At 36.3% G+C, this 110,181-nt stretch overlaps 12 protein-coding genes across 14 annotated transcripts; 8 read left to right on the plus strand and 4 right to left on the minus strand.

The window, feature by feature from the left end:
• The first annotated feature begins 23,123 nt into the window (after positions 1–23,123).
• Positions 23,124–27,493, plus strand: LOC130747096 (receptor protein kinase TMK1-like). Its single transcript, XM_057599930.1, has 2 exons — positions 23,124–25,912; positions 26,729–27,493. The coding sequence occupies exons 1-2, from the start codon at positions 23,491–23,493 to the stop codon at positions 27,235–27,237; spliced, it is 2,931 nt and encodes a 976-aa protein (XP_057455913.1). The 5' UTR covers positions 23,124–23,490; the 3' UTR covers positions 27,238–27,493.
• Positions 27,494–31,908: 4,415 nt separating this feature from the next.
• On the minus strand, positions 31,909–32,461 carry LOC130745802 (protein CLAVATA 3). Its single transcript, XM_057598187.1, has 3 exons — positions 32,380–32,461; positions 32,200–32,258; positions 31,909–32,082 (listed from the first exon to the last, which is right to left on the minus strand). Exons 1-3 carry the CDS (start codon positions 32,459–32,461, stop codon positions 31,909–31,911), a joined length of 315 nt encoding a protein of 104 aa, XP_057454170.1.
• A 3,088-nt stretch (positions 32,462–35,549) lies between these two features.
• On the minus strand, positions 35,550–38,109 carry LOC130747098 (uncharacterized). The gene is made up of 4 exons (XM_057599932.1): positions 37,920–38,109; positions 36,955–37,211; positions 36,374–36,825; positions 35,550–36,031 (listed from the first exon to the last, which is right to left on the minus strand). Exons 1-4 carry the CDS (start codon positions 38,015–38,017, stop codon positions 35,756–35,758), a joined length of 1,083 nt encoding a protein of 360 aa, XP_057455915.1. The 5' UTR covers positions 38,018–38,109; the 3' UTR covers positions 35,550–35,755.
• Positions 38,110–39,813: 1,704 nt separating this feature from the next.
• LOC130747099 (uncharacterized) lies at positions 39,814–43,138 on the minus strand. The gene is made up of 4 exons (XM_057599933.1): positions 42,989–43,138; positions 42,186–42,442; positions 41,169–41,614; positions 39,814–40,319 (listed from the first exon to the last, which is right to left on the minus strand). Exons 1-4 carry the CDS (start codon positions 43,096–43,098, stop codon positions 40,059–40,061), a joined length of 1,074 nt encoding a protein of 357 aa, XP_057455916.1. The 5' UTR covers positions 43,099–43,138; the 3' UTR covers positions 39,814–40,058.
• An 8,307-nt stretch (positions 43,139–51,445) lies between these two features.
• On the plus strand, positions 51,446–58,299 carry LOC130747100 (serine/threonine-protein kinase Nek5-like). Its single transcript, XM_057599934.1, has 14 exons — positions 51,446–52,247; positions 52,335–52,401; positions 52,522–52,587; positions 52,855–52,901; positions 53,021–53,066; positions 53,150–53,230; positions 53,321–53,363; positions 53,452–53,501; positions 54,190–54,271; positions 54,349–54,398; positions 54,941–55,014; positions 55,449–55,500; positions 55,593–56,264; positions 56,364–58,299. Exons 1-14 carry the CDS (start codon positions 52,150–52,152, stop codon positions 58,101–58,103), a joined length of 3,168 nt encoding a protein of 1,055 aa, XP_057455917.1. The 5' UTR covers positions 51,446–52,149; the 3' UTR covers positions 58,104–58,299.
• A 1,002-nt stretch (positions 58,300–59,301) lies between these two features.
• On the plus strand, positions 59,302–59,937 carry LOC130744968 (NDR1/HIN1-like protein 10). Its single transcript, XM_057597124.1, has one exon. It carries the CDS (start codon positions 59,302–59,304, stop codon positions 59,935–59,937), a length of 636 nt encoding a protein of 211 aa, XP_057453107.1.
• A 1,543-nt stretch (positions 59,938–61,480) lies between these two features.
• Positions 61,481–62,155, plus strand: LOC130744969 (uncharacterized). Its single transcript, XM_057597125.1, has one exon. The coding sequence runs from the start codon at positions 61,481–61,483 to the stop codon at positions 62,153–62,155; it is 675 nt and encodes a 224-aa protein (XP_057453108.1).
• Positions 62,156–67,926: 5,771 nt separating this feature from the next.
• Positions 67,927–68,358, minus strand: LOC130744970 (uncharacterized). The gene has a single exon (XM_057597127.1). The coding sequence runs from the start codon at positions 68,356–68,358 to the stop codon at positions 67,927–67,929; it is 432 nt and encodes a 143-aa protein (XP_057453110.1).
• A 7,700-nt stretch (positions 68,359–76,058) lies between these two features.
• Positions 76,059–76,490, plus strand: LOC130744971 (uncharacterized). Its single transcript, XM_057597128.1, has one exon. It carries the CDS (start codon positions 76,059–76,061, stop codon positions 76,488–76,490), a length of 432 nt encoding a protein of 143 aa, XP_057453111.1.
• Positions 76,491–82,970: 6,480 nt separating this feature from the next.
• LOC130747101 (NDR1/HIN1-like protein 1) lies at positions 82,971–83,928 on the plus strand. The gene has a single exon (XM_057599935.1). It carries the CDS (start codon positions 83,082–83,084, stop codon positions 83,745–83,747), a length of 666 nt encoding a protein of 221 aa, XP_057455918.1. The 5' UTR covers positions 82,971–83,081; the 3' UTR covers positions 83,748–83,928.
• Positions 83,929–97,989: 14,061 nt separating this feature from the next.
• LOC130747103 (5'-3' exoribonuclease 3-like) lies at positions 97,990–103,240 on the plus strand. Of its 3 annotated transcripts, none has more exons than XM_057599936.1 (23): positions 97,990–98,241; positions 98,318–98,423; positions 98,499–98,575; positions 98,662–98,853; positions 99,000–99,119; positions 99,211–99,273; positions 99,447–99,494; positions 99,571–99,741; positions 99,830–99,907; positions 100,040–100,189; positions 100,276–100,416; positions 100,568–100,663; positions 100,786–100,881; positions 100,985–101,055; positions 101,140–101,268; positions 101,354–101,430; positions 101,537–101,577; positions 101,685–101,759; positions 101,863–101,990; positions 102,164–102,268; positions 102,358–102,439; positions 102,565–102,644; positions 102,721–103,240. In XM_057599936.1, exons 1-23 carry the CDS (start codon positions 98,086–98,088, stop codon positions 103,079–103,081), a joined length of 2,643 nt encoding a protein of 880 aa, XP_057455919.1. In that variant the 5' UTR covers positions 97,990–98,085; the 3' UTR covers positions 103,082–103,240. The 3 variants fall into 3 exon arrangements, with proteins under 3 accessions (XP_057455919.1, XP_057455920.1, XP_057455921.1); XM_057599937.1 differs by having other exon boundaries at positions 97,991–98,241; positions 100,279–100,416; XM_057599938.1 differs by lacking the exon at positions 97,990–98,241 and having other exon boundaries at positions 98,351–98,423; positions 98,499–98,573.
• Positions 103,241–105,013: 1,773 nt separating this feature from the next.
• Positions 105,014–109,981, plus strand: LOC130747104 (transcription factor E2FB-like). The gene is made up of 14 exons (XM_057599939.1): positions 105,014–105,303; positions 106,317–106,506; positions 106,698–106,757; positions 107,273–107,358; positions 107,435–107,523; positions 107,615–107,669; positions 107,998–108,050; positions 108,146–108,196; positions 108,296–108,344; positions 108,465–108,530; positions 108,614–108,690; positions 108,888–109,104; positions 109,414–109,480; positions 109,620–109,981. Exons 1-14 carry the CDS (start codon positions 105,130–105,132, stop codon positions 109,748–109,750), a joined length of 1,365 nt encoding a protein of 454 aa, XP_057455922.1. The 5' UTR covers positions 105,014–105,129; the 3' UTR covers positions 109,751–109,981.
• The last annotated feature ends 200 nt before the right edge of the window (positions 109,982–110,181 follow it).

Raw genomic sequence — 110,181 nt, forward strand, 5'->3', positions numbered from 1 at the left:
GAGTAAACAGAACTGGTGCAAGTCGCTCTGCCTCAGCCTCAGCTTCAAGACGTTCGGCCTCAAGTCTGGCTTGTTCAGCCTGAGCTGCTGCTTGACGGGCAGCTTCTTCTTCTTGTTCTTTCTGTCTCTTGGCTTCTTCAATGGCTTCAAGAAGCTTGGTTCTCTGTTCGAGTTCATGAAGAGCCACCCTCCTAGCAAACCTTTGCTTTGCAGCCTCAATGCTCTGACATCCCTCTGCATGCAGGAGCTGCAGCATAACGGGAAACTGAGCCACTAGCCAAGTGCTCAACTCGTTCCACTCATCAGCCACATTTTCAGCATTCTCACTGAGGTCAGTCTGACCGTGCACATTGCGGAGCCTCAAGGAGGCTTCATGATTGAAAATATTGATGCACTCAGAGAGAGATGTAGGTTGAAGGTGAGTATAGGGAATGATGGAGAGTTGGGTGCAGGAGAGGCTGGGGTGATTGCTGCTATGAGCTTCAGAGGCACCTTGTGGAGAACCAATGTTAATTATGGGAGCATTGGGTTCAGAGGTTCCACGGTGAGGGTCTGAAGTTTCAACCAGAGGGTGAGGTGATCTAACGAGGATTGGTTAGATACTGATTGTTCAGGTTCAGGGTCTGGTTGAATTGGCTCTTGTTGGTCAGGGACAGGGTGAGCCTGTTGGACTAAGGGGTCTGCCTCTTGGATAGGATTGGCCAAGATAGGTTCATCTGGGTCAACTAGACGTTTCAGGTCTAGGGCCAGGATATTGCCTAGGGCTTGGACAGGTAAGGTAATATTCTTCCAAGGCAGATACCTTCTCTTTCCTAACCTCCATGAATTTTCTAAGTGATTCAGAGGTATTGGAGGGAGGAGAGTCAAAGACATTGATGGGGAAGGATACAGGTGTGAAGGCTGATGAAGAGTCTGTATCCGTGGTTCTGACAGCAGGACGTGCTGATGCTCTGGGAGCAGAGTGATCAGACGTTCTGGGTTGTGGATCTGTTGGTTTGGGTTCTGGTTGATTGGGATGATGGGTTCAGAAGGTAATGGGTCGTATGGAATGGTAAGGAGAGAGGTTGGATCTTCTGACCTAGAGGGTTGGTTCTGAAGCAAATTCCAGAGTGGTGCTTCAGTAGGAGAAGGTTGAAAGAATGAAGATCTTGGGGAATGTGGTGGAGAGGTGGTTTGTGCGGCTGGCTGGGATTCATGAATAGGAGTGAGGGGATTTGAAGAGTGTTGGAGTAAGGCAGAAATTGGGAGTGCATCAAATAAATTCAAATCATCATCAGAGGTAAGTGCAGGCTTACTTGAATGTGCTGATGATCGAGTCACTCTGGCAGGAGGTTCAGTCCTTCTGACCTCTGCAGCAGCTGGTTCCACCCGAGTAGGCTTCACCACAATTCTGACTTTCTTCTGCTTCTTCTTTGGAGGACCATCCTCACTATCATCACCATCATCATCATCAGGCTTGCTCTTCGCCTTCTTGACCAGAGGGACATCAGATTCCTCTGAGGATTCGTCCAGAATCATCTTCCTCTTGGTTTTCTTCTTGGGAGGAGAAGGAAACTCTGGAGCTGGTGGAAGTCTGCTGACGAAATCATCAAGGTCAATCTCGAATCCTTGAGCCCTGAGGTCTTCAACATAGCATCTGATGGCTTCAGGATGGTCTGCTTGAGTCCACAGAGGGTAGTCATTCAGAGGCATTCTTCTTCCTCTGATCTCAGAAGATGTGTCCTCATGAGCAGGAGCAATCTTCTTCTGGACCAAACCCATCTTCTTCAGAGAGTTGGCAGTGAAGACATCGCTAACAATTGTGCTCAAGTCCTCTGTGCAACCAGCATTGATCAAATCTTGCACCAAGTTGCTTTCAATGAGAAAGTCTGAGATCAGCCTCCCAAAAGGGATATATTTGATGGCTGACTTGATGGAGGAGGTGGTGCGAGACTTCCGGATGCATTCCTTCAAATAGGAGAACAGGAAGTAGGGAAGGCAGATCTTCTCCTTGTCTTGAATGAAGAACAGCATCGCCTTCTGATTGAAGTTGATGTAGTCTGGAGAACTGCCCTTTGGTCGTTGATTTATGCAGTTGAGCAGGATCTTGTGCCAGACCCTGAGTTTGGGTTGAAGGTCCATCACTTTGTAGCTCGTCTTGCCCGGTTTGAAGGTGGTGTACAGGGCCTTGTTGACGATGTCCTTGGTTCTGGGTTTCAGCTTCGATTCCGTCAGTGAGAACCGATACCCATGAGCAGTTTCTGCACCTAGCAGATTCACGAATGACTTCTCCGTGATGATGATCTTCCTACCCAGTATGTAAGAAACCACCTGAGTGTCATCACAATCAGCGTGCTTCCAGAATTCCTTTACTAGCTTCTCATACACCGGTCCTCGAAGTCGATTGAAGTAGTTTCCCCAACCTTGAGCTTGGACTTCAGGACGGAGATCAAACCCATTTGCAGCCAAGTTGTCGAGGTTGAATCTCCATTCTGCCAGGACTTGGAGTTCCTCAGGAGGAAATACACAGTGAACGGCACAGCCCCGTTCTGCAATAGGAACAATCTCCTCTTGAGCTTGAGCTTGTTCTTGTGCTGGGTTCTCAGAGCCCCGTTGACCCGTTGCCAAACCGACTACCATGTGAGGGAACTGAGGTGCATCTGCAGTAGATCTTCTGGTTTGTCTCACCATTTTGAAGAGGTTGAAGGTTTGAGGTAGAAGATGAAGTTTGAAGGATGAAGAGAGATCGAGAGAGAAATCACGAAGGAGGCGGTTTTGAAAAGCAGGGAGTGCGAGATTGAAAACCGGAAGTGAGAGAGAACGTGTGTGTATAGTGGGTTTTATCAAATAACCGTTGTTGATTCAAAAAGCACTTTAAGATCAACGGTTGAAAATTAAAGATAGACAGTAACAGTAAAATACACAATCACACACAGAAGATAAGCATATCTACACGCAATCACAACAGACTGTCACGCGGGCACAAGGAACTATGCATCAGAAATTCTGACGCACGTGTTGTTGTCTCAGCTTCAGAGTCAGTACCAGTGGGCACACACACTCTGATTGAGTTACCTTCTGGACTAGACATCTTCTGATCAAGAAGTATCATAGTCAGAGGTTCTGATCTATCTTCACTCTGGACAAAAGTCCATGTTTAGATTTTTCAGAATAAAATTAAATCTATCTTCAGCTAAGGGCTTTGTAAAGATATCTGCCCATTGATGGTCAGTATCAACAAACTTCAGAAGAAGTACGCCCTTCTGCACATAATCTCTAATGAAGTGATACTTTACCTCAATGTGCTTTGCCCTTGAATGCAAGATAGGATTCTTGCTCAACGAAATTGCAGCAGTGTTATCACAATAGATTGGGATATTGCTCTCAAGGATCTGATAATCCTCCAGCTGATGTTTCATCCAGAGCATCTGAGTGCTGCATATTGCTGCTGAGATATATTCTGCCTCTGCAGTTGATAGAGCAATGGTTGATTGCCTCTTGCTTGCCCATGAGACTAGATTGCTTCCCAGAAATTGACAATTTCCAGAAGTACTTTTTCTCTCTGTTCTATCTCCAGCATAATCAGCATCACAATAACCTGAAAGCTTATACTCTGATGTTTTCTTATACATCAAGCCAAGGTTAGTGGTGCCTTTCAGATACCTTAGGATCCTCTTAACAGCAGTTAAGTGGGTTTCCCTTGGATCTGATTGGAAACGAGCACATAAATGAACACTAAATAATATGTCTGGCCTAGATGCAGTTAAGTACAGAAGTGAACCTATCATGCCACGATAGAGCTTCTGACATACTTTACCACTTATATCTTCTTTTTCCAGAATGCATGTTGGATGCATTGGAGTCTTGGCCACTGTAGATTCCAGCATATTGAACTTCTTCAGAAGTTCTTTAGTGTACTTGCTCTGATGGATATATGTTCCTTCTGGTGTTTGATCAACTTGTATTCCCAGAAAGTACTTTAATTCTCCCATCATACTCATCTCAAATTCAGCCTGCATCATCTCAGAAAATTCTTTGCATAGAGATTGATTAGCAGAACCAAATATAATATCATCAACATAAATTTGCACAATTAAGATATCATCTTTATAAGTCTTGCAAAAGAGAGTTGTATCTACTTTACCCCTTACAAACTTATTCTCCAGAAGGAATGAGCTAAGTCTCTCATACCATGCTCTGGGAGCTTGCTTCAGACCGTAGAGTGATTTCTTCAATTTGAACACATGGTCTGGTTTCTTTTCATCTTCAAAACCTGGGGGTTGATGAACATAGACTTCCTCTGAGATATAACCATTTAGGAAGGCACTCTTTACGTCCATCTGATGTAGAACTATGTTGTGATTTACTGAGAAAGAAATCAATAGTCTGATTGCCTCCAGTCTTGCTACTGGAGCAAATGTTTCAGTGTAGTCTATTCCTTCCTGCTGGCTGTAGCCTTGAGCAACTAGCCTTGCCTTGTTTCTGACTACATCTCCTTTCTCATTTAGCTTGTTTCTGAATACCCATTTCGTTCCAATAACATGGACATTCTCAGGCTTCTTCACTAAGCTCCAAACATCGTTCTTGGAGAATTGATTCAATTCTTCTTCCATGGCCAGAATCCAATCCTTGTCCTGAAGAGCTTCATCTATGGACTTGGGTTCAATTAAGGACACCAATCCTTTCAGACTCAGCAAGGTCTCTTCAGAGGGTCTGAAGGCGGATCTGGTTCTGACTGGTTCATCTTTGTTGCCCAGAATCAATTCCTTAGGATGAGCTGCAGTGATTCTGCTCTTCTTCAGAGTTTGTGAGTTAGAGGGACCAGCTTCTTCCTCTGGTTCATCTTCCTCTAGCTCAACTTCCTCTGGAGCTTTGCCTTTGTCAGAAACATTAATGCTTAAATCTGCAAACTTTTCAACTAGCTTTGACTGGTCAGAGTCAAGCTTATCATCAAATCTAACATGAATAGATTCTTCAATAGTCTTAGCATCAGTATTATAAAATCTAAAACCTTTAGATCTATCAGAATAACCAAGTAATAGACACTTAGAAGATTTAGCATCAAACTTATGCAATCTATCCTTAGTATTGAGAACATAACAAACACAGCCAAAAGGATGAAAATAAGAAATGTTGGGTTTTATGTTCTTCCACAATTCATAAGGAGTCTTATTCAGAATTGGTCTCACAGAGATTCTGTTCTGAATGTAACATGCTGTATTTACTGCCTCTGCCCAAAAGTGCTTAGCCATGCCAGTTTCTTGGAGCATGGTTCTAGCCATCTCCTGAAGAGTTCTGTTCTTCCTCTCAACAACACCATTTTGTTGAGGAGTTCTGGGACAAGAGAAATCATGTGTAATTCCATAGGAATCAAACAGACTCTCAAACTTGTCATTCTCAAACTCTCCACCATGGTCACTTCTGACACGCACAATTCTACAAGCCTTCTCGTTTTGCACTTGAGCAATGAAGGTAGAGAACACAGCATGAGACTCATCCTTGCGGGTTAGAAACTTTACCCATGTCCAGCGGCTATAGTCATCAACGATAACCATCCCATATCTCTTGCCACCTATAGACTCAGTTTTCACTGGTCCAAACAGGTCGATATGCAGAAGTTCTAACGGCCTTGAGGTTGAGACAACATTCTTTGCCTTGAAAGGGACTTTTGTGAATTTGCCTTTCTGACATGCTTCACAAAGAGCGTCTGAAGCAAACTTCAGATTGGGTAAGCCCCTGACAAGGTTTAGCTTGCTCAGCTGAGAAATCTTTCTCATACTGGCATGCCCTAACCGTCTATGCCATACCCACTGCTCTTCATTAACAGACAGAAGGCACTTCACATTCTGAGCCTCCAACTCAGATAATCTGATCTTATAAATGTTGTTCTTCCTCTTGCTGTTAAACAGAACAGAGCCATCGATCTGACTTACAGCCCGGCAGGACTTTTGATTGAATATAACATCATAACCCTTGTCAGCTAATTGACTTATAGACAATAAGTTATGTGTTAAGCCGTCTACCAATAAAACATTATCAATGCATGGACTACTATCTACACAAATAGTACCAGTACCAATAATTTTACCCTTTTCATTTCCTCCAAAGCCAACTTCGCCTCCAGGCTTAAGTTTCAGCTCTCGGAACATACGCTTTTCTCCCGTCATGTGACGCGAGCATCCACTGTCCAGATACCATGATTGGTGTTTCAGTGGAGCTATCAAGGATATCTGCAACATAGATAATCTTGTCCTTAGGTACCCACTTTCTGGGTCCTCTTTTGTTAGTTACCCCAAAGGTTCTGATCACCTTGGGTGTCTCAACATGATATTTTAAAGGAATATTTGCATGATATTTAGTCATAGAGAAAGATCCCTTTTTAAGAGGGTTTTTAGCAACTTCAGCAGGTACAGGATCAGGCAATATGGTACCAGAGGGAACAAAGCATTCATACAAGGATTTAGCTTTAGACACAGAAGGCTCATTTCTAATTGGTTTAGAATAGCCAATGCCATGCATTCCATTTCTGCTTACACCATAGATCATTGAAGCCATTAAGCTTCTATCTACGCTTTTAGCCAGGAATCTTTGAAAAGATTTTTCATACTTAGATTCATGCTTACTATCAGAGGCATCGCAGGCAATAACTTCTTCTAACTTTGCAATTTGATTCTTAAGCACAGAGTTAGAATTAACTAAAGCATGGTTATCATTTTTCAAATCAGATATGATTTTCTCATGTTCAGAAGGAGTTTTAGAAACAGCAGATAAGTTCTTTTTCAGCTTCTTATGCTTAGACAACAAGGAGTTATACTTATCCATGATATCAGACAAAGCATGTTTCAGTTCAGAGGTAGAGAAGGAAGCAAATACCTCATTTTCATCGTCAGAGTCTGGATCTCCTTCTGATTCTGAGTCAGAGTCAACAGCTTCCTTTGACTCTGTTCCTTTGTCTTTGACAATAGCCATGAGTCCTTGGACTTCACCATCAGAGTCAACATCCTCTGACTCTGATTCATCGAATGTCACCATCAGACTCTTCTTGGTCTTGAAGTGCTTCTTTGGCTTCTTGTCCTTCTTCAATTTTGGACAGTCACTTTTGTAGTGCCCTGATTCTTTGCACTCAAAGCAAGTGACTTCCTTGATTGATGACTTCTTCTGACCTGAGGATTCAGACTTTCCTCTTGCCTTTCCAGAGCCTTTGAACTTGCTCTGCCTGTGCTTCCAGATGCGGTTGAGTCTCTTGGAGATCAGAGTCAGCTCATCTTCATCAGAATCTTCTGATGCTTCTTCAGATTCTTCTTCTTCAGCTTGAAGAGCCTTTGACTTCTCAACCTTAGCCTTTTCAGATTTGGATTTCAAGGCTATGGACTTTTTCCTCAGATCTTGCATCTCTGAGCGCTTCAGCTCATGGCATTTCAAAATGCTGATGAGTTCTTCTAAACTCATATTCTCAACATCTCTCGTGAGCTCTATTGAAGTCACCAAAGGCATCCAACTTTCAGGAAGACACCTGATGACCCTTATGACGTGATCTTTTGTTGTGTAGCTCTTGTTGAGAGGACGTATGCCAGCTACAAGCAGTTGAAATCTGGAGAACATTTCTTCAATGGACTCATTTGGCTCCATGATGAAGGATTCATACTTTTGGATCAAAGACAATGCCTTTGATTCTTTGACTTTCTTGTTTCCTTCATGAGACATCTTCAGAGAATCAAAAATGCCTTTAGCAAACTCACGATCTGTAATCTTCTGGTACTCCTCATAGGAGATAGCACTTAGAAGAATTGCTCTTGCTTTATGATGTTGTGAGTACAGCTTCTTTTGATCTGCAGACATCTCTGACCTTGGGATCTTTTTGCCATCTGCATCAACTGGACGCTCATAGCCATCCACAATAATATCCCAGAGATCTGCATCGAAACCCAGAAAGAAACTTTCCAGTCTATCTTTCCAATATTCGAACCTTTGACCATCGAACATAGGAGGCTTTGCGTTGTAACCATCTCTTTGAGTTTCACTGGTGGTGGCAGCCATTGTTTTTCACACCGGCCCGGATCACTGAACACTGTTAGGTGTGGTAATCAGAACTTGCGCTCTGATACCAATTGAAGGTATGAAAAACGGTAGAAAGGGGGGGTTTGAATAACGTTTTTAGTACAAAACTACCACCTTAAAGATTTTAACAAATCTTTTCGAGAACTAAGTGCAAAAGATAGAGATAGAAAAGCACACAAGGATTTTATCCTGGTTCACTTGATAAATCACTCAAGCTACTCCAGTCCACCCGTTAAGGTGATTTCTTCCTTCTTAGAATGAAGGCAATCCACTAATCAGGTAAGAGTTACAACTGCACTTGAAACCTACAAGTGACTAACAATTACACTGACTTAGCTCACACTAAGATTCACTCTCTTAGTCTTCTCTAGGATCCGATCAACCTTGATCTCCTAAAGGAAAATCAAACAACTGTTTGAGGTTGGTGTTTACAAGGGTTTGCTTCTGAATAAGCTGAGTGTAAACTAAAATAAATTACAAGATGAAAGAAAGCTTAGAATATATCTTGCGCGTGTGTATTGCTTCTTGTATATTTTTTCTTCTTCTTTTCTGGCCGCTTCTTTCAATCTTCAGCCTCTATATATACTCCAAGGATTAGGGTTGAGCGTTGCATGGAAATGCTACCGTTGGAGGGCAGTTCTGGAAAATCCAGCTTCTGCTGTGGCTGAGAACGTTAGGTAGGTCGTCAGGAAGGTACACTTGCTTTTGTACTTGGATAGCGACTTGACCTTTTAACCTAGGAGACTTCTGATCAGAGGAATGCTTCGTATTGGAACTTGTGAAGCCGGTTGATCAGAGTCAGAGGGATAGCACAGATCCTCTGACCATTGTATCTTCTGATTCTGAACTCAGAGGGAAGAACATGGCCTTCAGAGTTTCTTGCTTCTGGACTTCAGAGTTTCCACTATTCAGCTTCTGGATCTTCAGAGTCTTCTACACCATCGGAACATCTGAACCTTCAGTGTTTCTTGGTTGTCAGAACTTCTGGATCATCAGAGCTTCTAGCGACTGAGTCCTCATCAGAGTTTGTATAGCTTCAGATCTTCTGAAGCTTTTCCACTGTTCATACTGAACATGGTGAATGCGAAAGCGTTGCTTGGGTTACCCTTTATACACAGTGCTTCTGATTTGTGTGAAATTGAGTCAGGGTCAGAGCCTGTAAATAGCACACTCAGAAAAACACGTTAGAGTACCACAATTGTTCATATCAAAAGGTTAACTTGTAATCATCAAAACATAGAGTTGTACTACTAGATCAAAACTTGATCTTACAATAAAGCCCTACTGTTACAGGTTATATGGTTATCCTCAGATGCACGATAAAAAGCATGTTCAGATGAGGAAGCAATGGAAGCCCAAGGGTGAAGTCAGATGTCAGGTAGCCTACACGTCTTTCAGAGCATCATCAAAGGAAGATTGGTATTTTGATAGTGGCTGTTCAAAGCACATGACAGGAAACAAGAGCTTCTTGCAAGACATCAGAAGTCACTCCACCAACTATGTTACTTTTGGAGATGGAGCTAAAGGAAAGATCAAGGGAGTAGGAAATCTTGTTAGCACAGAATCTCCTAACTTGAACAATGTGTTACTTGTAAATGGTTTAACAGCCAACTTAATCAGCATAAGTCAACTGTGTGATCAAGGATATGATGTGAAGTTCAATAAGATAGAATGTGTTGTGACCACTGATGATGAGAGAGTTGTGATGAGAGGAGTCAGATCAAAAGACAACTGTTATATGTGGACATCAGAAGATAAAGCTCATGTTTCCATATGTTTGTTAACTAAAGAAGATGAGGTGAATGTATGGTGTCAAAGACTAGGACATCTCAACTACAGGAGCATGCAAAAGATTCTTGCAGATGAAGCAATAAGAGGATTGCCCAATTTGAGCTTGGGAGAAGGAAAGCTATGTGGAGAATGTCAGATTGGTAAGCAAACCAAGGTGCCACACAAGATGCTCCAGCATCAGACCACGACAAAGGTTCTGGAATTGCTTCACATGGATCTCATGGGTCCCATGCAGGTTGAAAGCTTGGGAGGAAAAAGGTATGTGTTTGTCTGTGTAGATGATTTTTCAAGGTATACATGGGTTGAATTTATGAGAGAAAAATCAGAGACTTTTGAAATATTCAAGAATCTATGTATGAGACTTCAGAATGAGAAGGACTGTGTGATTGTGAGAATCAGAAGTGATCATGGAAGGGAGTTTGAGAATTCAAAATTCTTGGAGTTCTGTGGAACAGAAGGTATTAGCCATGAATTTTCTGCCCCCATCACTCCACAGCAGAATGGAATAGTTGAAAGGAAAAATAGAACTCTCCAGGAATCAGCTAGAGTAATGTTACATGCTAAGAAGATTCCACACCAGTTCTGGGCTGAAGCTATGAGTACTGCCTGTTACATACATAATAGAGTCACCATCAGGGCAGGGACATCCTCCACACAGTATGAGCTATGGAAAGGTAGAAAACCGTCTGTAAAATACTTTCACATATTTGGAAGTAAATGTTATATCCTTGCAGATCGTGATCCTAAGAGGAAGCTTGATCCTAGAAGTGATGAAGGAATTTTCATGGGATATTCTATGAACAGCAAAGCTTATAGAGTTTTTAACTCTCACACAAGGACCATGATGGAATCTGTGAATGTGACTGTAGATGATGAACCAAGCAAGAAGGAAGAAGAAGTTCTGAATGAAGATGATGATGGTACTGATGTTCCAGCCGATGCTCCAGCAACCGCCCTCGACAATGAGTCAGAAACAAGTGCTGATGAAAAGGAAGACAAAGATATCACATCAAACAAAGCTCCATCAATCAGGGTTCAGAAGAATCATCCTCAAGAAAACATTATTGGTAATCTTCAAGAAGGGGTGACTACCAGATCCAGAAGTATAATTGCTCACAGTTGTTTCATCTCTAAGATAGAACCCAAGAATGTCAATGAAGCTCTCACTGATGAATACTGGATAAATGCTATGCAAGAGGAGCTAGAGCAGTTCAGAAGAAATGAAGTGTGGGAGTTAGTTCCTAGACCTGAAGAAGTAAACATCATTGGTACTAAGTGGATCTTCAAGAACAAATCAGATGAAACTGGAACTGTCACAAGGAATAAAGCAAGGCTAGTTGCTCAAGGATATACTCAGATAGAAGGAGTTGATTTTGATGAAACCTTTGCTCCTGTAGCTAGACTGGAATCTATAAGACTCTTGTTAGATGTAGCTTGTCTCTTGAAGTTCAGACTATATCAGATGGATGTGAAGAGTGCTTTTCTGAATGGCTATTTGAATGAAGAAGTCTATGTTGAACAACCTAAAGGATTTACAGATCCGCATCATCCAGATCATGTGTACAAGTTGAGGAAGGCGTTGTATGGTTTGAAGCAAGCACCTAGGGCTTGGTATGAAAGGTTAACTGAATTTCTTGTAAGCAATGGTTACAGCAAGGGTGGAATTGATAAAACTCTATTTGTGAAGAATGACAAAGGTAAGCTCATGATAGCACAGATTTATGTGGATGACATTGTCTTTGGAGGAATGTCAAACTCCATGGTGGAGCTTTTCGTCCGACAAATGAAATCTGAATTTGAGATGAGCCTAGTTGGTGAATTGAATTATTTTCTAGGACTACAAGTCAAACAAATGGAGGATTCTATGTTCATATCACAGAGTAAGTACGCTAAAGGGTTAGTCAAGAAGTTTGGCCTTGAAAAGGCTGGTCACAAGAGAACTCCTTCTGCTACACACATCAAACTTTCCAAGGATGAGCAGGGGGAAGATGTTGATCAAAGTCTCTATAGAAGCATGATTGGAAGCTTGCTGTATCTCACTGCTAGCAGACCAGACATCACATTTGCTGTCGAAGTTTGTGTTAGATATCAAGCAGCTCCTAAAGCAAGTCATCTGCTTCAAGTCAAGAGAATTATCAAGTATATCAATGGCACAAGTGACTATGGTATTCTCTATACTCATGATACAAATTCCTCCTTAGTTGGATTCTGTGATGCAGATTGGGCAGGTAGTGCAGATGATCGAAAGAGCACATCTGGTGAATGTTTCTTCTTAGGGAATAATTTGATTTCATGGTTTAGCAAGAAGCAGAATTGTGTCTCATTGTCTACAGCTGAAGCAGAATATATTGCAGCAGGAAGTAGTTGTACACAACTCATGTGGATGAAGCAAATGCTGAAAGAGTATGATGTTGAACAGGATGTCATGACATTGTACTGCGACAATCTCAGTGCAATTAATATTTCTAAGAATCCCATACAGCATAGCAGGACCAAGCATATTGACATTAGACATCATTTTATTAGAGACTTGGTGGAGGATAAGATTGTTAATTTGGATCATGTTACAACTGACAAGCAATTGGCTGATATTTTCACAAAACCCCTTGATGCAATCACTTTTGAAAAATTAAGAGGAAGTCTAGGGATTTGTCTTTCTGATGCATAGAAATTAGCGTGCCCCAGTATGTTAACGACTAGTTTATTCTTGGTCATCATTAACTGTCGTTGTGACATCAGCAGAGAGAAAGTTACTCCTTGGTTCACTTATCCTATAACTACCTCCAACGGGCAAATTGTGTTCTCTCAACCGCTTGTGCATCTATCTTTTTCAAGATTTATCATCTCTCATTTGCACTTCTGTTTCGTTGTTCTGTACTTTGTTTGTATTTGCTCTCAATTCATCATGTCTCAAAGTTCAGGAAAGAAGGAATCTGTCAAGACCAAGATTGAAAGAACTGCTAAAGGAGTCAAGTGTATGGGTTTGAAGAGTGATTCTTCTCAACCATCTTCTGTGTCCAAGAAAGCTCCCAAGAAGATGAGATCACGAAACCCAACGTGTAAGGTCTACAAATCACAGGTCAAGAATAGCAAAGCCCCGAATGTTCCTATCCTTGAGGATATTCCTGACGAAGAGGAAATCAATGATGAAGATTCTCCTGTGAAATCGCCCCCTGATGTTGTGCCTGATGTTGAGACATCTGGGTCTAAGGAAAGTTCTGCTCAAGAAAATTCTGGAAAGGATTCCACTTCTCATGAAGATTCAGGTGGTGCTACCCAACCTGATATCTCTGTATCATCCTCTTCTAAGGATGCTGATTCAAAGAATGATAACTCTGCGGGTATCAATTCTGAAGAGCCAATCCAGGATCCAGCCAATGTTCAGAACATCTCTAATGATGCTTCTGATGATGTTCCTCTGACTGAGACTTTTGCTGATAGTGTTGCTGTGAGGATGAAGAAGAAAAGAAGGATTTCTTCTCCTGAAATCACTCCTACTCCATCAAAGAAATCCAGACAAGCCAGTGTGAAGAGTAAGGGAAAGCAAAAGGAAGAAAAGACTCCCACTGAGAAGAAGAAGAAGAGGAAGATTCTAGTTGAAGTTGAAGACTCTGAGTCAGATGTTGAAGTTGGTATCCAGGACATTCGATCTTCTGAGAAAAAGAAGTTTTCTGGTAAGCGTATTCCTCAGAATGTTCCTGCTGTTCCTATTGATAGAGTGTCTTTCCACTTAGAAGAGAATGTTCAGAAGTGGAAGTTTATTGCAAGAGGAGAATGGCCAAGGAAAGGGAAGTTGGTTCTGATGTTCTTGAATGCAGAGATGTAATGGCACTAATTGAGAAAGCAGGTCTGATGAAGACTATTCAGAATGTTGGAAGGTGCTATGAGAAGTTTGTGAGAGAGTTCTTGGTAAATCTCTCTATTGATGTGGGACTTCCTGATAGTGCAGAATTCAGGAAAGTCTTTGTGAGGGCTGAATGTGTGATGTTCTCACCTGCTGTTGTCAATCAAGCACTTGGCAGAAGTGCTATTGAATTTATTGATGAAGCAGTGTCCATGGATGATGTTGCCAAGGAGCTTACTGCAGGTCATGTGAAGAAGTGGCCCAGCAAGAAGTTGTTGTCTACTGGAAATCTCAGTGTGAAGTATGCTATCCTTAACAGGATTGGTGCTGTGAATTGGGTTCCTACTCAGCATACCTCTAGTGTTTCTGCAACGCTTGCCAAGTTGATCTACAAGATTGGCAAGTCTATTGCTTTTGATTTTGGAACTTTTGTGTTTGAGCAGACATTGAAGCATGCTGATACTTGTGCAGTGAAGCTGCCTGTTTCGTTTCCTTCACTTCTTACTGAGATCATTCTGAAGCAACATCATCAGATTCTCAGGGCTGATGATGTGGCTATGTATCGTGGTGTTCCAATCACTTTGGATCAACGTTTGTTTATGGAGCCACATGTTCTAGACATTGCTTTACCAGCCAGCAGAACATCTGCTCCATCTGTGACTGAATCTGGTACTAAGGCCATACTTGCTGAATTACTGGAAGTCTCCAAGGTTTTGGAGGAGACAATCAGGGTGAGCACTGCTAGGAAGCTTAAAGTGGATGCGTTGCAACACAAGCTTCAAGAAGAAGAACGTCAAGGTGGTGAGCACAGTGCTGCTGCTACAGCTGCTCAGAAAGCGAGTAATGAAGAGGAGGAAGGATCTGAAGAAAGAGCAGAAGGGTCTGGGGAGGAGTCAAGTTCTGAAGACTAGTTTGCTCTGATCTTGTGCTATTTTCTTTTGTTTTTGGATGCACCCTTTGCAAATTTGTGCTAAAAAGGGGGAGTAGTTGAGATTGAAGATTCTATCTGCTATGAGGTCTGTAATATTTTTTTGGAACTGTTGTGAAGACGTATATTTCTACTATGAAGTTTCTTCTGCTATGTGTGTTCTGATCGTGTTAGCTCTGATAGTGTTAGCTTTGGCTTATTTAATTTGAAGACATGTTCAAGATCATGGCTATGTTTGTTTCAAGAGGCATTTTCTGATTAGCAGTATTTCTGATAGCCTATGTGGTGCTAACTTCTGATAGCAGTAGTTCTGAAACGTTGCATCTGATTAGCAGTATTTCTGACAGCTTATGTGTTGCCAACTTCTGAAGGCAGTATTTCTGAAACATTGATGTTTTAAGCTGATCTATTTTGGTGTCATCATATGCTAAGGCCTGATTGTACTTCTGGTTGTGTGTTTGTGCTACTAAGTGTTTTTGTTCCAACTATGTCTTCTGAAGAATGGTAGTTGGTTGTGTAGTTGCATCAGTTGAGGGGGAGATCTGACTAAGGGGGAGAATTGTTTCTCTAGTTTTTATCCTCTCTAATTGTGAGTTGTTTTAGACAAAATTTGACAAAGGGGGAGATTGTTAGAACATGTTGCCATGCATTTTGTCAAAACAACCGATTGTCGAAGCAGATGCCGTGACATCTGACCTCGTGAAGCTAGGGCATCAGTCGTTAGCTTGTGTATCTGTTGTGGGCCCTCTGAAGATTTACTGAAGATATGTTTTTTGAGTTACTTGAGGAGCAAGTAGCTATTCCAAAAGGGTTTATTTGTTGGGTTGTTATTTATTGAAACAATCTTTGTTAAAAGATTAGTTTCTATCTTTTCTTGTGCAATAAGAAACTGAATCTATCAAGATTGCGTTTTGAATTGCTGTTACTGCAATATGTTTCTTCAGCCCGTGCCAACCCTAAAGCCCATGCTATCGCTGCTGGAGTCTATAAAAGGATGAAGACCTAAAACATGAAGAGGGTCGAAGCTGATAGAGAGAGATCGAGTGTTTTAGGATTTGTGTTTGTGCTTTGTCCTTTGTCAGTTGTGAATCCTCTTTGCTCACTGATTCTATAAAGCAAAGAAGGGTTCTATGTCGTTTGATTGCATTCAAACTCTGATTGTTCATTGTGTTCACCAATCACTGTGGCAGTGATTGAGAGAAAGTGAGAGGGGCTCTCATACTTAGGTTGAGATTCTAAGTAGAAATACACTGGGTAGATTAGGAAGTGAACTATGAACTGAGTTGTTCATGAGTGTCTGTAATTCCTGAATCTTGAGATAGTGGATTTCCTTTCTTTGGGTGCAAACCCTCCAAACGTAGGTGAAAGTTTTCACTGAACTGGGTTAACAATTACTGTGTGTTATTGTTTCTGTTGTTAAGTTTTGTTTTACTGTTAAGCGGTTGTCGAACCTCTTGTCCCAGCATCGTGCAGGACAATCATCTCAGAGGGAACCTGAATTACACTTCTTGAAGAAAAAGTTGCCATGTTTTTGTTCATAATTGGTCACACCGTTCGCCATAGAGTTGTTGCTAACCGCTTCCAACATTCCACATAAAAAGTTTCTCGTTACTTCAAGGAAGTATTAAGGTCAGTATGTCGGATGGGAAAAGAGTTGATTAAACTAGAGTCCACATAATTTCCTGATAGAATTAAGAATAACAAGAAATGTTATCCTTGGTTCAAGGTAATTCACTTCATCATAAATGTCATATGTATATAAATGTCTTACGATATTTGTTTTGATCTACTTTACATTTCTTTTATTTGGCTTTTATTATTGAATTGTGTAGGTGCAATCGATGGTACACATGTAAGCGCATGAGTTCCTGCTGAAAAACAAGTGTCATGCAGGGGTAGAAAGACAACAGTCACACAAAATGTTATGTGTGCATGCGATTTCAATATGATGTTCACATATGTGTATTCAGGATGGGAAGGAAGTGCACATGATGCAAAGGTTTTTTTGGATGCACTCACCAATCCAAATGCAGAATTTCCTTGGCCACCTACAGGTAAATATTATCATTTATAATGAGAGTTTTCTCTGTAATTAAAATAAAGAATCAAAATTAATACATAGTTCGTTGATACAGGTTTTTTTATCTTGTTGATTCTGGCTACCCATGTACCGGAGGTTTCCTCCCCCCTCATAGGGGTGAAAGATATCATGCACAAGAATATAGGGGCCAAGGTAGACAACCTAGGAGTCGTGAAGAATTATTTAACTACAGGCACTCATCTCTAAGGATGACGATTGAGCGTTGCTTTGGAGTCTTAAAAAATAGATTCCCAATTTTAAAATTGATGACTTCATATAAACCTGTTAGGCAGCGGCTCATAGTGACAGCATGTTATGTTATTCATAATTATATACGTAAGTGGAATCTGCATGATGAATTATTCACAATATGGGAAGGGATGGATCCTATAGAAATTGATGCAATGAATGAAGGTTCTAGCACCATGAATGAAGGTTCTGGCATAGAGGGAACAAACTCCAATAATGACAACTTATCAAGGTTATCCGATGAAGGAGCAACGCAAATGGCAACATATAGAGATCAGATTGCAAATATGATGTGGACACATCGAAATGACTAGTTTATCAAATTTAATTTATGTTCTTACTTTATTTATTAAGTTATAATTATATTGATTTTAGGATTAAAGATTATTATACATTGATGATATTTTATATATCTTAGTATACTCATTTTTAAGGTTTATGGTTTCTTACTAATTTTTTACATTCATTGTTAACAATTATTTTCACGAATATTTTTTCATTAATAAATAAAAGTATAAGAAAAATTCTTTGGTAATTTTGGGGGGTGTGGGGAGTGAAAATTAATTTGACTTCTAAAGATGTATTCAAACAGGTTTTCTATTTTTTAGTTTCTAAAACATGTTTTTGGAACAAATTTATCAAACAGGTTTTTTTGTTTTTTTATTTCTAAAATAGTTTTCAAAATCAAATTACAAAACAAGTTTTTTTTCCTATTGTTCTCAAAAATAGTTTTTAAAAATTATTTTACAAAACAATTTTGGAAACAAGAAAATTGAAAACACAATCAAACAGGCCCTTGATCCCTCGTGTTGAAAAATTATGTATATGTAATTTATCATACCTATGGTTCATACATCACTTTTTTGTGAACGTTTTTCTTACACTTGGAAAATATTTTTTTGGAAACATTAATCATACGAAAGACATAATTTTTAAATAAAAGAAATGTCAAGTGTGCTAGGCACTAAGACTAGGATAATTACAGTATTCTCAAGAGTGCACATTAACAACTTTTTGACGTGTGTTGATGATTAAAGATCCACGAAGCACCATGAACACTTGTAAACTTTATGAGGCTCTGTGGTCCATTTTTTATTCTTTTTGGTGATATGAAGACATGAACGGTTCTCTGAATTCTGAACATAATGAATCCACAAGGATGATCACCGTCACAGGGTACTCGAGACTGAACCAGACTCCACTTCTATATCCTAATCTCAAAAATCATACTCCTTCATAAACATGAGATAATTAATATTGATAGTAAATGTTACTAAAATATTTTTATTTAATTAATTTTAGTAGTACCGTGTATATTAAAAATAAATATTTAGATAAATTATAAGATTATAATTAAAAAATAAATTATTCATAAAAAGGGTTAAAGTTGAATAAAAATAAGGATTAATTAGAAGAGGAAAGAAGACAATGATAAAAATTTATTTAAAAGTAAGATAATGATAATGATCTAAAATAAAAAATAAGGATTAGAATAAAAAAATTTTGGTAGATGGATAGTGTATTTGTAATTGAGATGAAATGTTGTGATTGAATGATAGGATAAATATTTTTACATTATTAGTGTATATAAATTAATCTCATTAGAAATGACATAGTTGAGATGAGTGGGTGATAGTCTCAAATTTTGTTGTCTTAATAAATGTATATGCTCATAGTCGGTTGTCGGTTTGACTAATTTATCGCCCCACAATCAATGCATTCAGCGGAAAAGGGGTTGATCGATGAGCTTTTTTGCCTACTTAATTATAAAAATTTGGAATCAAACTTTCAACCATTTACTTAAAAGACGAAGTGTTAAGTCGTTTGTCGGTTTGACCCATGGTTATCAAAACAGGACCGGACCGGCCGGTTCGACCGTTACAACCGGGAACCGGACCAGTGAGCGGTCCAAAACAACTAGATAACCGGAGGGAAGAAAAACCGGGTGCAAACCGGGAAAATCGGGAAAGAACCGTTCGAACCGGTAAAAACCGGCGGTTCAAGTGGTTCAGGCGGTTCTTTCAAAAAACGCTTTTGTTAATTTTTTTTGCCTAATGGGAACAGTGGGAACGAAGAAAAAAAAACAAAGGACAGGTTGAAAAAGAGAGACAGAGAAAGAGGGAAGAAGAAAGGTGAGCTTGAATGGCCATTGAGAGAACTAGAGGCAAGCCATAATGACACTCAGATGCAGGTGAAACGAGGAATTGAGAGTTGTAGAAGTTGCAGATGGAACTATGATGAATTGCTTAGCTTGAAAAGTGGCACAGCTTTGAGTACCACAGCCGTTTGATCTTTGAGGTGAGGAGAGACAAGTAAGAATTTGGATATTAGATATTTTGGATATGAAGTACTAAAAGAAAACCCTAATTTAGGTTTGGGCTTTGACAAATTAAGCCCATACCACTCAATAATTGTTTAGTTTTTTTTAAGTAATAATTGTTTATTTGACTTATTGCATCTTTTAATGTAGTTACATATAATTAAACATCACGTTTTTTTTGAAATGATAATTAAACATCACGTTACTGCCAAAATAATGGCTCCTTGGGCTCTATATTTTTTCCACCTCTTATTATTTTATTAACGTTTTTATGATCTGATGCAATTTTTCATAAAAAGTCATACTTTTTTTTTAAGTATGAAAAGCCATACTCTTAATATTAAATCATGGTACATAGATATTAAGTATTTGATAGTCCTTTTTTTTTCCTGTACTTGGAAAAATATTGACTTTTTCTATTCAATATTACCTTATATATTGTATATTTATTTTAAAATATTATTATATAATTGATAGCGGTAGTACCGGTCAGACCACGATTCGATTACGGTTGAACCAATGAACTTTGAACCAGTGCCCTCACCGGTTTGATCACCGGTCCGATTCTGATAACCTTGGTTTGACCAGTCTGATCAAGAACCAATGAGGGGTCGATTTAATCAAGTATAAAAAGTAAAAACTAGCTTTATTCGAGAACTGGATTGAACCAATCAAACTTCCTCAAAATTAATTTTGAGCCGGTCTAAAAATCAGGTTGAATCGGCCAACATTTAATTTGTGATTTTTTTTCCTTTTTATTTTTAAAAATATATTTAGCCATTTATTTTTTATTTTTATCATATAAATTATATAAGATGTAGTAATTTATAATTTAATGGATCTAAATTTCTTAATACCTTGTGTAAATAAATTACAGATTATAATAAATATTAATAATAATATTACCGTGTGATCATTTTGGAGGGGGTGTTTTTGGTGTCTTTCAGCTGTATTTGAGTTGGGCTGGTGTCCCCTTCTTCATAAAAGATTTGTTCTCATATGTAGATTTCTTATTCAATATTATATTTAGCTTAAAAAAATTATATTATTGAATTACTACCAGTTAAACCCCAATTCAACTACAGTAGAATATTAAAACCTTGAATCAGTACATTGATCGATTTAGTGTTTGGTTTACTAAAATAGGTTGAATCATTATGCTAATCTACTTGGTTTGCATATGTGCAATGTGAAGGTGATTACGTACATGTGACTCAAATTTTTATAAGGCTTAATTGCAACTTTGGTCCCCGACGTTTACCAATGCCACGATTTTGGTCCCCCACCTAATTTAATTACATGGATGGTCCCCGACGTTGTAGGTCGTGTGCAACGTTAGTCCTACCGTTTATTTCTTAATGGAGGAGGCTTACGTGGACGTCTAGTTGGAGAGAAAAAGGAGGGATGAGGAGAGAGGGAAGCACGTGAGTATCACGTGAACTCACGTGAACCTTATATGAACCCATTATACCCAAATCTGAAACCCTAGGGATCTAAATCGTGTTACCTTATTCGTTCTAGGGAGGTCAGGGGTTTGAGTATAATGGGTTCAGATAAGGGTCACGTGATACTCACGTGTTTCCCTCTCTCCTCATACCTCCTTTCTCTCTCTAATTGGACGTCCACGTAAGCCTCCTCCATTAAGAAATAAACGGTAGGACTAACGTTGCACACGACCTACAACGTAGGGGACCATCCATGTAATTAAATTAGGTGATGTACCAAAATCGTGACATAGATAAACGTTGGGGACCAAAGTTGCAATTAAGCCTTTTTATAATAGAGAGATAGTCTTTTTTTATTTGATCGTAGACATTCTATAGTGAGATAATCATATTTGACTCCGGTGTGGTAAAAGTTAAAAATCTTTTCAGAGACGCGTCTTCTAAAGATCAAATTTTTTGACCTCAGGAATTTAAACAAATAGCTAGATTTGACAATAAATGGTACTCAAGTAAGTTAAAATTACAAGGATAATAATTTTAATTTCATATAAACTTCAAAATTACAAAAAAAGTAGTAAAGCATTTTAAATTTTAATTTTAAAAATAGAAATTGGAATTTAAGATTTTAAATTGCATTTAATGTACTTTCCTCTTGTAAAAAAATGCATTTAATGTTTGACTTAGAATAATTTCATTCTTATTTTTTCTTTCGAAAAATGTGACAACTAAAATGGAATGGAAAAAGTATATTAATTTCTTTATATTATAAAATACTACAGTACCATTTTATTTTGCAACGAGTCAATGACATTTATTGATTCCGTTAAATGCAACATTTTTATCGCAAAATGTATTGGGAATACTCAGTACCAAAAAGAGTAACTTTCAATTTTGAGTTGAATGACCACTTTCACACCAAGAGATTACTATTTTAAAAACATTTGTGCTTATCTGATCATACAAACACTTAAATATATGTTTTTTTTTCAAAGATAAATATATGTTTACTTATATTAATATTTTTTTATAATTACTTTTCAATTAAACAAATTAAATTATTTTTTCAAGTAAACATATGAAAATTAGCATACATTTGCTATTGTAAAAAAATATATGAAAATTAGCATTGACTTTTATTAGAAATTGGTAGGCCTATACTCAACCACAAAAGCTAGCTCAAGAGTTGAGGTTTGAACTACTCTTATAAAGGCTATCTATGCTCTATCTCTAGCCAATGTGAGACTTCTAACACACCCCCTCACGTCCAGGACTGAACAACCTTGGAACGTGGGATCAACAACAACGGGTGCCCCAAATATGAGAAGTCTCCACAACAAACAACAAATGGATCTAGGATAGGTTCTGATACCATATTAGAAATTGGAAGGCCTATACTCAACCACAAAAGCTAGCTCAAGAGTTGAGGTTTGCACTACCCTTATAAAGGCTATCTATGCTCTATCTCTAGCCAATGTGAGACTTCTAACAACTTTTAATTAAGTTATTCATTTAAGCTTTTAATTTTCTTTGACAAACTTTAAACTCAAAGATAAAACAAAAAGGGTAGACATGAGAACAACTTCACTCACTTGAGAAGTGAAAGACCAAAAGGTATACAATTTTTTTCTCGATCTTTTAACAAAAGCCATCACCCGTTTAAAAATCGTGTGTACGTTAAGAAGTTACAATTTTCTATATACAACATCTTAGAAGCTTTTGGAAGCGTGGAAAATACTTGTCTCCTCATGCCAACAAAATATAGTAAAAACGGGTTATTTTTTTATTGTTGACTCAAATTTATTACAATTTCTGACATAGAAGCCATTATTCAAGTGATATATCATAATTGGACAACAGGTTGAATAACTGAATATGACACTGTGAGCAAGTTTTGTTCATTTTCAAAATAATACTAAAAAAATAGAAAAAATCCTAATAAAAGAGATAATTTATAAGAATTACACCATGGCCATAAAAACGGATTTGAATATAAATAGAAACCGAATTATAGTTGGTAATAAATAATTATGTGTCCAAACATTAAATAAATTTTGTTGAGAAATTGAAGTGGTTAACATCTCATAGTAATAATTGTTATTGGCAATAATAATGCGAAAAAAAAGGTGAAAACGAAAGGGGATGAAGGGGAGTTGGGTTTGGAGCCCCACCCCTTAGGCTTTGCACCCCACTAAAACAGATACGGAATTTAAATTTCCGTATCAATACGGAAAATAAAATTCCGTATCTGTTTTAGTATATAATGAGTGGTTGAAAATGTGACACGCATGCTTAAATACAGTACGGAATTTTAAGTTCCGTATTCAATGTGGAGAATACGGAACTTTAAATTCCGTATTTGATAAAGTGGGGTGCCAAGCCCCATAGGTGGGGTGCCAAACCCAACTCCCGGGATGAAGATGATGTTTTCAACAAAGACAGTCATGGTGGTGTGAACTGATGACTGTCTTATGAGAGTGTAACTACTTCCTTCAACATTTCACTTCCTTCCTTCTTTGATCAAAAAGAGTTCAACACTCTTCTCTCTCTCTTTACATTCTCTCTTCTCTTTCTAACTCCTTCACCATTTTCTCAATCAAAATTCACCTATTTCTATGTAAGAGCAAGAAACACAAACACATTCACAAAAGTTTTGGTCTTTTCCATCTGGGTATTTTTGTTTTAGTCACATTTTGGTCACAAGGCTTGGATTTTGATATTTTTCAATAATGGGGTTGTGAGTTTTGTGGAAAAGTTTCTACCTTGATTATCATTGTTTTCTCTAGGGTTGAGGTAGAAATGGTGGGTGTTTTGGTGGAAATTTGCATCTTTCTCTTGTTTTCCATCATGATTGCAATGTGTGGTGGTGATACTAACCCAAATGATCTCAAAATTCTGAATGATTTCAGAAAAGGGTTGAAGAATCCAGAGCTTCTCAAATGGCCAGAGAATGGAGATGACCCTTGTGGCCCTCCTTCATGGCCTTATGTGTTCTGTTCTGGAGGCAGAGTCACTCAGATTCAGGCTAAGAATTTGGGTCTTCAAGGATCATTGCCTCCAAATTTTAATCAGCTATCAGAGCTCCAAAATTTGGGGCTTCAAAGGAACAACCTTAGTGGGATGCTACCTAGTTTCAGTGGATTATCAAATTTGCAATTTGCTTTCTTGGATTACAATGAGTTTGATGCAATCCCACTTGATTTCTTCAATGGACTCACCAGCATCACGGTCTTGTCTTTGGAAGAAAACCCATTGAATGCTACTACTGGGTGGTCATTTCCTAAGGACTTAGAGAATTCAGGGCAATTAACCAACCTTTCTCTGGTGAATTGTAATCTGGTTGGAGAACTACCTGATTTTCTGGGCACATTGCCTTATCTCACAAATTTAAGGCTTTCATTCAACAAATTGTCTGGTGGCATTCCAGCTAGTTTTAATCAATCTTCAATCCAGGTTTTGTGGTTGAATGGTCAAGAAGGTGGTGGCATGACAGGTCCTATTGATGTTATTGCTTCCATGACCTCCCTGAGACAAGCTTGGCTACATGGAAACCAGTTCACTGGGACAATTCCAGAAAACATTGGAAGTTTAACTTCCTTGCAGGAGCTGAACCTGAATAGCAATCAGCTTGTTGGCTTGATTCCTAATACCTTGGCAAATCTGGACCTTAAGATACTAGATTTAAGTAATAACAGGTTCATGGGTCCAATCCCAAAGTTTAAGGCTGCCAAAGTATCTGATGATTCCAATGTCTTTTGTCAATCTGAGCCTGGGCTTGAATGTGCCCCTCAAGTTACTGCTTTACTGGATTTTCTCCATGATCTGAATTACCCTTCAGTTCTGAGTTCTAAATGGTCTGGTAATGAACCATGTGGAGAGCCATGGTTTGGATTGAGCTGCAACCCCAAATCAGAGGTAATTATAATCAATTTGCCAAGACAAAAGCTCAATGGAACACTGAGTCCTTCACTTGCTAAGTTAGATTCACTCCATGATATCAGGCTTGCTGGAAACAATATAGTTGGCAAAGTTCCTAGCAATTTTACTGAACTTAAGTCTTTAAAGTTGTTGGATTTAGCTGATAACAATGTTGAACCTCCATTGCCAAAGTTTCGTGATGATGTGAAGGTTATCATTGATGGTAACCCCCTTTTTGCTAAGCTGAGTCCCAAGCCTACTATTAGCCCACCACCTTTAAGTGCATCACCTACAAGTGCACCACCTACAAGTGCACTACCACCTTCACTGGCACTGCCACCACCGGCACCATCACCTTCCCATATGCCAACTTCTTCTGGTCTGATCCCAAGCCCAAATCACTCTATCTCTGTCCCATTAAAGCCCCGATCAAATATCTTGCAAAGATCCAAGACAGTAGTGATAGTTGCTGGAGTTGCAATCTTTGGATTTGTAGCTCTTTTGGTAATTCCTATCATCATGTGTTGCTTGAAGAAGCATAAGTCATCAATGGATGCTCCCAGCTCTGTTGTTGTTCTCACTAAAGATTCATCTGATCCAGAAAAGATGGTTAACTATGCTGTTTCAGATAGCACCATTGGAAGTTTATCAACAAAGACAGGGATAAGTTCTCTGACTAACATAAGCGGGGAAACTGAAAACTCTCATGTAGTTGAGGCTGGTAACCTTGTCATCTCTGTTCATGTTCTACGCAAGGTCACCAAGAATTTTGCTTCAGAAAACGAACTCGGCCGAGGCGGGTTCGGAACAGTTTACAAGGGTGAACTAGAAGATGGGGCCAAAATAGCAGTGAAGAGAATGGAGTGTGGAGCTATTAGCAGTAAAGCAGTGGACGAGTTTCAAGCTGAAATAGCTGTTCTTTCCAAGGTCCGCCACCGGCATTTGGTATCCCTGCTCGGCTATTCCATTGAAGGCAATGAAAGGCTTTTGGTTTATGAATATATGCCGCTGGGTGCTCTAAGCAGACATCTTTTTCAGTGGAAAAGCTTGAAGTTGGAGCCTTTATCTTGGTCACAGAGGCTTGCAATAGCACTTGATGTTGCTAGAGGGATGGAATACCTTCATGGTCTCGCCCGCGAGACCTTCATCCATCGAGACCTCAAGTCTTCGAATATTCTATTAGGGGATGATTTTCGCGCAAAAGTTTCTGATTTTGGTCTGGTGAAACTTGCCCCAGATGGTGAGAAGTCCGTGGCAACAAGGCTTGCTGGAACATTTGGATACCTTGCCCCTGAATATGCAGGTTTGCCTTTTCCTTTAGATTGACCATAGACCTTGAAACAATTGTCAAAGATGATCTTGATAGCATAATAAGTGGCATTAAGAATCAAATCATGATTGTCTCTGCATGTTATCGATTTAGTTTCTTCGTAGTTGTCAGTTTATTTCAGTTAGGAAGTTCTTAAAATAAAGATATCTGAGAATAAAAAATTAAGTCTGTGATGAAAGATCACTTTTCATTCTCTGTTTATTTTGTGGAAAAGTAAGTTATTTGGATTTTGGCCTTTTCTGTAGTAACATGTTCTTTGGCCTTTTCTACATTGTCAGACATTCTCTATTTGTTCAATTGCTAAAGAACACTCCCTTATCAAGCCCCAAGGCAACAAATTGCCTAACATATACTTTTGTACTATATATTCTGCTAAGGGGTGTTCGATCAGAGTGCACAAACACACTGCATTTAAAGTTAACAAGAAAATGATATCTAATTGTGTGTTTAGTGAATTAAATATTAGTGAACCTGTAAGCAATATGATCGTCGTACCCCCTGCTAATTAGTTCAGACTATTGCATCGTACTGATAAAACTCTGCCTATGCTTGCATAGCTGGTCCTAAACCCGGGTAAAAGAAGAAGGTTGTGTTAGACTTTCGGCAGCCAACGTGAAACTGACCAATATCTTTAATATGGATCGTTGATCTGATTGTTGTTGTTGTTGTTTTATTTCTTCCTACTTATAAGATACAGATATGATTACATCTCTACACTTCTTAAAGTCTTCTGGTTTTAAGTTTGATGCATCTTGCTTCCCTTACTAACTAGAAGTTTCTGAGTTTCAGTGATGGGCAAAATCACCACTAAAGTTGATGTGTTCAGCTATGGTGTGGTGTTAATGGAACTTCTGACTGGACTAATGGCTCTTGACGAGAGCCGACCGGAGGAAAGTCAGTACTTGGCACAATGGTTTTGGCAAATCAAATCTAGCAAAGAAACGCTTATGCCTGCGATTGATCCAGCCCTTGAAGCGAGCGAAGAGACTTTCGAGAGTATTTCCATTGTAGCAGAGCTTGCTGGACATTGTACTGCGAGGGAAGCGAGCCATAGGCCGGATATGAGCCACGCCGTCAATGTGCTGGTAGCATTGGTAGAGAAATGGAGGCCAGTTGATGATGAATTTGATTATGGCTTTGGCATTGACTACAATCAACCACTTCCCCAGATGTTGAAACTTTGGAAGGAAGGAGAAAGCAAAGAATTGAGCCATGCAAGTCTTGAAGACAGTAAGGGGAGCATACCGGCTAAGCCTAATGGTTTTGCAGACTCCTTCACTGCTGCTGATGCTAGATGATTTGGAGGTAACTACATTGCAATTTATGGGTCTTGTTACATTGTGGTTAAATAAAAAGTTCACTTTTATACTGGTCATGTCTGTTTTGGCAGCAAAAGGGTACTATTTATTTGTTTCCAATTCGTTGTTTTGGGACTTTAGAGTACTTCAAGGTACTGAGAGAGGTATGAAGATGTAGATAAAGAAATATAAGTTTTATTGTTTTTTTAGTGGCTATATAGAAAAATAAAAATCTCATCAATGATGTTACATGCTATCTAGGTTATGCAAAGGTTGATTATTTTACCGCGTTGAACTCAATGTGGTGAAATCTTGTTTTTTCTATCCATATTGAACTTAACGTGGTAAATTCTTTTATTTTTGTTTTTGTATCTTGCAATACGTGGAATTATGTTTATGTTTGCACTAAACACAAAAACAAACATTCACATTGAGTAATAGCATAACTTTCAAAATTACAAAAATCTATAACCATGATTTTTCTGGCCGGAGCTGCCTGAATTATTTTCTATGATCATGAATGAACGTGGATTGACATTAGCAAATTTGGCTGGTAAGAAGTAAAGTGGCACCAGTATTTCACATGCACAATCAGTCTTTTTTAGTTTTGTTGGTCTCATTTTTAGTGCGAGTCTGTGGTGTGTTAAAAACTCTTTTAACCTTTGTTGGACCACCATCTTTAATTATTTGAAGAGTGAAGTTGTTGGATTAGCGGTAACCCATCAAGGTCAAGGCACGTATATGGATGAGAAAGCCATCTCTTGCGATGGGCTTGATAGCGTTGAAATTCACAATCACCACCAAACTTTCATGATCCTATTTAAGGTACATTGGCCTCAATTTAGAACCTTAAACATGTGGGGGGTGGGGACCTGCATTGAACATGAAAGGTATATGAGTTAGTTTAGAGTTAAGCACCTAAAGTTTAGGTGTCCTCGTTTGGTTTAATCAGTCATCAACTATATCCTCGTAAGGTCTTTCTCAATTGGATACATGGATTTGAGATTGGATGCACTCACCAAGAGGAATAATGGTGGGGGTTCAACGTATGAGCCATGGGGTAGTGAGCACTATATATGGTTAATGATATATACAACGCTCACTTCAGCACTCTTCTCAATACTTACTCATCGGTTGGAATTCATGTGGGTCATTTTAAATTAGAAGTAAGATCCATATTTTTAATGGATCACAGATGAATTTTGACCAATAAATAAAAATGTTGGAAATCGAATGTTAAAGTGAGTGTTGTTACCATTTTTCTATATGATAAATGAGGTCCTTTGAAAGGGGCATTCCATGTGCTAGAAAAGATCCCCTATGAAGTACGGTGTCATTGTTTGCTGCTTGAAACGTGTTGAACTGGACCCTGTGGAGATTCCATCATGTGCTCTTGAGCTCTTCTGTAACATATATGACGCGGTTGGCAAGTGAGCTACAAAACTGAGTGAAAAGGACAAATCTAGAAACACATGAGTTGTGCTGATAGGAGTGAAGAGCATTTTGCCCCCTTCAAAACAATGCACATTTCTCTTTTAATGAGCATTTCTTCTCCTTATCGAGTTCCATTTAAAACACATACTCAATCAGTCAATCCCATTAGTTTGCCTATGCCGTGAGACCCTAAACGAGTCACTATATGTTAGGAATTAAAGCATGAATGATCTGTGTTAAATATTTAATTAAGTGTGAATGAAAATGAATAGTCGAGTGCCGTATATAAAGATACTTCATGAATTTTAAGGGTTCTTTGTCGTGGCTGCGAGTTTTTATTTTTTTCAAATACAAATTTTAAAAATAAAATACTTTTGGCAAAAATGAAGCTGAAGTTAAAATGGATTAACCTATATTTTAAGGAGGTTATCTAAATCACGCAAGATAAGTATTGAGTAAAATCACTTGGTCCTCTTACAATATTCACAATTCGTCGGATAACCAGCAAACTTGGACATGTCTTCTTAAACAACACAACCATAAATTTATTTAAATATTTTACATTTTTTTCCTACTCTTGCTAATTGACCATTTACTCCCCCTTGAGTTCCAATTAAGTCCACTTTAATTGGCTGAAAATTCTCATCGTGCGTGGTGTGCTATAATGGCTTCGTGCCATATAGCAATGTTGAATTAATATTGGAGTATTTTTAATAAAAATAGTATAATGATGAGAAAACACATTTAAACTATTTGCGAAACACTCGTGGCATACTAGAGAGAGCAGCAGAGGCTCACGCGTAAGGAAATCTCCCTGAGGAGAATTGCCTCCCAACTGCAAATACATGTCGCAGAGAGATTTGAACCCTCAAACATATGAGAATATAGGAATTAGATCCATATGATATAAGTATGACTAGTTGTGCACTTGTGCCAAACAAATTATTTAGAGCATCTCCAATGCAAGGTTCTTAGTTCTTATTTTTGAGTTAAGAACTAAGAACTGAGTTCTTAACCATTGGAGGGGATGACGTGGAGTTCTTAGTTCTTAAAAATAAGAACTAGGTTCTTATATAAGATGTTTTACTTTTGAGTTCTTAGCATAAAAAGTTAAATTTTTCTCTCTCATTCATTTAATTTAAGTATTAAATTAGTATTTAAATTTAAATCAAAATTATATGAAAATAATGGTATTGTAGGACCGGATGAATAGTGATAAGAACTAAGAACTAAGAACTAAGAACTCATGGTTGGAGCAAAATCTGCAAAGAGTTGCTTAAGCACATGTGGCAGTACGGACCCACATGAATAGTGCTAAGAACTAAAAATTAAGAACTAACATTGGAGATGCTCTTATTTGTAGATGTATTTGGCATTGGTGTAATGGATAATCTTCTTCTTCAAACAATATTTGATTATTGACATAAGGCATGATTCACTTGTGTCACCCCTGCCAGGATTAGCGTCATTGCTGTCACATCTCACACTATTCATCGTCACAATGAAACACATACTTGAGAACTGAGTTCCGACCCTCCCAAAAGAAAAAGTCTTGAAAAATTAGAACTGAAGCTCCAGGTTGGTTATTAGAAAATGCAAACAAGGATCTCTGCTGCAGGTACATATCTATGATTGTGATTTTATGCAGTACAGCAGTACTATATTCTGGCGAGAGAGGATCCAAAACAGCGCATTATGTCACTGCTTTCCATTTCTATCCAATCCATGAATGTCATTTTGGAAAAGTGACTCTGGGTTTCCTTTCATACCCCCACAAAAAAAGCATACATTAACGTCATCAAAGATATTATTCCAGCTATTTCTTTCTTTTCATTTTACAACCATCCACAATGCAAATTTACCTTGTGACATCCTTTTAAATCTCTTTTTTCCGGTCGATCACCACATATCACATAATAAATATAGGCTAAAAAGCACTTTTGGTCCCTGATGTTTCAAGTTTGTGCAAATTTTGCCCTTATTCTATTTTTGTCGATGTTTCTACCCCTCATGTTTTCAAACAGTGCATTGTCTACCTCTCCGTCAGTCAGACGTTAAAAAACTAATGAAATGAGCTGATTTGACTTTTTTTAAATATTTTTTGGACCTATCACGTGAAAATTACAAGTGAAATTGGAAAAAAGGGGCATGAGAGATTCAAACTCAAGACCTGTAAGTAGAAAAACATGCATTTAACCAGTTCAGTTACATACATAATTGATATATACATCAAACAAATTTAATTCATATCATTTCCTTGATCATCATCAACTTCATATACTCATCTTCATCTCTCCAATCCACTCAGGAACCTCTCCTGAGAAAGCATGACTGACGGAGGGGTAGACGGTGCACTGTTTGAAAACATGAAAGGTAGAAACGTCGATAAAAATAGAGTAGGGGCAGAATTTGCATAAACTTGAAACATCAGGGACCAAAAATGCTTTTTAGCCATAAATATATTATACCGATCTTTATTCATTTTAATATCAAAGATGAATAGCAAACAAAACTTAAAGAGAAAATGGGAGGTGCACTAACAGTGTAAACTTGTTTTACACATGCACCCAATTGATTTTCGCCACATTAGCAATTTATTAATTTACTAATTAAAATTAAAAAGAATTGTAACCACTTAGTCCTATGTGGCATAATGTGATTGGACGTCAAACTTCTTTACACTGACGGTGCATATACATTAATCTCAAACTTAAATTTGATACACTTTACTTTATTTCATTTTATTTTCACTTTTTTTTCTATATCTTTCTGCATTTTATATCATATCACATATTATATCAGTAATTTATCTCTATTTTCTTTAGATTTTATCGATGTCAGAATGTATTTAGAGGTGAATATATTTTTTTCCAACAAAATTTACTCTTAAAATGTTCAAGAACAAAAAAGGTGATATGGAGTTTGAAATTGAATACACACAAAAATTAATAGATTAACGGGTACATACTACTTAATCAAAAAAATGAAAAAGAAACAAGATGTGCCAAATATTCTACGAAGTTAATTAAAACTAATGGATTTACAGAACATAAAAAGTACATGAAGTGTACCAACAAGGTGATCTACTGATAGATAAACAAGCTTAGACTCCTATAAGAGAGTGAGAACACAAAAAGAAGATACATATTGTACTGGCTAATGAAGATCGAATTACATTAGTAGCAACAGCTAGCTAGCCAGGAGGTACAATATAACAAGTTCCTTTTTTAGCAAAAACTAAGGGGTTTCAGGCTTGGGGCTTCCACCATGATGATGCAGAGGGTCTGGACCTGAAGGAACCTTCCTCAACTGCCAACTCAGAGATTTTTCAGCAATATACTTGCTATTTGGTGATCCTTGCAGTACCCTAGCCTTCAAAGTTGTCTTCTTGTCCTTCAAAACAGAGAGCACCTGCACAAGCAAATATAAGGGATTAGTGGATTACACAAAAATCCACATTAAGCAAAAGGGTGAAATTAGATTGTGCTGTATGCTACAACAAGATCAAACATGCATAGTGTGACAGACCTTTCTGTTCAGAATCTTCTTGGTACTAGCTGCTGAGCAACCATAGGCAGCATTGCAATCTGCCAGTGAACAAATTAATATTTGGTCATGAACCGCATGCTTAAAATATGTACTCTAGAAACTATATATATCAAGAACAAAGAAAGGAAACAAATTTACTCTAAAAATAATTTTACAAACCAGAAGGGTCCCTCATGATCAGACTCAAACACATGAAAAGCAACAGCAAAATGACAATGGTAACAATCGATTTTGATGCCATTGATGCAGGAAATTTCAGCCTATATCAAGAGATCAAGTGTTGCAATGGTGAGAAAACTTTGATAAAACCCCCCCCATATTTATAGAGCTAGCTTTGTGCTCCAAGGAAGGATTTATGATGATGGGTTGTGCAGCCATTTTTCGAAAGGAATGATTAAAGACAGAAGAAAACAGGCGTTAATTATGGAAAAACATCTATGATGTTCACTGCCTACTATCAGTGACAGCGCCGTCTTGTGTGGTTGCGGGCCTTGCAGCTGCCAAATGCTACTGATAGATAGATGGTGTCAGTGATGAGAGTAAAACAAAGAGAAGTGAATATGCAAGCCTCCCTCCGGCTCTAGTCCTAATGATATGTTATGGATTTCCTTTCTAAACTCTCATATAATACTCATTCTGGCTTTTTTTCACTCTGTTAGTGATCTAATCTTTTATCTTTGAGCGGCCAGGAGGCTACTAGGCTCAATATATCATCCGAAGCAACTTAAATTTTTCAAAATTAAGTTGATGTCATATGATCACCACAATGACAAAAAGTGAGCTTCATCTCGTTCAACTATTAGCTAAGGAGACTTAAGCCGACACATTTAAAAGATAATTGAAAGGTCTTGAGTAAGCATCATTTTGAAAGTCTTAATTAAAAACTTCATTGAGGCTCAATGCCCCGAGTATGATTTCAATCACGTTATTCATTCACATAACCATGACTCATTTTGTTAATTCGTTGTTCTTCTTTTATGATTTTGAATTTTTCTTATTTGTGTTTTCATACTGAATTGTGGTTACCATATAAAATTAGCAATGATAACTGTTTTCACTTATTTGAAAGATATGACTGTGAATGTCTATAATCACCAGATAATTTGTTTGAGAGAAATAAAAATTTCATATGTGGCTACTGCTAGCCAAATTTAACTAGTGCCACACGCTCCATCGCGCAAAAATGAATTGAGATATGTGGTAGAATCGTCCATTTGCATAAGGGATTTGCCTCTTATTTGTGACGAAACTATGGTGAATAAGATACTTTAAGTTTTTGAGAAACAATAATGTCGGGCGAGACAGGTGAGAGGAGCCCATGAGGCGAGGAGGATAAGTGGATAACACAAAGAGATATAGACGACATATCTTAACCCAAAATCTTAAGACATTATGTCTGTGGATCACATATCTTATAAAGTCTCATCACCCATACTTAATCAATGTGAAACTCAAACTCACACTTGAATTCTTAACAATCTCCATTTCTTAGAAAGTCTCATCACCCACATTATCATGGCCGCCCTCCGTGGAAGCACATCCACCCATGTACCGTCGTTGGCACCATGGTCCAACCATGTGCAACAGGACACTACACCCTAACCGCACTGTCAGAAAGACTTTCGATACAAGAAGTTGTTATCATGGTCCCGCGAACCATCAACTCTAATACCGCTTGTTGGGGGAGATATAAGAGCCCATAAACCAAAAGTAAGAACTTGTTTGGTTGCAGTTTTGTTTTCAGTTTTTAAAAACAATTTTTAGAAAAAAATTTAAAAACAGTTTTCAAAAGATGAAAACAGGTTGAATGACATGTTTTCAAATATTTAGAAAACTGATATATGAAAACTTAAAACATAAACTGAAAACATTTTTTAGTTTTTTAGTTTTAAAAACTGAAAATGAGAAGTGTTTCAAAAACTGTTTTAACTGTTTTTGAAAACAAGTCATACCAAACACGTTTTCAATTTTTAAAAACTGTTTTGAAAACATGAAACAAACAGACCCTAAGATACAAAGATAGTGAATCAATGAGTCATCGGTCAAATCAGCGAGTCACTTCTATTCTGACAATTAAAAATTATCATCCAACAAATTTTCTCTTTCAACAAATAAAATTTTCTCTTACCGAAATATTATTTTTGAACTGATAAAATACATTAAAAAAAACAATTGATTTGATTGAGTCATAAGAAGAGGTGCACAAAAAAAAAATAAAAGAAGAAGAAGGGGTGCAAGCTGGCAGTAGGCAGTTAGGCGCACAGGGGAGAAAAACTGGATAGCCATGGAATAATTTCACTTTGACTTGTAAATTTATTTTGTGACAAGATGAAGACGAAATAGTGAAAGACTGATTGATGTTGTGTTGTTTTTGGTATCTTTGCTTAATAAGATTTTCCTCGGGAAGAATTTCGTACATTTTGAGACATCAACTATGTGGAAATTTTGTTATCTATCATCATCATCATAATGAATTTGCAAGTCTAGTTTATCTCCTTGGGCTTCTCGAAGCCATTTTCTCTTTGACATGAAAATGGGTCGGTTTCTTCATAGTTCATACCCAACAGAGAACATTGCATTTATACTCTGTTTGGTCAAGGAAGAGAGATAGCTAAGAGAAAAAGAAAGTAAAAATCGAGAAAATAAGGAAATAAATGAATACAAAATTATGAAAAAATTAATTATATTGAAGTTTTTTTATGTGTAAACAATTATCTTACACAAGAGACAATATTAAGCCCAAATTATTTTTATTTTGATAGAGCTAGTTTTTAATTTGCTTGTTTTTTTCTATTAACAAGACCTGAACTAAAGATTTTTTTGTTGTTGTTGTTGCATAATGGAAAAAAAAACACTTCTAGATTATCGGGCAAGACAACATAAGAGAGATGAACAGAGACTCACTTCTAGTGTATGAGTGATAGAGGTTCTCCCCCAGTAACTGAGATTTTACCGGTGGATTAAAAAATTTGTTTAGAAAATTAAACATTTATAATTTAAACCAACCACATGAAAAATTATTAAAGTTTTTGCTATACACAAAATTGTTGAGGAAAAAATAAGAAATAGTAAACCTTCACTTGTTTATTTGAATAGAAAATGAGATCAAATAGAGGAAATTATTATACCAAAGGACACTTTTACCTCTAAATATATAAATATTTGGACATAATATAAACTAAACTATAGATCCCTGTGAGTACTCTTGACTTATTTTCATATCTACTTATTCTCATCTCATACAAACTCCATTAGCCATTATCACATTAAAACATAAGACATGTGATGGGATAAAAAAGCACATACAATATCTAGTTTTTCGCAAAAAATTGATAACTCGAATTAATCATTTTGTTGGAATAAAATTAAATTACAGAAGAGTAGATGTACAACACTTACAAAATCAAAATTATGAAGAAATTTTACAGGTACAGTGAAATTTGTGAAGTAATACACTCTAAAGGAAAACACTCAATCAACTTACACATACACAACAACAGTAACTACAAAAAGATGAGCTGAACAAGATATCAAATTAAGATTTTTTAACATTAGGTTCGAGTCCTAATTCCTTTCTCGTTTTCCCCACAAACAAATCTCCTGACTTGATCATGCCAGGAAGCCTTCCAATGATTGTCATGAATGGGAACTGAGCAACCCCATGTTTCCTTCCAAGTGAAACAATAGATATTGTTGGTTGTGCTTTGTAGGTTCCAAGTTTATGCTCTTTGCCTCCTCCTTCTATCAATAGCCTCAGGTTCTTAGCAACCAACTTAGCATGACCTTGTGCATACACCCCTTGTTTGATTTCCTATAGCATAGATTTCAAATCAAACCATGAAAATTAAATTTTGACACCATAAGAAGTTGAATTCGATACTATAAAATTAGTAATGTTTAGATACACATCATAATTTAACGTTTGGAAGAGTTTATTTGAACTTATTCTATAATTTGAATGCTTATGCAAGTGTCTGGGTAAGCTTATAAAATAGCTTTTGACCTGCTTGAGATTATATTCATAAGTTTGTCAGATTAGTTTATGGATAAACACTTATACCCACATATGAGTTATTTTGAATTTGTTTCAATAAGCTTATTTTACCTAAGAAAAATAAAAGGCAAAGTGATGTGGTTTTAGTTTAGCACTTACTTTAACATCAATAATATCTCCAATTGCAAAAATGTTGCTCCTTCCCTTCACTCTCAAGTGTTCATCAACCTGGATCCTTCCATTACCATCCAAACTATCATGAAGAATAGTTTCACTAAGCCATGATGAACTAAGTGGTTTCCCTATGCACAGAAAATGTGCATCTGCTTCAATAGTCTCTCCAATTGAAGTTAGGTATGTCCTGTTTCCCTCTGTAGAGGAGTTCAAGTCAACTGACTGCTCTAGTTTCACATCAACTTTCCTTGATTTGAGCCACCTCAATGTCTTCCTTGAAGCCTTTGGCCCAATGTATTCCAGCAACCTTGACCCTTTATGCACTATAGTCACCTTCTTATCAGGAAAATCAACCGCAATCTCTGCCGCAAGCTCAACACCAGTTGGACCTCCCCCAACAATCAACACTGAACTTGCAGATTTTATCTTTGTATTTTCTGCAATTGAAAAGAATTGTTAGAATTGTAATATAAAATCATTCATGCGTCTTCACCTAACAACTTAAGCTTTTGGGATAGTTAATTCATGACAAAGTATCAGAACCTTTGTGACCGAGTATTGCTTACCTCCTTTGTATTGGTCAATTCTTTCACTCCTGGTTTTGGGGAAAAAGTCTGAGTGGCCAGTTGCAACGACAAGATAATCATAGGCAATCTGCTGACCATCTTTAGTGAAGACTTCAGTTTCAGATATGTTGATGGCACTGGATATGACAAGGTCACCTTTTGTGAAGTACTCTCTGTGGTTGACTACAATCCTTTCTGCAAAGGATGGCTCAACCATTGCCCTCAAGGTTGCCCATGGAATCTCAAAATACTCCTTCCTGTGTTCAACATCTCTCAGTCAGTGCAACCATTTACATACATAACAAGTTCTAAGTATGCAGTTGCCCATGCATAAGTAACAGAACATGAACTATTTCCCACACAAATTACCACTCTGCAATAAACATGACAAATCCTACTACACTCTTAAACTTAATTCTAAGAAAGCAGACTATAATGCAATTTCAGAATTAGGGTTAGAATTAATTCTCCCCTTTCAGAATCAATGTTTGGATGTTTAGATGTTTCATTTCACCATTAATTCTAGCTCTAAAATCAATTCTGATATAAAGCTACAAATTTTAGCTTCCGAGATGGAGAAGTTTTCTACTATTGATTCTAAAGCCATAATCAACTGTGGAGACGTTTTTGAAACTAGTTTCTGGATTACATAATTGATTCTACGGAAAAACAAGCTGATGAATACATATTACCAATCGTGAGTTTTCACATATGGATTTCTCAATATTAACCTATAGAAATCACTTTTCTCATAAATTTATTAAAATACTTCTGAATTCACTTTCAACTCACTTTTGCCTTAATCAGTTTTATTTACCAAAATCAATTCAATCCATAATCAATCATCACAACACTGACTCAAAATTTGGAATGATCCATAACTACAAGTACACAAGATTCAATTAAACTAGGAAAAAAGCAGGAATTGAATATGTTATTGCTACATAATCAAACAGAGAACTCACGGATCAATAAGGGTGACACTGGCTTGATGCTGTAAAGTTTTTGCCAGGACAGCACCGGCAACACCACCACCTACGATGACAACTTTCTTTTCCACCATTTTTGTTAGACACCTTCGAATTTGATCGATCACAGTTGAAGACTTGAAGTAATTGACTTGGTAAGATTGTTCTGTTTTCTAATTGAGATAAGACAACGACTTAAATACACGTTGTTGTCGTCATTGCATGAATCATCATAGTGGAACATGCGAAATTGAAATTGGACATAATAAAATAATAAGACTAAAGCCAGATATGGTAGCTGTAGTCAACTTGCCACCTAACTAGTTCACAACCTGAATGAGGTGGTGCAATTATAAATTTTTCCTAAGGAATATACTTTTAAAAAAATAAAATAAAAAATACCTCAACTTAGTACTCTAGAATCTTGATGAGTGATCATGAATCCTTAAAATGAAAAAGTCTAGGTTCCACAGCTTGCATAGGTTGTAAGTTGTAACTTGTGAGATAAGAATATATTGTTCAAATAGAACAGGAAAAAATGAAATCATATTATGGAATTTTTCTATTATTAGAATGATCCTATGTGAATTGCAGGCTTAGCTTATTGTGATTGCATGCTGGCGTCAAGTTTCTTGGACCTTCCTAAGGATTTCTTTCTTTCCAGATTCCACTCTCTCTTTTAGCAAAAGAAAAAGAGCATTTGTTGCTTGTAGCAATTGCTAATCCAATTCTAAATTATGAATTATACATTTGATCTAGAGTGGAAAATGGATTTTTCTCTTTCATCTAGATGGGTTGGGCCCGTTATTCTTATTCATGTCCTTTCATTTTTCGTTATTACTTAGCTGCTAATCTACCATATATCTTGCATCTTAATCCAAAGTTAGAACAAAATAAAGTTGGAGAGAATGTGTGTATAGCAAGTAAAAGTGTACAAAAAGCAATTAAAAAAAAAACTAATAAATACAGGACCGGGTTGGCCGGGCCCAAGAGAAATAGCCTTGTTTATTCTCATCCATACTTTGGGTTAAGGTATGTAGTCTATGAATTAGATACTTGAAGTTGCAAGCTATTATTCTTGAATGTGTTGGATGATCTTTATTCTTTGTCTAGTTGTCTAAATCCAGATTCTTCTAGAACTAGACAGGCTAGGATTCTTATTTCTTAAATCCACCCTTGTAGTTGTTTTAGCAAATTTTTAATCCTTAAGCTGATATCCAGCTAGGACCTTATTTTGGTCATAGGATCAGCCTGTGAAGCACCATGATATGTGTTACAGCCACTGAGATGTGGCCAACTAATTCTCATACATTTACAGTCTGTTTCTATATAATCTGTATCAACAAACAAAACCTTTCCCTACTTTGAGACCCTTTAAGAATTTCATAATGCTATGGTGATCTATGAAGAAGGCTTCTGAGAGTCTGTCGATTTAGACTTGAGTCCTTTTTTTTATTTTCTCACCTACAATTTTTCTTGTCATACCTGTTACCAACATGTCAAAGAAAATGTAGTTCCCACTTAAGATGCACACGTAAATGAACAGGACAAGTTTCTAGAAATTAAGAAACTAGGTAATGACACAGAAGAGACTATTATACAACACATGGGTCAAAGAACGCCATAATATCCTATGATAATACTCATCTAAATCCAAATGCAAAAGAGACCGCTAAAGGGGAAAACCTGATGCTACAAAGCTCCCTCTATGCGTGAGGTATAAGGAGAGGTCAGATCCACTTTGTGGATCTAATGTAGGCCGTCTCACCTAGCATTTTTGCAAGAGGCCAATTTTGCGGATCAAATCTGTATCGCAAAGTCACATGACAACAACCTTATTGTTGCATCGAGGCTTGCAACAGTAGTATACATATCAAACACTTTGTAGACAGACCAACTAATTTTCCAATCAATTTTATTAAACCATGTATGTCAATGCTACAATAATTCAACTGTAACACTTGTATCCTGCTTTTGGTCACACCATTCTTTCTCCATAAACACCACTTATCAGCACACAGATGGTGTACAAGTAAATTCTTCATAGGAAAGAACCTACTAAAACATACCAATAATGTACACAAACCAAAAAACAAATTGAGGTTTTTTATGCATAATACCGAGTCAAGCTTAATATTAATTAGGGTTGAGTCCCAATCCTTTTCTTGTTTTACCAACAAACAAATCTCCAGATTTGATCAAGCCAGGAATTCTTCCACTGATTGTCAAGAGTGGGAACTGTGCCACCGCATCATTCCTCCCAAGTGAAACTATTGCCAATCCTGAATGTGGCTTGTAAGTTCCCATCCTGCATTCTTTTGCTCCACCTATAATCAGTTTTAAGTTCTTCACAACCACTTCAGCCTGCATCTTTGCCAAATACCCTTGCTTCATTTCCTGTTATACACATTTCCATTATAAAACTCCTGTCAGATGGCTTGTAAAGAGATTCAAATGCTACAGAATAATAGAAAGCAAGTTTATACATGACAAGATCAAAGAGAGCTGCACGAAAACCGCCCACGAAACACAAGCACTAAAATCGGCAGGAGATTATGCATTCATGCCACTTTTGAAATTCGATAACACACAGTAACTTGGAGTCTCTAAATTGAAGGATTCAGGACACTTATCACCAACAAAATCACTAAACCGACAAAAAAAAAACAATAATGGAAGATGTTAAAGTCTCACATTGACTAGAAATATGGCTAAATAAATTCTTACAGGGTAAAGCAATCATCACCCCTGAGCTAGCTAAAGCAATCATCACCCCTGAGCTAGCTTTCGGGTAGAGTTAAGCTTAACCCGAATTCTAATGTAAGATATGGAGGCAGTAAACCCATAAACCCTCCAGTCAAATTACCCAAGAAAAAAAAGGCAATTGGTTACAATAATGCAATGAGGCATATATCTCAAATTGAATTGGAGGAGAACTAGTTTCATGAACTTGCTAATATTTCTTGAAAAAGTTGAGTTAATTGTTCCAGATTAGTAGCAATTAGTACAAGAAATATTCTCAGTCATTTTACATCAATATTTTCATTACTAGTAAGCAGAAACTCAATTCTGGCCTACACTCAGGCAATTAAGCAAGATCTCTCAGCTTCAAGAGAAACAGAGAAAACATCAAGGGAAAAACACAAGCCTGAGCAACTTGCGGAGTGTGTTATGAAGGGGGTGACTACATGTAAAATTATACAATAGTGAAGAAACTGAATATATTACTAATAAGCAAGCACTTACTGGAATATCTGTAATATCACCAATTGCAAAAATGTTGTTCCGGCCCTTGACTTTCAAATTCTCATCTACCTTAATCCTTCCCTGAGCATCCAAGTCATTCTTCAACACAGTTTCCTTAAGCCATGCAGAAGCAAGCGGTTTCCCTATGCATAAGAAGTGACAGTCTGCCTTAATGGTGTCTCCAGCTGAAGTTCGATAATGTCCATCTGTGACGGTGTTAACGTCAACTGATTGCTCTAGTCTCACCTCAACATTCTTTGATTTCAACCATTTTAGAGTCTTATCAGCAGCTTTAGCCCCTATGAATTCCAGCAGCCTTGGTCCTTTATGTACTAGTGTAAGCTTCTTATCTGGAAAATCAACAGCTATCTCCCCAGCAAGTTCCACGCCAGTGGGACCTCCTCCAACAATCAGAATAGAATGAGCAGATTTTATCTTCTGATATTCTGCCAGAGAAAATGAACTCTATAACTAACAGTGACACGCCCTTACAAAGTTGAATGATTGAGCATATTCTAAAAAATCATTCACAAAACATTATGCTCAAATGAGCACTGACAGCATGATATGATTAAATAAAAATCAAATAATGCAAAATAATCCCAGCTAGCTCTAACTCTCTAAGCAAGCCAATGATACAGATAACAAATACTCAAAATTCAATCAGTTATTTTGCATTCTAATATTTCCAAGGCCATATAAGAGCTCTATAGTACTTTTGTTTTATGTCTTTAAATAAATAAATACATAAGGCAAAATATAATGGTTCATTTCATGTCATGTCATGTAGGAAAGGCCTTGCAGCCAATTGGAATGAATTTAGGCCACCTGAGCCAAATCGGAGTAACATATTTCTCCTCAAACATTAGCTTAGTAATTATAATAAGAGAGACACTGAAAAGAAAACTTCATAGTAGATGTAGGCTCAACATACTGTCTAAATGTTCTGTATCAGTTCAAACTCATAATAGTGTTACCCAGCTACCCTACTATGTACAGATATATGTTCAAATGTACCTTCTTTATACTGATTCAGCCTTTCACTCTTACTTACGGGGACAGGATCTGCATGGCCAGTGGCAATAACAAGATAATCATAGCCAATCTGACTGCCATCTGCAGTCAATACTTCGGTTTCTGTCACATTGACAGCACTGGACGTGATAATGTTGCCATTGGTGAAGTATTCTCTATGGTTGATCACCGACCTCTCCGCAATGGGTGGCTCAACCATTGCCCTCAAGCTTGCCCATGTAATCTCAAAATAATCCTTCCTGGATTCAATCACACTCAATCAGGAGAAAAACAGAAAGAAAACAACAAGTTGACAAACCAACCATGTGCATGCAAAAGGGGCCTGTTTGGCTTGCAAAAAACCTTATTCTCATTTCCTACTTGTACTCTACATTATAAAAATGCCACCTTATTTTTCACCAACTAAACATGTTACATGCCCTAAACACTAGAATCATGAATGCAGTGTCTACAACACCACTTCAATCATCAACAAAATATCAAAAGACAAACAAACACACTTCTCGACCAAAAAATTGAAACTTGAAAAATGGGTAAGTTCCAAAAAGTGAAAAAAATTCCAAAAACACAAAAGGGTAGAAAAATGTCTACTTCCTATGAAACTTTCTCCTAAAACCAACTCACAACCATGGGAAGAACCAGAGTAGAATCCAAAAACCACAAATTCAACCAAGAAACCTTATAGATTAAATAAAAAAAGGGAGTGTTGTGTTCATCAGAATTCAAATTCAAATTAAAAATTGGCAATGAAGCATAATTGAAGAAAAAGAAGGAGCAGTTCATACGGATCAATGAGGGTGACATGGGCATGGGATTGAAGCGATTTAGCGACCATAGAACCAGCGACGCCGCCTCCAATGATCACCACTCTGGGTCCACCTTGCTGCTTCTCCATTTTCGATTCTTTGCTTTCTGCTGCTGCTGCAAATGCTTTCGTTTACATTTATATATAGGGAATTAGATTTCCCACCCCCTGTTTTAGATTTCCCACCCCATTTAAAAGTGGGGAAAAACCAATATTGCCCCTCCGTGTTTTAGTCCGAAACTTCAACCTTCGGATCAGTACGAAACTTCATTCTTCGGATTAGTATGAAACTTCAACTTCCGGACACCTCTGACAGATTCTACCACCTTTTTCAGCACCATTACTCCATAGCTTCACCTACCTCACCACCATTATGGCCTGCATAAACTCCTCAACCACCCAACCACCCCCCATTTATGGCTGAACACACTGTTTGGATTGGTCCTCGTGTTATTACCAACTTTGATTTAACATACATAACAGAAGATTGATAATATGATTCATGTTTGTAATGTTGTAACCATGTCTGTAACCATGTCTGTAACCATATTATTAGCAAGAATATTTTCCTTCAGTATTGTAACGAGGTCTGTTTGTCCCATATTATTGTCACTGCATTTTCACGTTTCTGTCTTTGTGACAGTATCTGGTTTGAAAGATCCGAATCTTGAAGTTTCATATTAATCCGGTTTTTCAACTCTCGGACGTCTAAAAAAGGGGGTGGTAAATTTAATTATGAAGCAGTCCGAAACTTATAGTCCTGGATTGATCTGAAACTTAAAGTCCTGGATTGATCCGAAACTTAAAGTCCTGGATAGATTCGAAACTTAAAGTCCTGGATAACTCTTACCAAGCAGCAGAATGCAGTAAGTTAAGACCAAACCAAAAGGCATATTCATCAATTACAATCTCAACCACCACCACAATTACAAACCAAACATTTCAACCCAACAATTCATTAGGTAAGTCCTCCAAGACGGCCACGACACCGATCATGTTATTTTAACTGTAACTAAAGAATCTGAACTTTTAACTCTCGGACTAGTCCAGAACATCAACCTCTGGACTGGTATGGAGGTTTAAGTCCCGGAGGGTAGTCCCGGCATTTTTTTAAAAAGGCTAGGGTGGCAATTCTAAAACAAGGGGTGGGAAATCTAATTCCCTTATATATAGCAGCGGTTTTGTTTATTCATACAAAAGAGATAATAAAATTTCTATATATAATTTGTAATAATTGTGATTAGTTGGAAATGGTTGGCAAAAGGATAAATTTGGTAAAAAATTGTTTTTTGTATTTAAGTCTTTTTAGCTTTTGGGTTGGGTCATATATTTTTGTACATAATTATTAAATTATTCATAAAGAAAAAAAAAACAAGTTTGCAGAAATACATCAAAGAAAAAATAGTTCAATTTGGGAAATCAAGCTTGAATAACTTTTTTCGGTAAGGATGAAAATTTCAGCGAGAAAAGTTTGAGGACAGCGTAAGGATCATCGTCTCTGTCCCATGAGGTTCTCGTCCTGTGTATATAAGTGAAAAGACAATATTTTTAGCGTTAGACCCCACATTTTGGATGAAATTCTGAAATGATAGAAATGATCTTATTTACGACATAGACTTATTTCCTTTTATTTTCAATTAGTGGTAGTTGTTCTGGGGGCTGGACTGACCGGCTGACACCCCGACCGACCAGCCTCCTCGATACGACCGATCAACACTGGTCGATTGGTGGAAACTCCGACCACCTCGAACGCGAGATATGCCAGTTGGGAGATGATGCTAATCACTTCGACCGCCACACCGCTGTCTCTAAGCCCCTGCTACAAGGGGCTAGGGGCCTAGCCCCATACTTAGCCACTATTTACTAGAAGCCCCTAGCCCTTGTATCTTTGAGCACAGCAGAGGCCAAGGGGGGGGGGGGGGATCTAAGTGTGAAGGGACTCATAGGGGCCTAGCCTCTCATGACTCCCCTAGGACCTACCCCAACCCCTGGGAGAGGTATAAAAGACTCTCTCATTCAAAGAGTAAGTGCGTTTTCTATTCACTCTTACACTTAGGATATTTGGCTAAGGTTTCTAACTGACTTTAGCATCGGAATCCTTGCAGGCCCCCCTCTTGAGATCTCCCCCAACGATTGGATCCTACTTATACCTTTGACGATCTGCACAAACTTTCGCTCCGCCAACGACAGCACTACCAGCCGCTCCCCCTCCTCGTCTTCTCAGCACCTACCCCTTCCTGGGTAGTCTTTGTCGGCTTACCCCGATCAATAGTGTACCATGGTAGTCTCAAAATTTATAAATTTATCCCTTATATCAAATTCAGACAAATGGTCCATGGTGGTCCTTTATTTTAGAAAGTCCACCTTAGACAATACCATATTTTTTCATTCTTCTTTTACTTATAATTTTCTTCTGATAGTAGAAGTAATGTTTTTTTCCATGAGATTGTGAAAAGCTCCTTGAGTTAACAATTTGCTGAACTTTAATGAGATTATATAAATTGTACTACTACTCTATAAATAATTAAAGGTATATTTAAAATTTTTAAAACTGTAAAAGATTTCCTAAGTTTTGTTGACATTATCTGGCCTTCGCGCTCTTTTTCGGCTTATGGGTTGGGAATGGACTGTGTCCAAGTTGTAAGAAAGGCAGCAATAACGAGAGATGTCTCTCTCTCCTACTGATACTTGTTAGGCTCTTGGGTCCAAGATTACCTATCAGAATAATGGGCTTTTTGTTTGGCGGGCTGTGGAGGGTGAGTTTATCTATAAAACAGACATACATGGATCATGGATGACCAAAAAATAACAGACATACTACAAGGGTAGTTCTAGTAAAGGTGAAGTTAGATGTTATGTTTTGACCAAAAAATATAAAGAAGATGTTATGTTTTGACAAAAAAAAAGTGATTAAAGAAAAAAAAAAGGAAAAAAAAAGTGTAGGCAAAGAATCAACAAGAGAATGCTAGTTGTAGACTTTAATTAGCAAATAACACTATTTGGAGTTAAGATAGCTTAACAAACATACTTATTACTATATGCTAACTTAACTGAATGTCAATTTTGTATGGGATCGGACACAGATTAAGCAACGACAACTATTCACCACATTAACATTTCTCACTAAACCTAAATTAATAAATGATGTACATTGAAAATGAATCCTCACCTTTAATTTGTCGCTTTAATTTGTCCCTACTATCAACTGGCGACCAACCATGAACAGCTACATAATTCCAAAATTTCTCACTTTTCTTTTCCTACTTTCGATCAATCACTTAATCAAGGGAAAATCTCTTCCTGAGACACACAATTTTGATATTTTGATCTTTTAAATATCATGATAAAAAACCAACAACTACATCATGTGTGTTTCTTCCAGAATATATATGAGGAGAGAGATTCCTCGATCATGTGTAATGGTGGTGCACAGTGGTGAGTGTAATTGATTGCACAAGCATAGTGAGTCCACAGTGAGAATGATATTTGTAAAAGATACTCCAATGCTTAAGTCACCAATGAATAAAAATAAAAAAAATTCTCTAAGTCTAGAAGAGTAAAGTGAAAATCATTATGACAATAATTAACTTAAAAGTGTAGACCAAATTAAACTGTATTATAGAGTTTGTTGTTACCAATAATTAGGTGTTTAACCTTTGTTTAGTTATTGAGTAACTAGCTTTCAAGATGCTACATTTGCTTCAATAATATAATCTGAAGTCATTAACTCTAACAACTTAATTAGTATTTGTTCAGCTAGTTGGTAAGACAAGTGAAAGTTTTGCCTTTGGTCCTTCTAGTCGATTAGCTTGACATTTACTTGGTTGTTAGCCTTTTGGACCAACCAATACAATGGTGACAGTGACCGTTTGGGCTAACTAGAACACGCGCCCCTAGCTTGACATGCAATATCAAGATGAAAAGATAATGTCTAATATTATGAATAAAGTAAAATGTAATCCAAGATGCAACAAAAGCAATTTAAATTTAACATGTGTAAGAGATGAAATGCTCCTCATAGTTTTGTGCATGGACGAGATGACATGCATGCTCATATATTATATTATTAGATTAGGTTAGGTCTGTCTTGTAATTAAGTGAAATATGAACAGTGAAGTTAAAAATTAATCATGATAATTATGATTCAACATTGAAGACTAAATTACAAAGGTATAGTTTTTGAAATGATTTTATTTACAATTTCCCATCTCTTCAAAATCTCTTTTTGGTTAATTAATTTTTTTGAGAACAAAGCATTTTATTTGAAGGAAAATGAAAGCTAATTAATGAGGACAAAGACCCCCTCAAATGGACAGAACAGTACAGGATATTACAAAGATTCATTAAAGTAGAATAGATCCTTATCGAACTCCGCTCCCCTCTTAGCTAATTTATCGGCTTCACCATTCGCTTCCCTGAAAATATGCTTCACTTTTTGGTTAATTAATACAATAATACATCATTATAACATTTTATTTTTTAGAGTGTTTTGGAGGAAAAAATCATAGTAACTTTTTTTTTGGTGGAAACGTTCTAAAAGTTCCCTTTCCCCCCTAAAATTTATTAATTCAAACATTTTAAGTTTGAAATTTCGCAAGCTAAATCCTAGTTCTTGAAGTTTTGGGTTTTTTGCTAGGGTCTTTTTTCTTCCAGGTTCATCAGGTGTTCGTAAGTGGTCATTCCCTTTCAAAAGCCTTTAATTCAAGTACATTTATCTCATTTTCTAATGGTTCAAATACATTTATTGGTGGGAGGGGAGATGATAATTAATGTCAATAATTCTTTGGACGTTTCTCTTGATCTTCCTTCTTCGTGGCTTGATGGCTATCTTTTTTTTATAGGCGCTTGATGGCTATCTACCCTTAATAATATTGTTACATCTCGATCGTTTATAATATATAACTTTTTGTGTGCATAAGTTAATAACAGTAGAGGCAAGGAAGAAATTAACAAAGATGTGGTCCCTGGGTACGTAAAGAAATATTGGTTGATTGGAGCACGCAAGATAGTGGGAGGGAGAAATTAAATTAAGGAGGGGTCATCAGGTGTCTACGACGTCGTTTTCCCGTTAACTGGATCTGCGGATAATGTGCATGGACATGTGCTTGTGTAGCTTAGGAGGAATTAGCACATGGAGATTACTAGGAGTAGTAGTAAGGACACACAGAGACAAGGCACTGAAACCATGGCACAGGTCTGCACTTCTCTAGTTCTCTTATTCAAATGAGATTTCCAAGTTAGAACTGTTTGTTAGCTAGTGTTTGATCGTATTCCACTATTCCTATATACTCATATACTAATCATTTGTTTTAACTTTTCAACCTCATTGAACTTTGTGTAAATGGTGCTGTCCAATATGGCCAACTTCCCTAATTAATTCCATTGTTTAGTTAATTAATCCACTGTGTTTGTCATGAATTGAGTAAAGCAAAATCACTTCCACCATCAAATGTTGGCCTGGAAGTTGGTGTTACCTTTTTCTTTCTCCAGTAAGATAGTGGATTTTAGGTCATCATTATCCAAGACTTTATGTATATAACCTCGTGAGTAGGAGGAATCCTAATATGATAATTATCCTATATATTTTTTGGTTAATACACATATAGAGTGATGCTTATGGCACAAAAAAAAATTGATTTGCCTCACGAATATTCACACGGTCGACATTGTGTCATTATATAATTTATAGTTTATATAAGTTGAATATTAGCTTAATTAATATAGAAAATATAATCCAACTAGATGATTTCATGTGTGTTCGTTTTGTTACTTCTCGTTAATTATTTATCATTATCCTAGAACATATGTATTATCAAAGGTAATCTTGATTGAGTCGTGTTAGGCCGCAAGAGGATTAAATTATAGGTGATCATCCACATTAGGCTAACATGAACAAATCACAAATTGATTAAACACCACATTTTTCACTCAAAACCTTAAGACATTAGGCGTATGATGAGTCATCTCACCTATAAAGTGCTCATTAATTTCTCACATAATCTTTCAATGTGAGACTTCTTTACTCACACTTAACATATACCCAACAAGTCAGTAAATATCGACATTTAATTTGTGGGATTAGCTATCAATACACAACCGAAATAATATGTTGCAACTCCATGTATCCAATCATGCCCTTTCAATTAAAATTAAACATGTAAATTAACATTGTTATTTTTTGGTCATGGCAGATTGTGTGAGAAACTAGCGACACAAGCCTTCCGACAACCGATATGCATCTCAACCACAACATAGGCATGCCATGTTTTCCTCTTCCAAAATAGAGACCATTTAATGGGAACCTTGCCCCAATTGCATGAGATGGGGGCGGTGGGTGGCCTCGACTTCCACTTTCTCAAGGGACTCCACAATCCCCCCAAGGATCAACACTTCGGCGTGCCTCCCAAGCCGCTTGCAACGACCTCCATATCAATGACAACTTCAATGTTTGCAGGCGACTCTTATGTGCCACCATCCTCTTCACTAGCCATAACAAGAACCCAAGAAACTCCTTTTCATCGACGTTGTTACTTGCGGTCTCATATCCAGGGCCTCATCATCGCCTATGCCCGCTCCACCGCAATAGGCAGAATCTTTGTCGCCCCCGTTGAATTCATCAATGAATAACATCTAATTATTTTAGCTCTCACGAAGTTAACAAATATATACGTGCAATTTTAACATGCGTGACAATTTCTTATTGAATTGACAGAGAAAGTCAGACACAAAAGAATATTATTTTAAAAGGATTAAATATGTACCAATTTAATTAGAACTAAGTTAAGATTATATACGCACCAACCCCTCTTTTTATTTTCTTGCTCCAAATTAAGATCTTCTCTCTTGTATTCTCTCTTCGATCATCTGTTCTTTTTCATTTTTAACCCAACAAAATATAAGCTTTTGCTAGAGACATAGATTTTCACTCGAATATTATCATTTTCTCACAATTTATACATATAAGTTCTTTCTTTTCGTTTCCTTTCGTTCATCTTTTTGATAGATTAAAAGTATCAACAGTAAATGAAAAGAAGATTAGTTCTCCCGAACAAGAAATTTTTTTCATTGAACAAAAAAACATAGCAACCTTACCCATCCACTTTTACATAAAGGTTAAAGCTATGGAGTGAAGATCTTTAGCATGATCAATGATTTAATGAGGTGTTTGTTTTCACAAATCATATTTTGATTAAATACGATGTAAAAACTCAACCACATAAAAATTAATGTTTCATGCTTTGAGTGAGTTTTAAATACAAAATTGACGTGACTACCAAAAGTCAAAACACAATCTTAAAATGATTTCTTTTCTACCTACAGAATTTGGAGGTTGAAAAAGTTTTGCCTATTAATTGGGACCAATATGTATCTTTTCCATGTATCAATGTTTTGTGGATAACGTATATGGGTGAATTTTGTGGTACTCATACACACTTTATTATGGTGTTAAATTATACTCCCTCCTCCGTTCTTAAATAACTGACATTTTAAGGTTGTTGCACAAGTATTAAGAAATAGCAATTAATGTTCTTATTTTATTAAAATTACAATCTAACTTCCTACTATACCCTTTATCTCTCATATTAATTCTAACTTTTCAACTTTTCTACCACCAATAAATAAAGGTTACTATTGGTAAAGTATAATTAATGTTCTCTTGAACTTTGTAAAGTGGCAGATAATTAGGAACAAAATTTAGTTAGAAATAGTGTCAGTTATTTAGGAAGGGGGAGTACATAATTGATTTAAGGTCAAATTAACTCTTGAGTGTATGAAAGTTTAAATTATGTTATTAAACTTTAAGATTTAGTTTATGTTATGTGATTAGTTAAATTTTTTCAAATAGTATCACATTTGATGGATGAGAGATTAATCTTTCGATCCTGTCAAAATATATTTTTCTTATATACATGGATGATGTCCATGTATTACGGTTATAACCAAATAACATCATAAACTCAAACTCTTTTTACTCGAACCAACACTTTGTTGGTATGGACTAATTGATTAAGTATGAGACTTAACTTCCTTCCTTGTAACATGGCTATTAGAGCATGACGCAGTACTCACTTATCTAACTTGTTGTAAGGTTGAGTCCACACTCATCCCCTTGAGATAAATTGATTTGCTGTAAATATTCTTTGAGGCCACACATCTCTATGTTCTAGAATAGCACAATACCCTCTCTTAAAATTTTGTTAAAAAAGGTCACTTGTTCTATTATCAATCTTGTTACTGGATAACATTATTAATACCATGAAATAGTAACATAGGGTAATCATTTGACTAAGCATCTACATTTTTTGATTCTTAATTAACAAACACTTCCATTTACCAAAATTATCTTGTTAACTTTATGAACATCCAATACTAATCTAGGCATAGACATCAGAAATTCAAACTGCAAGCTGTGGGTGATAATTGAAATATTTCTTCTTATGGCAATAGACAGCTGAAAGCCTGAAAGCATTTCTCCCACGAAGGTGACACCCCTTCATGGCGCCATTAATGGACATTGAATTCTGAAGGAAGATGATGCAAAAGAGAAAACATTAAAAAAATAAAAATAAATAAATCTTAAAAAATAAGAAAATGAAATAAACGACCAAAAATTGAAAGCTTGGAACCTGGTAGACCAGCTGTGACTGTCGGCGAATATCTAAGCACACCCATAAGCACCCCTCTTCTCTCATTCTCTCTCTAAACTCTTCCATTGACCTTGTGTTTGAGTTTGTGTTAGGCATTGTTTTGTTCTTCAGTTTGGCATCAAAGATTGAAACTTACAATATTTTTCATTGGAGTTTGCAAAAAACATCATCATGGGTATGCTATTATTGCCCATTGGTGTTGTCTTGGTACTTGTGGTGAGGGACTATTGAATGAAGCTGCATACCCTGATGGTGTTTTGGTCACAGATGATTCTAATCTATTGCAGAAGCAATGTAGAACAAGCTTGTTGCAGCTCTGTGCATAAGAATGAATCGTTTTGATTTGGAAATGGTTTGATTTTGCTGCAAAAAGTGAGGATTTTGAGAAGTTTGAAGTGTGAGATTGGTTGCTAGCTTCGGTGGTGTTCTTCTTTTTTGTTTGTGGTTTTTTTGTTTGGGTTTTGAGGAATTAGAGATTGGTGGATTGAGAGCAATGGAGTCTAGGATGGATCAGTATGAGATCATGGAGCAGATCGGTCGTGGAGCTTTTGGAGCTGCTATTCTTGTTAATCATAAGGCTGAGAGGAAGAAGTAATGGTCAACCCTTTTTCATTTTGTTGATGGTGTTATCTTTGTTCAGAAGTTTGATCACTGAATCTTCGTTTTCTTGGGTTGCAGATATGTGCTGAAAAAAATCAGGCTTGCCAGGCAGACTGAAAGATGCAGAAGATCTGCTCATCAAGAGGTGAACTTTTTCTCTTTTGTTCTTTTTGGGAATCTCTGCTTGTTGATTTGCTTCATATTCTTGGAATCTGCTTTTGGTTGTGGAGGGAATTTAACTGTTTCTGCCTTTTGGTAATTCCAGATGGCTCTTATTGCTAGAATCCAGCACCCTTACATTGTGGAATTCAAGGAGGCATGGGTTGAGAAGGTGAGAGACCCTTTGAGTTTTTTTGGTGTTGTAATTTGCTCTGACAAATTCGATACCATGAGTGCGACTCATAAGGATCGAACTTTCGACCTAAGGGTTCAAACAATTACTTTTAACATTACGACTGTCACTTAGTGGGTAGACCCTTTAAGTTCTTGGATGACTCAATCATAGTCTTATTACATACAATATTGCTATTTTGTTCTAAACTAGAAAAAAACTGGATTATGACCTTTTTCCAGCTAAGTAAATTTACTTGTGTTGCAGGGTTGCTATGTCTGTATTGTCACTGGATACTGTGAAGGTGGAGACATGTGAGTCTATGATAATATTAATAACTATGAACTTGCAGTGTCATGTAAAAGTTCATAAGTTTTATGTGGCCAATTTCTCAAAGTTTGCTGTACTTGTTTTCTCTTCAAATCTGTCACAGGGCTGAATTGATGAAAAAACAAAATGGTGCTTACTTTCCTGAGGAGGTATTCTTGTACCTAGAAGTGTATTTGTTTCTGTGAATTGTTTTATTTTATGGCTTACACTGGAAGCTGTTGAAATTGTACAGAAACTCTGCAAATGGTTCACTCAATTACTGTTGGCAGTGGAATACCTGCATTCAAATTATGTTTTACATCGTGACCTAAAGGTATACTTGTATGAAACCAACTATATTGCCTATATTTATTGTCTTCCATTTGAATTATATTAAGTCTGATTTTGTTGGCTTTGATGACAGTGTTCCAACATCTTTCTTACCAAGGATCAGGATATTCGCCTTGGTGAGTTCATCTGCCATTTTGTTTACATAGAACATAATTTTTTTTTATGTCTCCATCCTAAATTTGTCTGTATTTTTCTGTCATGTAGGGGATTTTGGGCTTGCTAAGACACTCAAAGCAGATGATTTGGCTTCCTCAGTATGTGTGAAATAAAGAACTTGTTGCTTTCTTCTTTGTCTTCTTTGAATTCAAACATTTTGTAAAAGATGAATGAGGTTATGCCAAGCTTCATTTCCTGCATGCTAAAACCATAAGCTGATAAGCGGTTGCAGATATAGTTTTCTTCATCTTCAAATCACTCTCCTCTCTTTCTGGGTCTAAAGTGGTGACATATCTGTTATATTCATACTAAGAAGACACCTATTCTTTCAAATATAACCTTACGAAGCTTTTTTTGGACATCTCCCAATTTGTATTCCCTATTACCTTTGATATCAGAAAGAAGAAAAAGGTGGAGATAAGAATTGATTGTTCCTTGAATGAATTGAATTTGGTTGCTTATAAGAAGAATATATTTCAAAGAAGAAAAAGGTGGAGATAGAAATTGATTGTTGTTTGAGTGAACTGAATTTGCTGGAAATTTGATAGACTGGATCCTGCGTACTAGAGTTTTTTCCCCATAGGGGACAATGCTTTGAAAAACTTGTATATTATTTGTCATATTTTGAGGATAAAATTCATATTCTAATGATGTTAAAATTCTAGAGGTTCAATAAAACTGACATTGCTACCATTTTTTTAGTTTAAATTATTAGCATTACACTTATTTACAAATACATAGTTACCAGATGTGGGATTAGTAATTGCTGCAAACGTTTCTATGCAGGTGGTAGGAACTCCAAATTATATGTGTCCTGAACTGCTTGCAGATATTCCGTATGGATTCAAATCCGACATTTGGTCACTGGGTATGTATGTTATAAGCAAGTATCTGACATTTGAGGATTTGGTTTTGCTGCTTCTGAAATGAATTTCTGATGTTCAGGGTGTTGTATATACGAGATGGCTGCTCATCGCCATGCTTTTAAAGCCTTTGTAAGATTTCTTCTGATTTTTTCCTTAATACTGTATAATAGTTATAGGTAGGCTGTAATCTTTAGTGAATTCATTTGATGTACTAAGTTCCTCGTGTTTCATATGAGCACAATATGTGATCTCTGCATCAAAGACTTAAGTTATGATTTTGCACTACAGGAAAGACAATGTATCAGTTTGCATAAATGATCTACATATAGTTAAAGAGTAAAAAAATTGTATAATTGAAGTAGATTGCTGATCAAACGTTTTCCAGGGTTTGTGCAGCTACCACCATTGTGATCTATATTTTAATTTTCGACTTTTCGCATCCCCATTTATTTGCAGTTTTTCAAATTTATCCTTGTTTTCTAAACAATCTTAGCTTCTACTTGTTTAGTGGAATAATACTACTTAACATTTAGTTTCCTGATATTTTTCTTGAACATTGTTATTTAGGGTTCCTGGTTGAACATTGTTATATAAATGTTTATGTGGAGGTATATTACCATGGGTTATCATCTCTTGAGTGTTTAACAATGGCATGGTAAATCATATTTCAGGATATGGCAGGATTGATAAGCAAGATAAACCGTTCCTCTATTGGTCCTTTGCCTCCTTGTTACTCCCCTGCATTGTAAGTTTCTACATACTTTTGTGAACATTAATGTTCTTTTGTTATTTACCACTCCTGATAAAGTCAGGCTTATGACTGTAAGATATGAGGACATATGATCATGTTTTCTGTGTGGATGCATTATAGACTGCATTTGGTTGCAAATTTCCAATCTTTTTGCCATAGGTCTTAGATAATTTTCATTTAAACAGTAGATTTACCAGAGCCACTTAAAAAACAATGCATGAGAAACCATGTAACTTAAGCTGTTTCTGCTATTCATATATATAGAACCAATAATAGGTCAGTGTCAGGGATATGAAGGCTTGTGTTGGAATTTGGGAAAGTTTAAACCTGTCTTGTTTAAGTGAATGATAAAGATCTGTTTTACCTTCTATTTCAATTCTCATTTTTCTGTGCTTGAAATCTGAAGTTGTTGACTATTGCACCTGCAGGAAAATACTGATAAAGGGCATGCTGAGAAAAAGTCCTGAGCATCGTCCAACAGTAAGCCTCTCTTGAGAATAAATTTATCTCCAATGTGTCAATGGTTCACTATCTTTGCTTCTCCTAAACGTTCTCACTTATATTTTTCATAGGCATCTGAGGTGTTAAAGCACCCTTATTTGCAACCTTATGTTGATCAATATCGTCCATCTTTCAGTCCTCCAACATCATTTTCTCCTGAAAAACCAATTAATGTTACTGTTCGCCAAAAGAAGATGGCTGAAAGTCAAAACAGTAGTGGTTCAAGCAGTGACAAAGATAGTTTGATGTCAAATGATAGAAACATTGCAACAGCAATGCCAAAGTGTGATAACAAGGCCACAGAGATGGATATTCCCTCAATTGATGATGATGATGATGATGCTGATGGCTCAGAGCATCTCCCTCCCAGTGAGGAAGAAAATGGCTCTAGCAATGGCAATACGAAAACAACAGAACATGAGGTCATGAAACCATCTCATAATGAACAGTGTTCTAATGTTGAATCTAGACAGCAGCCAAAAACAATCAGAAATATCATGATGGCACTGAAGGAAGGAAAAGTTAGAGATGCAACTTCTCCAATGCGAGGAAGTCGTGTAAAGAGTGGTGGTGTATCAACACAGAAAATAAATCCAGAAACATTGTCTAACTCTAAACTGCCTAAACCAACTTTTATTGCTCCTAGTTTGAAGGCTAATTTAGAGTCACCAAATGTTGCACTTGCAAAACCAACCCCGGATTCATCAAAACGAATACCGGGATCACACCATTTAAAGCATCAGGTACCTTACCATCTGAAATTATCTAAATACCAGCTATTGTAAAGATTTGCTCATAACATCAAAATTTATTTCTGGCATTTTGTTTCCACTTGCTGACAGTTACTGATGACAGAACCCTCACCTAAAGTTAAACCAAGACATGATTTGACTCCACCATCTGGTCTTATCAAACAAGTAGAAGGAGACGGGGCTCCTCCCAGGCCAAGACAAAGGACTCCCCCAAGCTTACTTCGACGTCCTTCGTTTCCGGGGAGAATGAGGCTGGCTGGGCATGATGTTCCAAATGCAGTTAATGATTCTGCGAAGCTAAGTCCGAGTAAAATAGAACAGGAGCCTGAGATGAGCCATTTTCAGTTTAACAATGGCGATGTTCGACATATTTCTAGACAGATTACTAGGGAACCTCAGAAGGCTTTTGAAAGAAGTTCCAAAGGAATGCAAACAGACAGCAGTAATTCTGCCTCATCTTCAGTTTCTATTCAAGGATATGAACATGCTGATGATGCTACAACTTTTGTTGACTTGAGAGAGCAGATGCATCCTGATCACGAAAGCGTAGCTGTAACCCACATTGTAGGTCCGGAATCATGTCCTGACAGAAGGCGACCGACAACAGGTTCACGGTGTAAGATGGTTGAAGAAGTGTCTGAGGAAACCTGTGAAGTCAACCTGAATTTTCAGAATACTATTAGTCATAATGAGAAAGTGAGTTCAAGTTTAACTCTTGATCACCCTGTTGAAAATTCTACAATAATGTATGCTTCAGAAGATAGTCTTACCAGAAATCAGACAACTACATCTTCTGCTTATGGGTGTGATAATAGATCTCTAGAACCCCCTTCTGAAGCCGCCAAAGGAATCAAAGATCTTCAAGATACTTCTAAAGAAATATCTTTGACCAAGTCTGTTAAACATCCACCCGCAATTGCTGGAGAAAGGTCAGTTTGTGAAGAAGTTGGTCCAGTGAGTAAACTCAACATTAGTCCTGATATAGTTAATCAACAAAACCTTGCTTGTAAGTCCACTGGTCATGACAAATTCACAGTGAGAGAGAGACTGTCATCGGTGACTGAAACTGCCCCTCTGATTACGACTACTCAAATAACAAGCCAGAAAGCTTTGCAAGAGAAAGAAACTGTCTTGACGAATCCAGCACCAGAAAAACCAGATACTGGACATCTTCCTACAGCCTTTGATGAAGTCATCCATGTGATACGCCACAGTAGTTACCGTGTTGGGAGTGAGCAGACAGTAAAGGAATCTGTGGAGATGGGAGCTCAAAATGTAGATCTTGGTAAATATATCAATATTGCGAGGGATGATGTAGAAATGAGAAACATAAGCTCTCCTTTGACCCTTAAATCTTCAAATTCCTCTGAAGCTGCAAGCTTGAAATCAAGTATTTCTGATCAATTGGAAATGAGAAACATGAGTACCCCTCCTACCATCAAACCTTCAAGTTTATCTGATGCTTCAAGCTTGAAATCAAGCATTTCTGATCACCCTGGTCTTAAGGAACCAGATGTGAGTGACCTTGTTTCTTTAGTTTCAGAACCTGATTCCCCTGAGCTTAGTAAATGCATCACTCCCACAACTGAAGACAAACCACCACTGGCGAAGGAAACAATGGACGTGAAATCTTTCAGGCAGCGAGCGGAGGCACTTGAAGAGCTCTTAGAATTTTCTGCAGAGTTGCTGCAGCAAGAAAGATTGGAAGAACTTAAAGTTGTCCTAAAGCCCTTTGGGAAAGACAAGGTCTCCCCAAGGGAGACAGCCATTTGGTTAGCCAGGAGTCTTAAGGGAATGATGTCTGAGGAAAGTGGGGGAAGAAGTTCATGAGGTATCTTTATTCTTACCTGATGACTTTGCTTGTATTTGATGCTTAAAATTTGCTTTAATAGTTCATAGCTATTCAAGTACCACTTGATTTTTTATTCTGCTTCTTTCATTATTGTAATTCTTTCTGTACTTTTATGCTGCTGTAAATAGTGACCATACAAATTAATAACATCAAATAACGATCAATTGTATTGTATGGACATTCTGCGCCCTGCCATAGTTGTTTAATCTTAATTTACACCTTCAATGTTCTTCCCAAAATAATTAAATTGCCATGGTTAAACGGAGCAAAGCAAAATACATAGAAGAGTTCACTTACTAGTCACACACAATCAAACCATTTTTCAATCAGATGCTGCCATCACTATGCTTTGTGGATACTGTGCATGTTTATTGTTTAGAAATCCTTCCAAGTTGATTCTGAAGCCATAGTCAATTTTGGAAAGAAGTCTCTGTGAGTAGCTTCAGACCGGTCCAAATATGTTATAAATTTCAACAAAGCAGATAAAAACATTTTGAACGTAGAGACAAATTCAGGAAGTTACTTTAGTTTTTTTTTTTAATTAATTAGCATTTCTGCACATTTTAGAATGTTGGCTACTTGGCTGCTTCTCATAATTATTCCCTCAGTTCCACCAAATTTCCAAGAACCATGTTTTATTTCTATTGGAACCATCCACGCGTATCTCCACTTCAAAGAAAAATCCACGCGTTTTGTCATAGCTTATAAGTGTTTTCTCTTTTCTCTCTCTCTTCACTCCTACTCATCACACCCTTTCTACATTTGATCATGGCATCACTCTCACCTTCCTAACAAAACCCATCTTTTGCTGTTAAAGAACAGCAACAAAATCGCACACATTTTTTTCTTTTCCATCTCATTTTTAATGAATTTTTCTCGTTATTTCTCTATGTTTTCCCTACCGCATCACTCAACATATCTCTCACTTCTTACTTTTCTATTCATTTCTCTATTTGGATGTGAGGTGGTATTCAGCTGTGAACAAATTATTTTCCAATTGAACTTTGGTACTACTAGCTAGCATCATCTTTGATAACATTCTCTTGTTATCTCTCCCTTCCATTCTTATCACATTACCTTGTCATATCTCTTATTTCTTCTTTTACCACTCTTGGTGGAAGTGAGATCAGTGACTTATTGGACAAACTCTGCTTCCAAAATACAAAGCAAATGAACATGGAGCACCCTCAAACCATAGGCACCACAACAAGAAGGACCTGTTGTCATACAAGCTTTTTCCGCGATCTGACCTTGATAGTAGTTTCCATCTTTGTAATTTTGATGGCCATCATAGGCATAGCTTGGCTTGCCATGCACCCTCATGACCCTTTTCTTGAGGTGATATCACTTTCTGTGACCAACTTCTCTGTCTCTGTCTCTGATTCTGAGCTTAGAGGCAAGTATGAGCTGTCACTAACCATAACAAACCCAAACAAGAAAGTCCAATTGGTTCTTGACAGTTTCAACGTGGGGCTGCTTTATGGTCATGTACTGCTCTCAGAGGCTGCAGGGCAACAATCACCTTTGTTTGTTAACAAGATGGAGAACAAGTGTGTGAAGGTTGAGTTGGCAGAGAGGAACTCACCAGAGTCGGTGATGCATGAGGATCTGGTTGAAAACTGGAACAAAGGGGTGGTGAAGTTTAACGTGAAGATGGGGGTGAGAGTTAGATTTGAAGCTGGAATCTGGCCAAGTAGGGAACAGTTCTTGCATGCATACTGTGGGGACTTGAATGTGGGGTTTTCTCCAAAAGAGACAGGGAAGCTTTTGGGTGTAGGAAAGGATTGCAACATAGTCAATGCAGGATCTTAGTTAACAAAATTGGCTATATTAGGAATGCTAATTATTGGGTAAACTGTAAATTTTTCTCTTATTTAGTAGGATTTGTATCAATTTCACTTGAGATAAGTGATTGGTGGGGCAGCGAATTAGAATAAGACATCAAAGTAAGGACAAAAAATATTCATTCGGATTGTATTAGTGAGACAGATAATGAGACACCAAATAAGGACAAAAAAATTTCATTCGACATTAAAATCCTTTGTCCTCATTTGTGTCTTCTTCCACATCCCACCAATCAAATTGTGTTAAGCCCTTTTAAAAATTATTAATGTAAGGTTATAATTGTTATAATAATGTCTACATGACACAATTTCATTCATAAAATGAAAAATGAGACATCAAATAAGGACACAATTAAGATCTCCATTCGTATTTAGATTGAAATTTTATCTTCTCATTTGGTGTCGCATTTCATATCCCACAATTCCACAAATCAAATTCTGTCATGACATTAAAAACTACTCATACAATGTTATAATTGTCATGACACAATTTTATTTGGTGCTTGCTGTGGTACCTTAAGCCGGATTAGGGTGTGGTACCCAAAATGAGTTGGTTCAATAATAAAGACTCATGTATCGATTAAAATTTTGATTTTGTTATATTATAGTAATGCAGTGTTCCATTCTTAGGGACATAAGATATGCTAGTTGTGTTTTCTGAGCTTTGTTCATCCATTAACCATGATCATTTTACGCGCATCTCTAACATCATCATTCGTTTCCACCACTCGTTCATTTTTCATTAAGAAATGAATTTCATGAGATAAAGTCAATTGATAAGTGAAGTAAAATCTAAAAATATAGTATTTACCTTGAATAATATAATAATAATCTATTAAATTACCTAGTTCGGGTACCACACAAAAAAAAAATCAGGGTACCACAAAATTTATCATTTTATTGTTGGGCTTAAATAAGTATAGAAGATCCATTAATGTTTTTTTATTTTTACAAAACAAGTATCTTAATCATATACCTTGAAGCTATCACTTTGAATTCATAGCATAGCATTCCGATCATTCTTATGCTAAATGATTCTAGGAACCTACATAAAGTAATGTTCCAAACCTTAGTAAATTTCCTGGTATATTTGTTTCATAGTCGAGCTTGACTGCAGATTGGCTTGCGCTGGACTTTGTAATCTTCGTGGCTTGCAATGAAACCTCATGCTTTATACAATAACCAAAACATGTTTTGTCCCTATTAGTGTGCATACATAATATACCAAGCGTGAGAATACATAATATATATACCACATGTACCAAGCGTGTAGATCAACTAGCATAAATCTTGTGTTCGTGTCATTGTGAATACACTAGGGTTAAATACTTAGTAGGGTCGGGGAGAACTTTGTTGCACATAATAGTTCTATTCAGCTCGAAAATAATTATCTTTGTGGAAGATACAAGTTTAAAACAAAAAATATACATAATATATATATGTACTGAAACATATATTTTCCTTCCCCACATTCACAATTTCACATATTAATCCAATTTCTGTTCTACAAAATGGATCAAGCCAACAGAAATTACAACCTTGCATCTACCAATAAAGACCCACCTGCAAAAAAATTCATCAGACACCATCGATTCAATATCATACTTGCTTCAATTCTGGCTCTTTCAGGCATATCAATCTTCATAGCTTGGCTTGCCACACTACCCCACAAACCCAATTTTGTTGTAAACTCTCTCTCTTTATCAAATTTCAATGTCTCCCAAACGCAGCTCAAAGGAAACTCCTCCAATACCCTCATAATTTCCATAGTAAACACAAACAAGAACGCGTATTTGGTCATTGACACTTTCAATATCTATTTGTACCATCACGAAACAGAGCTCTCTGCAGCAATAGTGCAGAGTCCCATCTACTTGCAAAGCATGAGCTTGATAGAGATGAAGGCTGAGTTTGGAGGAGGAGGATTTTTTAGGAGCAAGGTGGTGGAGATTAAGGAAGGTGAGAATACACAGCCTTGGGAACAAAATAAAAACGTGCTCAAGTTATGGACCATAGGCAATGGTGATTTTGTAGTGAAAATTTCAGTGAGAGGGAGATTTAGATATCTATATCAAATGCTTACAAGACGAATGAACCTTGATGTTTATTGTGGTATCATTGACATGCATTTTTCTACTGATCATGACTTATGGAATGTTTCTGGTGGAGGATTCTGTGATATATAGCCAGGGCATTAGAGAATGCATGCTGATTGGTTTTCCGTTTATTTTTATTTGTGCTTTAACTCTATGTTGTCAAACCACTAACTTGAAAAGTTGTACAATTAGCATATGAGTGTTCCACACATGCTAACTCCATGTATCATCAGGCTTTCTTCTTCAATTCAACCTTATGCGTGAAGACTTGGAATCTACACTTTGAATATCCTATAAACCAAGGTGACTCCAAGTCTCCAATACTCTTCTTTTTGAAATAGATTTAAAATTAGAGGTAAGTGACCAAATACAAAAGCAATATAGGTCTGATTAAAGCAATAGACACTGTCATACATGATATCACTAGCTAGGTACACTCATGTGAGATTTCAAAAATCATAAACTAAGATGAGAGGAAAAGCAGATAACAATGATGAAGAGGAAGGTTTTGAAAGAATCCATTTCAATCCAAAAGTAGGACCTTGAAGAACATTAGAAAACTGGCTATTTTATTACAAATGATTTGTAATAATTAATATATAACTGCACTCAATCCCTTGCAATATTTGGAGTGTGAAGCATGAATAACCGAAAAGACAGGAAATCATTTCCTCTCTTTACCTCTGTCTTCATGAGCCAAGCCCATTAAACCAAAAAAAAAAGTGTTTTTTTGTCCATATACATGGTACTAATGTATCATATCATATCATATCCAGTTATGATTCACAAGATGTTTGACCAAAAAAAAAAAGAGAGCACAAGATGTGATTGTTAGTGAATCCTAGCTAGTTGGAATCTGAATGTTAGCTGTCAGTAGTTAGTTGTAAATTCTGTTATTAGTTAAACTGATTAGTTGTTAGTTGTTATATAGTTAGTTTGAGTCAGTTATTTTTCAGTTGTGAAACTGATTAGTTGTTACATAGTTAGTTTTAGTCAGTTATTTTTCAGTTAGTAAAGATCAAGTTAGTTTTAGAATGAATAAATTGAACTACATTTTCACTTCTCTTTCACTCTGAATTCCTTAACAGAAGGCACAGTAATTAACAAAATCAAGACAGTAAAAAAAATGATGGCATGTATTCAACTGAATTGTCTAAAAACTGTTTACACATAGAATGAGTGAACCATGAGTTCTAACTGCCCACATGATCAAGAGCTTGAAAAACTAAAACAGAATCAGTACTGTAACTAACACCCTGATGTATCAAGAATCTATGCACTAGTTACAATGTAGCAATGTACATCGTCAATTGCAGAAAGAGGATTCCGCTATAGCTATGACATGAAAACAAATTTACATGATGATGATGGACTAGAATTGAATTGCCAAATGAAAACAAATTTACATGATGATAGACCAGAATTGAGTAAATCTTGAACAGAGGATCACAGAGAAAGTGAAAATCAATCAGCATGCAACATTGACTTGAGTAAACCTTCTTGAAGAGCAAAAGAAATGCCGAATGAGGAGGTGAATCAGCACAATAGTCCCAACAAGAAAGATCAACATTCCAAACAGAATAAGCCTAACCCTGTATACCTCATCACTGTGAACGTCGCACGATGCATGAAATGGGTGCACAACAGTGGTGGCGGCGGCGGCGGTTACAGAAGAAGATGAACAGAGCTGAACCTTCACCTCTCCGCAATGGCCTTGAAGCATGTCCTTCACATTCACAACAAAAGGCATGAATCTTGCACTGGCGTTGAACCACAGGTCCAAATACACATACCCACATGATGATCCATGATCCATGATGGTGGTCCATTCATCAACCATCAAAGACACATTGGGAAACAGAGCTTCTATGGTGGTTGCGGTGGCGGCGGCACTCTGTTTCTGTTCTTGTTGCCGCCGCGGGAGGAAGAAAGTTGAGATGTTTTGTTGGCGGTGGAAGAGTGAGGCGTGGAGGGAATCACCGTAGTGGAATCTGCTTCCGATGGGATTGAAATGGTGAACGTGAAGCAACACAGCCAAGTTGGTTGTGATTGGGAAGAGGTTTACATTGGCGGCGGTGGTGTTGGGAATGAGAATTGAAGAAGGCGCAGAGGTTGAAAATGAATGGAGGGTGAAAGCAGGGGTGAAGGGAATGATAAAGAACAAGGCGAATATAGAGGTGAGAAACAGGGTCAGCAATCCCGTAACACATATGTAGGTAGCGTCGTAACAGATGACAAGCCTTTCCCAAACTTCTGTGAAGAAACCAGTGATTGCGGCACAGGCTCGGTGGTGCAACGCCGGGGGACCGGAATCGCCCTCTTGCTTCTTACGGAACATGCCCATCAGAGGACTTCTTGCTTCTTCAGGGAATTTGAAGTCTGCCATGATCGAGTTGAGTGATCGAGAAGAAGATGAAGAAGAAGAAGAAAGGAAAGTTGTGAATTCAATCAAGGCTCAAACTCAAACTGCTCTGCTCAAGGTGAAGACCGAAGAGAATGCATGCATGCATGCATGCATATATGCCTTTTAAAGCAGAGCATGCAATGCAAATGCAATCCAATTGCCTCAACTCACATATTCTTTTCGGCTCAATGGGCTAGCTTCATAAACTAGGGTCAATTACACTTCATGGTCACTACAAATAGAAATACAACTAGTCATGTTTTTTGTTGGATGGATTTTTCTTAAATATTAAAAGGAGTATCTTAAAAAAAAACATAATAAAACATATTTATTATATGGGGTTGTCTAAATGACCCATGATGAAATTTGGGTTAAATAACCCATGATCTAAGTGGACCAATCACATTTAAGATAAATTGGTTGAATTTTTTTATTTTATTAATTAATTAATTTTGGGTTAAATATATTTTTGGTCCCTAACTTATAACATGAATCTAAAATGGTACCTAAAAAAAATCGCAACGGTTTTAATCCTTAAATTTTTTTTTAATCTAAAATGATTTCATGTGAATTTTTTACATCTATTTCGGTCCCTCCAAAATTTCTTCCATCAACTTAAGTCATTCTCCACTCATAATTATTTCAAAACCTAAAAATTCATCTCAGAAACTGGTCCATCTTCTTCATCTTCAAAACCCATAAATTTTCTTCATCCTCCTCCTCCTCGGGCTCCCCCTTCTCATCCCTCTCCCACCCAAGAACCACCATCACCGCCCAAAATAATCAATTATATCTTTTAGGTCATTCTGGTGGTGCCAAAAATTGGTAAAGCCAATTCTTAATTAACTGAATTCAGCGGAAGTGAGTGTATCTAGAATTGAGTTATCTATCTGGTAAGACTAATTGGGAAAAAGAGATGAAAAGATAGAAAGTTTAAGTTATTGGAACTTGAAAGGAAAAAAATTACTAGCGAGGTGAACTGGATTCTCGCATTGTGTTGTTCTCCATGTTGCTTCACATATTGTTGTGCTAAGTGGGTGATAAAGTGGCTGGTTTAACATCGAATAATTAACATTCAACACATACTTAAGATCAAACAAATATTTTAGTTAATTTGATATTGTTTTGTGATGGAAGGCTCTTTTTTTTTTGCCAGTCCTAGATCATTGATGGTGGTTTTGAGTGGGAGAGGAAGGAGGACAGGATGATGAAGAAGAAGATGAAGGAAATTTTTAGGTTTTAAAGATGAAGAAGATGGAGGAGTTTCCTAGATGAATTTCTTGAGTTTTGGGATGGAATTTCTGGGTTTTGAAATAATTATGAGGGGAGAATGACTTAATTTAGTGGAAGAAATTTTTGAAGGGACCGAATGTGAAAAATCCATATATATGGAACCATTATAAATAAAAAAGAATTCAAGGACTAAAATCATTGTGTTTTTTTTCAGGTACGATTTTAGATTCATATGTATAAGTTAGGGACCAAAATATATTTAACTATAATTAAATTAATAAATAAAATATAAAAATTTAACCAATTTATCTTAAATTTGATTGGTCCACCTAGACCATGGGTTATTTAACCCAAATTTTATCATGGGTCATTTAGACAACCCCTTATTATATTTGGATGTGAAAGATATAAGTTAAATGGTGCTTGGGTCTTCGGAAGAATCAGCGAGACTCATGTCATAAACTTATTTTATATCATTAATGTAACTACCATGTTTTGTAAGCATTATAGCACATGACTGACGATACAATCAGAGTGGCGCTAGCTTAGGCTCACAAGCGCCATATTTGTATCATCCCGTCGATCACATAGGCAAGCATAAGTGGTCTTGGGCTAGCAAGCGTCGTTGAAGGCGCGCAACTGGTCAACTACTTCCTATCAAGCCAATCACATCTTGCCGCACCGGATGATAGAAAAGGGAAGCAATGCACCGGTGAAACATAATATATTAGTGTATGTGCTAACCGAGAGTTCATTATCTTATATTGTTTCTTTCTTAGTTTCCACTCATTGTCTGATACCTTATGAGTGAATGTGTGTGTTCCACAACACCTGAGTGAGGTGTCATATGATCATTGTTGTGACCAATGAAAAAATTTGGGTTAAATAACTCATCATCTAATTACATTGGAAATAAGTGGGTTGAAAATAAATTAATAAATAAAATATAGATTATAAGGAATGTCATCAATCATATTTAAGGATGGGGTGATGGATCATGCTATTAGGATTTAATTCAGATTTGTTCATTTCTAATTTTGGGGCTTTCTCTTGCGGGTTTGGTGGCCTTTGGGATGCTGGTTTCCTACTTATACGGTTTCATGCTTAAGACCATTTACAATGGGTGAGTTGAGTGAGGTGTTTAGTGTTGAGTTGGTAGTGTAGTGGTGTTTAGGGGTGTGTTGAGTTTGAGGAGAGAGGTGTTGAGTTTATTCAACATGTTGAGGGTGGACCCGGCAGGCCACGTGGGGATTCCTGATTGGGTCGCTGAATTTTTATCTTCTTAATCTTTTGAACTCAATTATTTCATTGAAAAAAAAAAATTCGGAAAAATTTTGTATACCAAAATTCATCATTTTTTTCCTCTATAAATAGAGACTTGGTTTGTTAGATTTGGATACAGAAAAAAAATCCAAGTTTTTCACCATCTTATTATCTTTCTCACCATCTCATTATCTTTCTATTAGCCTTTGTTTTGAAATGGATTCCAACAATTACCATTACAACACACATAGTTCTTCTAACTACCCATTTAGCAACCAAAATCCCAAGAATTTTCTAGATCCAAATCAATAAAACAACTGAATATATTATTTTCTATATTTAAAAAAAAAATTAAATTGTTAAATATTTATTGTTTTAATTTAATTTAAATCGATAATTGTAATTTTATGTAATCATAAAAATAAAAATATAAAATTAAATAAAAATATGAAATAAAAAAGTGGTGGGGTAGGGTGAGTGGTGGGGTAGGGTGTTGAATGAAAAACTGTTGGAGTGGATAAAAGTTGAATGTGTGTTGAATCAGAGAAAGAAGATGATGTGGAGTGTTAGGAAGAGAAAAAATAGTGTTGAGTGTTGAAAACCATTGTACATGGTCTAAGGGATGCTCGGAACTGATGTTGGTCTGTGCCTTTTATTCAGTGTGTTCTTTGGTGGGTGTAATTGATCATACTGTTTGCATTTTGGTTAAACTTCTAGTTTGTTATTTTCTTTTCTTTTTTCTTTTAGTGATGACTATTTTGCTACTAAGTTCTTTTTCTCTCTATATTTGAGTTTAGCACCCTTGTGCTAAGGTTGAATGCAATTTTTTAACTTATAAAAAAAAACTAATAACATGCATTTTAAAACAGAAAATAAAAATAAAAATAAAATTCACTGAATCTATGATTTTATTCCCTAAAAAACCAACACAATTACAAAAAGCAATTTTTCAAGATATCCTCTAGCAAATATCAATTTTCAAACCTTGACGGCAAACAGGGCAAGTAGTTTTTCCAGTGAGCAACCAAGAGTTGAGGCAGGAGGAGTGAAAGACATGAACACAAACTCCAAAAGGTTGAATTTGTTCCCCATTCTTAAACTGCTCCACGCAAATAGCACATCGATCACATTGTGATCCAATTTCTATGTCCCCTTGTTGGAATTTCTTAGTAGGGGGTAAGGCTCTCGTAGCAATCCTAGCAATCTGTGATCGTTCACTTTGTAATTGTCTCGATTCTTGCCTTTTCGCCGCCAATGAAAGGATAACCGTTCCCAACAAGGAAGCCATAAAAATAATAACTCCAAGGCACTCATGTCCCAACGCAGGTGCTACAACGAGTGCCAACACATTAGATGTCATGAGCAGAAGTATCGCATTGTCAAGAACATTCATATTTGAGAACTTACCACTGTGTTTAGTCTAAGTTTTTTTTTCTTCAAAGATCACAATCCTCTATATAAAGATAAAAGGCCTCTTCCTTTTCCTTAATGATTTACAGCTAAATAGATTTTTGAAACTATGGTAATTGAGATTATTAATTAGTGATAATAAGAGATAAAATTCTATCGTTACATACAAAATTTGAGTATTTATCTCAATCTGAACCGTTGATATGAATTCGTCTTTTGTAGTTTGTAACCTGTTTCCTTCTCATTTTCCCTAATCTATCGGTGACGTGCCTCAATTCCCGGATAAGCTGTTTACATGGAAACATTCTATTTAGATTCCTAATAAATAGGGTCTATATATAATTTGGGCTCTTGACACTGCTGATTTAGTTTGACTTCCATATATTTTCCATCCACATCTTCATATATAAGACCCATCCACATATAATTGGAAAAGTTCATGGTTTTTTTTTTATAAACAAGTGAAATATATTGAAGAGAAGTACAGGGGGTACTTCAACCCAATACAAGAGGAAAGAAGGGAAAGAATAGTAAAATGTAGCAAATTACATCAACAAAGTAAAGTTCATGGTGATTAATGCATAGGGATTTGAAGTGCATGTGTAATCAACATATTAATCATATCTCAATCTCATTAGAAAATGGGGGTATATTAGGATCATATGTGGTATTTCAAAGCTTTTGGTTACTAAATAATTTTGTAACTCTTTATTTTATTATATTAATATGTTGCTGTATACTTTTCATTTTCTAATTTTACTTTACACTTAACATATGATGATCTTTCTTCCAGCCAGTTCCAGGAAGAGCTATATTATGTGAGAAAAGCATTAATATATGGATGACATTCATTCGCTAGGATTCGAACCCTGACCCTTCACCCTGCAAATCTCTTCATTCCCTTAGCTCACTAAGTGAGCTACCCTTCCCCCTAAGTAACAACGAATCAGTTTAACAATTGAAAATAAGTGACTCAAACTAACTATGTAACAACTAGCAACTAATCACTTTAACTAAAAACAATATTTACAACTAACTACTAACAAACAGATTCTGGCTAGGATTCACTAACAATCCACAAATTGTGCTCTCTAATTTGATATGATACATTAGAACATCTACATCCATCATACTCACTAAAATATCTACACTTCACTTTTTACAATTCCTCATAATGCCACATCATCTACACCACTTTACTAACTTTTTACTCCAACCCAACAACTCTTAAAAATTTCAATAGTGGATCACACCATCAAAATCACATTTGTATATTTTATTATTTATCTCCATTATAATTAATTGTAAGTGCTTGTAATAAATACAAGCTCATTTTTCAAGTCCAGTGTAGAGTATCTATACCCACATACTCATTTTTGTCATGTTGGAATTGAATATGTACTCCAATGGTAATAGATACTCATATGAGTATGTATTTAATATTCCCTCCGGTCCTATTTATAAGCAACAAAAAAAATTCACATAGGTTAAGAAATGTAGTTAAATTAGATAAAATGCATTAATCTTGTCTTAAATCAAAATAAACTTCCAAAATTACCCTTTGTTATTAGTGTTGGAAAGTGGAAAAGAGAGAGAATAATTAATGAGACACATTTTACAAGTTATAATTAATAAGTGCATCATTGGAAAAAATTAATTAATATAGCTCAAACTTTCATTTGGTTCTTATAAAAATGACCAAAATTTTTCTTCTCTTTCATGCTTATAAATAGGACCGGAGGTAGTATTAGATATTACTCCCTCCGTTCCTTATTAACTGTCCATTTTGAAGAAATTTTTTTGTTCCTATATATCTGTCCACTTAGAGTTTCAAGAGAGCATTAATTGATGTTTTTCCAAGAAATACCCTTATAGAAACAATAAATGAAGAAAGATAAAATACATTCTAAAGGGTGATATAGGAAAACAAATAATGCTTTTATGAAAATCAACACAATTAATTGATTTTCTTAATTTGTTTGAACTTTCTCTTCCTGAACAGATAAATAGGAACGAAGGGAGTACCATTATAGATGTTGTTAGTGCCATGTATATGTACACTCATTTTATTGGCACACTTATAAATAAATCAAGCCTCATTAATGTTATTAAAACCACGCTGGTCGAATTGAACCTATCACCCGAGTTCATTTATGAATTTAGTGCAATTATAATATTGAAGTGGTATGAATCTGTAAAAATTGATTGACCTAATCATAGATCAGGTGGTTGAATCGTGACTCAATCGATCAAATATGGTCCGGTCCATTTAAGTTTTGAACTTGTGCAATCTATGGAATTTGGGTGGAAAACTTGGCAGCAAAGATAATTTGGACCCAATCTAACCGAAAACTAGTGAAGGTAAAGATTAGTCAAAGCAAAAAAAAAATTATGCTACAGTTTTAATTAAGGGTGAAAACATATAAATTTGCTTGTAAAAACATGGTTGTAAAAATTCAACCAAACCTACAAGTTTTGTTTGGAGTCAAACAAGTGGTCAATCTGGAACAACCATATATTTGGTATTAGGAAAAAAGGTCAAAAATCACTTGAATCACATCTCAATTTGACATTTTAAGACCCTCAAAAATAAAATGTAAACATGGTAAGAGTTAGGGACATAAGGGCAGGGGAGGACCCACGTTGAGCTGAGGGGGTTCAACTGAACCCCCTGAAAAAAAAAATTCCTACTTACTCCCCTAGAGTGATTTTTGTTTGAACCCCCTGAAATTTGAAAATTGCACCCAGGCCCCACACTCACTCCTCAGTCCTCACGGTCTCACTCCTCTCTCTCTCTCTTCCTCACGCATTCACTCACGATCTCACCTCACGATCCAGTTCGAGTTCCCACTTCCCACCACCACCGGGCGAAGCACCTCCGGCCACCACCACGGTACCATCAGGCCCCAGCCACCACCACTCATTCACGTTCTCTGTTCCACTCCTTTCTCTCTCTCTCTCTCACGCACTCATCATTCATCAACGCTGCAAGCCTGCAACCCACCAGCCACCACGCCACCAGTCCACCACCACCGCCCACCGGCGGCCGCCAACGCACCACCACTCTCTCTCTCTCTCTACTGCTGTTGAAGCTTGAAGGTTAGTTAGGAATTGAAAACCCCCAAATTGAAAAACCCCAAATTGAAAACCTAAACCCCCAAATTGAAATGTGAAGTGAAGGGAAATTGAAACCCCAACTCTCTCTCTTTCTGCTGCTGTTGAAGCTTGAAAGTTAGGAATTGAGTTTAGTTTGTGTATATGAAATTGAAAGCTTGAAAGTTAGAAATTGAAAACCGAGCAATTGCTTTTCCTTTTGCTGAATTAAGTTTGTGTATATGAAATTGAAGTGAATGAGACTGGGTTTTAATTTAGCAATTGCTGATGATGTAGGAATTGAGTTTAGTTTATTTAGCATAAGCTTATTGTCCTGATGTAGGAATTGAGTTATAAGCTTGTTGTCTTGCTTTTCCTTTTACTGAATTTAGCAATTGCTGATGTAGTAACTGGTTTGATTTAGTCATTTAGTAACTGGTTTTATATATGAGATTGAAATGATTTGATTAAGTAATTGGTTTGAGGTTGGAACTTGGAATGTGAAGGGAATTAGGGAAATGATTTCAAATGGTATTTTGTGATTTTTGATAGAGGAACTTAATTGTCAATTCTAGTCTTTCCAAACTTCTTTCCTGTTTTATTTCTAGTAATACTAGGTAGGTAATGGTCTCTTGTAGAATTGTAATTGCATATATGAGTTCAATGCTATCCTAGAGTGGTGAATAAGCTGCTGAATTTGCTGCTGGTTTATGGTTTGACAGGTTGCTGGTTTTTGACAATCTTTCACTGGTGGATCTTAAGTCTTATTTTGGTTGGAATACTATTAGTATAGCTCTCTCTTTTTTGACATTTAGTAGTGTTGTACCTTGTTGTACCCATCTGTTATGTTGGTTGAGGCACAACCTCCTTGTGAGTTTTTGTGCGTTTGACAGTTCTTTTTCCATAGTTAGCTTTTGGCTAATTTTCTTTCTCTTTTGTAAATGGTTGGAGTACCATAGTAATCCCTTTCAATATCAATTTTGGCTTATCTAAAAAAAAAGTTTCTTGTTTTCAAGATTTTCCCCTTCAATACCAAGTTCAAATTTATATTTTCATTTCAACTTTTATTCACAGATATAAATTGCCAACGTCCTTAATATTAGAAAAAATATGTTTAATATCTTCTAAAATATATGTTTCATTTACTTGAATAGTTATAGTGTTGCCTATATTGAAAAGAATTGATTTGACCATTATTTGTTTTTGATGTTCTTTTACTTGATGCACATGAGAAATTGAGTTAGAACTGAAAATACATTGACTAATTGATTGTGTTGAGCTGCAAGCATTATGGTTTTGTTGATTTATGAATAATGGCATGGACAAGGGGAAGAGAAATGAGGAAATATTAGAGGGTGAAGAGGGTCCAAAACCAAAATACCAAAATAGCTAAAGTAACTTGTCATTCCAATTGGCAGCTCAATTGTTTGTATATGCAAGCTGCTGTGAATTACCATGTTGTGATATGAATCAAAGCTGATATGATGTATAAACATATTACAGTTGTTTTTAATTATATTTTTATCGATGTGCTCAATTGAAAAATTTGACCCCCCTGACCCCGGGGTCCTGGATCCGCCACTGCGTAAGGGTTGGGTGTGATGAAGGGTGAAGAGTAGGAGGTTTGAACCCTGAGGAGGATAAATTTACTAACATTACTAACAACTAACATTTGCCTAAAAAAAATATAGTTCAAAAAGTTTCAAGTTTTTCAGCCTTCCTCTTGTACAAAAATAAAAAAACCTTAAGTTTTACCGATGTGATTTATTTATTTCCTTCAAGTTCTCCAAATCAAAACATCATAGACGAAGATTTTCAAAGACCTGAAGCAATAAATATTGGGGTTGATTGCAATGTAAGTCTCACATTGCTAATGAAGGAGAAAAAAAGATCAAGTTATGCATCTTGGAGAAGTCTCACATCGCCTAAATTAGTGAGGGGTGGAGGGTCCAAGACTATATATAGGGATCTTAGGCTCCTTGTTTCAACACACCAAAACACCAAAGATGTAGCATTAAAAAAACTTTAAGTTTATATTTGTGTTTTCTTTTCTCTTATGCTCTTGTGTTAGAGCATTATGAGATGTAGTTTAAATATTTATTTTAGAGAGTGTGAGTCTACTGGAATCATGAGGTGGTTGAGACTAAACTCTAAATGTTATGACAATTTATTTCCTGACAGCAAGTAACATCCAAAAACATTTTTAAGCAGAAAACATGTTGTCCGCTGTCCAGTTTGACTTCAAGCTTTTCAAGGCCATCCATAGATAGATGTTTTTCTCACATGTAGCTCTTCCTGGAAGAAACCTCATCATATGTTAATGTATAGTAAAATTATAAAATTATAAAATGAAAAGTATACAGCAACATATTAATAATAAAGACAGCGATAGAGAGTTACAAAATTATTTAGTAACCAAAAGCTTTGAAATACCACAGATGATCAAATATACCCCCCATTTTCTAATGAGATTGAGTTATGATTACACACATGCACTTCAAATCATCATGCATTAATCACCATGAACTTTTCCAATTATATGTGGATGTCTTATACATCTTAGTGGCCAAAATATGTGGATGGAAATTATATGGAAGTCAAACTAAATCAGTGTCAAGAGCACAAATTATATATAAACCCTCATTGTTTATTAGGAATCAAATAACTAATTCACTTAACTCATAGACATTTTTCTGATATACAAACCTTAGATTAATGTTTCCATGTAATTCTATTTCTCATTCTCACATGTAGTAGTCTTCTAGATAGGGATGGCAACGGGTGGGTATCCGAACCCGTACCCGAACCCGCAACACTACCCGCGGGTAGTCGACCCGTATCCGTACCCGTTAAGTGTCAAACGGGTACCCGTTTACGGGCCTTAAACGGGTTTGGATACCCGCGGGTACCCGTTAAGCGCCAAACGGGTACCCGTTTACAATTTTTTATTTTCCTAAATTACTGCAAATTAACTTTTTTTTGTTGGAAATTTAAATTGATTTCAGATCTTAAATAACACCCATATAATTGAACATTAATTGAGCGGATGAAGCAAATAAATATGAATTAATTTCAATTAGTTTGAAATATCAAGTTCATTAAAACAATCCAAGATTATAAATATTCTTCTCAAATCGAAACTTAATTACCACCATTATACACCAAACTTTGCTTATATTTTACTAAAAAATAATTATAGAATATTGACTTTGAATGGAGAAGAATGAAACCCTAAAATTTTAATTTGGGCTTAAGTAAATAGTAAGGGCATTTATGTAATTTTACTCTAACGGGTACCCACGGGTAGGGTACGCGGATATCCGCCCCGCCCCGTTTTCGGACGGATATTTAAAATATCCGTTTTTCAAACCCGTGGGTACCCGAACCCGCAGGTTATTATACCCGTGACGGATTTTTATCCGCGGGTACCCGCGGGTTCGGGTTTTTTTTTGCCCCATTGCCATCCCTACTTCTAGAGGCTAGCCATGACAGCGGATTAGGGGAAAGAACGACGGCGACGTAGGAAGCTTAAACCGCTTTTCGGGGAATTGAGGTACGTTGGTTTGTTTAATTTACTTACTCTCAACACCACTATTTCTCTTCCTAACACTCCACATCATCTTCTCTCTCCAATTCAACACCCATTCAACTTTTGCTCACTCCAATGATTTTTCATTCAACACCAACACCCTACCCTACCACTTTTTTATTTCATATTTTTATTTAATTTTATATTTTTGTTTTTATGATTTACATAAAATTACAATTATTGATTTAAATTAAATTAAAACAATAAACACTTAACAATTTAATTTTTTTTAAATATAGACAATAATTTATTTTATTTCCTTAACTTATTTTATTTTATTGTTGGGATCCATTTCAAAACAAAGGCTAATAGAAAGATAATAAAAATAGTGAAAAATTTGGTTTTTTTTTTTGTGTCCAAATCAAACGAACCAAGTCTCTATTTATAGAGGGAAAAAAAATCATGAATTTTGGTTAAAAAAAAAATTTCAGAAATTTTTTTTTGCAATGAAATAATTGAGTTCAAAAGATTAAGATGATAAAAATCCGGACAACGAACCAGAACGCTCCACGTGGCACCGGTTACCCCCTCTCAACATTGTTGAGAACTCTCAACACTTCTTTCCTCCACCTCATCTTCAACAAACCTCAACCACCACTACACACCCTCAACAAAATTCAACCACCCTCTCAACAAACCATTGTATTTGGTCTTATAGATTGGGGAAAATGACGAATTAATATCAACGGTTTAGATTGAGATAAATACTCAAATTTTGTATGTAACGATAGAATTTTATCTCTTATTATCACTAATTATAATCTCAATAGCCATTATCCTCTATTATTCGTCAATTAATAATTAACTTTGGCTCCCTAGATTTTCAATTCAATTTTTAAAATTCAGATTAGTTTCAAAAATCTTTTTTTTTTTGTCCCTGTTTCAAAAATCTATTTAGCTGTAAATCATTAAGGAAAAGGAAGAGGCCTTTTATCTTTATATATAGGATTGTGATCTTTGAAGAAAAAAAAAACTTAAACTAAACACAGTGGTTCTCAAATATGAATTTTCTAGACTATGCAATACTTCTCCTCATGACATTTAATGTGTTGGCACCCGTTGTAGCAGCTGAATTGGGACATGAGTGCCTTGGAGTTATTATTTTTATGGGTTCCTTGTTGGGAACGGTTATCCTTTCATTGGCGGCGAAAAGGCAAGAATCGAGACAATTACAAAGTGAACGATCACAGATTGCTAGGATTGCTACGAGAGCCTTACCCCATACTAAGAAATTCCAACAAGGGGACATAGAAATTGGATCACAATGTGATCGATGTGCTATTTGCGTGGAGCAGTTTAAGAATGGGGAACAAATTCAACCTTTTGGAGTTTGTGTTCATGTCTTTCACTCCTCCTGCCTCAACTCTTGGTTGCTCACTGGAAAAACTACTTGCCCTGTTTGCCGTCAAGGTTTGAAAATTGATATTTGCTAGAAGATATCTTTGAAAAATTGCTTTTTGTAACTGTTTTGGTTTTTTAGGGAATAAAATCATAGATTCAGTGAACTTTATTTTTATTTTCTGTTTTAAAATGCACGTAATTAAAGTAGCCAGAGCTAATTGAGTTTGTTCAAACACTAATGATTGGCACGACTCCTAAGGACACAGTGATTTCTATTTTGAATTTAGAGTTTTTTTGTTTTATTAAAAGTTTTAAAAACTTATGAATTGTTGCAAAATAGGATTGGATTTTTTTCAGTAATGTAGAAAAACAAATTGCACTTTCGAAATAATGTACTCTCTTTTTTTGTCACAAAAATATTTTACTCTCATGGTAGTTTTTATCATGTTGGATGGTGACTTTGACACCTTTTTGAATGGGCATTCATTGCTATATGTTCAAACAAAAAAAACATTGTCGTTGTGAGAGCCTAATGTGACAATAACATAGACGTCATCTAAATGCGTTTTAAATTCTTCATGTCTTCTTAACCTCCAAAGATGATCTTAAAATGTACCACTTCTCATAATTCTTTCTTTCTATAAAAAACAAGAAGTGATGTTGCGAAATTCCCAATCATCGCAGCAATGACCATATGACACACATCTACTCATAAGGTATCAGACAGTGAGAGGAACTAAGAGAGAACCATTAGAAGAAAATTAACTCTCGGTCACCACATACATTAATATATTTTGTTTTTACTACACGGTGTAGCTAAAGTAACTAATTCTACTACATCATTAACCGTCTAACTAAACGCACTTAGTGTGTGTTTGGAAAACTCATTCAGGATCCACGTTTGGTCCCTATCCACGTTTACAGAAGCAAGAAATAGTTGCTTTTGAATTTCTGGATCCACGTTTGGCCTCTCCAGATTTGAAACCAAACACGCACTTAGTCACTTACTAAAACCATTATATGAATTATTCACATCATGACTAAGCACCATTAATGGCGCCCTCTTGCTCCGCACAACCGGTGCATTGCTTCCCTTTCCTTTCCTCAGGTGCGGCAAGATGTGATTAGCTTGATAGGAAGAAGCTGACCAGTTGTGCGCCTTCAATGGCGCTTGCTCATCCAAGACCACTTATGCTTGCCAATGTGATCGACGAGATGATACAAATATGGCGCTTATTGTGAGCCTAAGCTAGCGTCACTCTGACTGAATCGGTAGTCATCATTTGCTATCATGCTTACAAAACACGATAGTTACATTAACGACATGAGATAAGTTTATGACATAAATATCGTTGATTTTGAAGAACCAAGCACCATTTAACTTATATCCTACTCATCCCCTGACATGACAAAATATATTAAATATCTTTTATTATGTTTTGTTGTGTAAGATACTGCTTTTAATATTTAAGAAAAATCCATTCAACAAAACATGACTAGTTGTATTTCTATTTGTAGTGATTATCAAGTGTAATTGAGCCTGGTTTATGAAGCCCATTGAGCCGAAAAGAATATCTGAGTTGAGTAGAGCCAATTGGATTGCATTTGCATTGCATGCTCTGCTTTAAAAGGCATATATGCATGCATGCATTCTCTTCGGCCTTCACCTTGAGCAGAGCAGTTTGAGTTTGAGCCTTGATTGAATTCACAACTTTCCCTCTTTTCTGTCATCCTTTCCTTTCTTCTTCTTCTTCATCTTCTTCTCGTTCACTCAACTCGATCATGGCGAAACCCTTCAAACGCCCTGAAGAAGCAAGATCTCGGTGGCTTTTGGACAAATATTACAAGAAGCAAGAGGGCGATTCCAGTTCCACGGCGTTGCACCACCGAGCCTGTGCCGCAATCACCGATTTCTTCACAGAAATTTGAGAAAGGCTGGTCATCATTTACGATGCTACCTACATATGTGTTACGGGATTGCTGACCCTGTTTCTCACCTCTATCTTCGGCTTGTTCTTTATCATTCCCCTCACCCCTGCTTTCACCCTCCATTCAATTTCAACCTCTGCGCCTTCTTCAATTCTCATTCTCAACACCACCGCCACCGCCGGTGAAAACCTCTTCACAACCAACTGTTATAAATGAGCATGCTTGATCGTGATGAAATCACTTTCCCTAAAGTATTTCAAGCACTTTCTGAATTTTGTCTTAGAGTTTGGATGCAAGAATACCCAAGATAATCAGCCTTGTTTCGAGTTTGCACAAGACTAATGAAAACTCGAAATGAAGCGAAGTGGTTTTCTGGAAAATCAGAGGATATGATTGTGAATCTTGAATTCTAAACATGCAATATATTTATAGGCCAAACAGAACAATATATAAGGTTGCGAACCTTCATAAATTGTGTCTGTTACCAACAGATATGTGTGCCAACTGCCATTTCGTGAACAATTGCAAAATTCAAATTAAAAAACGAGCAAAACAAACGGACGTTACGGCAAAATTCAAATTCAAAAATGAGCAGATTCAAGTGTTGTCTACAAGCCGCCACTAGCGCTTCTACGCCCACGCCCACGCCGGTGGCAACACCGGCGAGGGGTGGTGTGAGTGGAACATGTCACATAAAAGTTTGTGACCACCAAACCATGCACATGTGGCACTATATCCTCTCTTTGTCCCTTTGTTGAATGGTTGACATTTAATGATATATAAATGCTTTGAAAAGTTGCTCCACTTTCTATGTGAGACTTGTTTCAAATCCATTCAATGCAAAATCAACACACTTGTCATTTTGGAACACTATGTAATTATTACTACTTGAGTAATTATTACAACACCAACTTGGGTGTGTTGCTTCACGTTCATCATTCCAATCCCATCGGAAGCAGATTCCACTACGGTGATTCCCTCCACGCCTCACTCTTCCACCACCAAGAAAACATCTCAACTTTCTTCCTCCCACGGCGGCAACAAGAACTGAAACAGAGTGCTGCCGCCACCACCGCCATAAAAGCTCTGTTTCCCAATGTGTCTTTGATGGTTGATGAATGGACCACCATCATGGATCATGGATCATCATGTGGGTATGTGTATTTGGACCTGTGGTTCAACTCCAGTGCAAGATTCATGCCTTTTGTTATGAATGTGAAGGACAAGCTTGAAGGCCCTTGCGGAGAGGTGAAGGTTCAGCTCTGTTCATCTTCTTCTTCTTCTTCAACTGTCGCCGCCACCACGGTTGTGCACCCATTTCATGCAGCATGCGAAGTTTACAGTGACAGGTCTACAACGTTAAGCTTGCTCTGTTTGTAATTCTGATCTTTCTCATTGGGCATTTCCTTTGCTCTTCAAGAAGGTTTACTCAAGTCAATCAGGCCAGGGCCTTGTACAGACATTTTGGGGTCCGAAAATTTTAAAGGGGCTTTTTTTTAGAGAATTTTTAAGAAACTTAACATAAAATATTAATCTTCTAGCTTTTTTAGTTGCAAAATCATTTATCAGAGTTTTATAATCAAGTAATTCTAACATTTCACTTTCAATAAATAAAATAGCTAACTTATTAAATCTACCTTGTAACATTGTTGACTTAGATATGATTTCATCAATTTTAATTTTGAAAAACTTCTTTTAGCAGTAGCAACCGTTATGGGAATTGTCAACAAAATTTGAACGTGATATTGTTAGGTTTTGTTGAACGTGTGATATTGTTAATTAATTTTAAAAATAAGATGATATATTAATTAGTCTAACTTCCTTTTTAGTTGGCTAATATTTAGCAAATAAATAATTCTTATTTTTTTATTTTTTAAAATTTATTAGTGGTTAGTATCTAATTTTATTTTTTTTGGGGCCTAAGTAAATTTTTATTTTTAGGGGCCTTAAGCAGTAGCTTATTTTTCTTAACTGTCTCCACGGCCCTGATCATGCATGCTGATTGATTTTCACTTTCTCTGTGATCCTCTGTTCAAGATTTACTCAATTCTGGTCTATCATCATGTAAATTTGTTTTCATTTTGCAATTCAATTCTAGTCCATCATCATGTAAATTTGTTTTCATTTCATGTCATAGCTATAGCAGAATTTTCTTTATGAAATTGAAGATGTACATTGCTACATTGTAACTAGTTCATAGATTATTGATTCTTGATACATCAGGGTGTTAGTTACAGTACTGATTCTGTTTTAGTTTTTCAAGCTCTTGATCATTTGGGCAGTTAGAACTCATGGTTCACTCACTCTATGTGTAAACAATTCTTCAGACATTTCAGTTGAATACATGCCATTTTTTTACTGTCTTGATTTTGTTAGAAATGAATTCTGAGCTAAAGATAAGTGAAAATGTAGTTTAAATTATTCATTCATATAGAGCAAGAGTTTTATGTGAAGGTTGATCTTTACTAACTGAAAAATAACGGGTAACAATTAATCAGTTTAACAACTGAAAAATAACTGACTAAAACTAACTATGTCACAACTAACAACTAATCAGTTTAACTAATAACAGAATTTACAACTACTAACAGCATAATGGATATCCGCAATCCACATGGGGATTCACTAACAATCAACATCTTGTGCTCTCTAATTTGATATGATACATTGGTACCATGTATATGCACACTCCTTTTTAAATTATACCAGGTGGGCCGATATAATTGGCAGTTCAGGCAGATTGGACAAAATGCATCTTTTCGGATTTTTGGCTTAATGGGCTTGGCCCATGAAAACATGTAACTCCTTTTGCTCTTTTTTTTTTATTGAACCTCTTGCTCTTTTTAAGTTATTCATGTCATGCTTCAACCCCAAATATCCGAAGGGGTGAGTGCAATTATATATCTTACAAGTTCCTTAATAAAACAGTCAGTTTTGTAATATTCATCAAGGTCCTACTTTTGGATTGAAATGGATTCTTAGCCTTCCTCTTTATCATCTACTTTTCTATCTTTTATAGTTTATGATTTTTGGAATCTCACATGAGCGTGCCTAGCAATATCATGAGTGACTGTGTCTATTGCTTTATTCCTATATATAGCTTTTGCATTTTGTCACTTCCCTCTAATTTTGAATCATTTTTTAAAAAGAAGAGTATCCGGAGTCACATTGACTTATAGGATATTCAAAGTGTGGATTTGAAGAAAATTATACTGCCACTTTTCTTCATGAGTAAGGTTGAATGTAATTGAAGAAGAAAGCCTGAATATACATATAATGCTAATCACACAAGGATTTTTAGCCTCACTCGCTGGAAAGAAATGATCCTTAGCTTGTGTGGGCCAAAAAGGCCTCATTTAGTACATCAATTTTCAAGACCATGTGTAATAACAAAATTGGGATGTGGATGATAAGCTTTTCACATGCATATACACATAGCAATTTGTACCAATTAACCAGAAAAGGAGAAAGCTTTATTGGAGAATCCTAAACAAAATTCATGTATAGTTCACAATGTCATAAAATAGATCGTAAATCAGAAAATTCAGGCCTGCATTTGTCTAACTTGTAGGGCAAGTCAAATTTGGCACCAAGCTGTTTGTTTTCACACACTTAATGATCATCATGTCCAACCACTGTAAAATAATTAAAAAAATGTAGTCAAATCTATGATGAGTTGATGACTATCTTGTATATATGCCCCATTGATACTAGATCAAATATAGTAACTATATAGATGTATATATTTCAAGCTGACACTAATTTCCTTATAATAAAGCAGCTATAGAAAAACTTGGCTTCCTCCTAATAACAAGTGTAAAAAAATTCTGTGTCTATATATTGATTAAATCATCAAGTCAGTGTTTTCCAAAGTCAAGCATATTGCTCCCGACATTTCTAACAATGGCATGTACTCGTTTTAATCAACACATCAATTGTATACAACAAAATCATTAATGAAACCATCCAACTGGCTTAATCATGTGCTACTGACAACGACTGACAAGTTATTTCTCATAAATGTTCAGACTTCAACTTCACAGTAACAATTCAATCGCTGTCTGCAAGCCTGAGCTGCGCTTTTTACTACCATGCAATACCTTCATTAGTAATGCTAGCTAGTGTCATTTTATGTATTACAAAGCTGGATCGATTCTATATATATTACACGTCACGATATTGATATATATGGATCGATGTTTCCAGGATTGAAATAATGTCAAAACATTAACAAAAGAAAACAATATTTTAATTAAAACATTATAATTTGATTTTTAAATAAAAATAAAAAGGCAATTTGGTTACATGTGTCTTCATAGTATCATGTCGTATGAAGAAAAATTTATTAAGAGCGACATATTCATTTAATGTCCGAACCTCAAATAATTGATCTTATAATTATTGATTAGGGTGGAATACGCACCTTAGGGAGAAAAAGACTCATTACATAAATAAATTTACCAAATCACCCCATTCAATAACATCATACTACCAATTTGCCAACTTAAATATTAATCATTTTTAGTTACTTTAATTTTGAAAACTAAGGACCATTATAAATTAAACCCATTTTCTTTTTTCTCTTTTTCACCATGTCGTGTCGGCCTATATATAATACAAACTTTCTCCAATAAGCTAGAAACTCTAAACTAACACATTCTCTAAATCATTGAGTAGAGAGCACTCCCCATAGTCCCATACCAACCAACCACCCACCAAACCATTCTTTCAGTCACTAACAAGCCATCATCACCATGTCCACAAAGGACTGTGGCCACCACGACGAGGGCCGCCAGATCCTCCGCCGCATCCTCGCCGCCGTGGTAGCCTTCATCTTCCTCATCCTCCTCATCATTTTCCTAATATGGATCATCCTCAGACCCACCAAACCCCGGTTCATGCTCCAAGACGCAACCGTCTTCGCCTTCAACCTCTCAACTCAACAACACACTCCTCCTCTTTTAACTCCCACACCAAACACTCTCACACTGACCCTCCAAGTCACGCTCTCTTCCCACAACCCCAACGCGCGCATCGGCGTCTACTACCACGCGCTCCACGTCCACGCCTCCTACCGGAGCCAACAGATCTCTCTCCCCACCGCCCTCCCCAACACCTACCAGGGCCACAAGGACTACGCCATCTGGTCGCCGTTTCTCTACGGCGCTGCCGTGCCGGTGTCGCCGTACACGCTCAACTCGCTGCAGCAGGACCAGGACGCCGGCGTGGTTTTGGTCAACGTTAAGGTCAACGGGAAGGTGAAGTGGAAGGTCGGGACCTGGATCTCCGGGAAGTACCACATCGACGTGAGCTGTCCTGCGTATTTCAGGTTCGCCGGAGATCACGGCGGTGGGAACGTCGGAGTTGTTGCTCCGGCGGTGAAGCTTCAGCTATTGCAGAGTTGCAGTGTTGATGTTTAGTGATTGTGAACTAGTGTAAGCGTTAACTATATTCGTACATTTTATCTCCATTTCATGCACTTCTTTTCTTTCTTTTTTTTTTATTTCCATTTTTTTCATATTATTATCAATTTCAAGCTTATTCACTGTTCTAAGAGATTTAATTAGCATCTACATATAGAATTCACGATTTGAAATCTTACATGGAGGGAGATATAAAGTGAATGATATCATCAAATCTTACATATTTGATGTTTTACTTAATGGATGGATCATTTCATGCAAGATGAAAGTATAAATCTAAAAATGAAAGTGAGTATTGATTCATTCACGTAACATTTTTTTTTATCTCATTTTCACATACATATATTTTTTTATGTGCTCTTATTACACTATTTATATTTCTTATTTTTTTTCTCTTCATATATCTCACTACGTCTAAGTGAAAGGATTAACGAATTTTTATGTAGTTCATTAGGTGTAAGTGTGTTTGGAGCGTCAAGTCAATGAAATAAGGTTATGAGATGATTGGATTAATCTTGTATAATTAAAAAAATTATGTTAATTTTTTTTTGAGTGTTGTATATTTTGATTGAAGATAATAAAACAGGGTTATCTAAATCATCCAAGACAAATGCGAGTAAGATCATCCTAACTATGACGATTCAATAATATTTTGACATGTATCTTATAATTTTAACTCATGACACATGTTAAAATATTACTACCTCTGTTCTTTATTAATTATGTTAAGAGTAAAGAAACACATACATTAAGAAGTGTGATTACTTTTGTTAATTTTCATAACAAAATTATTTTTTCCCTTGTTTTACCATTTACTATTTAAAATGCATTTTATCTTTCTTCATTTATATGAATCCTTTAAAGATATTACTTGAAAATACATCATTTAATGCTCTCTTGAAATATTAAGTGGATCAAAACATGATTTGTTATTCTGAGTTTTATTTTAAAGATTTTTTTCTCTTCTAATTTGTCAGTGAATAAGGAAAATTACTATAATCACTTCACTCAATATTTATCTTACGTATACCTAGTATGAATTTAATTTACAAGAATAGTACCCATTATATTACCCGTACGAACCCTAATGCTTTGTACCATCTGAACAATTTCCTTTTCTTTTACTTTTTTCTTTTAAGAAGCCCTCTTTTTTTATATAGTTCCTATAGTTATGGCAAAAATATGACCTTAAGATATATACATACTCTTGAGCTTGTGTTTGTCATGTGATTATTGTTCAATTAATAAATTAATACTCAAAGATCACCTCCAATTTCAAATTAAGTAGACCACTTTTTTGTTTGTTTTGATAAGCAATTAAGTAGACCACTGTCTACCTCCATTCGATCGCTTGAATTCCATGGAAACTTGGGTCACATCTACGTGGTTGACCAAGGTCTCTTGTTCTTTGTGAAGCACACATTGGATCCTAAATAGAAAAGGAGAAATCTAATCATGTACTAGTGTGTAGAAGTCTTGCTATTAGATTTTCATTGAAGATAAAAATAATAAGAGGGGCCAATTTTTTTATATTTAATTGAAGTTCTATTAGTTACTCCGTAATTAGTTTCATCAATGATCCATAGCTTTAGGATCATGTCTCTATTCACAAAACATATATTTAATTGCAGATCTATTAATTAGTTTCATCAATGATCCCACAGCTTTAGGATCATGTCCCTGGCCTGTTCACAAAACACAAACCAACAATGATCACGTTGATGAAAACCTAGATTTTTGGGGCGACGACAAAAAAAAAATTTAAAAGAAAGATCTTAATATTAAGATAATAAATAAAAAATCATGCGAATAAACCTCTTATCAAAATATATAAATGAGAAGAAGAGCACGGCCTCAATCCTCATGTGAATGTTCTTGCTATTATTTTATCCTTCTCGCGTATATAAGCATATTGTTATTTTAAACTTAAGATTTAATTATGTAAACTTATAAGACATAAATATATATATATATATATGAAATGTAGAAGTTTAAAATCCATTAGAAACATCTTAATTAATATCAATGCTAAGGCCTAAGAACGTAGATCTCAAATTCTTTAAAAATTTGAAGGTCGAATAAATATTTATGGGACCACATACATGAGGAAATAAGATAGGCATGATTAAATGCACGTGGGTGGAGTAAGGAGAAATATATATATTCATGGTGTTTTATTTTACCTGAAACTTTATGAAAGTTAGTTTCAGTGGATTCTAAAAGGAAAGATAGATTAACTCGTTCCACCAACTTCCACTTAATCCTCATGGGTCTAGTAGCTATATATGATTCTTTAATTTATGAAACTAGGTGATTTTTTTTCTATTAAATTGATCTTACAATTGTAATTAATTTTAATTTGGGTGTGATAAAATTCAAATATTTTTCTTAAATTGTAACTCATATGATCGAATTTTTAACTTACAAATTCAAACAATACTCATTTTTAACTGCAATCGACACCTATTAGATTCACATGAAAAGTATTCACAAATAAGGTATGGTAGAACTTTGAGGAGTTCTCCATTCTCTTTTAATTGCGTGATCATTGCAGCATGTGCCAATGCCTATCCTCCCTAGATCGTTTCATCATTTATTGTATCCCATGTTGCATCAGCAAATAGGCTTGTTGCCAAGAAACAATACATATGTAACTTAATTTTTGTTAATAGGTTAGGTAAATATTAGTTGTTTGTATAATTTTGGTAGATTAGTTATTTTTCAAGGTTCGAACCCTGGACCCTTCACCCTTTATCCCACCCAACATTTATTTCTCTAACTCTTACCACTTAAACTATCATTTGGGGATATATGAAAGTCAAGAAGAAGATTTTGAATTCAAACAATCTCACACAAATAACCAATCGAGGCTAAAGATCTATACTCAGTCTCAGCTGAAAACATGGTAATGGTTTGCTTCCTTTTAGACTTTCATGAGATAAGAGATTCTGTTAAAAGTCTCACATTGATTAGATATATGGCTAAAAAATGTTTATAAATTAAAGAGCAACCTTCAACTCTTAAATAGCTTTTGTGTTAAACTGGAACTGGCCCAGGTACCGGTCTAGAACAACAAGTCAAAACTAGGTGAACCGGTAAAAATCAGTCAACTTGGTAAAAATCGGAGTTCACGAGATATTTTTTGTTTTCTATTTTGGGCTGGTCATCTTGGTTGGTTGGTTGGCCCAACACCAAAATATGTTAAAAATATACTGGATTATGAAAAACTTATTTTTGTTTTTTTCGTTTTGGGTTGGATCAGCACGCAAATGTGTCAAAATTATGGATTTGTGTTTTTCATTCAAATTAACTTATATTGTTATTATTTTGACCAAAAAAAACTTTTATTATTATATTTTTTGAAAAACAATATTCTTTAGTTCATACGAACTTACGGTTAAACTACTATGATCACTATCCATTGAACCAGTGCTTTTTTTCCCCTTAAACCAATGCTATAAACGTTGCTAAATCTCCAGTAGGATCTTAAAAAATATTGATAAAACCTGTTTTTTGAAAATCATTTGTCATATATTTCAATGAAAATCTTGTTGTTTGAAAATGTTATGTTCGAGCCGTGAACATCCACATCATAGTAATTGTCTTCTAACTTGTAATAGAATTCACCAGCAAAACACTTTGCTAGGTCATTGATAAGATTATGTATGGTATATGTCTCTTGAGGTGTCTGTTGAAATACTGACCAAGATAGTAACTCTTGGAAGCATTATTCTCCTACGTTTTCCTTCTCAAGTGATGAGTTGTATAATAACATAAAATCAATGATCTACTCATTATCACTATTTCTTTCATACACGATTTATTCATCCACAAGTGAAGTCGTGGTTGAAGCTAGTGGAGATGGTTTACTTTCATCACCAATACCTATCTTAAGATCTTTGTGCTCTAATATAGACTCTGACTTGTCAATCGGCTCACCAAATTTTGATTTAAGTTGTTCAGCAAATGAATTGTGATGAGAAGCTTGAACCATGATCTGATCTTGTACCCCGGGATGACCTCACAAGTTCCACGGAAGCTTCCGAAGTAATCTCATCCAAGATATCAACAACATCGTATGCAACTTGTCTAATCGTAGCAACCCAATATTTCAGCGATGGATTAAGAAATAGATTCACATCAACGTCAGAAAGCATAACATTGGCATATATCAAAAGCAGTCTCTCTATCTCTATAAGTGCATCATCAAGGTGATTGCGCCAAATGTAGTTTAGAAGCTCTTAACGAGATATCCTTTCGAACTGAATAATAAAGATTCCATAGAGAAATTGACTTATCACACCAACCATGGTGGAAGTCGTAAGAAAGTGTACAAGCTATTTCTCTCTAAAGTGATGAGTTGTATGATAACAGAAAATCAATGATCTCTGTTTTACTATGATTGAATCATAAAGGTTTACGCCAAAAGAAGTATAAACAATGAGGAAAAACCTTTATCAATTAGCATATTTGCTAATAAAAGTGTCTCAAGTTGTGGAGCAGACAAGTCTGCTTGAAGAAACCGAGACAGCTTGTAGCACTCCTTTCGTTTCCAATTTTTTAAGATACTTGAAAATGCTTTGAGCAGGTGTAATTAACTCGAGATTGCTACAATCTTGTTAGTGAAGATCTTGAAGTTTGGGGAAGGGGATAAAGGAAAGGAGGTGATAGAATCACAACAACTTGTAAACCATAAAACTTCACAGCCAGGGTAGGAGCGAGACCGTTGCAAATTTTGAGGATTAAATAGTAGTATATTCTAGCACTCATAAATTTGAAGAGATGTTAGCATACTTGGGAGGCCATCCCTAGAGATGGTGGCTAGAGACAAGCAATGTCTTCTGGCGAGTTTTTGAAGACATTCATTTCCTTACATTTTTTTCATAAGATATTAATAACTTGAATGCATGACAAACATTCATTTCCTTGCATTTTTCCAAGGTGAATCTTCTCAGCTTGTCACAACCCCTCAGTAAAGCCTTCACGCCACCGTCAAGTGACAAATCTGTTATTTCCTCCTGACGGTTTCGTAAGACAAGGCAAAAATCGCAAAGTTTTTCAAGTTAGCACCAATCTGCTCTAGAGATGCATTTGTAATGTCGAATACATGAACAACCATGTACTCAAGTTCTAGGCACCCCTGTGACAAGGCGATTAGTCCTCTCTGGGAAACTACATCTTCTTCATCGTCACCTCGTTCAATTCTGAGCCTTTTCGGCCTCTTACAACAGCGAGCAAGTACTTCTAATCCTCTGTCTCCAATTACATTTCTTGACTCAAGGGCTTCCAAGTTGGGGCACCTTTGGATTAACGTACAATGATCCTCAGTATCGAGCATTGCATAAAAACGATCTATTTTTCTCAATTAGGCTGCATAAGGGAACACGATTGGTATTTCATTTTTTCCAATATATGTCAAGTCCAACCGATTTTCTAATTTGGCCATGTTTGTGAATTTTATGATCTTTAAGGATCTGAATGAGTCATTTACATTTCTACAGAATTCTAGACTCACCTCCTTTACCTTTCTCATATTTTCTGGGGCGAGTTTCTTTAAGCAGGACAATTCTCGCAACCAGGTGTGGGAACACCTTGCTAGAGAATGAAAAGTTTCTCTCAATCTTGGAAATAATGGAATTGGATCAGTGAGAGTTTCACATGCATTAATACGTAATTTTTCTAAGGAAGGAAGTTGGTCGGGTAAGTTGTTTGGTTGGTCGGGTAAGTTGTTTGTTTGGTCGGGTAACCTCATACTTGACAATTTTTTCTCATTTGAGCATGTTTATAAATTTCATCACCTTTAAGGATCTGAATAAGTCATTTACATTTTCATAGAATTTTGGACCCACCTCCTTTACATTTCTCATATTTTATGTGGTGGGTTCTTTTAGGGAGGACAATTCTCGTAGCTATCAAGGTGTAGAAACACCTTGCTAGAGACTGAAGAGCTTCTCACCCAATTTGGAAATTTATGACATCAAGAATTTTGGATTCAAAGTGTTTTCACATCATGATGTAACTCTAGCCCATTGAGTACACACTAAATTGACTTTGTACTTTATTAGTTGTAACCATCCAGTTGAATTTAAGCATGTAAATAAATTTCTTACTCCAAAACCTTGCATTTAAGGCTTCCCTTCCATTAGTTATATTATATTCTGCACGTTCAGAATTATAAGGGTTCCATTGAGTTTTAAAAGCTCTCTTAACTCACTAACTTTTGATTCCCTATCATTATTGCTAATAACAAAATTAGTCAACACTTCACCAAATCCCGCGAGCATCCCTGTTGGTGTCGGGTCAGCCCTGATTGGGGATTGGTTCATCTTGAGCATCTCTCTCATTTTCAGTTTATAGGTGAATGCATATCATAGGCATGAAGTCATTTCCAGATGAAAATTTACTTCCTAGTTGTATCATCTCTTTGCGCATTAGCATAATGCAGAGTCTCAAGAAGCTGGACAATAAGGGTTTTCAACATCTAAATTCTCTTAAAACACAATCACTCGCAATTCATTGTTGTGACAAGCTAAAATCTTTTTGTGAATAAGGGCTTCCTGACTCAGTAAGATCTCTCTATGTATCCAGAAATGCAGAAAGTTGGCTAAGACCTTACTTGGGTGACTTGAGTATGGTTTTTTCTATACTCAATAACTGCCACTAAGAACGAAAGTATAGAAAAAATGGTTAAGCATCATATTAGTCCCTGTCTTTGTATCGCCGTCTGACCTAAGTCCCTCCCCGGAAAAATTATTGGAAAAGGTCCTTATCTTTATAAAACGTTTGGAGTGGGTCCTCGCCGAAGCTCGGAACTCCGGCGAGTGCTTAAATGGCAAGCTGACTGGGTTAAGTATGCTGACATGAATTTAAAAAATTAAATATTAAATTAAATTAATTAACAAGTCAGAAATTCAAAGTTTGATTTAAAAATAAAATAAATTAACAAATCTAATCCAAATTAATAATCTCTCTGAATTCCCAAATCTTTCTTCTCCTCTTTTCTTTCTTCTTTATCTTCTCCGTTTTCTTCTGACTCTCAATTTTCTTCTTTTACTGTTCTTTTTCTTCATCTCCTTCAAGTCCAACCCAACCCCAAACCTAACCACAACAGAACCCTTTAGATCAGAGGAGAAGGATTGGAGGAGGTTGAAGTCCTTAGATCTGTTTGAAGAAATAGACAGATTTGGGTGAGATCGAGATGCATCTTCGTTCCCATCTTCATCCCCATCACAACACCCACAGCCTTCTCCAGAACCAGAGCCCATTCCAAAAAACAGAACCGAAACACAATTTCTCTTCCCAGATTTGTCTCCACCGCCACATGAACAATGTCTCCGTCGAACTCGCTGCGAGTTCGGCGCTCTGAACCTCATGTTCATGCACAGGAACACGGAACCCTCTTCACCCACCAACAAAATCAGGACCAGCGAAGGAGAGAGTTAAATCGCAGAGACTCAGAGAAGAAAAAGGCGAACCAGAAAGAATCTATGTTGTGGATACCTTTGATTCGAGTTCTGGGAGAAGGCCACATGCACGCCGTCGTCGGAGCTTCACGAGGTGGAGTTTGGTGACGGCGGCGCTGGGTTAAGGCAGCATGAAGCAGCAGCGATGAAGGCAATCGGAGGTGGTGGCGTGTAGAGCTTCAGATCGGAGAGAGAGAGGTGGCGATGGCACAGACAAGGTCTGGAGAAGAGGAGGTGATGGTGGCATTCTCAGCTTCTGGGACAGAGGTGACGGCGGCGCGAGGCTCACCGTGCAGAGGTTTTTAATTTGGATCTGGAGAAGAGGAGGTGATGGTGGCACGCACAACTTCTAAGATTCATTGCTTTCCTTCCATCTTTGATCTGGAAATTTTGATGGCAAAACAGAAACAAAGATCTGGAAAGCTCGTAACCTAATTCACCCTGAACTCTCTCGTTGTAAGCTCGCAGGCTTCTTCCTTCAGCGCTTTCCCACACTTTCACCCACCAAAAAGTTTCAATCTTTTCTCAATCTCAGACAACCCACTATCCGCAATTTTCCTCTAAATTCAAGCCACCCCACTTCCTCGCATATTGTTCATCTGGGTCATCATCAAATGGATCGAATCCTTCAGATGAAGTGATTCTTCAAAACGATATCTTTCATAGTTCATACTGAAGTCACAACCCCCAATGTTCCTTACAAGGGTTTGGTTTTGATGAAGATGATTTAGGGTTAATTTGGGGGAATTTGTTTTTTATTAATTAAGTTAGGGTTAGTTTTGATAATTGTTTTTATTTTTGTTAAATAAATTAAAGTTTCTTATGATGTGTTATTTATTTTTATTTTTTAATTTAAATCCATGTCTGCTCAATTAACCCAGTCAGCATGTCACTTCATCATTCGCCGGAGCTCCGGGCTCCGGCGAGGACCCGCTCCAAACGTTTTACAAAGATGAGGACCTTTTTCAATAATTTTTCCGGCGAGGGACTTAGTTCAGACGGCGACACAAAGATATGGACTAATATGATGCTTAACCCTAGAAAAAAATACTCCCTCCGTTCCTAAATAACTTACACTATTTTTTATCTGCCACTTTACAGAGTTCAAAAGAGCATTAATTATATTTTACCAATTGTACCATTCATTTATTGGTGGTAGAGAGATTGAAAAGTTAGAATTAATAAGAGGGATAAATGGTATAATATAAAGTTACATAGTACTTTTAATAAAACAAGAACATTAATTATTATTTCTTAACAACCTTAAAGTGTCGGTTATATAGGAACAAAGGGAGTAATAATAACACGCAGCTCACCAATCTCTTCGCGTTTTGCGAAGAGATAAAAACCTCCCTCCGTCCCACCACCCAAACTCTATCTTCTCTCTTGTCTCCATCAACCAAACACTCAATTTTCTCATTCCTCTTCCTAACTCTATCTCCCTTAACTCTCTCCTAACAAACAAATCATTTGCATTAAAAATCTATAAATTGGTGAATAAATATATATATATATATATATATATATATTATATATATATATATAAGAAGAGTTTGTGCAGCCTTGAGGGCAAATTAGGAATTCAATACTCTATTGCACTACAATTGAAATTTCTCTATGGATAATTTAGTAAATTTTAATATTATTAGTTAGAAAACAAATCTTGACCATCGAAATCAAAATCGGCCTTCAATCTCGGCCGTTTATTTCTTTTCTTTTCTCCTTCAGCATTACGCTGGAGCTTGCACGTTTTTGTTCTTTCACCTTCTCGCTTACCCAAAAAACCTTCTCGCCTCCCGTTTTCATTTTCCACCTCAGCTAGCTTGGTGGTTGGGGCAAACGCAGCCACATTTGTACTGGGGGTTTATCAAATTGGCGGTTGACTAAGCGTTGGAGGATAACCAAGAAGACGCAGAGGAAGGGAACCGCCAATGCAGTCATGGAGAGTGATAGGGAGAGATAGAGAGGGTTCGAAGGAGGAGGCCAAACCTCTTCGTTCGCGGCCGTTGCGCGCTCACCAGGATGAAGGAGATGGATCCGAGGGGCTCTAGTTGTGCTCGCGTTTCCTTCTTATTTTCCCAGAATCATTTAGTTGTTGTCTGGATTTTCATCTTATTCTTCCCTAAATTCATTCATCATTCTTATGCATGCTGGAAAATCAAATCTGCCATCTCTCTTATCAGAACTATTCAATTACTTTAGATCTTATTGTCTGCTTCTTTCTTTTAGACTTTGCTATTTCAGGTATTGTGTTCTAATTATCTCACTGCTATTAGATGCTATCAATCAAAGGTAGACTTCGGTTGGGCCGCTGAAGAATGGAAGCAAGATTGGATTCCGCTGCCATTTATCTATTTTTTCATTGATGTTTCGTAATTGCTTTACCTCTTTTCCACAATCTGGGTAAGCTTTTGATTCATTGATGTCTCTAAATTTTTTGTTTGGGTAGGTAATTTCAAGTTATTGGGTCCCTGTATTGAGTAATCACAATAGTGAGAAAAATTCCATAACTCATCGCATAGTTATAGTGTTTTTTTTTTTACCTGTCATCTCATTTTTATTTGATTTTATTGGCAAAACACTGAATAATCATCATTAACCGATGATGATGATTTCATTCTTCTCAATCCTAATTTCTCCAACATTTTCCTTTGATGCTGTTGTTCCAAAGGGAGTTTTGGTCAACAAAAGCAACTGTGGCGTATGTAAACTTATCTTATTAGGTATTAAAGCTCCATTACATGTATATTTTATTTCAATTAGTTATAAATATTGATTGATCCTAGAATGGGTTTATATTTATCTTTATAGTATGGTTCTATAAACCATTGATCTGTTATGTTATTTTTCAACATGGAAAGTATGTGGTCATTCCTTATAAGCTTATGGTTCCGTCGGTCAACTCGACAGGGTAGAGCAAACTTGCGCAGGAATATCAAATAGCAATCAGTTTGCCAGACCAGTACCTCAAAAGTTGTTAAGCACCCTAAACTTTCTGTAAGAGGGAATAATTATGTACTAAGTACCCTTTTGAGTCTAAATCATGTGCTGCTGATTTCTGAACTCATTCTCATTATTTTTTCGCCTGATATAAAGTTTCATGAAAAATAGGGAAAACATCCAAATTTGAGTAAAATATATTAATCAAAGCAGAGTTTATCTCATTAAATTTGATTTTTTTGATTAAATTAAATTTCTTACTCATTATAGTAGAGGTATTTTCATTTATCTGATCAGCTTTATCAGCTTACCCATCATGTGTGTTTCCTAGACTCCTGAGTTTACTTATTCTAACTTATGTCTCTCACCTGTAACTCCCTTCCATAGATTTCTCTCTGGCAATGAGGCTTTTCACATAAACCATTCTCAAATTTGGGAGCAATAGTGACATTGCTATTTTGGGCACCTTTGTGGCTTCAATTGTAACTGGTGTCTTGGTGTAAGTTTTATTCCCCCACCCCCCTTTCCCTATTAAATTGGTAACTTTTACACTTATTAGTTATACACGTATCACATTTGGGTGGTTTATTAGGATTATTCTTTTCACTATTTATGTTTTTAACCTCAATGCTGCAGTTATCTTTGGGGGTGATTGCTGAGGAATTTCCTCACATATTGTTACAGTAAGTATGTAATTTATTTATGCCAAAAACATGGGATTTAAGTGTTGTCACTGCTTTAATTCATTTTATAACTCAAATTTATGTATTGGTATTTTTAGCTTTATGTTTTTTGTTATACACAGACTCATTTTATGTTTTTCTTGCAGACAAACTCTCTTTTGTTGGTATATTTTCTAACTTGGAAATTGAGTTATTAATCTTTTACACACTGAGCAAAATATTCTGCTGAGTTATCAACTGAAGGGCACTGTGTGATGAGATATACTTTGGTAATAATTAACTATGGCATGATTAGACACTAATTATCACATTAGGAGAATAGGAGGAGAGTCAAACATGTTCCATTTGAAACTGCATCATAGTAGAGCAAATTTGGAGGAAAGTGAGGTTATATGTATTTTTTAGGCTTAAATGCATTTGTTGCCCCTGATGTATCGCCAATGTGCAAAAGACAACCCAACTCTATTTTTGTCGACGTTTGTACCCTCAATATTTTGAGAAAGTATAACGAATGCCCCTCCGTCAGATTTGACGTTAAAAAACTAACGGAGGGGCTGACGTGGCTTTTCTATTTTATTTTTCTTTTATTTCTTAAATGACACATCATTAAATAAAAACCAGAAACTTCAAAACGGGTGGGGGAGATTCGAACCCAGGACTTGAATGTGGCAAAACACACACTTTACCAGTTAAGCTACTCAAACAATTAATAATGTTACGAACAAAAATTTATTTATATCATGTTTATTCATCAAAATACATAAACCCATACAGTTCTCACTATTTCGTATTCATCTTCATCCAAACACCACATGGCTTGATTCTGCAAACACCATAGACATAGTACTGAAACTCTGGATAACTGGTCTCATGAAATCTAAGTAACTTTTTTAATACAACCCAAAAACTTCTGAATTACTGGTTCCATATATGCAAGGTTTTTGGATGAAAAAGAAGAGATTAATTCCATGCATATATAATGTAATCTAATACTAATATTATTTAAAGCATGAACATAAATAACAACAGCAAATTAACCATGGCAATTTTTACTATATGGTACAACAACCATTCTTCACCATGAAAGCTAATTTCTTCGAAAGGGATTCCTCTGAGCATATCCCTGTAACGGAGAAAGAGTCCATCCTCTGCAACTTCAGCTGCTTCTTAAACCTGTTGATGAAATCATCAGCTCTCGCATCCACCTCCTCATCTTCTCCCCACGACGTCGTCTTACCCTTCCCAATCGCCGTCGCCGGCCTCCGCCGCTCCACTGCCCCTTCCTCCTCTTCCCTCTCGCCTGAATTCACCCTCTCACTCGCCGATTTCATCATCTCCACATGACCCGGGTCCGGACCTGAATCCTCTCCCTCTCGATGCATCAATTCTGATCTGTACTGACGCGAGAAGCTCATGGATCGAACCCGCTCTAACACCGAAGGAGCCCGAACACGTGTCGACACAACCAGATCGGGTTGGATGTGCTCTGTTTCTGAAACTGCAAGTGCAGGTTGAGATTGAAAGAGAAGGAGAAAAAAAATGAAATGTATGATGTGATAAAAAATAGAGATAGGAAACTTTAAAAAAGTGTGTGAAATTATAATTTTTTTTCTTATTCTTTTAACCTGGCAAGCTGGTTCTCGTAGATAGATAAAAAAAAATACTTTTAAAATTCAAATTTGTATTTTTTTCTTTTACAGTTCCCATGAATATTTTGGTCAATCATTACTTCTTCTTCCACCAGACAAAATTGTTGTGGTAATAATTATCATTTTGTATTTTTACATTTTTTTTATAATTATTACTATAATATAACAGATTGTTTGGCGTGTCAGACTAGTTTGTTAGATGCTCGGACACAAATTTGGATTCAACTTTCTTCATTAGTTTATGCATCCTTGTATCAAGATGCTCTTAGCTAGTTTCAATTTTTAGTTTAATATTTTTCCTCTTGTAACTAAAAATGTAAGGGAGTATTTTGATCAAATCACTCAAAATGGCCCTCTCCTCGTATTTCTTTTCATATCATAAGAATGAAGTTCTAAATGGCCGATGATAAAATTTGAGTTAAGTAATCCATCATCCAATCACATTGAAGATAATTAAGTGAGTTGAAATTTTTATATTATATTTATTAATTTATTTATAAAAAAAATTTGATTGGTCCATTAGGCTGTGAGTTAGTAACACATGAGTCATTTAGAGCCAGTTTGATTTTTAGTTGGTGAATGTGAAAACACATTTACTCAACGCAACAAGTGCATTTTGTTGGCTGAATATGCATTGAAAATTGTAATCTCGAATTCCAATGCTTCAAACAGACTTTCTAACTGAAATCCAAACACGCACTTTACACAACTCATAATAATATATTTTGTGTGGACCCCACTATACATTTTCTTTTCTCTCACGGATTGGAAAATGATTCCTAGGAATGTTTGGGCCGAAATCTACATTCCAGTGTTTGGTAGCAGATTTGAAAAAAATATTCCCGGGTATCTTTCATTCCTGGGTAAGTCATATGCCCATCCAGAAGCATTTCTCATTCTCATGATGGAGAGGTGGGTAAGTTGAATCCTGAATAGAAGGGAATGAAATTTTTGGTGTGAAATCTCTGAATTGCCACTACCCACTACCCACTACCAACTACCCACTACCCATGTCTTTTACCGCTGGGTATTTTAAGAATTTTACTATCTATTCCCAGGAATATACATTTTGAACCAAATATATATTATAATTATACGTAAGAATATTAAAAAAAATTACCAAAAACTGATTTTGTGAACCAAATGAATTTTTTAAAGATGTTTGGGAATAACATTCCCATCATAACATTCCCGGGAACAAATACCTCCAAAGGAAAGGAGAGAGCTTATAATAAAAAACATCAAAGGAGAGAAGCTCACATTTCCAACCTTTTCTGTCGTTTAATTTTCCTTGCAACAAAAAAAAAACTAACCAACCGCAGAGATCATCATGCGAGATCCTCTAGAATTTCAACTGCAGTTAATTTGCTTGTTACCCGTGTTTGTCTAGCTTTGCCACTTCGATAAAAGCAAAATCTCAATGAACTCAACAGTTTCTCTCTTTCTACTGTGCATTTAATTAATTATTTTTATACTCTAAATCAAACACAGCACTCTATATAGTTACTTTACTTCCTGATAAAACTTCTCTTCATTGCTTGAAAAACATTGAATCATCAGAACACAACTTGAAAAACCAGAGTAACACACACACAAAGCTATGGGAGTTCCATCATTTTACAAATGGTTGGTGAACAAGTATCCCAACGTGGTGGGAAGCGCAACCCCAAATAGCAATGGGGTAGTGGAGTATGACAACTTCTACCTTGACATGAACTCCATAATACACCCATGTTTTCACCCTGAAGATCCAAACGTTCGTTACTTTCTCTTGCATACACTTTTCATATTTTTTTTTGCTATCATAAATTCATAACCGTTTATTTTTTCAGAGTTCACTGCCTTCAACGTTTGAAGAAGTGTTCAGAAACATGTTTGACTACATTGATCGCCTTGTTAACACTGTCAAGCCTCGCAAGCTCTTGTACATGGCGATCGGTGAGACAATAATACTTGTTTTTATATTGTTTCATACAAATTTGTACTAAGGAGATTCTGTGTTTTTATGCTTAGATGGTGTGGCACCAAGGGCCAAGATGAATCAACAAAGAGCAAGGCGTTTTAGAACTGCTAAGGACAATGAAATCCGTGTGGGTTTTTCATTATCAACTAATTAATATTTTTTTTCCTTAAAAAATCTGTTTTTTTGTTAATTTATTTTCTTTTGCCTTTATAGGAAGCTGAAGAAGAGAGGCTCCGCAAGAAATTTGAAATGGAAGGCAAACAGGTTCTTCCTAAACAAGAATCAGAAGTGTCAGATCCTAATATAATAACACCAGGAACTGAGTTCATGCATGAACTCTCAATGGCTCTGAAGAATTACTTCTCTTCAAGAATAGCTAGTGATTCATTATGGAAAGATATCATGGTATGATTTGCAATTCCGATTTCCGCATATGTTATTTTAGTGCTAAGATTGGTTCATTCACTCTATTTTTAATAATATTGATCATTGTTATTTTCTTCTGTAACAAGTTTAATTTTTCATTCTTTACTCTGTTGGTTTGTGCTTAGGTTATTCTTTCTGATGCTAATGTTCCTGGAGAAGGGGAACATAAGATTATGTCGTATATACGGGGACAACGTAACCTTCCAGGATATGATCCAAACACCACCCACTGCTTATATGGCTCAGTATGAAAAACTGAAAAATATTTTGATGATTTTGCTTATTCCTTAAAGTTTAGGATATATTGAAGCTCAAGCTTTTGATTTTGGAATGCAGGATGCTGATCTTATAATGCTAGCTTTGGCAACACATGAGCCTCATTTCTCAATACTAAGAGAGGTAATTTTGAGTTTTGACAAGATACTGGCTTTGGCTGTATATAATTGTATATAGCTTAATGTGGAAAATCTAGTGTGGACAATTTGCAACTGCATAAAGGAATTACTGGCTATTTGAAATCTTTTTGTACTACTGTGTACTAATATGATTCCTCAAATTCTTGGCATGTGCAGGATGGCCTTATTCAGGGTCAGGTTCCACAAAATTCTGCTAAGCCTTTGGTACAATTAAGAATTGATTTACATTCTACATGTTTGCTGTTGATATCACGAGTCTTATGGATTTTTATGTCTGCAGTTTTTGCATATTTGGATTTTGAGGGAGTATCTTGAGTTGGACATGAAGATACAAGACCCTCCTAAAAATTGCCCAATTGAGTTTGAGCGGATAATTGATGATTTCATCTTTATCTGCTTTTTCGCTGGAAATGATTTTCTTCCCCACATGCCAACTTTTGAAATTCGCGAGGTTATTTAATTTTTTTTGTTATCTGTAGTGGTTATAGAATATAAATTCATGGTCAGCTATGTTTATTTGTTTGGCTTGATCTTATCAGGATGCTATTAATTTGCTAATGTATGTGTACAAAACCCAATTCAGCAAACTCGGAGGGTATCTTGTGGACATCACAAGGGTATCATTGTTCTTAAGCCTTAACTCATTTTTAGTTTGTTTATTTATATCCTTTAGATTTCCCCTCTAAAATTCCAATAATTCGAAGACAATTTTATGAGTACTTGTTTTCTGTCTATGATATGAAAAACAGATTGGGGAAAAACATGCAGCTTTTGTCAAGTTATCCAGAGTTGAAAAGTTTATACTTATGGTTGGAGCTTATGAAGATAAAATCTTCAGTAAAAGATCCGAAAGCAGAGCAAAATATTTGAAGAAGCTTATCACTGATCATCAGCGTTCAGTAAGTTGAAATGCATCTGAAAATTGGATATCTGCATTAGTATTTACAGTAATCTTGGACTCATAGGACCTTCTTATTTCCAAAAGCAGGAAGAACAGAATGCTGCTAGTTTCTCAGATCTTGATGATGGTGGTACTTCTGATTGTGCTATTATTATTAAGAAGGCACCTGCAACAAAAAATTCATCCGGTTTTGTTGTCAATGAGGTTTCAGCTCCGTCAGCTGAAGTATGGTTATGCTTTGTGAATCTGGAGTTTAGTTTGTCTTCATTTATATACTTTTCTTGACATCTTTGATGGAAGATTTTCTGCTCCAACATGTGTTAATGGAGTTTAATGATGTACTATCATTGATAATTTTTTTGTTCCACATTATCAGATTTTGCAGAACACAAAGGATTTAAAAGTGGAATTGGACAAATGTATGAAAGATAAAGGTGACTTGTTTAAGAGTGGAGAGTTCCGAATTGACAAGGTACCTTCTAATTCTTTCCTAGTTGGATTTTTGTTGACTTTATTCTCTGATCAATGTATGTGAAGCATGATCGTCTTAAAGTCCTATAGATGACTAGTAAGTGCTTTTACCATTCACTTCAGATAAAACTGGGAACTGCTGGATACAAACAAAGGTATTACAAAGAGAAGTTTTCGGTCGAGGGCTCAATTGACTTCGAGAAGAAGCGAAAAGATGTTGTAAGTAGTGGTCCCTTTAACTTCTTTCTAAGTGGGTTTATTTTTTCTCTCTTCTTTTGATAATCTTTTGCCAAACATTAATGGTGGTGATGACATATTGCAGGTTGAGAAGTACACTGAGGGACTCTTGTGGGTTCTTCAGTACTATTTTTCTGGAGTTGCTTCATGGTCATGGTATGCCAATTATGTTAAAGAACTTTATTTGACTGTCATGCATTATAGGTGTGGAAAATGAGAGAATGAACACTCTAAATACAGGTTTTATCCATATCACTATGGACCATTTGCTTCAGACTTGAAGGGCATGGGTCAAGTGAAAGCAAATTTTGAGAAAGGTGTCCCCTTCTCACCTTTTGATCAGCTCCTAAGTGTTCTTCCTCCAAGGAGGTAACCTCCCTATGTTGTTTAATCTTCCTTATCATTGATTTCCAAATTGGCAATTCCTTACCTGGTTGATTTTACTTCTGTGTAGTGCTTATGCCCTTCCAAAATCATATTCAAAACTAATGATAGATGAGGACTCGAAAATATTACACTGGTATCCTCAGGGTATGTTTTTTTTTTTAATCTTGTTTGAAGTTTTTTATTCTGATTTTTTGAGTTGTGGTTCTTTGAACTTGGTTTCGAATTCTGATTGTTCTTTTTTGTTTTATAGATTTTGAAGTTGACACAGAAGGAAAACGTTACATGTGGCAGGTTATTTCACTCAAGTCTCTTCTAATCATTAACATGATTTTGGTAATGTTAATTCATGCGGGGCTAAACGTATGCTAAAGGAAAGAAATGCTTTGTGTCTCATTCAGGCTATCTGCAAACTACCTTGGATAAATGAAAGAGAACTTTTGTCTGAAACAAGAGAAATCCAAAATGGATTATCTGTAAGATAATCTTTGTTTACTTCCACTACTACACATGAATATTTTGAAAACTTCAATTGTCAGTTTTGTGAATGTCCTTTAATCTTCCCATTGTGTTTTGTAGCAAAATGAAAAGATTAGAAATTCAGTCAAAGTTGATAGCTTGTTTGTTAGAAGCAGCAGCAACTTGTCAACAAAAATATGTTCCCTTTCTACTGACAATAACCAATCCAAGTTAGAAACCAACATAAGGTTAGTCAATACTTTTATCTTGCCTAATTGTCTCGATCCTTTTTCTACTAGTACTACTTACTACTACTTTAACATCAGCAACCTTATGATCTCATCATATATTTTAGTGTTTGAAATAACAGCTAGTTCTGTTTTTCCTTTTTTTACTTTATGAATTCACCTTCTTTTAACAGCGACAGAATTGGGGGTATCATCAGTCTTTGCCTTGAGGATGTGGATGTGGAGAGGCCTAACTTGGGGATGGAGATTTGTGACAAAAAGCAAGAAGATCATGCCCTGTATGCTACAACAAATGTCCTTCATTATCAATTTTGAGCATTTTGCTTTGGAAATTTTCCTGTAATTTTGTTACTGATTTATGATGCAGGTGTGTCTATTACGAGTTGCCTGCTGGGGGTAGTAGTACCGCTATGCATCATTTACTATCAGGTGTGAACATTCCTACAAAGGTAAACTCCAGTTTCTTCTTTAACATGTTTCTAATCTAGTTAACTTTGCTAATTGCCAGTGTTCACTGGACATGGATTAAAAAAAAGTCTTTGGCTTGATATAAAAGATTTCAAATGTTTTGCAGACAATATATGAAAGTGAAATCAAGGAAACAGTTCTCTGGCATGAAAAACAGATGTACCAGACACATAACCGATTTGAGAGGTATACTGTTTATTTGTTCTTTTTCTTTCTTTTGTTGTAGGATGGTGAATCATTAACTGACAAAAGACAATTGTAGGAGTATTGCTTCCTCAAATGCAACAACTCCTCAAAACAGAAGAAGCTTTTCACTAAATGCACCTCCAGAAGTAATTTATAAAGGTGCTGGTGTTGGTTGGGGTTCTGGTAGAGGCAAGCCAAGCAACACTCCCACAATGCAAAGGCTTAATACTATGACAAATGAGAGAGTCTCACCATCCTTGTCTCCTAATCACCATCATCAAAGTTTGCAATCTCAGACAATGCCTTTTGGTAGGGGACGAGGGAGGCTTGGCCCGAATGCAAACAATGTAAATCCATGGAGGAGGGTTGATTCTAGTGGCAGTTCATACATGCCAAATCAACAGGTCTACCAAGTGAAAGATCACAATCGATGGTAGAAATTGCAGTAGGGAAAACAGTTGTCAAATATTTAAATGGTTTTAAATCTGTGATTTTTTGTTTAGGAAAATACTACTACTTTGTTCAATTTTTTTGTGGTGGAGCTAAACTATGTTGTTAGTGTTTGTTTATTCAAATCGACTCCGTTCTCTTGTTCAGTTGTGTGTTAGAGCATCATCATCTAAAAACTGAGTTTCTACTTTAAATTTTATATCATGTTTCACAATTCTTCATAATCCCAAGTCATCTACACCACAACAATAATAGTGAGTGAGTGACCTGTAAAACTCATTATGATTAGCGCTGCCAACTCCTATTAAACAATTAATCACGCATTAATTATTTCTCCAACTATATAACCCATTAACCAAAAAGTGAGCTTATCAAACAATTAGCATAATTTTTTTTACTTATTACTTATATTATTTAGGTGATCACTTTTTTTTATTAATATTTATGATAAATCTGTGATTGGGTATTGGGCTTTTGACACATAATGAAGGCTAAGGGCTAAAACCCGGCCCAAGAAGCTAGAGAGGGGCACATGCAAAATGGTAAGCAAAAGCAGTTGTCAACGTCTTGCTTGGCCTGAACAAACACGTTACTAATTCTAGTTCTACAGCAAATTATTTTTTCCTTTTAAATTGGAAACACGTTGCGCCATCGTGTAATGATTCATGTCAACGTAACGTAAACTAACCTTTATCATTAGTTCATTACACACAAGGCGCGCATTTGCCAATTTCCCTATTCGAAACCACTTTAATTTTTTTAATTTATTAAATAAATTAAGGAATTAATTTGTGTGCACGGAAAGAGTTTTATACACGGGTAAATAGCTGAATTCCTAAAATCTTTAGTCCAGGATTCGATCATGAACAATGAGTATAAGCAGAGGCGGACCCAGAAATTTTGTGAAACCTGGGCAACCTTTATAAAACAGTCCCTCAATTTTACCCCAATCTTTAAATTTTGCCCTTTTTTATTTTTTTTGGGGCCCAAAAGATGATGTGGTCCAAAGAAATTTTTTTTTTGGCTAGAGCTTGGGCATTTGCCCTAGGTGGCCAGGCGCTCAATCCGCCTCTGAGTATAAGTAAATATTTGTTGAGAAATGTTTACTCATTTAATAATCTCACAGTATTGAGAAATTAGTGTCATGTTACCTGGCTTTGGAATACCTAAGAAAACAAAATAAAGAGTTTTAAATCAGTGTAAAAAAATCATATAAACAACTCTTTACTTTTTATTTTAAGTACTCTTAAATTCAATTTTAATTATGAGATGATACATTGATGAATTTTAATTTGAGTTTTTTTTGGTAAAATGCATATTGATTAACAGATGATAAACTTTCTTTTTTAAAACAGAAAAAATAATAATTAAACTCTTGTTTAGAACGTGGTGGTTATGCTGGGAAGTGGAAGTAAATATTGAAGGACTATTATATTTATACTACGTGTGTTTCGCGCCGAACCCTAACCGAATGAAGACGGTTTAAGAACCAAAAGGAAAAAATCTAGCATTTTCCTTTTAAATTAAAATATAAAATTTTAACACACTACAATAAAAATAATAATTATTACTCTTTATTTTGAAATTAATAATAAATATTACTATGTACCAAAAAAAAAATTTACTCAATCCTCCATAATCATAACACCACTTATCCTTAGATTCTAAAAAAATTTATTATTCATTATACTTTTGTGATTCTAAAATCTTTATTACCATTATAATCAATGATTTTCCACAATATTCAATACATACATTAATTAATTAAAAATAAAGAGAAAGATAGAAGATTTTATAAACCCCTTTTATATTTCCCAAGATAGCCATTGATTAATTAACTTTTATTTATAATTAGGCTTGGAGTGATTAATAAATAAAATTCTTGTTTTTCACATGCAGATATAAGTGTTTCCTTCCCTCCACATCTGTATCCGAACCAAATTCCCTCCCTCGTTTTCTGCTCTCTTTCTCTCTCCCGCTTTTTTCATTTTCCGACGACCCAGATCTCACCCTCCATCGCCGCCGGCCACGGTGGATGTCGGGCAAACGACCTCCCCCTGCCGCCGCCGACCCGCCGGACCAGATCATGCACTCCATGAAGCGTCAGCTCCCCTTCGTAGCAGCAGCTTCCGGTGATTACCATCGCTTCACCCCTGACCGCCGCCGGAACCCTGACCAAGTCGCCGAAGCCATCGTCGTCAAGACTCCAGTCAGTATTTCCTAATTTCATTGATTTTTCTACACAATTTTTTGGTAGTTAATTTTCATTTTATTGTTCTTCGGTTTCGCGTTCCAAGTTAATTTATAGAACTAGAGATCTGTTCAATTTTGAAGTGTTCATCAGTTACTGACTTGTTAATTTGTTGCAATTCATCACTGGATTAGTTCTGGATGTGACACTGGACTTGAATTTCAACTTGGGGTTTGCTAATGAAGGCGTTTTGTTGAAATTTAGTACAGGAACTTGTTGGTGTGGTGTAATTTAATGAGGTATATATATGATGAGAGGATAAGCTTGTTGATTACCCCAGAAGTTGTGATCATGATGTGATTGTCAATTAGATGCTTTCAAGTGTTTATGAAATACCCTTTGAGTTTATGTGCAGTTTTTTAAAGTCTCTTTACTTTTAAGTTGAACCATTTTGATTTTACTGAATCAAATATATAATATAGGTGTTGGAGCTTGTGAAATTCACATGTTCTTAGGCATCACAATCCACATTTTCCTTAATCAGGGATTCTGGGTCAAGCAATGTTGCTATCCTTGGGGTACCTTTTTGTACTATCTGATTAAAGCCAGGGTGTATGTCTGTGTATATGTCACGCCTAGCCCTTCTAACTTTGGGGCTGTGGGAAACATGTTCTTGAATTGAGGGTATCCAATAATGTGAATAAGTGATTTATGCATTATTTTGGGAAGGATTGGCCTGCTAACTCTTATAAATGCCGTGGAAGATTGCCTTTATTTCATTTCTTTCTTCAAAAATCATTGACATGTTTAGAAGTATTGAGTTCTGCTGGTCTTGTCCTTGGTGAATGTTATGACTAGATATTTCTTTGCAACTACCTTCTTGCATGGTGTGAAGCTATATATAGATTATGCGTTATGGTCAGATGATCATGGTGCATATATTATTTTTTAAAATATAACTCTTACAATTCTTACTGCTTCTGCTTGTTATCTCTTCTATTGATTGCACATATTATGTAAATACATTTCAGCAATTGAAGCGGAAGAATGAAGCAGCTGATTTTGAAGCTGATTCAGGTGATAGGATGAATCCTGGGTCCACTGAAGCAGCTATTAGTCCTTTTCAAACACCTTTATCAGGAAAGATGGGGAAGGGAGGCAAATCCTCTAGGCTAACAAAATGCATCAAATCTGCAACTCAAACCCCAGGACCAAATATTGGTGAATATTACCTTACAAAATTGTTTCAGTAGGCTTCTCGTTTATTGTTTCAGTAAAACATTCAGAGAAAATTAAGATAGTCTGATCTTTTTGTTGCCAATTAGATTGCTATGAACTAATATTCACCACCTTTCCTTTACCTGTAATTTTTAAGCAGTCAAAGTCATACATGATTTCTATAAATTTGGCAGGTTCTCCTTCAGCTAATAACCTCACTCCTGCTGGTTCATGTCGTTACGACAGCTCTTTGGGTATGACGACATTGCTCTGATTTATTGTTGATCATCAATTGTATTGTTATGAAATTCTTTATATAGGGTAAATTACACATTACACACTTGTAGTTTCACCTGTTATCAGATTGCGTCATTTTTTTTCCTTTCTGTCTCTTAAGTCTTAACCCCTGAACTATGGTTTAAGTTCATTCTATGAAAGAAATGGTTTTAGTTGAAAACATTGATTTTTCAGTTAAATTTAATGTTTATTTTACATACTTCTCCCTTGTGGCTTAACATTTTCTCAACTTCACTCCTTTAGGGGGCAGGTTGAGAAATATTAAACTTCCATTAAAATTAATTTAAAAGTTCACATTTTTCAAATTAAATCAAAGTTGAGGGGGATACGTGACAGAAATATCTTAAAAAATGGTGAAACCAATGGAGGTAAAGTGTAATTCAACCTTTCTATATGCGTTTCACTGGCAAAATAAGTCTGTATACATTTTCTCTTTTAAATATCCTATATATGATTTTCTTAGAATAAACAGGTCTGTTGACAAAGAAGTTCATCAATTTGATCAAACAAGCAGAGGATGGTATGCTTGATCTGAATAAAGCGGCTGAGACATTAGAGGTGAATATATTTACTTTAGGTCTAAAGATTTCATGCTGAAAAGTTTGATAACTTGAAAGTACTTTTTGCTCTACAGGTACAAAAGAGGAGGATATATGATATAACAAATGTTCTTGAAGGGATTGGGCTTATAGAAAAGAAGCTCAAGAACAGAATTCAATGGAAGTAGGAATGCTTTCTATATAACTGTCATTGTTGTCATATTTGTTATCTGAAGTGTTGAAACACTTTTACCTATTCGTTGTTGATTGGTCAGGGGTCTGGATGTTTCAAGACCAGGGCAGGGTGATGACAGTTTTGGTAGTTTACAGGTTAGGAATGATTCAATTTTCTGCTTGGAATTCATGTGGAGATGACTTTCTTTGGATGATATAAAGATTGATGATAGGTTGAATACATGATTTCTTGTCATGACTTCACTCTGAAGCTAGGTTGTCAATTAAATTATTTTATGTGAGAGCTTGCGAATTTTTTTTTTATTTTGATTTGGTAGAAATAAATGTATATACTTTCATATCAGTTATCATGTAATTTGCTTTGCATTTAGCTTTATATAATTTATTGCATATAAACTTTCAAGAAAGGTATATTTATTCCTTAAATATGTTGGCATGTGATTTATTTTTGTCTCATCTGCAGACAGAAGTTGAAAATTTAACAATAGAGGAGCGCCAGTTAGATGAACAAATAAGGTTTGCGTGCCATGTCTTCACTGATTCTTCTTTATCATGAAGTTCTAATGCTTGTCTGTTGTCTATTTAAAGTTTAAGTTTTGAAACTATTGCAGAGAGATGCAAGAGCGACTACGGGATCTTAGTGAAGATGAAAACAATGAGAAGTAATATTTGTTTTACCTTTAACCATTGGGTCATTTGCCGCATTTTTTTCTATAACCTTATTTGATGTGTTTTTCTTTAATCAATTTTCACCTTCATAGGTTGCTTTTTGTCACTGAGGAAGATATAAAGAAATTGCCCGGCTTCCAGGTTGGTTTCCTTATCTTGCATTTTAGTAAATATTTTTATAGGGCAATTCTATTTTCTTTGCATATTAACTATAAAACTTATTTTGAATGTTGGCTGATGACCTTGTCTTTCTACTGCTAGAATGAAACCTTGATAGCAATTAAAGCTCCACATGGAACTACTTTGGAGGTCCCTGATCCTGATGAGGTAATTTGAGAGTGCATGAAGAATTGTATACAAGTTTTTAATATTGCATGCATCTTTCTCACATCAAGTTCCTCTTCTACTAGGCTGTTGATTATCCACAGAGGAGATACAGGATAGTCCTGAGAAGTACAATGGGCCCAATAGATGTTTACCTTGTTAGGTGTGCCTGCTTTATTTGTATTTTTTTTTTGGGGGGGGGGGGGGGGGGTTCTGAAATCATTTACTTCGAGGGTTATTCTGTTATTGCAATGGCATGGTCACATGACAGTGCCAGGTGAAGCAGTGATGCTTGAAGGTTGCAGTACATACTAAAGTTGAATTCTGACTGATCTTCCCTTTTCTTCTCTGCTGTTGTAGCCAATTTGAAGAAAAGTTTGAGGAGATTAATGGTGGAAATGTTGTATCAAATGTTCCATCAAGTCCAGAGTTCAACCAACATCAACCAACTGTGGTTCCAGATAGAGGAAAGGACATAGAAGTGCAGGGACAGGATGGCCAGGGGGCTAGTTCGGGTTTTACTACCTCTCAAGATTTCGAGAGTGGGATGATGAAGATTGTTCCTTCAGATGTTGCTGTAAGTATCACCTCAGTCTGCATGATATTTTTTTATGGATTTGCAAAGATTACTTCTGTGCTGAGAATACATATATCAAATTGTGAGGATAGATTAGAGGGTATCTTATGGTACCCATAAGCTGGAGGGTGTTTATAATTATATATCAAATTATTTACACAAATCAATTGTTGCATATTTCTTATTTAATTTGATTACATAGTGTTTCCTGTTTCTTTCTTGTAACCATGGAATTATTGTTGTTTCTGATTTAAGAACTGAAAGCAAAAGTCTTGGAGCTCATTTGAAACTATTTTCCCCCCTTTGCAGAGTGATGCTGATTACTGGCTTATATCAGAGGCCGATGTTAGCATAACTGACATGTGGAGCTCAGAACGTATTCTTTCTTGGACTCCTTAACCTCCATTTTATTCTTCTTATTACTCACTCACACACACAACACACGTACACAATAGGAAGGAAGGGGTTTGAGAGTTCCATGTTTTGTTGATAATTTGAAACTTTTCTTGATGCAGTTACAGCTGGGGTTGAATGGAATACACTGGACACACTTCAAGATGTAATGACTCGTGAGCAAACTACAACCCCAAGTCATCATTCGAACGTCAGTGAAGTGGCTTCTGCATCAAACCCTACTGGAGGTTGAAGTTTCCAATGGATATTGTGAATCTGAAGGGTAAGTGATGTTCTTTTTTCAACTGAGAACCTATGACATCCGACCCTTCCTTGTTGTATCCTCTTCAACATACTCCTAGAGGTTGGATTGAAGGTTTCATGAAGATGCTTTCTGAAGCTTCCTCCAAGAAGTTCGTCCGAGGAACCGAGTGGCCAGTTAACTGGCTCATTGTACAGTTAATATAACATGTGGGGGGGGGGGGGGGGGGGGGAGAATTGCTGTGGCTTAGGTGAACCCATCTTTGTATATTATGTAAATCTTGACTTTCTAGAGAACTTGTAGCAACCAATAAAAATGCAAATTGAAATAGACATTTTCTCAGGCAATGTCTTCATAAGTCATAACCAGTTCAATGCATGCGATACAGATACTTGTTGCTCAAATTATTGTTTATCATCAAC

The sequence above is a fragment of the Lotus japonicus genome, chromosome 3, assembly GCF_012489685.1.
Source record: "Lotus japonicus ecotype B-129 chromosome 3, LjGifu_v1.2".
Lineage (NCBI taxonomy): Eukaryota > Viridiplantae > Streptophyta > Magnoliopsida > Fabales > Fabaceae > Lotus > Lotus japonicus.

Bases quoted from the DNA above. Each gene is read 5' to 3' on its own strand.
- LOC130747104 (XM_057599939.1), top strand. From the start codon at position 105,130: ATGTCGGGCAAACGACCTCCCCCTGCCGCCGCCGACCCGCCGGACCAG. The intron at 108,691-108,887 runs GTGTGCCTGCTT...CTGCTGTTGTAG, and splicing joins ATAGATGTTTACCTTGTTAG to CCAATTTGAAGAAAAGTTTG. The intron at 109,481-109,619 runs GTATTCTTTCTT...TTCTTGATGCAG, and splicing joins TGACATGTGGAGCTCAGAAC to TTACAGCTGGGGTTGAATGG.
- LOC130744968 (XM_057597124.1), top strand. From the start codon at position 59,302: ATGGAGCACCCTCAAACCATAGGCACCACAACAAGAAGGACCTGTTGT.
- LOC130747100 (XM_057599934.1), top strand. From the start codon at position 52,150: ATGGAGTCTAGGATGGATCAGTATGAGATCATGGAGCAGATCGGTCGT. The intron at 53,364-53,451 runs GTGAGTTCATCT...TCTGTCATGTAG, and splicing joins GGATCAGGATATTCGCCTTG to GGGATTTTGGGCTTGCTAAG. The intron at 55,015-55,448 runs GTAAGTTTCTAC...TTGCACCTGCAG, and splicing joins CCTTGTTACTCCCCTGCATT to GAAAATACTGATAAAGGGCA.
- LOC130747099 (XM_057599933.1), bottom strand. From the start codon at position 43,098: ATGGAGAAGCAGCAAGGTGGACCCAGAGTGGTGATCATTGGAGGCGGC. The intron at 42,443-42,988 runs GTATGAACTGCT...GATTGAATCCAG, and splicing joins CATGTCACCCTCATTGATCC to GAAGGATTATTTTGAGATTA. The intron at 40,320-41,168 runs GTAAGTGCTTGC...TGTGTATAACAG, and splicing joins GTGATATTACAGATATTCCA to GAAATGAAGCAAGGGTATTT.
- LOC130747098 (XM_057599932.1), bottom strand. From the start codon at position 38,017: ATGGTGGAAAAGAAAGTTGTCATCGTAGGTGGTGGTGTTGCCGGTGCT. The intron at 37,212-37,919 runs GTGAGTTCTCTG...TGTTGAACACAG, and splicing joins AGTGTCACCCTTATTGATCC to GAAGGAGTATTTTGAGATTC. The intron at 36,032-36,373 runs GTAAGTGCTAAA...TCTATGCTATAG, and splicing joins GAGATATTATTGATGTTAAA to GAAATCAAACAAGGGGTGTA.
- LOC130744969 (XM_057597125.1), top strand. From the start codon at position 61,481: ATGGATCAAGCCAACAGAAATTACAACCTTGCATCTACCAATAAAGAC.
- LOC130744971 (XM_057597128.1), top strand. From the start codon at position 76,059: ATGAATTTTCTAGACTATGCAATACTTCTCCTCATGACATTTAATGTG.
- LOC130747103 (XM_057599936.1), top strand. From the start codon at position 98,086: ATGGGAGTTCCATCATTTTACAAATGGTTGGTGAACAAGTATCCCAAC. The intron at 98,242-98,317 runs GTTCGTTACTTT...TTATTTTTTCAG, and splicing joins TTCACCCTGAAGATCCAAAC to AGTTCACTGCCTTCAACGTT. The intron at 101,578-101,684 runs GTTATTTCACTC...TGTCTCATTCAG, and splicing joins GAAAACGTTACATGTGGCAG to GCTATCTGCAAACTACCTTG.
- LOC130747101 (XM_057599935.1), top strand. From the start codon at position 83,082: ATGTCCACAAAGGACTGTGGCCACCACGACGAGGGCCGCCAGATCCTC.
- LOC130744970 (XM_057597127.1), bottom strand. From the start codon at position 68,358: ATGAATGTTCTTGACAATGCGATACTTCTGCTCATGACATCTAATGTG.
- LOC130747096 (XM_057599930.1), top strand. From the start codon at position 23,491: ATGGTGGGTGTTTTGGTGGAAATTTGCATCTTTCTCTTGTTTTCCATC. The intron at 25,913-26,728 runs GTTTGCCTTTTC...TCTGAGTTTCAG, and splicing joins CCTTGCCCCTGAATATGCAG to TGATGGGCAAAATCACCACT.
- LOC130745802 (XM_057598187.1), bottom strand. From the start codon at position 32,461: ATGGCATCAAAATCGATTGTTACCATTGTCATTTTGCTGTTGCTTTTC. The intron at 32,259-32,379 runs GTTTGTAAAATT...GTTCACTGGCAG, and splicing joins GATCATGAGGGACCCTTCTG to ATTGCAATGCTGCCTATGGT. The intron at 32,083-32,199 runs GTCTGTCACACT...TTGCTTGTGCAG, and splicing joins AGAAGATTCTGAACAGAAAG to GTGCTCTCTGTTTTGAAGGA.